Source organism: Talpa occidentalis, unplaced genomic scaffold (assembly GCF_014898055.3).
Source record: "Talpa occidentalis isolate TD23 unplaced genomic scaffold, MPIMG_talOcc4v2.1 talOcc4.9, whole genome shotgun sequence".
NCBI classification, from domain to species: domain Eukaryota; kingdom Metazoa; phylum Chordata; class Mammalia; order Eulipotyphla; family Talpidae; genus Talpa; species Talpa occidentalis.
In genome coordinates, this window is record NW_023605305.1 from 93740403 (window position 1) to 93884581 (window position 144179).

The 144179-nt window shown below is 37.3% G+C and overlaps 2 protein-coding genes and 1 non-coding gene across 7 annotated transcripts; 1 reads left to right on the forward strand and 2 right to left on the reverse strand.

Annotated features, from left to right (window-relative positions):
* Positions 1–46550: 46550 nt before the first annotated feature.
* HFM1 (helicase for meiosis 1) lies at positions 46551–117820 on the reverse strand. Of its 5 annotated transcripts, none has more exons than XM_054691718.1 (39): positions 117798–117820; positions 113841–113935; positions 110763–110875; positions 109270–109579; positions 105312–105568; positions 104993–105040; positions 101317–101387; positions 100732–100864; positions 99904–100055; positions 99271–99348; positions 98896–99054; positions 97609–97809; positions 97436–97524; positions 96207–96250; positions 95996–96097; positions 95451–95596; positions 94170–94264; positions 90863–90996; positions 89779–89826; positions 88183–88263; positions 85503–85594; positions 84011–84117; positions 83872–83919; positions 82474–82571; positions 82261–82392; positions 79407–79492; positions 78968–79051; positions 78685–78842; positions 77552–77655; positions 76974–77120; positions 63085–63165; positions 62450–62565; positions 60105–60184; positions 59000–59106; positions 55733–55975; positions 54695–54785; positions 50221–50332; positions 49976–50130; positions 46551–48977 (listed from the first exon to the last, which is right to left on the reverse strand). In XM_054691718.1, exons 2-39 carry the CDS (start codon positions 113909–113911, stop codon positions 48908–48910), a joined length of 4443 nt encoding a protein of 1480 aa, XP_054547693.1. In that variant the 5' UTR covers positions 113912–113935; positions 117798–117820; the 3' UTR covers positions 46551–48907. The 5 variants fall into 5 exon arrangements, with proteins under 5 accessions (XP_054547693.1, XP_054547695.1, XP_037354305.1 ...); XM_054691720.1 differs by lacking the exon at positions 117798–117820 and adding an exon at positions 117728–117791 and having other exon boundaries at positions 46551–48974; XM_037498408.2 differs by lacking the exon at positions 117798–117820 and adding an exon at positions 117728–117791.
* LOC119237368 (small nucleolar RNA SNORD77) lies at positions 51719–51786 on the reverse strand. Its single transcript, XR_005123304.1, has one exon. It is a non-coding gene; the product is annotated as a small nucleolar RNA SNORD77 (small nucleolar RNA).
* A 12182-nt stretch (positions 117821–130002) lies between the features above and the next one.
* LOC119235223 (thioredoxin-like) lies at positions 130003–130332 on the forward strand. Its single transcript, XM_037498407.1, is given in 1 exon segment — positions 130003–130332. A coding segment is annotated over 1 exon segment (330 nt).
* Positions 130333–144179: the final 13847 nt, after the last annotated feature.

A 144179-nucleotide genomic window follows, 5' to 3' on the forward strand; every position in this document is an offset into this window, starting at 1 on the left:
ACTCACTTTATATCTATTTTCTCCTAATACTTTTTGTAGAAAACTACCAAAGATGCTGTCCTCTTGCCCATCCTACCGATAAGGACAAGGAGTTGAGAAGAGGGGAGGTCTTGGCCCAGTTCATCTGCCGTTAAGGCTGGGGTCTCACACGCAGATGCCTCAGTGAGCAGGGGAATCCGAGGGAGGGTCCTGGCTGGGAGCAGATACCCCGTCCCCAGGCAAAGGCCTGTCCCGCATCGCTAGCATCTTCACTATTTCATGCCACAATATAGATTTGTGTGAGATTGTCTCTTATCAAACAACTTATCAAAAACTAAAAAAAAAAAAGAAGAAGAAAAAAGAAAGCAGACCAATTTGTGGGCTCAAACAAGGCGTCTTGAAGGACCGATTCTGGCCAGCTTGCAGCGCTGGTTGGGGCTCACTGTGCAGTCATTCACCCACTGGGTCAAGGACATGCTGCAGCTGGCGGGCAGGCTGTTTCTACCTGAATGCAGCTGATCTTCTGGGGAGAGGGGTTTCTTTATCTGTGCCCAACTAGTCTCTGTGCCCACCGAGTGTCTCTGTGCCCACCCAGTCTGTTAACTCATCCTCAAATGTTGGCTGCCAGTGATTGGAAAAAAAAACCAAAAACCCACACGGTTGCACAATGATATGCAAGTGCTTAAAGCCACTGATACAGTTGAAAACGGTTAAAATGGTAAACTCTGTGTTATGTGTATTTTATCACAATAAGAAAGTCATGCTGTAAAAAAAAACCAACTCAATATTTTTTATCCTTAACAAAGATAGAACCTAAATGCGAAGAGACAACTCAGCACCGTCCAATACTTCAACTCAACGAAGCTTTGACACTCACTGGGCATCCTACACCGTCCTAGGTGCCGGGAGCACAGAGTTGAGGAAATGCCAGTTCCTGTCCTCAAATGCAGCTGCCACCTGGAGATAAGAGCCATGTGGGGGAGCGGCCTGGGTTTCTGTGGTTAATAGCAGCTGCCATTTATGAGGGGAGGAGAGAGCAGGGGACTGTGGTGATGGATCTCAGCGGCCATGGTGGTGGGGGAACTGCAGGGACCACACCAGAGGGGAGAAATCAAATACTGTCCAAAAATAACAAAGATGTCAGAAAATTAATTAATTAATTTAAAAAAATAGCTGCCATTATGGAATGCTAACTCTGCCAGGCCCTTAGTAGGTGCTTTAAGTGCATGCTCTACCACATTTCTGCCCCACAGCTCCACTGTGGGGCAGACACCCTTCTCAACCCTGTTGAACCGAATTGGTGGCAGAGGCTCAGACAGGTGCACTATCTTGTCCTGGGTCACACAGTTATGATGAGTGGAGGAGCCAGGTTTAAATTTGGGTACACTTTACCCCAGGCCTGGCAGCACAGGGCTCAAGAGGCCTGGAATGGGTGCCAGCATGGGGTTGAGGAGGCAGGAGTGCTGAGGAGGCTGGGCCAGGGGAGCTCAGGCCCAGGGGAAGGCGGTGCAGCCCCAGGCAGGCAAGTGCCAGGCTTCTCCTTTCCAAGCACTGGGGCAGTGTCACAGAGACCCTTGTCTTAGTCCATCCGAGCTGCTGTACTGATTCCACAGAAGGGTGGTTATGCACAGCAGAGATGCTTCGGTCCCATTCTGAAGGTGGAAAGTCTGAGATCGGGTGTCAGCATGGCCAGGCGAGGGCTCTCTTCCAAGTGCCAGATTTCTTGCTGGGTCCTCACATGGCAGGAAGGATGGGGTGCTCCGAAGGGTCTCCTCTACTAGGGGCTCCCACTGATGAAGGCTCTACTATCAGGGTCCACTTACCTCCCACAGACCCCACCTGCTAACCTTCACCTGGGCGTTAGGAATGTGGGGACCTTAACTGTCATCAAAGCTGGTTCCTCAAGGGTGGGAGTTGTGCAAAATGGACACACAGGTTCACACAGGGCAGGAGAAACCTCAAGGTCCAGAACTGTCACTCAGGGAAGGGCGACCTTCATAACGTGGGGGCACATCTGTGAGAGGCCCAGCATTCCCCAGGTACCCAGGTATTATTACCCAGGTACCCGCCTGGGGCTGTGGGCCTCAGCAATCCCAGCAGCAGACACCCCACAGGAACAAGAAGATAATGTTAGGTACCAGCCAGCAGGCAACCACTGAGTGGGCTAGAATTGCAGATACTTGAAATTGATAGTTGGTTTCTAAGAGCAACTAGAGGTTTCCCCAAACACATGGGGTAGAAACCGGAGATGTCATTGAATAGGGGTGATGCAGACCTTTTATGCAGATGAACTGAACATAGGTGCAGGGCATGTGACACTCAGACAGGTCACCTGGGAACACTTCATTTGTTCATTCATTCATTCGTTCATTCAACATGTACTGAGTCCCCACTCGTGCCTGCTCTGTCCTACATGTTGGGGACACAGCTGTCGACAGGACAAGACAGACAAGGTCCTCTCCTCATGGAGTTTATATTCTAGGTAGCATTTTTTTCTTTCTTTTTGTTAAAGATTTATTTATTTATGCATACAAGAGCTGGGGTACAGGCCAGAGATGCGGGGGGCGGGGGTCAGTGAGAGGATTCACCAGAGACAGAGTGAGGCAGACTGACTGAAATACACTGCTGAGGGGAGCAGCGGGCGAGTCAGGAGAGGTCTGCTGCACCTTGTGGGTTTCTCCCTGGCCGGCAGGGGATCAAACTCATGCTTCAGAGGCTGCAGATTGCTTCATAGTGTGGTGCTTAACCCCTTGCGCCACTAGCATTTCTTATCAGACTAAATCCTACTCAAGTAAACAAAAAGCATAGAGTGATGGTGGTTAAAAGTCTAGATAGAATAATCAGGAAGGCTTCTCTGAGGAGGTGACATCTGAGCAGAGATCTAGACAGAAACTAGGATGGCTCTGAGCTGGAGTGCAGATTGCAGAGGGAATGGTGGGCAAAGACCCTGAGGCCAGTGTGAGCCTGGTTTCTCACCGAGGTGAACATTCTGCCTGAGGAACAGAGGCAGGTCAGTGAAGTTGGTAGGGGAGGCTGGAAAAGGGGAAAGAAAGGAAAGAGATAATGGATGGGCCCAGATAGATGGGACTTTCCAGGCCTCAGGCTGCATACAAATGCACCTGTGTTGGGGATATGGCTGCGCAGCCTCTGTCTCCAGGGGCCTGGGGGCAGGGCGGGGGAGCAGGAAGAAACTCCTGAACCATCTGGGAAAGGGGCAGGGAGAAGGAGCTTGACCAGAGGGTGAGCTGTAAAGCTGGCAGACAGTCCAGAGTGCTGTGCGTCCAAAGGGGACCTGGAAAATTCACTCCACACCGGAGGGTGTGGGCATGTGAGGTGCTCTGGTGCAGAGCAGAATATGGCAGTGGGAGTTCACGAGGGTAGTGATGGGCCAAATCATTGCTGGCCAGAGATGAGCAATGGGTGAGCAAAGGGACTTGGGATTGGGGCAACCTAGGAAAAAATCCCGAGGGAGAGGGCTAACAGGAACTGGGGCTGGGAAAGTTCCAAGGCCTCTGTGAGTCCCAGGGCTTCCCAGGGACAAGAATCCCGACAACACCTAGGGGAATTCCTTGGCAAACTGAAGGGGTCTCTCCTAGAGGGGACAGTGGGGAGGGGCACTGGCTCCAAGCTCAGCCCTAGGTGGAACCTGGACACTGCAGCAGATCGCGCGCCACCTAGTGGCGGGATGAGGCTACTGCTCGTCTCCCTGTCTGTCACCTTCCCCTTAAAGGGAGTCGGGAGAGGAATTTCTATCAGCACTTTTGATGTTACTCTCTCAGTTGCGAGATGAACACAATAGATACTGAATCCCGCCGGGTCCATTGTGTGGAAATTTCAAAGTAGTTCCAGGAACAGGGCAAACAACCCAGATTCCTTAACCTTAGAAAAAGACAAAGATGACTTCCAAGAAAAAAAATTTTTTTAAAGATTTATTTATTATTTATGCATACAAGAACTGGGGTACGGGCCAGAGGTGTGTGTGTGGGGGGTGGTGAGAGGAGTCACCAGAGACAGAGCAGGGAACAGAACAGGCAGATTGACTGAAATACACTGCTGAGGGTTTTAGGGGGAAAGGATGTCCTGAGCTAATTCCATGCAGGCTTTGTGGACTCCACCCCCACTCCAGACCAAAGCCATCAGGACATCGGGAAAGACAGATCCCATCACCACCAAAGGGAAGGTTATTGGGACTTGAGGGTGGAGTTAAGCAGCCAGGTTTGGTATAAAAACCAGACACGTGGGCCTTGGGGTCTCGGTCTCTCTCTCTCTCTCTCTCTCTCTCTCTCTCTCTCTCTCTCTCTCTCTCTCTCCCTCCTTCCTCCTGGCTTCACTGCTGGTGGCTCACCGCCAGCTCTCAGAGCGCCATTTGGGATTCCAGATAGGCGTATCGGGTAGGACGCATTTAAGACTTTGTCTCCCACTTTTCTCCCTGAGTTGTACATTTCTTCATTTGCCCTTCCCTTGTAAATAAACCTTGTATTAACCTTTTGTGTGTGCCCGCAGTAGAGAATTAATAAGTCCCTTCAAGCGCACAGGTGAGGACCCACAGCCAGGCAACCCATTCTGTATCAGGCTGCCCTGTAACAAGGGGAACAGCGAGGAGTCAGGAGAGGTCTGCTGCGCTTTGTGGGTAACTCCCTGCCCGGGGATTGAACTTGTGCCGCAGAGGCTGTGGATAGCTTCATAGGTTGTGTCTTAACCCCTGTGCCACCAGGGAGGCCCACAAGAAAATTTTTAGAGCTGCTAGAAAGTTCCCATCCCTCCCAGGACCTGAGGGAGGGGGCCTATGGCTGCCTCTGCATCAAGCCTAGACTGGAAACTCTAAGGAGAAAACCCGTAGAGCTTGTTCGTGTTCCTGAAAAGAGACACGCTGGACAGGCCTCTGACTTCTGCCTAGACGATCCAGTTAGTTAGAAATGGGAACTGGGGCCTCCCTGGTAGCGCAAGAGGTTAAGATGCAACCTGTGAAGCTATCTGCAGCCACTGCAGCACAAGTTTGATTCCTGGCCAGGGAGCAACCCACAAGGAGCAGCAGACCTCTCCTGACTCACCCACCTCTCTCCTCAGCAGTGTATTTCAGTCAGTCTGCCTGTTCTGCTCCCCACTCTGTCTCTGGTGAATCCTCTCACTCCCTTACACCTCTGGCCTACACTCCAGCTCTTGCATGCATAAATAAATCTTAAAAAAAAAAGAAATGGGAACTGGGCTGGCCTAGAAGGGAAAGTGAAGGAGAAGTGGCTGCTGCGTCAGGCAGTTAGTGAGGGGCAGAGCATGAGTGTGTGCTTTCTGTGTACAGAAAAAGGAAGAGATGAGTCTTTGTCGTGATGTGGTTGTAGATTTTCAAGGTAATGGCAGATTGGAGAGAACAGTAAGTATAATAAATAAACATCACAAAGTAGGAAGTATAATAAACATCACAAGGTAGGAAATATTATTGATATATTTCCCAAAGTGACCATCTCCATTTTTTTTTTTCTGATTATAAAAATGACACATGCTAATCTAAACTCAAACAGCTCAGGAACACACATTAGCAGAGAATGAGACTTTGTCTGTTTCCCCTACTGGTCTTCAAGCATTTACACCCTTCACCCACTTTCCAGGGCAGTTCTGACTTCTGACCAGCAGGTGGCAGCACACCACTGCTTTAGGGGCACCCAGAGAAGAGGATTTGAGAACAAGTCCCATCTAACAGAGAACTTTTGCAAAATGGCTTTTATTTTTTAAACTTTTTAAGTTTTCTAAAATGATGTCAGGAAAACAGCCTACTGACTTTTAAAAACATGTCTAGAACTTCTCAATTCTGGCCCCTGTGCCCTAGGTTATTGCCCCTGAACTCTGGGATTTTGAGAACAAGAAAAAAGTTTGCAAGAAAAAGGGGCGCTTTTTGGCTAATGTAATGGAAAAGACTAGAGTATTATTCTGGGAAGAGACAGACACATGTGTATCAGGTCTGGTTTGATCTAGTTTCATCCTGTTATCAGCACCTTGAGTCTGTTTTCCTGCGCATTTCACCTTGTAAAACTCTCCCTCAGTGGGGCAGTGTCGGTGTCCTGAATCACATGCACATCCTTAAAGCAAAAACTGACCAGGGGGATAAAGCTGTGTGCATTCACTTGCACCTAGGCCTTGTGCTTAACTTGACTTATGTCAAGTTTTCCTTTGAAGAATATGGGGTGTGCTGAAGTGAACACCCGGATGATCAAGAAGAGTTAGTGTGGGAGGGCAGTGGGTGTGACTCTGAATTCCAAGGTCTTTGGAAGTCCTACTGTTCATCTGGAAAACAGGGAAAAGCATAGGACCAAGCCTCAAGGTAGCTAACCAGACAACCTTCTCTAGATCTGCAGGCTCCAATTTATGTTCCACCAGAAAGTTCCTGAACGGTTCCTCCAAATTTCACACTTGATGGTGCAGTCACTCGGCTGAAAGCCCTAATGATGTTTCTCATCCTCCAACCTCAAGTCCTTAAGAGGGCCCCATATGCTTTGCTTCCAGTCTCATCTGCCTCTACTGTCTCTGGCACGTCAGCCTCCAGCACACTGATCAGCTGGTCGTTCTCTTCACTCTGATGAGGAGGGTCCTGTCCATCGCTCCTCTCCAAGTTTACTCCTATACCTCCTTCCAGTCAATGTTAGCTCAAGTCTGACCAACTCCTCAAAAGCACTTTCTGCAGAAGCCTCCAGACTGACTCTTTTTGACTTTGCCCTCAGCTCACAGGCACCTATGAAAAACGCTAACATGGTGCTAAGCACACCCTGTTGGCCAGCCATTTGCCATGCACTTCCTTCTACTAAACTGTGAAAGGCGTGTGGCAGGTGCTCAACAAGTGTTTGTGGAATGACTGGACTAACTGACCAATTCTCCCTTCAACAGCACCATTTTCTGTTCTGTATTTGACCCTGGGAAGCAGAGAGTGGTTTTTCCTCTCAAGACACAACTTCCTCAGTCAACTATCTTTCTCCTCAGGCACTCCACCCTCCCACTGGCCTGAGGTCCTTTCTTATTTTTTTTTTTAAAGATTCATTTATTAATGCATACAAGGGCTGGGGTGCAGTCCAGAAGTGGGGGTGGTGGTGGTGAGAGGATTCACCAGAGACAGATTGGGGAGCAGAACAGGCAGACTGACTGAAATACACTGCTGAGGGGAGCAGTGGGTGAGACGGGAGAGGTCTGCTGCACCATGTGGGTTGCTCCCTGGCTGGCTGGCGATTGCTTCATAGTGCTGTGCTTAACTCCTTGCGCCACCAGGGAGACCTTCCTTTCTTATCTTAAAGTGGATGATTCTTCACTAGCCAGCAATGGAGAAGCAGAAGGCCGGCCCCGCTGACCTAAGATGGCAGACAACATGAGCTTGCCCCTGTGGGAAGCCAAACTGCATCGCTAGGGGACAGCCCTCAGTTTGGGAGCTACTGGGTTCACGTGAATCATATAAGTCACCCATGGTCTGCTCCCACCCTAACCCCAAGACATTTAAATTTTTGCAGATTTTCTAATTTTTTTCCCTCCCACACTGGCTGGCCTGCCGAGGTAGAAAGGTCCTGGCATTCTTAAAAGAGCAGGACATCAGGGCCTCCCTGGTGGTGCAGGGGTTAAAGACAGTGCTAGCAAGCTGTCCGCAGCCGCTGCAGCATGAGTTCAATCCCCGGCCAGCCAGGGAGCAACCCACATGGCGCAGCAGACCTCTCCTGACTCAGCTGCTGCTCCCCTCAGCAAAGTCTTTCAGTACATCTGCCTGTTCTGCTCCCCACTCTGTCTCTGGTGAATCCTCTCACCCCCTGCATCTCTGGCTTACACCCCAGTTCTTGTATGCATAAATAAATAAATCTTTGGGGAAATAAAGCAGGACATCAGTGAGTTGTGCCATCTAAAGCAACATTACCATGACATTTTTTGGCCATTGTTTTAAGTGTAATACATCATGCAATTCATGATGCAAACAGAGGTTTGCAAAGGTTAAAGATAGTGCCTAAGGCCATGTACTTACTCAGTGACAGACACTAGTTAAAATGCAGGCAGCGTGGTCCCCAGTACCCTGGATTGATTGCCAACCTATAGGGCATGTGGGGGAAAGAGCAGGGGAGAGAGGCCAATTTGGAAAGGGGCATCCAGGCCAATGGGACTCCCCCTTCATGCCCACCAAGGCTATTGGCTCCAAAGACTAAAGCTGGGTCAGTTCTACCCACCCAGGAGTCTCATCTTCCATGAATACTGATGACTGTAAGCAAAATGGCTGCTATTAATCTATCATGTATCAGTTCTCAGAACACACCACAGTCTTATTTCATTAGAGAAAGACAATGGCTCATGAGGGAGGCATGTCAACTCCAGCTCAGCTTTTGCTAATCAACAAAGGCCCAAACAGGCGGGTAGAGAATGTCACCCACTGCAGAGTTAGATTTCTGCAGCTGGAGCCAACACCGCAAAATTCTTCTCCTGCAGCTGATGGCCTCTTGCTATCAGGAGGCACTCCAGTGAAAACAGCTCTAGGGTAATTCATTCTTATGCCTCCATCCTCCACGCCCCCAGACAACATCCAGATGTGCTGCTTCCCAGGGTCACAGCCCCTGCTTGGAAGGCCAGGCAGATCTGTACACTGGACCCTGCAACTGGGCCTGGGGCAGCTTTCATCTCTGTCCACCCCACCTGTGCCCAGTCCCTCTCCTCCAAACACCTTCCCTCCTTTTTTATTTTATTTTATTTTATTCATTTATTTGTGCGTACAAGAGCTGGGGTATAGGCCGAAGGCCCTGGGGAGTGGGTGAGAAGATTCACTAGTGACAGCGGGGAGCAAAACAGGCAGATTAACTGAAGTACACTGCTGAGGGGAGCAGCGGGCAAGTCAGGAGAGGTCTGCTGCGCCATGTGGGTGGCTCCCTGGCCAGTGCTGCAGTGGCTGCCCATAGCTTGATAGTGCTGAGACTTAACGCCTTGCACCACCAGGGAGGCCCCACACCCTCTTTCCTTTTGCCCAGATATTTGAAGGTTGATTGCTTCTGCTTCTGAGGTCAAAACTAACCCAGCTGGTGGCCAGGGCTTCTCCCCAGCATCCCACAGGGTGGGCTCGCTGCTTCATGACCCTCCTTCCCCGCTTCCCTTCAGAGCCCTTCTTGGTTCGTGGGCTTTAGGAACATTGGAGCCTGAAGTGCAGGCCAAGGTCAGGTCTGGACTTCATTACCCTTTCTCGGGTCCATCTGAGGACCCCCTAGGGATAAAGCTGGGGAGGAGAGAAGTGTGAAGGTCATGTTTGCAGTTTTCCTTTCACAGAGCAGATGTTGATTAAGCCTTACTACTCATCCAGGCAGCTCAGGAAAGTCCCTTCCAGAAAAAGAAACCCCCCCTTCCACCTCTTCATCAGAGTCTGTGGGGGCCCCAGCAAACCATTTGTCTGGGTGAGTCTAGTCACTTCCACTTATTCCTGTGGTAACCCCGGCTGTTACAGAGAGGTCAGTGGGGTTGGGTCTTGGGAACAACATGTGAGTAGAATGGCCTGCTCACAGTGTCTCAGGGCACACTTCATTAGCTAAGGTTTGTTGAGTTCTTATGAGCACAAGATAGGGTTTTTAGTGTGTGGATAAAGCATGCAATGTTCAAGACATCTTAGAAGGTGTCATTCCCACTTTATAAAAAAGGTAACTGGGCCTCCCTGGTGGTGCAAGGGGTTAAGCACAGCACTATGAAGCTGTCCGCAGCCACTGCAGCATGAGTTCAATCTCCCAGCTGGCCAGGGAGCAACCCACATGGCATGGCAGACCTTTCCTGTCTTGCCAGCTGCTCCCCTCAGCAGTGTATTTCAGTCAATCTGCCTGTTCTGCTCCCCACCCTGCCTCTGGTGAATCCTCTCACCCCCCACACCTCTGGTCTGTACCCCAGTTCTTGCATGCATACATAAATAAATCTTAAAAAAGTAAAAAAAAAAAAATAAGGAAACTGAGTGCCAGAGTGGTTCACTATCTTGCCTAGGGCCATGAAGCCATCCCAGGTGAATAAGAAAAGCCAGGAGCTAAGCTTAATCCCTGCTCCATCCCCAGATTCCCCAATGGGTACATTCATCCATTCTTCTGTTCAAGTTCCTACTAAGTTCAGGGCCTACAGGAAAATAGGGCCTCTGTAAGTTCAGTGCTCACAGGGAAGACAATGAAACTCATGAGGGGGAGGTAGGAAGTATTTGGGAGCAAAATGGGGTATTCACCAGGACAGAAGGGCCATGTAGATTGGAGGAGTTGCATGCGCCTAAGCACAGAGGACATCCTTCTGGGGAGCTGTTCTTTTACCCACAGCCCCCTGGGCCCTCTGGGAGGGGAGTGGGTGAAGGGAAGACTAGGTGAATTACCAGGGATGTTTCATGCCAGTGTGAGTCTCGCTTTCTGGGCCCTCTTAAAATGCAGGCTGTAGTTTTCTGATATTTTCCATATGTCAGAAAATTTACGAGTCTAATCTCACAGAACAGCCAGAAAGCTCAGAGGCAATTGGTGATGTATGTGGACAGCCTGGCTCCTCTGAGAAGAGATTCAATTGTGTCTCTTAAAGTGATTTAATCCTGAATCTTAGGCTGGAACAAATAGAAAATGCAAATCTGTCTTCCTTGTTTAAGGATTTTGCATTCTTTGATAGTTTCACAACAATCATGCAGAGAAAAAACATTTTAACAAATATATCTTGTTGGAAAGTGAAGATGCTTTGACAAATTAAAAAGCCAACCAAGTCAGACACTTCTTTGTCAACTCTTGCTTCCTGCTGGCAAGCATTTACAATAATATTCCAAGGAGGTTTAACATTCATGATTACATTGTTTGATTATTGCACTTTCTAGATAATGGTTTTTCAAAATTGTATCTTGCAGCTAAAAATTAAATAGTGACTTCTGGGTATGCACGACATTCTTTAATAAAATGAGACCCAATATAATATTCTCAGAGGCTGAGCCGTAATATAGAAGAGATTTACTGTAGTCCAAATGAGTGAGATCACTGATCCTATAGGATTCTTATTATTTTCTCAAGCTAAACTCCAGAGAATGCTGGGAATGGAACTATCAGCTCCATTCACATCTGCTGGGATCTGAGATGGACTTCCCTTTCCCACATGGATATTTGAAAATTTCTTGGGGTCTTTGGCTGTGTACTAGGAAAATGCCTAAGAGAAAGCTGTGGACAAAGCTGTTCTGAATTGCCCATCTTTGGCCAGAGCCACAGGAAAGCCTTGTGTTAGGATAGGGGTGACTGGGAACAGCTTTTTGTTTGTCAAGTAGTTCTAGGGCCTCCCTGGTAGCGCAGGGGTGAAAGATGCAGTACTATCAAGCTATTGCCAGCCACTACAACATGAGTTTGATCCCTGGAAGCCAGGGAACTACCCACATGGCGCAGCAGACCTCTCCTGTCTCAATTGCTGCTCCCCTCAGCAGTGTATTTCAGTCAGTCTGCCTGTTCTGCTCCCCACTCTGTTTCTGGTGAATCCTCTCACCGACCCCCACACCTCTGAACTACACCCCAGTTCTTGTATGCATAAATAAATAAATATAAAAAAAGAAGTGGATCTAAAATACAAGAATAAGTTATTTCAGGAAAAGTTGCAATAATGAAATCTATTGCCTAGAAAAATGCAAATTTCCCCCTTTGTTACTTTGGGAAATCACATCTCCATTCAAAACAAATTTCTCCTGGGAGGTTACAGAAGAGGAAGTGAGTGGGTGTTTTCACACATCGGCATTCTGGTACCTGCTCACCTGGGTAGCTGAAGTATTCTGTGACCAGGGTGTCTGTATTTGTGTACTTGGGGCTTTGATGTGGTATTTCCTACCCTGTTACTCCCCCAAGAACCAGGAAACATGATTGCCCTTTGATAGCCAAACATCAAAGAAAAGTAAAGTTGCTTGAAAAGAAAAAAAATGGCTCGTGGGTCTCTTAAGCCTCACTAGCAATGCTGGGTAGGTGGAACGGGTGTCAAGGGAGAATATGTCCATTTGAAAAGCCGCTCGTCAGCCCTGGAGGCCTAAAAGAAAGAAAGAATCAAGGGCTTGTAGTTATGACAAAAGCAAAAAACTTTGAATGTCAGGGCGAAGGAATTGGGGTTGGACCCCAAAGTGACAAAGGAGGAACATTTATTTATTTTCAGTGCCTTTTCTTTTCTCCCCTTTCACCTATTTCAGTAGCTCTTTTCCTCTTCTCCCTCCAGATAGTCCATTCTAGACTGTCTTGTTTCAGAGGCAATGCACTGCCGCGAAAAGGAATGGTACCCTTTGGAGGTTCTCGTTCTGGTCCATACTTAATTATTGATTCTTAATTGTAAGTATTTATTATCTATACTCAAATATATTTTTTCCCTAAAATAGCATCCCTTGATAAGAGAAAGTAGCCATATATTTAAGTTCTCAAAAAGACTCTCATGAGGTTGGTCTCTCAATTACTTTCTTATGCAGAGCAAAGTGATGTCTGGGGAAGATTCTCCTAGGTTAAAGGCATCTCAGTCAGCAAATTAAGTCCCTGGGTTCCTTTGGCAAAGGCATTCATAAATTAAGTAAGGACGACTGCAGAGAAGTGAGTCCAATTGAATCTAATCTTGCAACCCTCAAAAGTTCTAGCTCCATTCACCAGATGGAAGCATCAACCTCTATTAGTTTGATTTCATTAAATAATCACATCATCAAATTCCTCTTATCCTGATTCTGCAATCCTCCCTCAACTCTCCAAGCAATCTTTGGATCACGGCTTAGAATCTTTCTTCAGGACAAGAATGAACAGGTCAGGGCCTCCCTAGTGGTGCAAGGGTGGTGGTTAAGCACAGCACTGTGAAGCTATCCGCAGCCACTGCAACACGAGTTTGATCTCAGCCAGGGAGCAACCCACATGGCGCAGCAGACCTCTCCTGTCTCGCCTGCTGCTCCCCTCAGCAGTGTATTTCAGTCAGTCTGCCTGTTCTGTTCCCCGCTCTGTCTCTGGTGAGTCCTCTAACCCCCCACGCCTCTGGCCTGTACCCCATTTTTTTGTATGCATAATAAATAAATATTTTTTAAAAAAAAATGAATAAATTAGGTAAACTTTTGAGCATTTTGCTTCTTATGACAGTTACTTTTCATTGCTAATTAATACCTTGGCTTATTAATACCTTGCTTTTACCCTCCAGTTTCACTATTTGTCTAATGTAACTCTACCTCTTCTCCAATCCCTTAAAAAAAAAAAACCTGCTTTAGGTTGGTTGTTCAAGTTCTGAGTCCGCAAGGTTGAAGTCCAGAGACCAGGCAGTGGACAATCCACAGAGGTAGCGAAGCCACAGCAAAGGCCTCCCGGCAGGTGGACTACTAAATTTTGTTCTTCAAGAAAATGCTATTGTTAGTTGACGACTAGTTTCCATTTCAAATGACAAGCTCTCAATTCTCAGCTCTAGTTGCTTCTCTTTTGTACACTAAGAATGAATTTTGCAAGTAGCACCCACAATTTCCGTTACTGGCAATTTGGGAGGCAAGAAACGTATCAGTGCTAATGGGCAGTTCCCCAGACAAGAAATCAGTACACTCAACATGAAGTGTCCATAAGAGCTAGGCTGATGTCAGCTGTGTCTGCAAGATCTTGAGAACAAAGACTGGGACCAATAATGGTGACAAACAAAACTTTGTCTTTTTTGGTGTAAAGCCCACTCCCCAAATTCCTGTTCTCGGAGAGGCCCACACATGCGTGCACACACCTGTGCAGTTTTCTGAAATCAACCTTTGGCTGCTACTTGGGTCTGCTGCAATTTTTTACTTTGACAACTCTATAGGAGACAGGTTATTTTTTTCTACCCCAGGGAGTTTGGTGTTAAAAAACTGGGTTTTAAACAGGGGCCTCCCCAGTGGCGCAGTGGGTTGAGTGCAGTACTGTGAAGCTGTCTGTAGCCTCTGCAGTGCAGGTTTGATTCCCAGCCAGCCAGGGAGATTCCCACATGGCACAGCAGACCTCTCCTACCTCACCCGCTGCTCCCTTCAGTAGTGTATTTCAGTCCTTCTGCCTGCTCTGCTCCCTGCTCTGTCTCTGGTGAATTCTCTTACCCTCCTGCGCCTCTGGCCTATACCCCAGTGCTTGTATAAATAAATAAATCTTAAAAAATAAATAAATAAAAATTTAAAACTGGGTTTTAAACAGAAATTGAAACTATCAGAAGTTTCAGCCTACATGAGAACTTGGCCAACAAGAAAGTTTCATTGGCAGCTTTGTAGGATTGGAAGGCAGATGTCTGATTGTAATAGAACAAACCAAGAAATGAATCATTCTGAGTGGACTGCTTCTCACTCTCTGAAACATGCTCACATGGCACCCTGTCCTTGCTTCTCTAACTTTTTGCCATGGTTACAGTAATTATTGGGTTAATATATATTCATACAACATTTTAAGTTCCAACAAGGGAAGGAGTGTGTCTGCCCTTTTTCATTCTGAAACGTCAGCTCCTAATACAGTGTGTTGTACATTGAAGAAATTTATTAAAAATTAGATGAATGGGGGTCTCCTTGGTGGCACAAGGGGTTAAGACGAAGCACTATGAAGCTGTCCGCAGCCACTGCAGCACGAGTTCAATCCCCAGCCAGAGAGCTACCCACATGGCACAGCAGACCTCTCCTGACTTGCCCGCTACTCCCCTCAGCAGTGTATTTCAGTCAGTCTGCCTGTTCTGCTCCCCACTCTGTCTCTGGTGAATTTTCTCACTCCCTGCATCACTGGCCTGCACCCCAGCTCTTACATGCATAAATAAATAAATCTTTAAAAAAATTAGATGACTGGATATCTATGTTATATATGGGATAGCTACATGGTATATATGCCATCCAAAGGACTATAGCAGAGTGCCCGGCAGAACAGAAATTTGGTATCAGTTGTGAAGGGAAGGAAAAAGGGAGCGAGAGAGAGGTCATCTCCATCCCACAAGCCCAGGGCAGTTGGACTTGAAGTTTCCTGATTAATATCTTCAAAGGGAAAATCCCCTTCTGTTAGCAAAAGTTATGAAAAATAAACAGAATGCCATCTAATTTAATTTGAGTTGCAGAGAAAGTGACTAATGAGGCATTTCTGTATTTGGGTAAGAGGAGGCTACTCTAACTGCTACCTACAAATGGCTTTAGTTACTTTGGTGACTGTTATAGTCTTGTGAGAATAATCTCCTCTTAATAAGGACAATTACTTAGATTTATTACTCCTCTGTGGTCTTGTTAAAGATCTAAGAAGGCTCCTATTTAAATGAAAAGAACAATAGGAGCTTTTTAACAGGGAGCCTGGTTTAATTAAAACCCAAGCATAGGATTGGGGCCTCTATGGCTAGGTGGAAAACTGAGTTAAAAAAGAAAAAAAAAAAACAGGTGTAAATAGACAAATAGACAATGGCATTCACTTCACTTGCTTTTAGGGGAAAAAAGTCCAATTTGAATGAAAAGTCTAAGTGGAGTATGTGTATTCAATTTACATACAACATTCCTTTTTTTGAGGATGGCCTCAAAAAATCAAGTCCTCCTACTTCATTTAATGAAATAGCCGTTCGACTTCAGATAATGAGCTCGATTACCCGGAGGTGCCCAATCCAAGTGACAGAGCCATGAGGACCAGCGGGAATCACTGCGATAATGCACAGCGGCATTTACAAAGTACTTAATAATGCTCCCAGTGAGGAACAGGGATCCAGACTGCTCCCAGGGAAATGCCTTGTCCCAGAAAGCCCCATCCCCAAATGGAAGTTCAGGGTTTTTCCTGCTTGAGCAATGATAGCAAGAGCATTTGGAAACTCCAAAAGCTTTAGCCCTGGGGAAATGTCATTACAAAGAACTAATATTTTATTAACCCCCAAAACAAAAATGCAGAATAAAACAAATCCAGCATGGTAACCATCAGCTGGGTGGCCTGATAAGCTGATGGGTGCTGACTACAGCAGTCTGTCCAACGTGGCTGATGCTTCCATATTGCAGTGGCACGTATAAATACAGCTGTCTGCTGTTTATAGTGTTATTCTGCTCCAAATAAATAACCAACAGCAGTCATTTAAATGCATTTTGGGTGACGATGGCACATGGGAACTCGTCTCCTAACGTAAGCCAGAAGTATTTCCACATTAAATTATATTATTGAAAACAATGAAAGAGTAAGCATGGGTGGGGGTGGGAGGCTGGAGGGGTTCTTTCTAGGCTTATGGGGTATATTCTGATTTTATGTCACCCTAGTGGTCAACAAATGTCATACGAAGAACAGATGAGCACTAAATGAATCTCTTCTTGTGATGATTATAACAAGACAGTAAAATGGAAAACAGTAAATATAACTCATCCTTATTAAGACTCCCTGGTATTTGTTTCCAACTAGAGCTCCTAACAAGAGAGTAAACAATACTTGGTCTCTTGTGATTGCTAATTAAAATGCAATAAATTATGGAATCAATTTAAATTCTGGATCAGCTCTACAGTGGGTTCAACAAACCTCCTAAATTTTATTTTCCCCCTGGGGTCCCTTTTACAGAGCCCTGAGGTAGGGATGTGTGTGTGTGTGTGCCTGGCCTCTCTTTTGTTTGATTTTTAATTGCACTGGTGATTCCTTTCAGGGAAAGATGCCCAATCGTAGGACAAATTGCAGGATCCTGGCATATATTTTACCTCTTTGCTTTTGGACGAGGATAAGACTTGGGGCTGCTGCCCAAAGTTGTTAAGTGGCAGGAATCTTGACAAGGTACCTAGAACAGACAGGTAGCCTGGCTTCCACCCTGTCTTGCCCTGGCCCAAGAACAATAGGCTCTGGATAGTATCCTCTCTGGACCTAGTGCATAAAGGCAAACTGGTTGTCAGCAAGGCTCAGCAGGAAAGGAAGCGAATGCCTTATGAGGAACATGTAGCTATAGATACAGGTTTACGTGTGCAGTTATAGATGTAGATACAGTATCCTAAGTAGATATAGCATGTATTTACATAGAGTATCCAAAGCCAGGAGTATTTCCACATTAAATTATATTACTGAAGACAATAAAGGAGTAAGGAGATATATATATATATGCATAGAATACAGTCATATAGGCCCTCCCCGGTGGCGCAGCGGTTGAGCGCTGGGTTGAGAAGCTGCCTGTAGCCTCTGCAGTGCTGGTTCGATCCCCGGCTGCTCCCCGGCCACCGGAGGAGGGTCCCACATGGTGCGCAGACCTCTCTTGCCGCCCGCTGCTCCCCTCAGCAGTGTACTTCGGTCCTTCTGCCTGCTCTGCTCCTGCTCTGGCTCTGGTGAATTCTCTCACCCTCCCGTGCTTCTGACTGTACCCAGTGCTTGTATAAATAAATAAATAAATCTTAAAAAAAAAAGAATACAGTCATATATATAATTTATAGTTAATTATATATCATATATTATATTTATACACCTATACTTTCATCTATATCTATATATTCCTCTCTAGCTATCTATAGCTATATATATATTTATAATATAACATTTAACTATATCTATATATTATATAGTTAGTAATTATTTATAATAATACATATTATATATTAATGTTGTATATTATATGTAATTATATCTATATCTATGTCTATAGCTTTGTTTTGAAGTTGCTTTGTATCTAGTAGATGCTACAAGAAAGGAAAATATTCTACAAAAGATATGCTCTAGGAAAAGCAAACTTACTTTGCCCAGATGTGGCAGTGACCTCTTTCACACTGTCACAGAGGAAACAGGAACAACTTTTTATAACTTATAATGCTAATCCCAGACTCTAGGCGGGGCTCCCTGACCAGAGACCCCTTCTAGAACCTCAGGCTACCCTTAAGACTGTCACCTTTTTCTTTACTATTTAAATGAACACCTCAAGTTTGGCAGGTCAAATGCTAAGGGGAGCCTAGTGACCTCTCCAAGCAGCACAGTAAATCCCTGGGCCTAGCACTCTCGGAGTGACCCCTCTCACTGCCTTCTGGGGCCTGCTGTTTCTCCATCTCACCTGTGTCAGAAACATTTTGGGCTTTTCTCCTCTCTCATCCTGGAGAGCCCAAAACCCCTATCAACCCCAGTAATACAATGTAGTACATGCAGCAGGCTCATCCTAAAATCAGAGGTAATGAAATAATACAAGACTTCAAACACTTTAAGAATGACTTGTCTCTTATTCCTAGACCCTCTTTACTCCTTATGTCCCAGGATTTCTCCCAGCTCCACTTTTCACCTTGGGCCACACAGACACAGGTAGGATAGCCTGGCCCACAGCTGTAGCTCTCCTCTTTAGTTTTTGTTTTATTAATTTATTTTATTATTTTTTAAAGATTTATTTATTTATGCATACAAGAGCTGGGGTACAGGCCAGAGATGTGGGCAGGGAGGGGGGGGGGAGAGGATTCACCAGAGACAGAGTGGGGAACAGAACAGGCAGATTGACCGAAGTACACTGCTGAGGGGAGCAGCGGGCGAGGCAGGAAAGGTCTGCTGTGCCATGTGGGGTGCTCCCTGGCTGCCCAGGGATCGAACTTGTGCTGTAGAGGCTGCAGATTGCTTCATAGTGCAGTGCTTAACCCCTTACGCCACCAGGGAGGCCTCTTCTATGTATTTTATAGTTTCAGGTTTACATCCAAGTCTGTGATCCATTTTGAGCTGATCTTGGTGTATGGTGTGAGACTTGTCTAGTTTCATTCTTTTGCATGCAGCTGTCCAGTTTTCCCAACTCCTTTTATTGAAGCACTCTCCTCTTTGTGTCTGGCAGAGAGTTTCCTGGGACACTTTCACGCCAAAGTCTGGGCATTGAGGCTAGGCCTCAGAAAGCTGTTTCCCATTTCAAAGAACTATGTGTGATTTGAATTTTCGAAACATGGTTTGGGGTTATCTCAATTAAACCCTTTGAAAATTTCCCAGCTTGCAAACAGTTACCGAATTGTTTCCTTCTCAACCAAGTGAGTGGTGGGAGATTAGGAGCAACAATTTAAGTGGGTCTCACCTTATCCAAGAGCTAATAATTCAGACCACAAGCCCCAAGCAAATCCTAAATTGTCTGCCTTAGGGGAGCCTGACAGGGGAGGAAACAAGAGTGGGACAGGCCCTGGAGGAGGGGCTCCAGCTCTTTGCACCTACTAGGCAATGGGGTGGGAAGGAATTAAAGCTACTGAAAAGCTGCTTTACACCTCACCTTGGTCATACGTGTTTTAGAAATCAAGTTATAAATAACCACTTACCTCTAAGAGCAGGCTTGACTTTCGTAGAACTAGCTGACCTCCCAGCCTACTTCTATATAATCATTGGCCGATGGAGTAAGGCGTGAGCAGCATGCCGATTGCTAACCCACAACACCCATTCCGCTTTGCGTTCCCTAAAGCAGTGGTTCTCAGCAACACCAGCATCACCTTCACCTGGGAACTTGTTCAACATGTAAAATTTTGAATCCGACTTGAGACCTACTGACTCATACTCAGAGCGGGGTCAGGAATGTGTGTTTAGCAAGCCCTCAGGGGAAGCAGAGGCACAATTCAGACCCATGGATCTGGGGACCCCCAGGTCTCCCTAAAGTTAACACTGGGCATTCCAAATAGCCTCTGTGCAAAGTCAGGCCTCCAAACCAGGTGAAATGGACTGAATCATTTCCATGTAATGGAAAAATAATTATAGAAGAAACAATCTTATTTATTTTATTTATTTATTTAAATTTCTAAGAAACAATCTTATTTATATAGATAGATAAAAACATGACGCTGTGAGGACACTGGGTGATACTGCTTTAAACCACCAGGCTCAGGCCTCCCTGGTGGCGCAAGGGCTTAAGATGCAACCTGCGAAGCTGTCCATAGCCATCTGCAGCATGAGTTCCATCCCGGGCCAGCAACCAGGGAGCTACCCACATGGTGCAGCAGACCTCTCCTGACTCGCCCGCTGCTCCCCTCAGCAGTGTGCTTCAGTCGATCTGCCTGTTCTTTTCCCTACTCTGTCTCTGGTGAATCCTCTTACCCCCCACACCTCTGGCCTGTACCCCAGCTCTTGTATGCATAAATAAATAAATCTTTTTAAAAAAAATTTAAAAAATTAAAAAATGAACCACAAGGCTCAGCAGGGGTCTGTTCTAGGGGGTGAGGTGCTGGCGAGGTCAGCTCTCCAATACCCAGCAACAAACACACAAACAAGTAAAGAAGGCCCCTAAATAGTCAGAGGGGGTGTCCCAAAACCCTTAGACACATCTTAGAACTGACTTACTTTCCAGTTACTCTAAAGAAGGCTGAACAACTGCACCTTAGCCCCAGAAGTCTCTGCAGTAAATTCTGTGCTAATATCAATTCAACTCATCATAAACTTAAGGTGTGTATTTCTTCTCCATTTTACAAATAAAGAAGCTGAGGAAATTAAATATTCAGGTTCACATAGGTAGTAAATGGTGGAGCTGGACCTTACCCCAGAATGTGAGAGGAAATTCCAGGTAAGCACACAGTGGGAGGAAAAAGCAAACGCTGATGCTAAGGGGAAGCCTGCAGGCCACAGCCCAACAGCCACGTGTAGCTCAGTGGCCTTGGCAGTCCTTACTGAGGGGTAACTTGTAACAATAAATTCATTTCACAAAGAAAAAATTAGTCTATGTTCACTGAAGTACAAAAAGGGAAGGAGTTATACAATTATTTTAGAAATGCTAAAATGTAACATGCAGATACCAAATGGTTTAAAATTAAAATATAATTATTTGGAATATTTACTTATATGATAAGCAACCCATTTACTGATGATGTCAACCACCATAAGATAAGTGTGGTATGTCTCATCCAATAAATGTAGAACTACCACAATCTACTTTTGCTCAAGTGCATGGTGAATTTTTTGAAGAATGGGTTCATGTTAAATTCTGGACAGTGAATAATGCAGCCACTTCTTGTGCTTTACTTCATGAACTCAAGAGGTGCAGTTTGGACACTCAGCATCCTCCCAGGAATGCAGTTTCAACTAAAAAGCCTAGGGCCTCCCTGGTGGCGCACAGGGTTAAGACGCAACCTACGAAGCTGTCCGCAGCCACTGCAGCATGAGTTTGATCCCCTACCCGGCCAGGAAGAAACCCACATGGCACAGCAGACCTCTCCTGTCTCGCCTGCTGCTCCCCTCAGCAGTGTATTTCGGTGAATCTGACTCTTCTGTTTCCCACTCTGTCTCTGGTGAATCCTCTCACCCCCCACACCTCTGACCTGTACCCCAGTTCTTATATGCATAAATAAATCTTAAAAAAAAAACAACTAAAAAGTCTAACCCAAGCCAAGCAAATGTAAGCATTTTGTTGTCATTCTTATTGTTTAAATAAGCATCTCCAAATAAACTTACCAATGTTCCAGGAAAAAGAAGATTCTACTTCTTTTCCCCTGGTAACAAGGGAATAGGTCATGAAAATAATATGCCTTACTGATACACAAAATGCTGCCGTTATAGTCCACCCGCAAAGTGACAATTAATTAGTATTTGGGCCTCCTCCCTGTTTCTAACACGTCCATTAGCTCTGCCCTTGCAAGGTGGGGCTGGGGTACTCCACGTGAAACACTGGAGAAGTCCATAGCATTCTTATTCTGAGGATGGAAGAAACATTAATTATTTCTTTGAACCCTATTGGGTGAAGTGGGGTTTTTTTCTTCCCTTCCCCAAACACAACCGGAGAATTATTTCCTAATAAAACTTCCACTAGGCCAGCCAGTGTTGATGGAACATAATTTTTAATATGTAGTGGCCTGGAACCTGACAGATATTGGCAGAGTGAGTGCCCCTGTTTTAAAAAGCTGAATGTGGCTGACAGTAATATCACTGCTTCTTATGTCTATTATAGTCAGTGCAAGGTTAGACAAATACATTCCCATCAGCACAAAACAGCAACCTTCCAAAATGTATGTCAGCGGTGTATTTACAGCCAAATCCAGAAGGAGCTTGTACTTCTTATGCTGCTCCCATTAATGAGACAAATGTCAGCATCCATAAGCTATTTTTTTGTTCCTGCTTATCAAATCTTTCAAAAAATTGATAACTAGTCTTTATAGATTGTGAAAGTCAGATATAACTCTGAATGTATTACTTTACTGGACCCCTTGGGGTAAACTTATCACCTGGAAACCATTTTACATGGACGATTTGACTTTCATGTGGAGTGTCATAATGCACCCTAGATGGAAATCTAAAATAAAATATCTGGACTACAACCTTCCTCTTGGTGGAATTTATGATTCCCTCAGTACAATAATTTTGAAAATTGTATCCCTTAAGCTACAAGACTTGATATATTATTAACTGCTTGAATTGAAGAAGCTTTCCAATAGGCTTACTTGCTATCTAGAGGCACGGATTAATGTCTATGGAACTACAAGCTTATCTCAAACTGTTTTTCAGCAATCTAAACTGCCAGCTTCATCTTCTTGCTAGGACGGAACAGAGTGTCCATTTCATATCTGGCAGCTCCGGGATGCGCTGCTTTTAGTAAAGCTCCTCCAGGTGACGATGGTAGTGGATCCACTAGAGAATTGGCTGTGTTCAGTCAATCATACCCCAGAGAGACCACCATCCACTTGGGGCTCTTATCTCTATTTCTTGTGGCATTTTCTGGTTTTAGTTTTACTCTGGCTGCACTGAACTGTGGGGCGCAAGGGGAGTATGGAGGCTATTGTTTCCATGAAGTGAGAAAAGAGCTGCTTTTTTTTTTTCTTAACTTGCAGGGGTTTGAGCTGCCAGAGGAAGCTACTCAACTGTTTTCTGCTGCTTTCACAAGGGCGCTTTCTCTCATCACAGACACTGCACCTTGAAATCAACAATCACCTGGTATATAAGAACCACCAGACTGTGCAAAGGCACAGAGGGCCAGAATCTTTCAGCAGAGTCCATTCTCATAAGAAAGATTCGTTTTCACTTAAGCCAAAGTTGAGTTTGGAATACATTTAATTATATGTTTCCCAGTCATATCTGCATATAATAAACATGTTGTTAACAGGACAGAGAGAAAGAGAGAAACAGAGAGAGAGAGCGAGAGAGCGAGAGAGAGAGAGAGAGAGAGACATAATGAGGGAGACAGCGAGCACACTAGCTATAAACATTGTTTGCAGGAGCTCATGCAGGGTTCAAGAAGTGCAGGGCTTAGAAGCACATTGCAATAAAAACCATCCTGTCGATGGTCCCAGGTACTTGGGAAATATGGAAGTCTTTAGCATTAGCCACTACACAAGAAAATTTGAAATTCCCTGAAATTTTACAGTATTCTTATGAAAGAAATAGAGGTTTTCCCAGATTTGACAACATCCTAAAACTTTATATGACATCATAATTGTAGTAAGTTGTGGAGATGAAATACTTTTTGAAACTATCAATAATAGATAACTAATTTATAAGCAACAGCCACAGAGGTAGCGTAGGGGGAGTATTACAGAAGGTGTGTAGCCAGATGATCAATTAACAGATGTTACATTATTTTGGTGACTTTTGTAAGGTTTGTGATTTGTTGTGATTTCTTTTTTTTAATTTACAATTTGTTGTGATTTTTTTCTCAACCTAAATAAATATTAATTTTTGCACTCATTTTGTATCAGTAACTTTATGTTCTTTTTCTTAAAAAGAGCCCTCCAAATTCTATATACTTCAGACTTCCTAATACTTATGTCCACCCCTGGGTGACTGAGTCACTGTTCTCTGTTTCTGATACACCAAACTTTGGATAATAAAATCATCTTCATGTATAATATGATCAATTACCAGGACTAAACATTTTTAGAAGATGTAGTTTTAGAATCTTCATTAAGTCTAAAGGATAACAGGTGTCTCCACAGATCATTTGAGGAGAATGCATTGAATACACCAACAAATTGACATTGAGATTCTTTTTTCAAAATAGCATGACTGAAATATCTAATTCCATATGAAACACAATATTTTTTAAAATTTATTTATTTATGCAGCTGGGGCACAGATCAGCGATGCAGGGGGTGAGAGGATTCACCAGACACAGAGTGGGGAGCAGAACAGGCAAACTGACTGAAATACACTGCTGAGGGGAGCAGTGGATGAGACAGGAGAGGTCTGCTGCGCCGTGTGGGTTTCTCCTTGGCCAGCCGGGGATCGAACTCGTGCTGCAGAGGCTGCAGATTGCTCCATAGTGCGGTGCTTAACCCCTTGCGCCACCAGGGAGGCCCTGTATGAAACACAAATTTATGGTGAGTTTATAAATGTTCCCTTTTCCCTGCTAGCTATTTAATTATTTACCTATTATCTTTAATTATCTCTTTTAAAAAGTGTACCATACCATGGACTTTATTCATCTAGTAAATGTTAATGTACAGGGTGTAAAAATATGTTGAGAATTAGTTACCTGACTTATTTGATAAATAATTAATGCATTGATCAAAAATTGAATTTACATCAATAGAATCTGTTAGTTAAAGGAACATAGGATATTATTTTTCTACCAGAAAATCTAAAGTTATCATTTACTTGATCATCATTTACAGGAAAATGTCCTCCCTGAGGCAGCTGTGGACCGACTGGCAGGGTGAAAGTAGTATTACATGTCTCTATGGCCTTTCCAGAACAGTTTCTATACAAGCTCTATTTTGCAGTTGGTGAAGGAGCCAGTGAGCATCCTGACCGAAGCAAGGGCAAGTTGGGTGCAGAATACAGAAGTGTCCATCTCCTTCCTCCAGGCAGCTTGGGGGACACATACCTGGAAGCCACACAGCTGATTCCAGAATCTGTCTCTGGCCAACTGTGAACATCAAGCTATGGGGCAAGGAAACAATTGTGGGCACTTGGTACATTTGGGGGAATTTCTAGACTACAGCTAATTACTCTTTTAATCTTTTAGTCAGGCTACCTCTGACTCATGTATGGTGTTGTATACCAACATTATCTCAAAAAAAAAAAATACAATTTTAAAAAAAAGGAATATGGAAACTGGGGCTTCCTTTGGGCCCTTCAGAAAAGGCCGACCTTGCAGCAGACAGATTGAAATCAAGAAAGTCCTGCTCTCTCTTCCCCAGGAGACCCCTGGGCACAAAACCCTCTTTGTCTGCTGCGCAGAAAACCAAGTTTGTAGTTGGTAACTGACTGTCATGGAGCCTATGCATTTGTAGAGCATTTAGCTTATTGACCTAAATGTTCTCATGTTTAGGGGGAAAAAAGTAGTTTAATTAATTCACAATAAAAATCCTCCATTTCATAGAAGATAAAACTCATATAACCCAAACAAAATTGAATGTGTGATATGATACAGTCATCAGCATGCAGCAGCCTTAAAAATTACAATATCTGACCTTAATATGTGTGAATCTATCAGGATTCCATTGTCGACATGTATATTTTTCAATATTCCTCTCTGAGCTGAAATCATGTCATTTATATGCAAATGACCACATCTTCAGCAGCTGCTGCTTTTCCGTTGAAGCCCAGGGACTTATTTGCACTTAATAAAGCCTCATAAATAGGTTTTGCCTCTAAATGGGGGGGTTAGGGGGGAGAGGAAACCCTTCCTAGCCTTTTACAGTTGCAAGCTTCTTTTTGTTTTGAAAGTGAGCGGCCACCTCTAACAGGACAGTTCTCAGTTACCAAAGAAGCGGGGGCCTCACCCAGCCTGCTCTCCTCCTTCCTGCCTTAGGAAACGAACACTCCTGCCCGCCACAGCCTCAGCCGCAGGTGGTGCAGCCTCTGGCCTTGTGATTCAGTCCAGACTCCACTGCAGGAGGACAGCGACTTGGGCGGAATCTCTTGCCTGATGATAATACCAGCTGTCCAGCTCCAGGAAGCCCCCCTAGGTCCCCTCAGGCAGTGCTGCCTGAGGAAGGAAGTGGAGGGGACTTCTGGACAAGTGGAGAAGAATTTTTCCCTTTGAGTTGTGGGTTTCCCTCTTAAAACACTCCATAGAGGAGAAGGGACGGTGTTTGGGATCTGCTATACTCTCTATATAATCAAAGACCATTAACAGAATTTAAAAAATTCACCTTAATTCATGTGCAAGTACACAGAATTTCTCCCTACCCCTCTCATCCCCATCTTCCTAGTTGGTCATTTTTTTTTTCAACAAAATTGAATAAAAAGAAAAGATTATATGCCTTGGGTAGGTATATGGCATGAATTCTATCCACTTTCTATTACTGCCTCTAGAAAACCACCAAATTACTTTGGGGTCAACACAAGCTTTCTATTTACCTCTTAGGATCATTTAAGTTATAGTAAAAAAAAAAACTAAGGAATATTATGGGATAATTGTCTCCTGCTGTTAGATGCTATGGCAAACCTGAGGCACTTATGAAAAATAAATAATGATGGGAAGCAGGGTCGTTTATTTTTAAAGCACTGTGCTGCTGATTTGGTAATAATGACCTATTATCCTTGTCAGAGTAATAGACTGTTTCTGGAGCTTCATTTCTGGTGTGTGAGCAACTGGCATAGTGGAGACAATTATCTTGTCTGATAAATGTGCATAATCATTGAAGACACCGGTTGACAATACTATCATTAAATTGTCACCAGCTTGGCAAAGAAACAAATATCCCTACCACATCAACCTATCAGAGATATTTATAATTGCAAAAATATCCAAGCACAATCTTAATGCAGATAGCTGAGATCCCACACACACACACATTTCAAAATTCAGCCACTAGGATCAAGTGTGGCCAGAAAGAGCGGAGGGGAGTGGTCTCTGGTCCTGTGAGAAAAGGGTCTCATCTCTAAGCCTCATTTTCTTTAATTCTGAAAGGGAGATTAATATCTGTTCTCTCACTCAGATTATTATCAGTATCAAAATTTCAAAAGGTACAAAATACAAAGTGTCTAATAAGAATAGATTTCCTCTTCGTGTATAAAATTGCTCTTGGTAACTTCAGATTTTATGTTGGTTTACTTTTCTAAAAAATCATGGTAAAATCCACATAACATAAAAGTGACCATCTAACCATTTTGGAGTATTCACACTGTTGTGCAACATTACCAGAGTTCATCTCCAGAAAGCTTCTCATCTGGCAAAACTGAAATTCTGTATCCATTATCAATAACTCTCTATTCTCTCCTCCCCCAGTCCTTACCAACCACCATTCTGTCTTTACGAATCTAATTATTCTTTATATCCATATAAATGGAATCACTCTGTTTGTCTTTTTGTGACTGGCTTATTTCACTTAGCATAAATCCTCAACATTAATCCACATGGTAATATGTCAGAATTTCCTTCTTTTTTTTTTTTTTTTTTTGGTGGGACCCTCGCCAGCAGCCGGGGAACGAACCAGCACCAACCAGCGTTGCAGAGGCTGCGGGGAGCCCCGCAGCCCACCGCTGAACTGCTGGCCCACCAGGGGAGGCCCAGAATTTCCTTCTTTTTTAAGGCTGAGTATTATTCCATTGTACGTGTATATCACATTTTGTTTATCCACTCATCCATTGACAGGCAGCTTGGTTGCTTCTACCTTTTGACTTCCACCCACTTCTGTGCACATGGCTCTACAAATGTCTCCGAGATTCTGCTTTAAATTCTTTGTGGTAAATGCCCAGAGGTGGAATTGCTTGATCATATGGTAATTCTATTTATTCTATTTTTTTAAATTCTTTGAGGAAATACCTTGCCATTTTCCAGAGCAGCCATACCATTTTGCATTACCACCAGCAGCACAGTTTTCAAATTTTCCCAGTCTCACCAACACTTATTTTCTGCTTTTTATTTTTTTTTGATAGTAGTTATCCTAATGAGCGTGAAGTGATATACATTGATTTACTTTTTAACAGTGACGTACAAGAATCTTTGCCTAATGTTATGAAGGTTTTCATTGGAATGATTTCATTTTTAACCATAGGTTAGATAGTAATTTATAATCACATTTACAACAGAGTGTTATAGGAGCTTCTCTGACACCTGTATTATATCATATTACATATGTGCATATATATAAATGGAAATTTGCCCTCTGTAAGTTATTTATATGTCTAATTATATATAATGATCATTTATATCATATGATATGCAAATATATATATTATGACTCATATATACCTAATGACACCTAAGAAAGTAATATAATTTATTTATGTATATATAATTTATAAAGTTTCTTCATTTTATATATGTATTTCTTCAATATATCACTCAGTCTTAATATAGAGGATAAGAATCATTGAAAAATTAAAAACTTGCAGATGCTCAAGCTTCCTCCTCAGAGATTCTAATTCAGTTAGTCTTGGTCAGGCCCAGATATCAGTATTTTTAAAGTTCCCCAGGTGATTCTGGTGAAGTCAGTGTGGTGAACCACTAGTTACCTAAATCCATTTCATTGCAATTTTAAGTCTTCGATTAATCTTTGAAAAGCTTTTCCTTTTCAAAGTGTGATTTTTAGGTTGTCATCATCATGATCGCCATCAGCTGAGAGTTCAGAAATTCAGGAGCTCTGACCCATTCTAGACCTACTAAATTACAATATTCTTCCTTCACAACTTCTTAAATATTTCTGATATCATGTCACCTATTTAGTTCATAAAAATAATGATAAAATGAATCATTCCCATGCATCCAGTATGTATTATGTGCCATGCACAGTGTTAAAGTGTCTTATGTGCAATTTTCCCCGCAGCCATAAGAGGTATATACTATGATCCCAATTTTACAAATGAAGAAATAGAAATTTAGAGCTGTTAAGTGACTTACCAGAAGAACAAAATAGACGCCAGGTCTATCTGACTCCACAGTTGTTTTTTCAATCTATATATTCCCCTCCCTTCGGAAATAATTAATTATCAACATGTATTCCAGCCTTTCCAGTCAATTCTGATGAGCAGTCTTTTTACCCAGAAAACAAGCAGTAGTACAACAGGAGCAGGGAAGTTCTGCTTCCTTGCTGCAGTTACATGTCAACCTAGCGTCATTATTTTCAAGCCCAGGACCTTTCCAGTCCAAAACTACTTCCACTAAGGATTTCTTACTTTCTTAAGCATTTTTACCTAATTATGAGCATTAATTTTCCTCTAAGACTTGAGTTACCCTACGACCTTGGGTGTGTACCATCTTGTTGACCTTCCATCCACGCATATTGGAGAGCTTCAATCCAGCCTAATTGGTCTCATTGGATTCCTCCAGCTTTTCTTCCTCAGTGGGATCATTGCAATTATAAGTATCAAAATGTGCACTTATTCATTTTCATCGTTTGTCTTCTAATGGAGTCACTATCATGACATCTGTTAGCAAGCTCTCAATTGGGCCAGTAAGAAGTGCTGCTTCAGAGAAAGCCAAGCTTACACTGCACTCCAGCCCATTCTCTCACTGCATTTGGCAACAGGACTTTGTTTGGTGTTGTGTGTGATATATGTTTGCTCTAACAAATCTTTCCCGCAGCCTCAAGAATTTGCTGGGGTAGCACAATTTAAACATCAAGAAAACAATAACTCTCTCATGATTTTGCTATATAGAAAACTTGCCAAGTTGTCAACCAGAGAGCTTCTGATGTGGAGAAGGGACATAGAGCAGTCTTGAGGAACACAGAGTAGATCTGTCTGGAGTTGAATCTATGAGTCTGCTGTAGGTAACAGGAAGGATGGTGCCATTTCTTAAGCTTTAATTTCCTCAGTTCAAAATAGGGACAGTAAGAGTATGTTCCTTAATGTGACATAAGTGCTCCTTAGCATAGTGACTGTTAAAATTATTATTATTATTTAAAGATTTATTTATTCATGCATACAAGAGCTGGGGTACAGGCCAGAGGTGCGGGGGGTGGGCGATGAGAGTGAGAGGATTCACCAGAGACAGAGTGGGGAGCAGAACAGGCAGACTGACTGAAATACACTGCTGAGGGGAGCAACGGGCGAGACAGGAGAGGTCTGCTGCGCCATGTGGGTATCTCCCTGGCCAGCCTGGGAATCGAACTCGTGCTGCAGAGGCTGTGGATTGCTTCATAGTGCTGTGCTTAACCCCTTGCGCCACCAGGGAGGCCCCTAAAATTATTATAATTCAGCTTTTTGGGCTTGTGTGAGATTTTGTTCAGCTGTCCAGAACTTCTGCCCAGACCACTCTATTAGCCTAAGGACATATCTGAATTCCTGGTGAAATGCTCACCCACTATATAAAAACTTTATGGATATCTTCTTTTCCTCTAAGTGGTTCAATCTTGTTTATAATTTTGGTACAGAACAGGGGTCACATTTATATAAAAAGACATTGTTTATAGTTGTAATTAGACATTAGGAAATGGCATTGGGCTTTAAAGCTCTGAGAGAGTGAAATTAACTCATGAAGGGACTATTTTTTCCCCCATACTTTGGAACCCCTACTAACACGTAATTTCTCAAAATGAATAAGATCAAAGTCAGCTAGTGATGAGAAAAAAAATAAGAGCAAAAGCTTCTAGTGAAGTGCCTCCTGGTTTATGGTCATAGCTCTGTCTTGGATTATAGGCACACTTTGGGAAACTTATTTCATTCCAACTGAAATGACATCAATGTAGCTTTGTGCCATGAGCCTAAAAGTGGTGTGTTAATTTCTACTGCTGCTGTAGCAACAATCATAAACCTAATGACTTGAAATAATACAAATGTATTTTCTAGAAGCCAGAAATCCAAAAATCATTCTTCCTGGGCAAAAGTCAAGATTGCTTTAAAACTCAGGGCCCTCTGGAGGCTCTAAGGGAGACTCCATTGCCTTACCTTTTCCAGTTCAAGAGGTTGCCAGCATTTCTTGACTTGTGGCTCCTTTCTCTATCTTCAACACCAGCTGTGTAGCACTGTCAAATCCATCTTCCTTTCTCCTCTGACCTTCGTTTCCATGCTCACCTCCTTCTCTGAGTCTGACTTCCTACCTCTTTCCTCCATTCATGAGAACACATGTGAGTACATTGGGCCTGGCCACATAATCCAGGATAATCTCATCTTAAGATATTTCATGGCTGCTAAGTCACTCTTGCCATATAATGTAACTATTCACAAACTTGGGGAATAAAAATGTGGACATTTTGGGGGTTTTATTTTGCCTAACCAGGTGTGGATTATACATTCTTTTCTTAGTCATAGGGCTCAGATATTATCAGTCTCAGTTTATGTTGTGCAGCCAGTACTTCAAATGGGACAAGTTGGCATTCAGAGAAACTGAAGTTAATCAAATAAAAACAGGTATCAGCATGCACTTTATATCACATCACCAAGAGAATCAAACAGTATGATAGTAAATTTGACTTCTTGTCATATTGAATTCTTCTTTCAGTACTATGTTATCAGAAAGAGACAGTATTGTTATAATGTAATTTATATAGTGCCTTCCCCTGAGTCATGAACAGAATATTCTTCAGTATCCTCAGAGAATTAGTCTCTCTATCTCTTTTTATCCCAGCTCAGCCACTCCAGCAATATAATATGCAGCAATATAATATCCATGTGCAAGAAATAAATCAGAAACACTAAATTTAAGGATGTTCACTTAAAGAAATTCCTTTTGGGGTTTCTTTTTTTCCCCCTCTCATTTGAAAATGCTCTTCTTTAGGTACTGTAGAGTCATTGACCCATATTAGATTAATTAGGACAATTAGCCTTTATATAGTAATTACCATTCAGATGGCTTTGAATAATTCCCTTTTAATAAAGATGTGCCTTGAAAAGAGATTATCACCTTAAATTCCTCCCACATAGTGGCATTAAAAAACCATGCATTTAACAATTTTTTCTTCAGTGTGGCTTTGGCTATAGCAATGATATCGGGTAAAAGAAGCTTATTAACTTTACCTTGATGAGTTTATTATTCATATCCACACATTGTTAAAAGTCACACGGATATTTTCCATTCAGAGAGGTTGTTGGTAACCCTGAATGTGAGCTAATTCAGAGCAACTTCATCTCTTCTCCTAACCTGTCAGTATTAACTTCCACATGTTTTGACTCACACTGGCCTAGCACAGAAACTTGGGCTCCCCAGTAATGAGGACTATCCAAAGTTTTTTGCTCTCTGCATCTCTCCTTCAACAACTTCCCCATATATTATCTAAACAATGATAATATTTGTGTTTTGTAAGTTCCAGATATTTTATATTCATTATTCCTGTTACCTTGAGTCAACCCACTAACAAGTATTTGTTGAAATATTTGCTCTAGATACAGAAGGTATAGCCAAGTGGTTATCCTATCTCTGTGTTGAGGAAAATGACACAACAGTTCAGGGACTAGCCCTGCAGTGTTCGAGTCTGGGCAAATCCTGGAGTCTGACTGGCTTCCCAGTTTTGTTCTGCCCACCTCACGAGACTGCTCCTGTGAGGATACTGGAGCTACTAATTTTTTTTTTTTTAATGAGGTAATATCGGCTTATAACATAGTATAAGTTTCAGGTATACAATTTTATACTTTGACGTCTCTAAATAGTACATTATGATAACCACCAAAAATCTGGTTTCTATCCACCAACATACAGTTGACTCCCCATTACCCATTTTGCCCCCCACTCATCCCTGTCCCCTATGGTAACCACCTCTGATATCCACTATTCTGATGTCAGAATCCAAGGTCTGAATTTTATTATTTTGTTTGGTTTGTTCAATCACTTTGTTTATCTTCCACACGAGTGAAAGCATGCAGCATTTGTCTTTCCTTAATAAGTCTGTCTGACTTATTTCATTTAGCATAATTCCCTCAAGGTTCATCATGTTGTAGCAAAGGGCAAGATGTCCTATAGATATGGGTGTGTTGGTTCCATATCTTGGCTATTGTAAATAATGCTGCAATGATCAGAGCAGAGCATGTCTTTTTGAATTAGTGTTTTCATATTTGATAAATACCCAGAAGTGGAATACCTAAATCATACGTCATGTTATTTCTATTCTTAAATTTTTAAAAAGATTTATTTATTTATGCATATAAGAACTGGGGTACAGACCAGAGGTGTGGGGGGGGTGAGAGGATTCACCAAAGAGAGTGGGGAACAGAACAGGCAGATCCTTTGAAATACACTGCTGAAGGGAGCAGTGGGCAAGTCAGGAGAGGGCTGCTGTGCCACGTGGGTAAGTCCCTGGCCAGGGATCAAACTCGTGCTGCAGTGGCTATGGATAGCTTCATAGTGCTATGTCTTAACCCCTTGCACCACCAGGGAGCCCCTCTACTCTTATTTTTTTAAGAAATCTCTGTATTCTTCTTCACAGTGCCTGCATCAATTTCCATCCCACTAATATTGTACAAGTGTTTCCTTCTCTCCACTCCTCTCCAACACTTGTTTCTTGTCTTTTTGATAATAGTCATTCCAACTGGTATGAGAAGATACCTCTGTGGTTTTAACTTGCATTTCCCTAATGAGTAAGTGGAATATTTTTTCATGTAGCTAGTTTGATATAGTACCATTTATTAATTTTTGCTTCTACTTCCCTTGCCATTGGAGATGAATACATAATGACAATGTTAAGGCTTATGTGGAAGAGTTTATTTCCTGTGTTTTCTTTGATGTTTCTTCTTGTTTCAGGTCTTATATTCAAGTCTTTAATATATTTTGAATTAATTTTTATGTATGGTGTGTGTTTTGTGCATGGTGTAAGATAGCAGTCAAGTTTCTTTTCTTTTCTTTTTTTTTTGGCATATGGCTCTCCAGTTTTCCTAATGCCATTTATTAAAGAGACTTTCCTTTCTCCATTATGTGTTCTTTTTTTTTTTTTAAAGATTTGTTTATTTATTTATTTATTTATTTATTTATTTATTTATTTATACAAGCACTGGGTATAGTCAGAAGCGCGGGAGGGTGAGAGAATTCACCAGAGCCAGAGCGGGGAGCAGAGCAGGCAGAAGGACCGAAGTACACTGCTGAGGGGAGCAGGGGCCGGCAGGAGAGGTCTGCGCGCCATGTGGGACCCTCCTCCAGTGGCTGGGGAGCAGCTGGGGATCGAACTGGCGCTGCAGAGGCTGAGGGCAGCTTCGTAACCCAGCACTCAACTGCTGCGCCACCGGGGAGGCCCTCCATTATGTGTTCTTAATTCCTTTGCTACAAATAAATTATTATACATGTGAGGTTTATTTCTGGGCTTTTGATTATCTTCCATTGATTTGTGAGTCTGTTTTTCTTCTACTACCATATTGTTTTGATTACTATAGTTTGTCGTATAATTTGAAGAAAATGCTACGTTTGAAAATGACATTTCACTTTTTTTTTTTTAAAGTCAGGATTTTGATGCATATGCAAGTATGAAAAAGATCAGTGTACTACTTAAGTAATACAGATAAATGGAATGAGAGCAGGTCTAAATGCATCCTTCCGTTTTCTTTGTGCTACAGTTCACTCAATCTTTGACATTTAGATCAGGTGAGGCAGTGCTAAATTGTCAGTTGTGTACTGACATTAACATGTCTTGTAGTCTTTGATCTTTCTCTGAACAGGAATTCTATGAGTAAATTTATTGTTGAGATCCAGACATTTGAATAGTCTAAAATATGAGATAATTTTATGTCTGCTGATTTTTTTTTTTATGAATGTTTTTAAGTTTCAGAACCTTAGAAAAATCCAAATTTTTCATACTGGGAATGTAAAAATATATTTCTGGAGGGTTTTTTGACAATTTGTTTCCATAATTTAAAAGTATGATTCCAGTGGATGGCAAATAGATAAAGAAAGATGTATGTATAAGAATGATCACTACAATATTTATTAGTAATATATTGTATATACTACAATATATTATATAACAATATAACTATACACATCCATGCACACTACATGAAAAATGATTATGTATGTCAGTCATTTATGTTGCATTGTTGAAAGAAAATAAAGATTAAAAAATGGATTGTAGGAGCCTCCTGGGCAGCACAAGGGGTTAAGTACAGCACTGTGAAGCTATCAGCAGCCTCTGCACCTCTGCAGCATGAGTTCATTCCGGCCTGGGAACTGACATGGTGCAGCAGACCTCTCCTGACTCGCCTGCCGCTCCCTGCAACAGTGTATTTCAGTCTGCCTGTTCTGTTCCTCACTCTGTCTCTGGTGAATCCTCTACTCACCACACTTCTGGCCTGTACCCCGTTCTTGTATGCATCAATAAATAAGTCATTAAAAAAAAAGGATTGTAACACCACTTCGTGTGTGTGTGTGTGTGTGTGTGTGTGTGTGTATCTAGATGGGTATATTCCAAAATAAGCTGCCATTATAACCAAATAGTGGCATTGAGGGTGATTTTCACTCCTTTGTACTTTTCTGTATTATCTGAAATTTCTATTTTCTTCTTTCGTTCTCTTTTATCTTCATTTTCCACTTAGAGATCACTCCACCAAATATATACACATTGACAACTATTCTGATTCATTTGATGTAGACCTTTTAGTTAGCATGTATTCTTAATACAGACACACACACACACACACACAAACGTATGTAGATACATAGATATAGATATATAACAGGTATTTTAAATTTTCTTTTCTTTTTTTTTTTTAAAGATTTATTTAGTTATTTATTTATACAAGCACTGGGTACAGTCAGAAGCGCGGGAGGGTGAGAGAATTCACCAGAGCCAGAGCAGAGAGCAGAGCAGGCAGACTGACGAAGTACACTGCTGAGGAGAGCAGCAGGCGGCAGGAGAGGTCTGTCGCGCCATGTGGGACCCTCCACAGCGGTTGGGGATCGAACCGGCGTTGCAGAGGCTGTGGGCACCTTCGCAGCCCAGCGCTCAACCGCTGTGTCACCGGGTAGGCCCTAAATTTTCTTATGTGGTATCACACCTTACTTCTTACATTTCTAATATTATGTTTTTTAGATTTATGTTGCTATGCATATACTTAGTTATTGTATATAACTCCTGCATTATTTTTATAGTATAGATATTATAAATAAGCATGTTCTACTTCCATAATCAGAAAAAATACAACATAACTTACTTTATTGTGAAGAAAAAAAGAAAGAAAACAATCTGTTTTCTATCCTAAGATTGTAAAGTAATAAATTAGTTTGCACAATTTTGTCAGTGGAAATATCCAAATAATGAAATATTATTACATTGGAGATTCTATTTTTCTAAATACTTTTACTTTAGAAAAATGTTTGGATACATGGAACTCTTCATTCAAAAAGAAAAGAGTATTTCTTTTCAAGAAGACTCTAAAATGTTTGACTTATTTAGGAGATAAAAATTTCAAAAGACAAAAGTTATTTTGAAAGTGAAATAAACTTATTACAGTGTGTTCTCACTATATATTAAAAATGAAATTAAAATCATTTAAAATAAAAGAAGTATGGCATTGTAATGCAAATAGCAAGTGAAGAAAATCCCCAAAGAATAGGAAACAGTTGATGGACAGCACAGGAAAATGAAAAGACAATCAGAAGAAGTAATAAAGTCTACTGGGAAAACTTGAAATTTATATATTGAAAGTTCATAATTTTTAACATAAAAATCTAATAATAACTGCTAATCCCTTCCCTTTCTTTAAACTTTAATTTAAAGATAATAACAGAACTTCAAGAGTAACTTTATTCAGTCATATTTTTATAAAATTTATGGATATCAAATGCTCTGAGAAAAGCTACTTGTTGAATTTACAATCTTTTCTTCAAAACAATATCTTCCTAGATAAGAGGAATGAAAAAATAAAATAACTATATGTCTTGGGGGAAAATGGCAAGATGAGAGTTATATTTCAAGCAGCTATTATTAGTATACTAGAACAAGAAAAAGTGACAAAGAACTGTGCTTCTCTTATTCTTATTTAGGCTAGCTTTCACTAATAGTAGCAGAAAATCTTATAAAACAATATTGGCATACAAAACCAAGTTGCCTTTATTAGGAGCATGTTCTTTCTCTCTCTCTGTTATATTGGGTTTCAAAATGAATTCACTGACCTAAGAAAGGTTGATAAGTCTTCAGGGATCCAGAGGCAGATCACAACAGCAGATTAAAGTGTAACAGCTTCATTGTAAAAACAAAAAAAAAAACAAAGTGGTTATCTGAGGATTTGAGCCAAATGGAAGAAGAGATGTCTAATGTTGAGGAAAAGCCTAGAACAATGACCAGGTAATCTAGGGAGAAGGTCAGAGCTACTGCTTCTCTGGAACCTAGTAGAATTGTGATTGAGACTACAGGATGTACCTGGGCTACAATCTCTCTTGTATTTGACTTAGATTTTCCAACCGACAAAATTTAAAGATTAGGAATAAAATGGATTTTGCAGAATTGGTTAACTTTAAAGATTTAGTATTTTCATTCATTCGCAGGTAGAAAGGCATCATGGTCATGCAGAGGATTATTGAATCACACCACATTCAAACTTTGCAAACCTCAGCAATTCATTTAGCTTCCTCAGCTATAGAACATACACTTAATAAGAGAATTCACATCATACGAATATTGAAAGGATAAATTAAATACATCATCTAGCCCCTTTGGAAAACAGTATGGTGATTTCTCAACATACTAAAACTGAATCTACCATATGATCCAAGAATTCCCCTCCTAGGTATCTACCCAAATAATACAAAAACATGAATTTCAAGGGAAATGTGCATTCCTATGCATACTACAGCCAAGATATAGAAACTAAGTGCTCCAAAATAGATGAGTAGATCAGGAAGATGTGGTATAAAACAATGGAACACTGCCTGGCTGTTAGAAAAGATAAAGTCTTGGCATTTGAGACAACATGGATGAAGCTGGAGGAGACTATACTCAATGAAATAAATCAAAAGGAGAAAGACAAATACCCGATGTGGAATACAGAGAAACAAAACAAAGAGTCAGATAAGCCAAACTAATAGCAAATCTTAGAAATCTGACTGGAGAACTGAGGCTTCCAGAGGGGTGGAGATTGAGGTGAAAACGAAGTGGGAGTGAGTACAATGGACTATGATGGTGGACATGGGGGCTCTGGTGGTGGGTGTGGTGTAGTAACAACACTTAAAGGGCAAGATTCTGCACCTCTAAAACACAATCATGTTGTAAACCCATATTACCTCAAAAAGTAAAACCCCCCAAACAAAAATAAAACCAATAGCCTTAATGCTTTTTGAAAGAGGCATAATTAAGATATAAAAGTCAGCTTACTTCTGATTAGTGAGGAACAGAGTGAAGGGTGAATCCATTAGAAGCTACTTGTAAGACATTCACACTTGAAGAACATTGCTTTGATGACTTTGAAGGGGCTTGAGTAAGGGAGAAAGGCAATAGATTAAGTTCCTACTTCTAAGACCTATTATAGTGCTCATTTTTTTTAGGGCAGTACTCTTAAATGTTTTGAAAGGCACCAAAGGGCCCTTCTAATTTGAATATGACTTATTTGGCCATTTGTAGGTAACTGTTTTTGTTGTTTTTTTTTAAAGATTTATTTATTTATACAAGAACTGGGGTACAGTCAGAGGGGCAGGAGGGTGAGAGGATTCACCAGAGACAGAGCAGGGAATGGAACAGGCAGATGGAAGACACTGCTGAGGGAGCAGCAGGCGAGACAGGAGAGGTCTGCCGTGCCATGTGGGTTTCTCCCTGGGGAGAAAAATAAAAAAAACACCATCTAAAGGATTTAGGAAAAAGTCCAGCATATAGTACATATTCAGTAGTGTTTGCTAGTGTTGGTAGTAGTTTTTGGCAGTAAGTTTGGAAAAAAGGAGTTATGGTTACCATTTCACCCATCTGTTTGAAACTCAAATCTAAATTTTCAAAACAATCGAGATTAGTGTGTTGTAATGTTTTTGATTAATTATATTGAGTCTGCAGAAGAATTTCTTAAAATATTGTACAAATCAATTGCTACTAATATACAATGGGTACGTCTCAGTTCATATAGCTCAAGTAAGCAAGAAATGTTAACTTTTAATTTCTACCTCAAGCTCTCATTCCACTAGATGTTAGGGGGGAAAACATCCCAGGCAACTCAGGATTTCCCCTCCCTGTCTACTGGGATTGCACATATGTTCCAGGTGGCTATCAGGTGTCATCTTTCCATCCTAATGTCTGCTGAGATATACCTGCTGGTTCTGATTGTCATCCACAAAGTTTACAGCTATAGCCTCTTTGTAGGACTTTAGCTTCTGTGACTTTTAGAATAGTGAATGAGGAATGGGGGCACTAAAATGCCCTACTTTATCCCTCCACTAGCCTCTGGCTCATGGAAAATGTTTCCGCTGCTCCCCTGACATTCTGTAGCACAAAGCGACTCCATGTCACTATCTCATTCCCCTTTTTTACTCTAACATAGCAGTTAGAGTAAACTAACTTTTCTGCTCTACTGCTTGTGTGCCATTAACACAAGGGAAGGAAAACTCTAGGGTCTTGAAATCTTCCCAAGTTCAATAGGAAAACTGACATTCTTCCTGATCTCAGAGCTCCAAAATTATGCAAAGAAGAGCATTTTATTCCCTAAACATTACCACAGCCTCTTCAGAATAAATCCAGGAGAAAGCTGCACACAGGTCCCTTTTCATCAGCATCTAACTTCTTTTGTTTCTCCTCTGACTTTTCTCCTTTCCATAAGAATAGAGGATTTTCAGTTTTTTTTTTTTAAACAAAAGCCCAGTTTTAATTTTTATTTATTTATTTCCCTAAATATTTATTTATTTATTTATACATGCACTGGGTACAGTCAGAAGCGCAGGAGGGTGAGAGAATTCATCAGAGCCAGAGCGGGGAGCAGAGCAGGCAGAAGGACCGAAGTACACTGCTGAGGGGAGCAGCGGGAGGCAGGAGAGGTCTGCGCGCCATGTGGGACCCTCCTCCGGTGGCCGGGGAGCAGCCGGGGATTGAACCGGCGCCGCAGAGGCCGCGGGCAGCTTCGCAACCCAGGGCTCAACCGCTGCGCCACCTGGGAGGCCCGAGGATTTTCAGTCTTGAGGACAGGGAAAACAGGTTTTGACAGATCAAATATTATTCTAATTCTTTTGTCTCAAGACTGGGTCTTGGCTTTGAAATTTAAAAAAATCAAAGATTTCACAATTTGTTCTCGTACAGTCCCTTTTCTTGCTTCTCTTTCTCCTTCCATCATCTGTCAGTCTAATCTCACAAGATCTCTTGTTACTCTCCATCCTCTAACTTCACTCTTTTTATAACCTACTATCTAAAAGAATGTATACCTTTCCTTTTTCTAAAATTTGACTTTGTTTGCATGTTAACTTCAGAAGTCCAGACATTATAAACCTTATGTAGAATCTAGAGAAAACTGGAGATCAGAGACACTGGCAATACAATTTGATGGTGATATTAATTTTTATAAATATTGATAACTCTAAAGGACCATATAGTTTTATTGCATTTTGATCACTATTACATGAACCATCTATAAACTTTTTGAAACATGACCTAGGTTTTATCATCTTTCTAGGTCTAGTCCCTGGCACAATGCATAACATATAGCAGCTGTTCTACTACTATGTTAAATAAAAGTGCAATAAGATTTTTGGCTGTTTTCAAACAGTAATGACAACTATCACAAAAGCAAAGTGAAGAAAGGGGCCAAATTTAAAAGTAAGAATAAGAGAAAAGAGAAATCAAAGATTAAGGAAAGATACACAAAGTATAATAGATATGAAGAAATGAGGATGAAGTCAAGAGTAAAGAAAGGAATCACGAGACTATTAGAGAAAAAAGAAAAATTTGATTAGAAAGGAAACTATCAGGAAAGGAGAAGTAAAAAGAAAATTGAATATTAGAAACAAAAAGTAATAGGGGCCTTCTTGGTGGCAGAGGTTAAGACTCAGCACTGTGAACCTATCTGCAGTCACTGCAGCACAAGTTCCATCCCTGGCTAGGGAGATAACCCACATGGCGCAGCAGACCTCTCCTGACTTGCCCTCTGCTCTCCTCAGCAGTGTATTTCAGTCAATCTGCCTGTTCAGTTTGCTACTCTGTCTCTGGTGAATCCTCTCACCCTTCCCCACAACACCCCTGGCCTGTACCTCAGCTCTTTGTATGCATAAATAAATCTTAAAAAAAAAAAAAAACCCAAAAAGTAGTAAGGCTGATCATAATAAAAGTAAGGATAAGAAAAACATACACATTCTCTCAGTAGAGAATGTGATATAGTTAAAGGCAGTTACCATAGCACCAGGGCACAAAGCAGAAATAGACACAGGAGCAGGAAAGTGTGATCTAGAAGCCATGATCAAGCTCACAGCAGAAGGAAGGGGTACATACAGAGAATAAGAGTACAGCAGAATTGAAAGGTCATGAAACCAATGGAGAAAAGCAACATCAAGAAGATCAAATAAAGACAGAGGGGGAAGGAGGAGAGATTATGGAGCTCAAAGAAAAAAGAAGTAAGAGGAGAAATGAAGAAAAATAAAGAAATCAAGGAAGTAATAGTTCACACAGAAAATTCTGAGGGTGAAAAAATAATGATCTGTAAAAATCATGATCATAATAACTCAAATTAAAACAAGGGGGAAAGACTGATGGAGATCAAAGTTCACTCAAAAATAAATCAAAGTAGTCAGGACAATGTTGAAAAGTAAAGAGCATGAGAAGTCTGGGTCCTCAGTAGAAAAGAAAAGCAAAAATCAAGGGTCAAGAAAATGACCACATACATGACAAAAATACAAAATTTGATCATGAATCAAGCCCTGGAACAAGTGAAGACAAAAGTGGTTGAGTGAATTGTATAAACTTCTTATTTGCATTTTAACTCAAATTTTAGGTATTTGCTGATGAATCTCTTTTGTGTTGTTTTTCTCTTCTCATTGTTTATAGATTGCCCTTTTTAAAAATATAATCTTCATTTAGTTGATCTTTTTTTAAAGATTTATTATTTATGCATATAAGAGCTCGGGTACAGGCCAGAGGTGTGTGTGGGCGGGGGGGGGGGGGGAGTATGAGAGGATTCACCAGAGACAGAGGGGGTACCAGAACAGGCAGATTGATTGAAATAGACTGCTGAAGGGAGCAGCAGGCGAGTCAGGAGAGGTCTGCTGCGCCAGGTGGGTAACTTCCTGGCCGGGGATCAAACTTGTGCTGCAGAGGCTTTGGATAGCTTCATAGGTTGTGTCTTAACCCCTTGCGCCACCAGGGAGGCCCCAGTTGATCTTTTGATAATCTGTAACCTGAATATTTTGTACTGCTAAATTCTTAATAAACTTGACACAAGAAAAAAATGCTGTAGTATAAGTCTTTCAGATTTTGTTCTAATTTGTAAGTGGTAAAAGGTTTAGGTTTCCAAACTGATCACTATGGGGGAAAAATACCTAAAAAACTGATCACTTTATCATTTGTATAGTTTCCAAGGGATTGGAGCCATCTCTGGTCATAAGGGGGCACACTTCAAGCAAAATGCTAATGTCAGCTGAATTTTAATTTAATTTTTAATTAAACATTTATAGCTACAACATATAATATACAAGTGCAGGCTTACGCATATTTCCCTAAATCTTTCAGAATACTAGGGGTTTGTTTTGTTGAAGTATATAGGGATTTTTAAGGCATATGCTTGTTTAGGGAGAGGTTTTTGTATTGAAATGGGAAGAAGCAAGACAAAAATCTCGCTTTTGAATTATCTGCTTTTATTATGTTAATTAAAACAAAACTCTACAGAGCATCTAAGTGCCTCTCAAGCTACATAAAAAAGAATCCAGTTGATGAATGAGAATTATAAAGATAATTTACACAGTCAGTGAAAAAAACCACCTAACCTGAAAGGCAATTAAACAAGAGCTATATCACCATGTTACATTTAAAAGCAGAAAATATATGTGAAGAAAACTAAGCAATCATCATTACTCTTATACTTGTCTTCTGGAACAGATTCTCTTAAATTTCTGATATTGCTTCCTTTCCTTTCTGCTTTAAACAACTGTGTCTCACACCTTCATGTACACAAAATCATCTAGGGATCTTGTTAAAATGCAGATTCTCACTCAGAATGGATGAAGTAAGGCCTGAGACATTTAAACTAGCTACTAGGTGTTTCTCACATATTTGGATCAGACTTTGAGACGCAAGGTCTTTAGCTAATGGCAGAGAGGAGTTGACATTCCAAAAGAAAAGTGAGGTTTTCTCTTTTTGTTCCACAAAACCCACATGAAATTCCTAGTTCATTTACATACCTTAGTTCTAAGCTCAGTTCAGCTTACTCCTGGTTGCCCTGACTTGCTCCTCATCAGTCCCTTCTGTATTCCCACAAAGGTAAGTTCTTAAATACAGGGATGCCTCAGAGATATCGTGGGTTTTATTCCAGACTACAATAAAGCAAATACTCTAATGAAGTCACACAAATGTTTTGTGGTTTTTAGTGTATATAAAAGCTATTGGTATAGTATATCATAGTCTATTGTGTGCAAATGCATCATATCTAAGAAAAAATGTACACACCTTAATTAATTAAAGATTTATTTATCTATTTATACAAGCACTGGGTACAGTCAGAAGCACGGGAGGGTGAGAGAATTCACCAGAGCCAGAGAGGGGAGCAGAACAGACAGACTGACGAAATACTCTGCTGACGGGAGCAGCGGGTGGCAGGAGAGATCTGTGCGCCATGTGGGACCCTCTACGGCAGCCGGGGATCGAACCGGCGCTGCAGAGGCTGCAGGCAGCTTCACAGCCCAGCGCTCAACCGCTGTGCCACTAGGGAGGCCCCATACCTTAATTTAAAAGTACCTAAATGCTAAAAACTGTTAAGCGTCATCTGAGCCTTTTGAGAGTTGTAAACTTTTTGCTCTGAGGTCTTGCCTCAATTTTGCTGGCTATTGACTGACTAGCATGGTGGTTGCTGAGGCTGGGGTGGTTGTGGCAATTTCTTAAAATAAGACAGCAAGGGAGTTTGCCATGCTGACTCTTTCTTTCATAAAGATTTCTCTGTAGTATGCAACACTGATAGCATTTTACTCCCAGTAGAGCACTCAAAATTGGAGTCAATCCCCTCAAAGTCTGATACTGCTTTATCAAATATGTTTATGTAATGTTCTAAATCCTTTGTTGTCATTTCAGCAGTGTTCACAGCATCTTTATGAAGGGTGGTTTCCATTTTAAGAAGCTAATCTCTTTGCTCACCCATAAGAAGCAACTCCTCATGCATTCAAGTTTTATCATGAGATAGCAGCAATTCTGTCACCCCTTCAAGTCTCCACCTTACTATATCTACCACATCTGCAGTTACTTCTTCCACTGAAGATTTGAATCCCTCAAAGTCATTCAAAATTTAGGATGAATTCAACTTCTTTCAAACACCTGTTAATGTTGTTATTTTAACCTCCTTCTATGAATCATGAATATCCTTCATGGCATCTAGAATGATGAATCCTTTGTAGGTTTTCTATTTTGCCCAGATTCTTCAGGGCAAAATATGACAGTTAAAGTCTTGTAGCATATGTATCTTCAAATCATTAAACTTAAGTCAAAATCATTTCTTGACTCATGAGTGGTTGTTTTAGTAGGCATGAAAGCAACATCAATCTCCTTGTATATCTCCACCAGAACTATTGGGTACTAGGTGCATTGTTACTGAAAATTAGTATTTTGAAAGGAATTTTTCCTCCTTAGCAGTAAGTCTCATCATATGGGTTAAAATTGATTTAAAGGGCCTCCCTGGTGGCGCAGCGGTTGAGCACTGGGTTGCGAAGCTGCCTGCAGCCTCTGCAGTGCCAGTTCGATCCCCGGCTGCTCCCCAGCCACCGGAGGAGGGTCCCACATGGTGCGCAGACCTCTCCTGCTGCCCGCTGCTCCCCTCAGCAGTGTACTTCGGTCCTTCTGCCTGCTCTGCTCCCTGCTCTGGCTCTGGTGAATTTCTCACCCTCCCGCGCTTCTGACTGTATCCAGTGCTTGTATAAATAAATAAAAATAAATCTAAAATAAATAAATAAAATTGTAATTAAAACATACTGTAGATAGGTGTACTGTCCCAGGCTTTGTTATTCTACTTATAAAGCAAAAGCAAATGAGGTTTAGCATACTTTTTAAGGGTCCTGAGATATTTCATAATGGTCAAGGAGTAATGGTTTCAACTTAGTCATGAGAAGCATTATTCCTAACAAGAGAGTCAGCCTGTCCTTTGAAGCTTTGAAGTCAAGCACTGACTTCTCTCTAGCTATGAAAGTCCTAGAGGGCATGCTCTTTCAATATAAGGCTATTCCATCTACACTGAAAATTTGTTTAGTTCCACCATATCTTACTTAGCTGGGTCTTCCAGATAACTTACTGTAGCTAGCACTTGCTATTTCACTTTGCACTTTGATGTTACAGAGATAGCTTCTTAAACTTTATGAACCAACCTCTGTAAGCGTCAACCTTTTTCTTCTGCAGCTCCCTCACTTCTTGCAGCCTTCACTGAATTGAAGAGTTAGGTTTTGTGCTGGATTAGGCTTTAGTTTCAGGGAATGTTGTGGCTGACTTGATCTTCATCCAGACCACTAAAACTATTATCAGCAATAAGATTATTTCACGTTCTTATCATTTGTGTATTCACTGAAGTAGTACTTCAAATTTCCTTCAAGAACTTTTCCTTTACATTCACAACTTTTTGGCACAAGAGGCATAGCTTTCAGCCTGTCTTGGCTTTCAACATGCCTTCCTCACTAAACTTATTTCTATCCTTTGATTTAAAAAGAAATGTGTGACTTTTCCTTTCACTTGAACACTTAGAAGCCATTGTAGGTTACTAATTGACCTAATTTCAACATTGTTGCTTTTCAAAGAATATGGAGGCCTGACTAAAGGTGAAGGAGATGGGAGAGCAGCCCATTCGAAGAGGAGTCTGAACACATATTTATCAATTAAATTTACTTTCTCATATGGGCATGATTTGTGGTGTGCCAAACCAATAACAATAACAATTTCAAAGGTTACTGATCATAGATAATCAAAACAGACATAACCATAATGAAAAAGTTTGAAATATTGCAAGCATTACCAAAATGTGACAGAGACATGATGTGAACACATGCTATTGGAAAAATGACACCAATAGATTTCTCAATTCAGGGTTGCCACAAAACCTTCAAATTATAAAAAATGCAGTATCTGCAAAGCACACTAAAGAGAACTGCAGTAAAATAAGGCATGCCTTTACAAATACCTGTTATTATCAAGAATGTCATATGTAAATGCTATCCATGTAACTCCTAAGCTAAGTGTCCTCAAAGAGTTATCCTCTACTGCACCTAATGAGGGTATTTCCTAGAAATGGGGTTATGGTTAAGACCCTTTGTATGACTCTACTAAGTTGACTTTTGCAGAAGATTTATTTTATAATTACATTTTATAAGGTAACATTAAAATAGATTTGTATGCTGTAACCATAAACCAACTAAGAGTGTTAGTAAAAAGGGCATGGGGTTAGAGGAGATTTCTTTGAAAGCATGAGGAAGTATAATTTGGAGGGAGGTCTACACAATAAAATATTTTTAATGGATGATCCATCTATACAAAGTCAAAAAAGTTCATTTATCAAATTCTATTCCACTTAATGCAACTCAGATAATACAAATAAAATGATTATATTATTTCATTCCTCCCAACAGGTTATTTAAGTGCTGCTAAGGACCCTTTAGAAAGTACAAACAGCTACCATTTACTGAGCACTTACTTATGCATGTCCCTAAACTAAGAGTTTTCTATGTAGTTAGTTATTAAATTCTCACTCCACACCTATGAGCCAGGATCATTATGCCAATGTTACAAGTAACAAAAATGCAGCTGATGAAGGACCTTTTCAATTGAAAAACTTCTGAAAAACTCAACCATATGGCTCAGTCTATATAAATAAATAAACCCAATATATTTAAAACTTAATTTACAAAATAGGAAACTTTAGGGTTATTAGTTACTTCATGGAAAAAACACTCAGTGACTGGATACCACTAATAGTATCTGTAACAGGTTTAATGTACACATAATTATCCAGGTAAATACTTACACAAAGTAAGTCATCTTTATAACACTGTCAAGATGCCACTCATTTTTATTGCTAAGGAAGTGAACCTTTCTCTACCCAAGTATTTCCAAAACTGGATTGATCATAACAAATGATCTATATTGCTTCTTAAAACTGTAGAGGCTCCAGTTTCCTCCAGTGGAGATTCTGAACAAGTTGATCTTAGATGAATTCTCGGAATCTGCATATTTAACATATTATCCAGATGATTCTTATGATCTGGCTAGTTTGGGGAATGTTACTCTACTGTGTAAACCTCAGGTTTCTTATCTTAGCATGTAAAGTTCTATACTGTCTTGTCTTAATGTACATTTCAAACACATCCCACAATTATCTGTGTTTAAAATTATCTATTCATTATTCTCCAAATAGATACTTCCCTCCGTTGGAGTTTAAGTTATCCCCTCTACCTAAAATGTCCTTCTTTCATATATTTGTTCATCAAAATCCTATTCATATATCAAGTCAAGACTGAAATCAAATTTTAACTTCCCATAAAGGCTTCCCTGAACTCATGACCAAGATTATATTCTTTCCTATGTATCCCCATAACTCTTTACTTTTTTTTAGATTTATTTTTATTTATTTATGCATATAAGAATGGGGGTATAGGTCAGAGGTGAGGCGACAAGAGGATTCACCAGAGACAGAGTGGGGAGCAGAACAGGCAGACTGACTGAAAAACACTGCTGAGGGCAGCAGTAGGAGAAACAGGAGAGGTCTGCTGCACAATGTGGGGTAGCTCCCTGGCAGGGGATCGAACCCATGCCTCAGTGGCTGGTGTGGCTAGCGACAAGCACTGAGATGTTAACCCATGCATCACCAGGGAGGACCCTTCACATAACTCTTTAAACCTCTACTTAATTATGCTCAAAATGTGGCTAGAGGCCACAGCAGCAGCAGCAGCAGCAGCAAAACTTGGGAACTTGTTAAGAAATGCAAATTCTCAGGCTCCACTCCAAACCTGAGTCAACACACTGGGTATGGTGCCCACTAATTTGTTTTCAAACAAGCTCTCTCAATGATTCCGATGCCCTCTGAAGCTTGAGAACCACTTCTTTAAAGTATTCTACATTACTGCTTTATTATTTGTCTTAATTTCTGTACCAGAATGTAAAGAAAGTTCCATGAGATAAAAAACAATGTTTTCATCATTTACATCCTTTGCAGCACCAAGTACAGTGCTTTTCACTTAGCATATCACAATAAGTCTTGTTGAATTAAATTGCTTTTTCTTTACTGTCAAAGTCTATGTATGCAAGATAAGCAGATCGTAGTGCACCAATTTTTCATTTTAATAGAGCTTAATAACCTTTAAAGGTTGTAGCATGATTGATTCAGATGCAGAAACATACCAATTGTAAAGATGACTAATATAAAGGAAGAGGTTGTGCTTATTTTTCAACACAAACAAAAAGTCTCTTAGCTTTGTTTTAAGCTTTTTCTTCTAAGTATAATAAATAACATACCTCATAAATGTTTACTAATAATAACAATAACAATCTCCAAAAGTTTCTCTTCTTTACTTATCATTTTTAAGGTTTTTATTTAAAAAAAACTTATTTCCCAAAATTTCTTAACTGAGCTTCACACTGTATATATAAATAAATTAAACATACATTGCTTAGAGTACCTATAAACTACTTATCAATAAACATATTTGAGATATAGTTCATTGGAAAATAATGTAAAGTAGCTTCTGTTATAGTACACATAACAAAATTTTAGAATTCACCACACTGAAAAACAAGCTAAAGGAAAACAATGATATATATTAACATTTCATTTATTATCGTTTAACTTATATAACAGGTTCAGACAGCACTGGATTCTTAAAAATCTTTAGTAAAAGAAAAATATTTGTGCATAATTCATACAATACATGGATTCACTGACCTAGCATTATTTTGCTTTCACAGAATACCTTTCTTCTTAAGAAAATATATGAATGAAATTTTAAATTGGTTCCTCTCAAAATCTAATTAATAACCAAATAATTATTTTCAAGTGTAAGTTATCATCTTACTGAAACAAAGCACTGTTAAATGTGCTTTTCACAAAATTACAACATAATGGGAAAAGTTGACAAAACTGATCAAATTCATGAGAAATCTAAACAATTATAAATTATTTTTTAAAAATAAAATCATGTTTTGTAACCAAGTCTCTTTATGCTTTGTCTTATTGATATAGGAGGCATTTCTGGGGGATTTGTTTTAGAAAATACCATCAAATATTCCTAGAAAAGACTTTATTTCATCAGCTTCATTGTCAGGATGATACCTACTGGAAAGAAAAATCAAATATCAAAATAACTATTGTATAACAATTTATTTTAAAATGCACAAGAAATGATGTAATAATATATACAAAATGGGTGAACTTAAAGATTGCTGAGAGGTCAATATCAAATTAGGATAAGTATATATATATATATATATATATATATATATATATATGTAAGCTCAATGAAAGTATTGGGGGGAAAAACATCTGTTGGAAATTTCTTTAAATGTATTAGAAAGTAATGTAATTTATTTATTTATTTTTAAAGATTTATTTATGTATGCATACAAGAACTGGGGTGTAGGTCAGAGGTGAGGCAATAAGAGGATTCACCAGAGACAGAGTGGGGAGCAGAATAGGCAGACTGACTGAAATACACTGCTGAGGGGAGCAGGGTGAGGCAGGCGAGGTCTGCTGTGCCATGTGGGTAGCTCCCTGACCCTGAATCTAACTTAGGCTACAATAGCTGCAGATAGCTTCATAGTGCTAAGACTTAACCCATTGCACCACCACGGAGTCCCTAGAAAGTAATGTAATTTAAAGGATGTGTGAACAGACCTATGAACTTTGACTTCAAGAGGAGGAAGGAAATTGGTACAGTTACTCATAAAAATTACCAGCAATAGGGGCACTGATTAGACCTAACCTTACTTTTTCATTGTACTTGAAGAATTGAACAACTTGAAATTTTGAAAATTTAACTGATCTCATTTGGATTTCTCAACTGATCTGATACTTCTTATTATCAACATATTATATGCAAATAAGTGAAAAAAACTATCAACACAGTGTTTTAATTTAATAGCATTAAACATATATTTGATATTGTGAATTATGTGAAGGCACTTAGTATACTAGGGTTCAGAAATGTCAATGTTTTTAGTAAATAAAATATTTAGGTTCTAATCTTTACCATGAAGCAAGATAAAAGGAATGTTGAATGTCTTTGTAAAAAGTTTTTATTGGTAAAATCTTTAAATACTTTAAAAAGAACTTACCTAAAATCAATTTCCTCTTTATAGTCACTGCTTCTAATAAAGAAATCCACATTCTTAACAAATTTTGATGAATTTGTTTTTTTTACAGAACCAGTAAAGCATAACTTCTCAATCTCTGGTGACAGACTTTGTTGTTTTCTTTCTTGGAAATGGACCTACATTTTGTGGTTAAAAAATAACAGTCATAGAAAGTTTAGCGATCTGGGCAGAATTTAAAAGAAAAACAAAGAAGTACTTTTTCTTACAATATTTGCATTTCCACTTGGTTGAGGTGATTTCATCATGGAGGATGTATCAAACTTGGACATAGCAGAAGTTGATAAATAAGTATCTGGTTCCTCATGTGAAGAAACAAAACTGAAAAATGAAAATTAATTATTTGTAAATATGAAAAATAAAAGAAACGATTCTAATTTAGATCAATAGTGATTCTTTGAGGACTATGATGAAAGTTTATTACATTTATCTCCAAAATAACTGATACTGTTTCTTAGACTCATGGAGAACTTGGTAGGTATGTCTCCTTTCCTTTACATCAAAGAACAACTTATGTATTCTAAATTAGATAAGAATACTACTTTTAAAGGCCTACAAAAAGTCATTCAACAATTTATTTTAAAATTGAATCTTATGCTTAGTTGTCTGTCACCTTGCAGTCTGTAAATCTTTTCTAAATACCACTTCCTTAACTTTTTTTTAGATTTATTTTATTTATTTATGCATACAAGAGCTGGGGTGGAGGCTAGAGGTGCAGGGGGTGAGAGGATTCACAAGAGACAGATTGGGGAGAACAGGTGGATCTACTGAAATACACTGTTGAAGGGAGCAGCAGGAGAGACAGGAGAGGTCTTCTGCGCCAAGTGGGTCAGCTCCCTGGCCAAGGATTGAACTTGGTGGGCTGGCGGGCCACAGTGGCTGGCAATTGTTTCATAGTGCGCCACCAGGGAGGTCCTTCCTTAACTTTTTTTTTTTTTAAGATTTATTTATTTATACAAGCATTGGATAGTCAGAAGCACAGGAAGGTGAGAGAATTCACCAGAGCCAGAGCGGGGAGCAGAGCAGGCAGACTGGCGAACTACATTGCTGAGGGGAGCAGCGGGCAGCAGGAGAGGTCTGTGTGCTATGTGGGACCCTTGCCCGTGGGGGGGGGGTCAGGGGGGCTGGGGATTGACCCAGCGCTGCAGAGGCTGCGGGCAGCTTCGCAACCCAGCGCTCAACCACTGCACTACCGGGGAGGCCCTTTCCTTAACTTTTTATCTACTTTTCCCATTCTGGTCTCACTGCAGAAGGACATCCGCTAGTTAACTTCTTATACCAGAACTCACCTTTAATCTTCTGTATTAAATTCATTTATTAAAAAACATTTAAATATTATTCACTACTATATGCCAGACACTGTACAGGAGTTGGGTATAAAAAGTGACAAACAAATGCTCAGGAAGTTATCATCTGGTAGAGGAGAAGATAATGAATAAATAAGTACATACTTAACTACAGATCATGAAGTGATATGGAGGAAATTAATGGTAATATTATAGGAAAAACACTGTCAAGGCATAAATGCACTTTAAAAAAGATGGTCATGAGAGCATCTCTGACAATATAAGCTGATGCTTAGAGGTTATAATGTGACAACCATACAAGGAACAATCAGTGCATGGGACAGAAGCAGAGGAGAATCACATATATTGATAGGATTGAATCATTTTGTCTTTTATTTTTTTTTTTTTTTTTTTTTTTTTTTTTTACATCAGACAAATGGTACATCTCTTCATAATTCAATCTGCTGAACTATGCAACCATCATAGTATCATTTTGTCTTTTATTAATGGCAAGGAATTAACATAGTAAAAAGGGTATAATCAAAAAAGTAAGTCACCTTTCCAATCTAGACCCTCACACCCACAGATCTTCTCAGTGGAAACTTCCAGCACTGTTTCTCAGAGGCTCTTTGAAAGAATTCATTTTTTATACCACCCTACTGTCTGTTGGTCACTTCTAAAAGTGACCACTTCCATTGGTCACTTCACTCCCATAATTATCTGTAGTTTTCTAAATGTGTGGTACACTAAATTGTTCATTGTCTTATCTTCCTGCTTGTGATTTACCTATTTTCTCTACAACCCTCTATTCCACTTTGATTGCTTATTCAGTGTGACTCACAGTTAGAACCAATATATGGAAATTACAATGGCAAATCTTAGGCAAATATTTTTAAAAGAGATTGAATGGTTTAAGAGATTCTAACAAAAAAAGCATTTGGAATGAATGAGCTCTTGGTCACAGAATTGTCTTGGCAGAAGTCGTGTAACTATTTGCCAATGATGGTAGGAGGTAATTTAAGAATCCAATTGTGGGAAGACTAAATGAAACTTAAATGAAGTTTGCTTCAGCCCTGGAATTCTCTGAAACCTGATTCTGTGATAATGATATTTAATAGTTTATAAAATGACTAAATAATAGTAAAAATACCAAAACACCACAAATTTAGTATTTTTTAAAGAGGAGAAATAAATAATCCTTAAGTAGAAAATTAGACCCTGAATAAAAAGTTGTTAGCATTCTCTTTGGAAAAGTTTTGGTTGTGACTATAATTTTTCTCTCTTGACTTTGATTCAAGATCAATATCTAAATGTATTCTGCATTTTTGCAAAGATACTCCAAGTTGAGCATTTTTAAAACTCGTATTGTTTTCTCTTCAAATGTTGTATATTTCCTTTACTTTTAAATAACACCTCCATCTACCCATTTACCACTTTTTCTTTCCTTTCTTAATTACCATATATTGTCAATTGTTAAATCTAATGTAAATCTTCCATGTTATTTATGAAGTGTTTGAAATATCCAAATCTGCTTCTTTGTTTCTAACATGTTTGTCCTACTTCAGACTGCATCATAGCCTACCTTTCCTATTCATCATATGACTAGACCTATATATATATATATATATATATATATATATATATATATATATATATATAAAAACAGCCACTTTGGAAAAGACTATGGAAATTCCTCCAAAATTTAAAAATAGAACTATCATATAATCCAGTAATCCCACTTCTAAGTATTTACCCAAAGACCATGACAATGCTAATCTGAAAAGGTATGCATGCCCTATTTTCATTGCAGCACTATTTACAATTCAAGATACAGAAACAACCTAAGTGCCCAACAATAGATATATGGATTAAGATGTGGTATATACACACAATGAAATACTACTAAGCCATTTTTGATAACATGGATGGGCGTTGAGGTAATTAAGCTAAGTACAATAAGGCAACAACAAAAAGATTATGTGATTTCATTCATTTGTGGGATATAAAGAAAAGCAAAAGCAACTAATTCAACACAACAAAAACAAAACAAATTCCTAGACTTTGACAACAAAATGGTAGTTACCTGAAGGGAAGAAGGGAATTGGGAAGAGAGTGATGGTGGTTGATAACTACAATTTTGTTGGAGGTATGGTATGAAAAATACCACACTAAGACAAGTAACTACATATATCTGAAACCTATTGTAAACTAATGTTATGTCAACAAAAAGAAAAAAAAATCTCCTAAATACTTAAGGATAAAAATTCATTGTCAAAATTTCAAAGTCAGGTGTAGGGTAAGGAAAAATGTGAGGCTTTTCTGCCCTCCCGCCATCAGGACAGATGATGGATCCTTGCGGTCCTGAATGCATGCCTGATGGCGGGCACCTGGAATAGGGTATGGGCATAGGTAGATGGGATTCACCTGGGCTAAGACTGGGCTTTTAAGGTCGGCATCACGGGGACGCCAGCAGAAGCCAAGAAGCCGAAAAAGAAGTAGCAGAAGCCAAGAGAGAAGCAGAGAACGCCGGAGAGCCCAGATAGAGTGAAGACTTGCTGGGGGCTGGGAGGCCTGCCAGCCTCCCGGCCCCCCAGCACCCCTACCTGCCGTGTACCGGGTAAATCCAATAAAAAGACCTGCAAAAAGCCACTAAGGACTCTGACTCCTCCTTTACCCAGTCTGCTGGATCAGGACACCTGCACTGTGTCCATTCCTGCCCCTACATCAGGTGATGTCATAAAATTTTAGATTTTTAACTTTATTTGGAAAATCAGAATATCTGACACTATATTTATATTTCCTATACAACAACTAGTTGCAACTGAGTAGTCACTGCTCCCTTTCTATGAGACACACTGTAGTTGATCTTGGCACACCAAATCCTGAAGGCAATTTGAGTTTGTAGCCCCTGATCAACACAGGTGTCTATTATGGAATTCAAGGCCTTTCACAATCAGACCTCAGCAATTTCAGCCTTAATAGTGTGGCCACATTGAACGCACTTAAGCATGGTATGCCTTTTCTAGCTTTATTCCTTTGAACATGCAACTTTCTACCTGGAATGCCTCATTCTCCTCTTTTCTACTTGTCAAACTCCTATTTAGTGTTCAAGTTCTGAGAAAAATGGAAGATTCCTAGGCTTTAGCTCCAGTGACCATAATTCAGTGAGTCTAGTGTTAAGCCCAGAAATGTGCATTTTTAATATGCACCCCTACATGATTTTGATGCTGGTGGTCTGACAACAGCACTTTGAGAAACACAGCTTTAAGATTAAGAGGGTTTAGACTGGTTAATACCCAACAGCTTCTCTGACAGCTAATGACTTGATCCACATCTCCAATACATGTCAGGCAGGTATAAAGGTGTAAGTTTCCCAAATCAAAGTTCTAAAACTTGCCTGTTTGACATTTCTCTCTGGAATTTGCTTTTTGACTGTTGGAAGGCTAGCTTACTTTCCCTCATACTGGAACTCAACATGTCTCCAAATCCTGTAGAAAGAGATCACATTTTGAAATAAAATGCCAGGAAACAGCTAAATGGAGCTTTTCACAAGTTCTACAAGGGCTCTTTTAAACAGATATGATCTGGTTAAGGAAGGAATAGATAATTCTTTACAATAATCAAATTCAATTTGCATAGAGAACAAAAGGAGCAAAACTAAGAGAGTAAAACTACAAAACATGTTGGTTAGTTTACAAGTTACTGTATTAAAAGGTCTCCATACCACGATTATTTATCTTTAGTTTATGTAAATGATCAATCCTAACTTCATTCAATATTTTCAATAGCCTGCATGTAATTAAGTTCATTTAAAGTTCTCTATCCCTGGAAAATGGCATTTATTGAGATTGATTTTCTCAGTCCAAAGCTATGGCTTCATAAGATTCTAAGCTACCTGAAAAAATCAGTACAAATTGCCTCTTAACTTGTAGTACAAAATGACTTTTAACCTAAGATAGGAACTATTTATTTATTTATAACTGAAGAGTCAGTATTTCTATACTAGAAATAAGTTATCTTTTATTTTCTTAGCCAACAGATAATTTTTTTTTAAAGATGGAATATTTTTGTCCTTCACAATTATTAGCAGACCATTGTGATCTTAGAATGGAGAGCTATTGATAGTCTGCTTTATAAGGGGTAATTCAATAAACAATCTGAATTTGAATAGAGTCTTTAAGAAGATAGGGGAGCAATAGAACAGAAAAAGCTAATTTGTTATATAGCATCATCATGGAATAACCCCGACCTTTGCCCTTAGGGGAAGGAAATATCATTTATGAAGGTCACATTTTCAGCTTTATTGAAACTCATAATGTTAACAAACCAAGACTAATTAAGCAAAAACACAAAGAAGGCAAAGAAAACTAGTCCCTGAAGCTGAACTGAAAGAAAAGAATTTATGAAATTGTTTCATGTTAAAATGCAATTTTACCTGATGATTTTATCTGAGTATCAGCTGAAAAGTTAGTAACTTCTATTAAGTTTTCATCATCAAAATCTTCCCAAACTTCATTTCCCAGTTCAAAGTTCACATTCAAAACTTCTGAAAATGGAGACTTGCTTTTATCCACATCTGTCAAATTCTGGTTTCCAGACACATTAAGATTTTTGTTGAAGAGCACTGCTTGGGGGGCTTTCTCATTTGACATTGTAGAATAGTTCCATCTAGATAAACCTGTCATGTGTATATATATAAAAGTGTACAGGTAATTTTTAAACCATAAGCATTACTATCTATTGATACATCAACTATGCCTTTCAACTACTAAACAGGGGTCCTGAATAGTTTCCAAAGTACTGAACCTATATAAAGGTGGTCCCCAGGGAAAGGAGTGTTTCCAGGTTCCCTGCCCCACCCAAGGAAGGGTGGAGCTGAGCAGGGAGAAAAAGCTGGAGGAGACTGGAGAAGGAAGGAAGAAGGATAGAGAGCAGGAAGGAGAATGGAGGAGGTGCATGGAGCAGAGAGATACGTGAAGAAGCTACACTTACTTTTTGGTCCTGGACTGGGTGAAACAGATGTGGGTGAGAGACCCTTGAGGAGATTAACAATTGCAGCTTTTATCTTGATTTTGATTTTGCTCTTTTCCTCCCAGACTTGTCTGGCTGTCTAACCCTTTTCTATGGGTCTCCACTAGAATGTGCTTAGGATGCTTGATTTATATATTTATATATTTGTTGCACACTCATTGAAGTTTCTTTCCATTAAAGGTCTTGTGCACTACAGTATGTTTTGTCTTGATGAGGAAGATGGCAGAATCTATTTAGAACAGGCAGGTTTGGGGCTTCTGGGGTGTCCTTCTCCCTGCCCTGTAACAAATCTAGCATTTCTGAATGCTGTGTTTTATTTGTATAATGTATTCTATTTACTGTGTTACTTACATATACTGATAGTTGAACTAACTTTAATTTTCAGTGGATTCTTTTAGAGCTAATTCCTCCTCTTAATTCTTATATGAGAATAACAATACTCCAAGATTAGATATAATAATTTCTAAAATGGTCTTCCTCCCTCCAGTTTGTTGGAAGTATTTGTTATAAAATACATTTGTCCAAAATAGATTTTAATTTTTCTCTAGCTAAAAGAGCCTTGGGTATTATCCATTCTTTTTGCTGGGCTTAGAGACATGACCTGGATGAAAATTCCACCTCTGCTCATTTACTAGTTGTGTGATCTTACCAAATAATTTCAACTCTCTGAGCCTAGTTTTCTCCTCTGAAAAATGAGAATTATAATAGTAGCTATCTCATAAGATGACTAATGCCCTTACTTATGCACTTTTCCTATAGTTATGATAATAAATACTTAATAGCTGCTTCTCTAGAAACTGAATGTACAAATATACATATGTACATGAAATTGTTATATGTATCATATGTATTTATTATATGTAAAAGATACACAGAACACAATTTACAAATAATACCATACAATGTGCTTAAGTGTAAATTCTAATTATCTAACTGATTTTCATTGGTTTTTGTCAGGCTCTCATATCTGTAGTCAATCTATGATTGCAGCTGACAAATGAATGCAGTCCTCACCTGAATGTTGTTTGGTATTTTTGTAGACTTTAACAGGTAAAGCGTGAAAGTAAAATAACAAAGACATATGTTGAGACGTCACTCATTCATCCACTAACATAAGCAACTTCATGAATTTGGTAATAGTTTTCAAATACTAGAAGAACATTCCCTCAATTTCTCATGTAACTCACAGTGTAATGAAAACAGACACAACACACAGTTAAATTTAATCTGCACTATTAACCTCTTCTCCATCACTTTAAACAGTAAATCAAGCCCTGATTTGCAGTGTTTCCTGATTTCCATGACATAAATACTCCCATTGTGAATGACTTCAAGCTACCAAAGTGACATTACTGAAAGCAAAGTTGAGACTAAATGCATAGCAGCACCCTACTATATGGTATTTCCACCATATAGCTACAAATATAAAACAGATAATAGTAAAATCTACTAGAACAATTAGGAAGTGACTAGTTTTGAATATTTGTGATTTTGTTTTTAATATAATTTACTTAAATATTCACATAAATTAAACTTCTGATAATGCCTGAAAGATAACCTCTAATTAAAAAATCTTTCACAAGCCAGTACAAGCTTGCACCAACATACCTTTAAGTTTCTTTAATTTAAATATAGTCTTCAACTCTATGACTAGGATTATTTCTCACACATTTTAACAGAATGTCTATAAATAGCATGATCCAGGGAAATGATGCCACTAATAGCAGGGTCCATAATGATGAACCAGGTATAATAAGAGGGCTGAAGAATTTATCTGCATTATCTCATTAATTTAATGACAGACAGACATAAAAAGCTAAGATAGATTTATACCAGCTCTATTACACAAATTAGGTTATATTCTCATATTATGGAAATTATATAAGAATAATTGGTTTGAGAAGTGGGAAGCTATTAAAGCTCTCCAAATTTAATCTCTTAATTTTAAAGATAAAACTAAGGCCCAAAGAGGTTAAATAATTTCCCAAGGTTACACAGGTTATTTACAAAATTGGATCAGTTTTATAAATTAGTTTAAATAATTCTAAATACATGGAATAATTCCTCATTTCAATACCTTGTATTAAAATCTGTATATCCAAAGCTTGCTTATGTTCTCCGCTTTTCCTCATATTATCTTTAAATTAAAATAGTCGGGCCTCCCTGGTGGCAGAAGGGTTGGGACACAGCCTATGAAGCTGTCCACAGCCACTGCAGCATGAGTTCAATTTCCGGCCAGCCAGGGAGCAACCCACATGGTGCAGCAGACCTCTCCTGGCTCGCTCACTGCTCCCCACAGCAGTGTAGTTTGGTTAATCTGCCTGTTCTGTTCCCCACTCTGTCTCTGGTGAATCCTCTCACCGCCCACGCCTCTGGCCTATACCCCAGAACTTGTATGCATAAATAAATAAATCTGTAAAAAAATAAATTAAAATAGTGAACACTATGCTATGTAGGGAAGAGATTTTTCAAACAACTATGACAGACATAGCAAGACCTTCTGAAATAACAGACTTAAGAATTTAAATTGATTCAAAAAACCCAAGAGAAAAATGTTGCCAAGTTAATAATTGTAATAACTTCATATGGTGGTTTTTCAATAACATTACTTGTCAATCCGAAGTAATGATAAATCACATATTTTTTCAAGTCAATATCAACGGTAATTTACCTTTGTCTTGATATTCAGATGGTTCTTGTTGTTGAACTTTTGCATGGACTTCATGCTGATCCCTCTGCTCCATTATAGGCAATTCAGGCATGTTTAAATATTCTGACCTTTATAAGGATAAATCCAGCCATCAAAATATTAAAGAAAATATTAAAAGTAATCTAACTTTGAAAACTACTTATTCATATAAATGAAAAAAAATATGGCTTATCCACCCAACACTTCTATGATAAACTGTACCAGATTGAATAATAAAAGGTAAAAAATAGATGTTTAATGGAAGTGGCAGTTACTTAGTTATTTTTATATGTCCCCACTATGTAGGTATCTTTCTGTGTTTAGTCTTAAAAATCTATTACTAAAGCTATTTTCAGTTAGATAACAAAAGCTAGGATGTCTTAAAGTAGTGTTGGCATCTGTTCTGATTGATTAGGGTCTATTCTGTACTGGTTTTTAAGCATATTAATTGTTATCTCTGCATATAGAATGCCCCTTTTTGGAGGGGAAATTACATAATATTGTCTTCTACACATCAAGATTTAGGAAATAATGCTCAGTTATCATCTAGGGCCTTCTACTTATTAACTAGAAATATAAGCTTTCGTTATTTCATCTATAAAATGGGATTAATAATATCATTTTATGAGCCAGGTTGCTATTACGGTCAAAGATATAATGCACAAAAGTACAGTTTTTAAATTACAAAATATTTTATAAATATGAGGGGTTAAAATAGAGTAGGGTGCTAAATGGAAAAGATTAGATTTTGTATTACAATATGATTTCTCTTTTTAAAGAATACTCTCATCACCTGTTAAGTTTCGAAGGCAGAGAGTCTGAGGACATGACATGTAAGATGGCTAGTTTACCAGGAAAGAGATAATTTAATGAATGTTAAGATATTCTATAACTATGTAATTTCAAACAAATTTAGGATAGGAAACATAATGAAAGTCTTATGATGCCATTACTTCACTATGGAACTAGAAAATCACTAAGTGATTTGAAGGTAGCAAGTGACCACCTTTTACTGAATAAGTGATTACTCGGAGGAAGAGAGTTTAAGATGACTCTTTTATATTAGATAGTAACAGTATAGTTGTACCTTGATATACTGGGAAGAGAAGGTTTTGGAGTAAAACCAAATTCTTTAAGGTTCACACTTTGAGATTTATTTATCTGCATCTATTAATGAAAGAAAACACAAGTTCAACTATCCATTTCACATGAAAATATTTTAATAAATGAGTCAAACAGTAAAATTCCTACTGTTACACAAAAGTTCAAAAGCCAGTGAATTAGGAGAAACTCAGCTTCTCAACTCAAATGTCCTTCCAAAGAGTTGATATTCTTCATGGTTCTTTGCTATGCCTTCTTCCCTTCTGACTCTTTATATTCTCAATGATTTCATTTACTCCCATGGCTTGAATTACCATCTATATGGAAATAACCCTCAAATCATATTTCTAGCTCAATTCTCTCCTGGTTTTCCCCCAGTTACAGCTAACTTTCTGTAAAAATCTTTAACTAGATATTTTGTCACCTCTAAATTCAGTAATTCCAGGATTGAACTTACTGCGCCTCTATTCCTCCAAACTTGCATTTCCTTTACAGTTCTAGTAAGGCCCCACTTATTCTCCAGTTGCTCAAGTCAGAAAGCTCCTCACCAATTAAATGCCAATTAAGATAGCTGATTCCATCTCTGAGAAAATACTTTAAACCCATTCACTTCTCTCCCTTGCTGCCATTGCACTAGTCAAGGCAATTATTTTGCTTACCTAATGAGTCCTTGTGTTCCTTTTCTATCATCCTCTAATCTGTTCTCCATACTGTATCCACAGTATACTTTATAAAATATAATCCTGATCATACTATTGATTAAAGCTCTTTCATGGCTTCCCAACACTTTCAGGATAAAGTCCAAATCCTTAAAATAGCATAAAAATGCTTCAGCCTCTTTTCTCTCTACTCTCCCATATGTAAATGACTGACAATATACTGTATTACTTCAGTTTTTAAAAAATTATCTCTGTCTTTTTCTCACCTCTATACCTCTGTATGTTTTCTGCTTCTGAAATACTTTTCTACCCCTCTCCACTATCTCTTCGGTATTCACCTCTCCATACTTGACTTTCTGCTTTTATATCCTTCAGGCCTCAATAATGTTTTTTTTAGGCATTCTTTCCTGGCCCATAAAGTGTGGAATGACTACACTTTCTAAGTAAACCCAAGTTATTTTACACTATGTCACTGAATCAGTCATCACACTATGTTGAAAAAGCCTATTTACTTATAAAGCAGGTATGATTCCCTAAAACTATAAATTCTATGAGGATTAGGATTAAAACTATCTTACTCAGGGCCTCCCCCGTGGCGCAGCGGTTGAGCGCTGGGTTGCGGGGCTGCCCGCAGCCTCTGTAGCGCTGGTTCTATCCCCAGCTGCTCCCAGGCCACCGGAGGAGGGTCCCACATGGCGCGCAGACCTCTCCTGCCACCCGCTGCTCCCCTCAGCAGTGTACTTCGGTCCTTCTGCCTGCTCTGCTCCCTGCTCTCGCTCTGGTGAATTCTCTCACCCTCCCGCTCTTCTGACTGTGCCCAGTGCTTGTATAAATAAATAAATCTTAAAAAAAAAAAAAAAAACCGTCTTACTCATCACTGTATCTTACCAATTATCATACTACTTGGAACATTCTTGGTATTCAATGAATATGGAAGAAAAGAAAGAAGAACATGGAACACATATGAAAGAAAAGGAAGGAAGAGGGAAGAAAAAATTTGTATTACTAAAAAACTATCTCAAATAAGGTAGTATACCTCCTGTTTCTCAATATTCTCATTTTAACCTCATAATTTAGAATTTATTCCTAAAGAAACACATTCTGCCATTTTCTTGACTCTGTTCTATGACCCAATTAATTATTTTGCCCTGGCTAGGATGATTTACAAGTCTGCAGGTGATTAGCCTATCCACCAGCAGGAATATACTGACAATATATTCAATATCCTGTCAGTATATTCCTTCTTTACTTGGAAAGGAAACTCTTTGAGCTAAATACTCATCTGGGTGCACAAATCAAAATCAACTTCAGACTTTCTAGCCCAGTCCAGCAGTGTCAGGAAAGGGGAAGAGTGTCTAGTTTCAACTGCTGAACTAAGTCAAGTTACATCTCTCTCTCCATTTTCTTCTTCTCGGGCTTAAAAAAAAAAAAACGGTTAATAAAGGTAGGAGCTATATAACTATATCCCAAAAATGGATTTATAGATGGATTATTAAGAATTACAAAACCTTTTCCTTTGGAAACAATATTATGAGTCATGGTCATATTCCCCGGCAAGCCCACAAATAACTCTAAACTATACCATGGTTACATATCTAACTGATCGACAGACAAGAGGAATATCTATATATATTTAATTACAGAACAAGGGACAAATGTTACTAAAACCAACCTTGAGACGTTTAACTGGAGGAAGAGATGAAAAAGCATTTCTGTTTCTTAAATCAGATAAGTATGAAGAAATTGTTGACTCTTTCATTTCTGACTTCTGTGCAACTCCAATTTTACCTATGAAAAGAAATCATAGACTCTTTAGGTTAAACTTTAGATATCGTTAATCTAAAGCCAAATATCTTCAAAACTGGGCCTCCATGGTGGCTCAAGGGGTTAAGGCACAACCTATGAAACTATTCACAGCCACTGCAGCACGAGTTCAATCCTCAGCCAGGGAGCTACCCATATGGCACAGCAGACCTCTCCTGACTCACCTGCTGCTCTCCTCAGCAGTGAATCTCAGTCAATCTGATTGTTCTATTCCCCACTCTGTCTCTGGTGAATCCTCTCACACCTCTGCACCTCTGGCCTGTACCCCAGCTCTTGCATGCATAAATAAATAAATCTTTTTAAAAAACACAAATTTCTTCAAAATTTAAAATCTAATATTTACTTTTTTCATGTTGTCCACAAAACAAACAAAATTATTAGTTATAAGCTTTATAAGTATCATCATACATAGACAATTAGGATGTCATTACGATTCATCAAAGAATAGTACTTTTTAAAACCTGAAATACTTTTAAAACTCACAGCAGTCATGTCCACAAGTATGTTTATTTTTGCAGTGATGGTTGCATTCTCTGTTCCCAGGTTTTTTGCAAGCTGTCATTCCTAAAGTAATATAAGAACAACAAACCTATTTTTTTATGATGCCCATTATTATGAATTTAATATAATTAATATCCAACTCTCTCCTTTCAGACAATACAAAAAGAATATGGCATTCTGCTAGCATCACTGACAGCTGTTACTAAATAGAATACCATACACACTTAATACATGCTAGAAATAAATGCTTTAGGGATATGAGATATTTGTTGTCTGAATTTGTAGAAAAGAGACTGCTTCTAGTTTGACTTCCCTAAGGTATAATATACCCAAACATATAATTAATTTTCTATTTATTTTAAGTAGGATTTTTCTTGATGTTAGCTTTCACTAGTTACATGGGAAAGAGAAAGACATTTGAACTGGTCCTTGAAGGACAAACAGAATTTGAACATGAGAAGGAGACCAGAGGGAAGATTTTCTGGCAAACCACAAATTATATAAATGATATAAATGATATAAATTATATCATATAAATTATATAAATATATTATATATCATATAAATTATATAAATCATATAAATTATATAAATGAAAAATAAACTTATTTTTGCTGAAGCATAGATTTCAAGTGAGCTAGAAATTTTGGAAATAGTGAAGAGCTTTGAAAATCGTCCTAACATTTCGTGGTCCTTTACTCTATATTTTCAGTGCCACTGATGAATCAAAATTTCCAAGGCATGGCTCATCTAGATATGAGGCAACTGGCTAGACACCTTGAGGCCTATGCAGATCAATGTATTGGATACTAAGTAATATAACATTCCTAGCAGCTGGAAGCTGACAGATGAATTATGGTGTTCCCAATGGACATAAACAACTTTGGCAGAAAACTACAGAATATTCAAAGAAGGCTACTATGTGACTACAGTAGAATATAGAGATAAGACTATTTATGTGATTATTTCTGAATCTAGAGACAAGGGCACTCAATAACCACAAAAATAACTAAACATCCCCCTCTTCTGGCTAACACAAATGACTACTATTTCATAACTCCTCCCATCTCCAAGGTAAGATACACCAAAATATCTAATATCCCACTTGCTGAGAGTATGCAATCTAGAATTGACTTTTGTTTTTCTTAAAATCCCTAAGAAGCATCCAGCACAAGTTGAAATCCTTTAAGTTCCCCCTCCCCCCAAGATGACCCACTTCTGCCAATGTTATACTCTCTTCTGCTGCAGCAATTCTCCTCAAATACAGGTGTGTTCCCATTGATCTTTGTATGAAAAATTTGGATGTTATACTTCGCAAGATGTGCCATGCCTCTTGGCTAAGAACTTTTGCCCCAGTTCATGCTGTCATCAATTTTAGTTACCTGGTTTCCTTGAATCCAGCCCTACCATGCCACAATTTATTCTAAACACTGTAGCTTAATTCATTAATTCTTCAAAGTTTAATGTTGATCACATCATTTGTGCACTTAGAAATGTTATTTCCTACTGCCAACAAAATTAATTCCATATTTAAGATCCTCCACAATGTAATTCTAACCTCCCTTCCTAGCATCCATATTAACCTTCTATGCATTAAAACATGTTTGTTAATATTCAAAGCTTTTCTATAATTGTACCTTTGATATTATTTCTTGTCTTAGATAGAAGTCTCACTTTTTTGCTTATCAGAAGCTATCAACTTTCAAGGTTGACTCAAATAGCACCTCTTTATGGAGTTCTATCTTGATCACCCCATCTAGAAGTGATTTCTTTCTTCTTAGAGCACTTAGGAGTTTCCTTTGTCCCTCTAGCTTTCTGAATGCTGCCTTATATTTAATGTATTTACATAAAAACACAGTGGTGAAATACAGGGCACCCTAAACTAATATAAGAAAACACAAGTTCAGGACTCCCTGGTGGCTTAGGGGTTAAGTCTCTGCACTATCATCTCTATGGCCTGAGTAGATCCCTGCCAGGGAGCTAACCCACATATAGTGCAGCAGACCTCTCCTGTCTCGCCCGCTGCTCCTCTCAGCAGTATATTTCAGTACACCCACCTGTTCTGCTTCCCACTCTGTCTCTGGTGAATTCTATCACCCCTGTACCTCTGGCCTATACCCCAATTATCTATGCAAAAATGAAAATAAATAAAAAGAAAAGGAAAACACAAGTTCAAATATGGGCTCTTAATCTGTGAAAAAAAGGTTAAAAATAGTATCTGTTCTGTTTACCTCATCAAGATGAAAAGATAAAATGAAATTAAGTAGGTGAAAACATTTTAAAATTAAGTGATAACTAATACATTAGCATATGTGTCATCTGTATTACATTAATTAGCTATTAACCATGTAATAGTCATATAATTAGTACAGTTTTGAGTGCTATGAAGGAGAGGGGAACAGTACTATATAAAAGCATTGGTAGGGAACTACCTTGGTCAGGAATGTCTTGGAAGGCTTCCCTAAAGAAGTGATGATTGGTCTGAGGACTGAAGAATAAGTGGAAGTTAACAAGGCAAAGAAGTAGGAGTAACAGTGCTTGAGGGAGTGACAATAGCATATGCAAAACCTCTATACAGGACAAGGGAAAGCATGACACATTGGAGAAATGGTAAGGCCAGTGTAGGTGATACACAGCAAGTAAGAGAGTGCACATGATGAGAAAGTAGAGGGAGAAAGATCTATGTTTGCAGGGAAAAGCTCCATCATTAGAACCTGGCAATTGCATGCTTTCACACAGGCCACATAGGCAAAGCCCAACTATTTACAGAATGCCCTGATTTTTCTTGGGACATGTTAAGGCTGTTAAAGGCCATTTCTTACCTGTCTCAGCTTCAAGGGGCTCCCTATCTTCATGAGGTTGCTATAAGGCAATTTCTGATCTGCCTCTCTGGCTACAGTAAGACATAGGACATTTCCCCTCATCCCTTACAGGTGCGGCTGCTGGCTACAAAACCAACTAGCTGCCACTTAGACTTCTCAAAAACAAAACAACCTATATTCATATCATCTAGCCCCTGCAGTTGAGTGTCATCCTGTAGGATTAGGGATGCAAGCAGCTGATACCATGCTGACCTTGTTCTGTTGCATGGATAATAATAAACTGTCTAAATGCATTTGGGTCTCTTGTATCTTTATCAGCCAATTTTATGGAGATGAGAAGCTGCAGTTCCACTGCTGCTTCAGGACAGACTGACTGAGTGACAGTATGGGAACTTGTAAGAGATGTTCATGATTTGACTTTTTTAAATCTAAGAGCAATGAGGAACCACTCAACTGTTTTAACCAAAACAAGGTTCATAATCAAAATTGCATTTTGAGGGCCTGCCTAGTGGCACAAGGGGTTAAGATGCAACTTATGAAGCATTCCGCAGCCACTGCAGCATGAGTTCAATCCCTGGCCAGGGAGCTACCCACATGGGACAGCAGACCTCTCCTGACTTGCTCACTGCTCCCCTCAGTAGTGTATTTCAGTCAATCTGCCTGTTCTGTTCCCCACTCTGTCTCTGGTGGATCCTTCCACCCCCTACACCTCTGGCCTGTACCCCAGTTCTTGTAAGCATAAATAAATCTTTAAAAAAAATTGCATTTTGAAAAAATCAATCTATAAAGTGTAACCCTTTCTACCACTACATTCTCAATGTGGAGAATGGATTTGAGGGAGGACAGGTGCAAGAAAAACTATCAAAAGGCTGCTTCAGGAGTCTGGGCAAGAAAGCGATGGTAACTCAGTGCAGACTGGTGGTAGTAGTAAAGTCACAGAGAATGGATTCATTTGACAAATACAGAAAGAAGGTAAAAATATTTTAAAATCAGAATCAACCACTGTGCTTTTCTTTCCTGAGAAGCATATGATTTTCCCAGAAGTTTTACTACTTTCCTTTTAGTCTAGCAATATCTACCTTAAATTTCTTTAAATACTTTTAACATTTCAAAAATGAAGACAATATATTGAAATGCCTTATCTACTTATTTCTCTCACAGATACCTCCTTCAGTGAGCCTCCCATTCTCCTAATAATACAAGGAAACCTGTTCTATACTTGTCATCTTTGAACATACTTTCATTTGCCTCCTGGACTAAACCCACTATTCCTGGATTCTTTACTTTTCTTTTTTGGTTAAATGCTTTGTTTTTATTTGTTTATCCTTAAACAAGTGCCTGCCAAACTTTTTGTATCCTTGACCCTTTTAAGATACCTTTATTATACTTTGCCATTTAATTAACAGTTTGGTTGGATATAGAATACAGGGTTCAAAATCACTTCCTCTCTGGATTTTAAGTCTATTGCCTATTAGGACCCAGTTTTTTTAGTTAAAATAAAAAAACAATGCAACTTCAATTTTTGTTCCTTGGAAGCATTTATGATTTTCTCCTTATCCATGATGTTCTGTAATGTTGCAATTATGCCTCCTTTGTAGATGTTCTTTCATTCATACTACCTAGCACTAAGTAAGATTTTTTGATGTACTGATTTAGGACTCATTTTAGGCCTAGAAAACTTTTTTAAATTATATTTGCTGGTTAGTTTTCTGTTTCTATAACAGCATTAGTCAGCTATCAGACTCCTAGATTACCCCCTTTGTCTCTTATATTTATATTCCTTTCTTCTTGTTCTCTTGTTTCACATAGCATGTAATGACTTTATCTTCTTATCCTCCAGCAAATTAGCTTTTCCACAGTGCTCGCTTAGTTCTGTAATTATTCTGTATTTCATGGTATCCTATCCTGTTTAATGATTACAATTTAATATTTACTTTATCTACGGTTGCGAATTATTTCATATTAAATTTTATTCCATTCCTGAATTATCCTGTTGTTCTTCCATTCATTTTCTGTTTCGTTATTTGGGGCTTTCTTTTATGTTTAAGATTTTCCTCAAATATCTGTTCACTCTTGGCTGTTAGTCTTTAATAAGACAGTCCATTTATGGCTCCATTTCACAGGAGAGAAAATTAATCCATACAGAGGTTAAATAACAGGTTCAAGACCATAAAGTTAAGTATAAATTTGAGATTTTAACTCAGGCAGTCGAATTTTGGAGGCTGCTTTTCAACTACCTTGTATCTCTAGTTACTACTGAGTTACTACCTCAGTTCTCCCCCAAATAATTCATGTAATTAATTTAGGTTAGGAATGGTCTGATTTGGGGTGGGAAGATTAGGAGGAAATGCCTTGCAGATAGTTGTTTGACAAAAAATAAGGAAACTGCTTTGTTCTTTAATACAAGTACTTCTAATAGATGTATATCTAGATATAACCACAAGATGGTGCACAACGACTACACACATTTGTTACCAATGGTGAAAACTAATTAGGATTAGATTCTAATTGCAGAAATTCTGGCGACTCCCCAGAAATATCAAGGCAAAGTTGGCAAGTTTTGTCAGTTATGAGAAGTGTATACAAGTTTATTTATTATAGTATCATATGGACATTACTTAAGTAATAAAATATTTTTACTGTATCTCTGTTAGAAATGATACTTAGAAAATGAGTATTTTATTTTTATTTACCTCCCACTCCCTATATTTTAAGATTTGTCTGAATGTGTCTTATAAAAAAACAAGTTTTCAGAGATTTATCATTGAAAAAATGGAGTAGCTGGAGAAAACTGACCAAAGCAAAATTTTTAGGTAAGCTTTAAAGTTAACAGATTTTATATTCCATCACCATTAAAATCTGAAATGCATATTTTCATAGTTCTGTTATATTATACTAATCTGCATGCTTTTAAAGTTCCTGGTTCAAAGCATTTAATGGAAAATAAATGTTTTAATCATGCCAACTAGAAATTTAAAGAAAATATTTAAAATTATTTAACAGAGTCAATAATGGCTGTTGGGCCAGGAGTCACTTTTTCAAAAGCCAGGGAAAAAAAAAAGAACAGGCATCTTGACACACTTAACCTCAAACTGAATTACAAGCTCAAATAACTTGGTGCTACGCTACTAGAGATAACACTGCTAAAAGACTATTACTTTACTTTTGCAGTTCTTGATTTATACTAATCAGAGATCTATATACTTTATGATTTTACTTTTTAAAGGTACTTTATGATTTTACTTTTTAAATGACAATGTCTCCTTTAAATGTTTTTGTCAAATATTATATTATCTTTTTGCTATTTATCAAGAGTAGAATCACACTGATGTTGCACTTTAACGCACGTATACACCCAAGAGTATGGAGAAAAGCATAATGATTTTTAACTAGTATTTGAATATATACACATTTCCAAAGTGTTCAGGCACTGGTTTTATGATTATGTATGCCTAGTGAGATACATTATAAGAACAAAAATATTCACAAGCAATCTTAAAACTATTTTTAAAAATCATAAGAAGAGCTGCAGTTTGGTGGTGTTATTCTGTGACTAATTGTTCTATGTATCATTGAAATAAGGAAAATTAGTGACATTCTATTATTTTAGGGACCACTGAGAACTAAATCTCTCAACATGGTAAAAAGCAGATACAGATAACTGAGTTTAAAGATAAATCCTGTAGCCATGAATTTGATTTGGACATTTAAGTATTAATTAATTATGCATTTTTATTTTTTTTTTTTTTTAAATATTGAATTTTATTTTTATATTCCCCCATACAATTGCAAACGCCCCATTCTGACCCCAATCCTTTCCTCCCGCCCCCCAGCCCCCAAAAAGTGTCTCTGGTTCATAGTTTTTTGTTGATTTTGATTTTCACTGTCTTATATTCATTTTCCTGGTCCCTTATTTAAGTTTTCTAGATTCCTGCTATGAGTGAGACCATCCGGTATTTTTCTTTTTCTTTTTGGCTTATTTCGCTGAGCATGATCCCTTCCAGTGCCATCCATGTTGCTGCAAATTGCATGTGTTTATCTTTTTTGAATGCTGAGTAATATTCCATGGTATATATGTACCACATCTTCTTGATCCAGTCATCTATTTTTGGGCATTTGGGCTGTTTCCAAAGCTTAGCTATTGTAAACAGTGCTGCTATAAACATAGGAGTGCAGGTGCTCTTTGGAATTGATGTTTCTGTGTCCTTTGGGTAAATACCTAGGAGTGGAATTGCTGGATCATATGGAAGCTCTATGTTTAGTAGGTCCAGAAATCTCCACACAGCTCTCCATAGTGGTTGGACCAGTTTGCACTCCCACCAACAGTGCACAAGAGTTCCTTTTTCTCCACATCCTCGCCAACATTTGTTGTTGCTAGTTTTTTTAATATGTGCCATTCTCACTGGTGTGAGATGGTATCTCATGGTAGTTTTGATTTGCATTTCCCTGATTACAAGTGATGTTGAACATTTTTTCATATGTCTGTTGGCCATTTGCATTTCCTCTTCAGAGAAGTTTCTTTTTAGCTCTTCTGCCCATTTTTTGACTGGATTATTTTCTTTGTTGTTGCTGAGTCTCATCAGCTCTTTGCAGATTTTTGTGATCAGTCCTTTATCATTAGTGTTGGGTGCAAAAATGTTCTCCCAGTTGGTGGGGTTTCTCTTTGTTTTTGTTATTGTCTCTTTTGCTGTGCAGAAGCTCTTTAATTTGATGTAGTCCCAGCTGTTTATCTTTCTCTTCACTATCACTGCTTTGGGTGATGTGTCTGTAAAGATGTCTTTGATGTGCAAATCCCGTAGTGTTTCGCCTATATTTCCTTCTATGTATTTTATGGTTTCAGGTCTTATGTCTAGTTCTTTAATCCATTTTGAGTTGATTTTTGTGTATGGTGTGAGGTAGTGGTCAAGCTTCATTCTTTTGCATGTAGCGACCCAGTTTTCCCAGCACCATTTATTGAACAAACTTTCTTTGCTCCAATGCATAGTCTTTGCTCCTTTGTCAAAGATTAGTTGACCATAAATCTGTGGGTTTATTTCTGGATTTTCTATTCGATTCCATTGGTCTGTATGTCTGTTCTTGTTCCAATACCATGCAGTTTTGATGATTATGGCTTTGTAGTATAGTTTGAAGTCTGGGAGTGTGATGCCTCCATTTCCTTCTTTTTTTTTCAGTAGAGCTTTGGCTATTCGGGGTTTTTGGTGATTCCATATGAATTTCATCAATAATTGTTCTATTTCTTTGAAGAATGCCATTGAGATTTTGATTGGAATAGCATTGAATCTGTATATTGCTTTTGGTAGGATGGCCATTTTAATAATGTTTATTCTTCCAATCCATGAGCAGGGGATGTCTTTCCATTTCTTTGTGTCTTCTTCTATTTCTTTTAACAGTGTTTTATAGTTTTCTTTGTATAGGTCCTTTACCTCTTTTGTTAGATTTATTCCCAAATATTTGATTTTTTTTGTTTCGATAATAAAAGGGTGGTTTTTTTGATTTCTTCTTCTTCAGATTTATTGTTTGTGTATAGGAAGGCTACTGACTTTTGAGTGTTGATTTTGTATCCTGCCACTTTACTGAATTGATTGATGAGTTGAATTAGTTTTTCTGTGGAGATTTTGGGGTTCTCTATGTATATTATCATATCATCTGCAAATAGTGATAGTTTGACTTCTTCTTTTCCTATTTGGATTCCTTGGATGTCTTTCTCTTGTCTTATTGCTCTGGCTAGGACTTCCAGTATTATATTGAAAAGCAGTGGTGAGAGTGGACATCCTTGTCTTGTTCCAGATCTTAATGGAATTGCTTTCAGCTTTTCACCATTGAGAATGATACTGGCTGTTGGCTTGTCATAGATGGCCTTTATGATGTTGAGGTATGTTCCTTGTATCCCAAGAATTTCAAGGGCTTTTATCATGAATGGGTGTTGCACTTTGTCGAAAGCTTTCTCAGCATCTATTGATATTATCATATGGTTTTTATATTTCTTTTTGTTGATGTGTTGGATAACGTTGATTGATTTTCGGATGTTAAACCATCCTTGTGCCCCTGGAATGAATCCAACTTGGTCGTGGTGAATTATCTTATGGATACATTGTTGGATTCTGATAGCTAAAATTTTATTGAGGATTTTTGCATCAGTGTTCATTAGGGAGATTGGCCTATAGTTTTCCTTTTTTGTGTTGTCCTTATTCGGTTTTGGTATTAGTGTAATATTGGCTTCATAGAACGTGTTTGGTATTGTCCCTTCCTTCTCAATTTTTTGGAAGAGTTTGTGAAGGATAGGCACTAATTCGTCTCTGAATGTTTGGTAGAATTCATTTGTAAATCCATCAGGTCCTGGGCTTTTGTTTTTGGGGAGGTTTTTAATTACCATTTCAATTTCGCTGCTTGTAATTGGTCTGTTTAGGTGTTCTATTTCTTCTTTATCTAGCTTTGGGTGATTGTAGAGTTGTAGGAATTTGTCCATCTCCTCTAGATTGTTGAACTTGTTTCCATATAACTGTTCATAGTAGTTACTGATTATTCTTTTGATTTCTGCTGTGTCCGTTGTGATTTCTCCTCTTTCATTTATGATTCTGTGTATTTGTGCTTTCTCCCTTTTTTCCTTTGTGAGCCTGGCTAGGGGTTTGTCTATTTTATTTATTTTTTCAAAGAACCAGCTCTTGGTTTCATTGATCTTTTGGATTGTTTTTTTAGTTTCAATTTCATTTATTTCTGCTTTGGTTTTTATTATTTCTTTTCTTCTACTGGTTCTGGGGTTTTTTTGTTGTTCTTTTTCTAGATCTTTGAGCTTCGAGATTAGGTTGTTTCTTTGAGTTCTTTCTTGTTTTTTGATGTGAGCTTCTATTGCTATATATTTTCCTCTTATTACTGCTTTTGCTGCATCCCATACATTTAGGATATTGGTGTCCTCCTTGTCATTCAATTCAAAGAATTTTTTAATTTCTTCTTTGATCTCCTCGTTAGTCCAGTGGTCTTCCAGTAATGTGGCTTTTAATCTCCATGAGGTAGGATAGTTCCTTGCCTTCTTTTTATGATTTATTTCTAGTTTGATGCCTTCGTGGTCAGAAAAGATGGTTGGTATGATTTCAATCTTGGTGTATCTGTTGATGTTTGTCTTGTGCCCCAGTATGTGATCGATCCTGGAGAATGATCCGTGTGCGCTTGAGAAAAATGTGTACTCCGTTTTTTTTGGGTTTAGTGTTCTATAGATGTCTGTTAAGCCCAAATGCTCTAGGTCCTTATTTAGAGCTTTAGTTTCTTTACTTATTTTTTGTCTTGTTGATCTATCCATTGTTGATAGTGGTGTGTTGAAGTCTCCCACTACATATGTGTTTTCTCTGATGTCTGTTTTCAGAGAGGACAACAGTTGTCTGATATATTTTGGTGCTCTTTCGTTTGGTGAGTATATGTTAATGAGTGTTATTTCTTCTTGAAGTATTGTCCCCTTAATCATAATGTAGTGACCATTGGGGTCTCTTTTTATTTTTTTGAGTTTGAAGTCTGTTTTATCTGATATAAGTATAGCTGTTCCTGCTTTCTTTTTTGGCCCATTTGCTTGTAGGATTGTTTTCCATCCTTTGACTTTGAGCCTATTTTTATCTTTTGTAGCTAAATGTGTTTCCTGGAGACAGCAAAAGGTTGGGTTTTGTTTCTTAATCCAGGCTGCAACTCTGTGTCTTTTTATTGAAGAGTTTAGTCCATTTACATTTAGAGTTAATATTGATATGTTAGCATCTGTATTTGCCATTATGTTTGTCTTTCCTTTGATTTTATTTATTTATTCTTTTAATAACTTTTTTTTTTTTTTTGGTCTTCTTTCGTTGTTATTCGTCCCTCTGAGGTTCTGGCTTTAGGATTCCTTGTAGTATTTTTTGGAGTGGGGGTTTAGTCGCAATGAAATTCCGGAGTTTCTCTTTGTCTGGGAAGGTCCATATTCTTTCTTCATGGAGGAAAGAGAGCTTTGCGGGATAGAGTATTCTTGGTTGGCATCTGTTTTCTTGGAGTCTGTTGACTATGTCCCTCCACTCTCTCCTTGCCCGTAGTGTTTCTTCAGAGAAGTCTGATGTCAGCCTGATTGGTTTTCCTTTGAATGTTATCTGTTTCTTCCCTCTTGTCAGCTTCATTATTTTTTCCTTGTCCTGGATTCTTGGGAGCTTTACTATTATGTGTCTTGCTGTGTTTTTCCTTTCGTCGTGGAAGTTTGGTGTTCTTCTTGCTTCTTGTATATCAATTTTCAGCTCCTTCTTCTCATTTGGGAAGTTCTCTTCAATTATATCCATAAATATTTTCTCTGTTCCTACATCTCTCTCCTCTCCTTCTGGAATTCCTATAACTCTTATATTTCCTTTCCTCATGGAGTCAGATAGTTCCCGAAGTCTTTCTTCATTCTTTTTCCTTCGTACTTCTCTTTCCTTTTCTGTTTTGGGTCTTTTTATTTCTGTGTCTTCAAGATTACTTATTCGTTCTTCCATTTCATCTATTCTGCTTTCATTGCTTTTCCCAGAGTTCTTTAGTTCCTCCATTAATTCTTTGATCTCCTGCATTTCTCTTACTTCCCTCTTTAGGGACTCAATTTCCTTCTTCTGATCTATCACTTTTTTAATCATGGCAATTTTAAATTCTCTTTCTGGAAGGCTCAGAAGTTCTTCCAAGTTGCTGTCGTTGCAATCTGGGGAGTGGTTTTCTTTTTGTGGTGTGCTTCTTTCCTGAGGAGTTTTTAGGTTGCGTGTGGTTCTTCTACTCCCTACTGTCTGTTTTCTAATTTGTCGTATGCGTTGGGACACTGTGTTGCTCGGACTGACTGACATCTTGGGTGAACTTCTCCGCTCCCCTCTGGCTCTTCCAGGAGCCATCTCTGTCTTCTGGGGGAGCTTTCTGCTGGTTTTAGGCAGTTTTTACTGAAGAAATATCCCTGTTCTCAAATGGCGAAGCGGGATGCAGTCCCTGCGCCTCCGGTTTCAGGCACACTCTTCTGCGCACCCGGTCTGCCCCGGACGTGGGTGCCTGCTCCCTCTGTGGGCTCAGACTGCTGGTCGGAAGGGGCCTGGCGTGGAATAACTTCCCGGCTGGCCACTGGGTCCTCCAGAAACCTGCCCTTTTCAAGCAGTCTTAAGAAATGTCCTGTTTTATAGGGTGTTAGTGACTTTTTTTTTTCCTGGTCGCTAGGTGGCGCCAGAGATCTCTCCTATTGTCCTTGGGGGGCTGTTTTTCGCCTCCCCCCACCCCGTGGGACAGAGAACAGAGCGGGAATGGTAGGGTACACCTCAACAGCTTTGGGGTGCTGTGTCTGCCTTGTGCCCCACCGTCGTGGAGAAACCACGCCCCGAATTTTCGTGCCCCGGGTCTCAGTTCAAAGCCCTCAGTTCCAGGACGCGGGCTGTAGCCCAGTTCAGTGGCGCGGGAATGGCGCCTTTTGCACCGCTCCCGTACCTGGGCGCCTGGTTCCTGCTCACTCAGGGAGGGACCTTCACCTCAGTGAGGACCTCCGTGCATCTCCCCGCAAGCCTAGGTCGTCTCCCCGCAAGCCTAGGTCGCAGGCGCGGGGACCTGGGCAGCCGCGATCCAGGTCTGCACTTGCTTTTCAAGCGCCGAGCGAGCCGCTTTCCCGCGCCAGCTTACCGGCAGCCCGGGCTGTGTGCGCGTCTCCCGGGGTCTTTGTTCTTCTCTAATGGCGCCCGGAGCCGTTCGCTCGCTGGCGCGGCGAATCCTGCAGGGTTCGCCTCAGCTCCCGTTCACGGGGTGTGGTGGCTGCAATAGTTCCTTTCCACTCACAGTCCCGCTTGCTGCGTCGTTTGTTCTTGTGGGCCGTTTTGGTTTGTTGTTTCCTCCTCTCTGCCTCTCTCCTCTCTGTTGTTTCCTCCCCCGGTGGGCGGGGGAGGGGAGCAGGGTTCTGCGCTTCCCTCCCTTCTAGTCCTCTTTTATGGCCAGTTTCTTCTTCGGGCAGTTCGCTGGCGTCACCCGTTTATCTTCCGTGTCCCAGTTCTCACTGGGACCTGCCGCTTTTCCTCCCTATTCACTTTTTTTAATGGGAGATCTTACTCGCAGCGTCTCCTCGCTGCCATGTTGCCGCATTTTATTTTTTAAAACAAGAAATCATGTATCTTCTAATTCTATAAGAAAAATTCTAATATATATATATATATATATATATACACACACACACACACAATTACTTAATATTAATGTGCTCCTCCAGCAAACAGATTGTAATCTTAGAAAACTATTTATGTTTAAAAGAAACCAAGGAATCTTGAAGGAAGGACTTATTACACCTGGGCTAAAAACATACAAGGTAAGCCTAGACTATCATATTATCTCACACTGCAAGGAACTGTCAAAACTACTAAGACATATCAAAAGGATTCCAGAACCAATTTGATATATCTAGATGGTATGAAGATGAAGTATCAATAAAATTTATGAGATATCAATAAAAAATTTATGAGTATCAATAAAATTTATGAGATAATTTGGATATTGACTAAATGTTGGATGATTTAGTTATTAGTTATTGGTTTTATGTAATATAGTTATGCTTTTTCTTAAGTGCTTACCATTTACATATATTTAGTGAAACATTTACAGAGGAAATAATATGACATCTGATTTTCAGAAAAGCATAGGTGAAACTCTATTAACCATGAATGGATAATTGCTTAAGGCAAGTGATGGGTACATAAGGGTTCATCATACTTGTTTCTACTTTTTTGTATGCTTCCAAATTCCTATAATAAAACAATTTTTTAAGTTTGTTGTCACCTGATTTGTCACATCAAATCTGCATGTATATTACTTACTCTCCCACTGACAATGACCATAAAAATAGAATGAGTATGATAAAACAAAAATGAACATCGACAAGCTAATCAAATAATTTGGTTTCCAAGTAATACCCCAAATATTTACTATGAGAGAATTAATGCAATTATTATAAAAACTAAATATCTAATTCCAGATTATATACAATCTGAGTGAAGCGGTACGATAACAGTGATCCTAGACAGATCTTTAGTTTAATGCAAAATAGGAATAAATATAGCTATTTACCTTTATTGGAGCCTGCTGTATTAAACCTATCTGAATCTTTAGAGCAGGAAATCACTGCTGCTGCTTTTTTTTGCACAATTATTTGATTTCCAAACCTTTTGGGTCCTAAGTAATAAACTGTAAATTTTTGCTGAATATCAAGTCCAACTGGAAAAAGGGAAAAAAAGTATGCAATTGCTTACTTAAATCATTCAAACCTATACTTGAGACCATTTATTTGTTTTTATATCTCTTATAATTTTATAGCTACCAAGTCTAGGAAATTAAGATATAAAAAAAGTTTAAAAGTAAGAATTATTTATTCTATTATCACAAAAATAAAAATATTCCTACAATAATTGAAATTTAACTATGTTGGAAAATATCTATAAATGAACAAATAAAATTTTAATTTGTTGTCCCAGCCCATACTATCTTTTATATTTCTAAATACATGAAACTGCCTTTAAAATTATTCACATTAAACAGAATAATTTTTTTACATTTTATACTGTTTTTCTGGTTCAGCACAAAGGAAATATCTTTAAAATGCTATCATACTCTTTACACTCATGTCTTTATTACTTCAATTAACTTACCATATTCAGAACTAATTAGATTTATGCTAAGATCTTCAGATTTAAGAGCTCTCTTCACATCAATCTTTTTAGCCCAGTTTCCAGCTTTTAGCAAAACAGAATCCCTGAAAAACAGTAATGCATTATTGAAATAGTGATCCAAATGCTAAATGAAATACTATACTTACTCTTCAGGGGCCTATTGATTCTAGGCCCACTCTGGTAGTAAACTGAAGTGAGTTACTTTTCCCAAATTTTGAGGTGGGAGAAATGGCATGTTAATGGAGTTACTTTAGCTATAACTTTCCTAATTACATGACCTAACAACTGATTCCAAATTGCACTGACCTCTCGTGTATCGCCTGCTGTTCCCCTCAGCAGTGTATTTCAGTCATTCGGCCTGCTCTGTTCCCCACTCTGTCTCTGGTGAGTCCTCTCACACCCTCCCACCTCCTGCATCTCTTGCCTGTACCCCAGCTCTTTTATGCATAAATAAATAAATCTTTAAAAAAAAATTCACTAACCATGAGTTACATGTATTTGTAACAACTTCAATATTATCTTTTAAATTGATATGAAACAAATTGTATCTAACAACATCATCAACAGAACAGCAACCAATTTTGTGCTGAACTTATTTTAATCTCATATAGTCAAAGCTGTCATTAGACAGTCTTGGTATAAGGGAATTACTAGGTATAAGGGAAGGTACCTCTTTTATATACTGGATATGTTTGCCAAGACCCCACAATGGTGTTATGGAAGTTTACTAAATTTTAATTTGTAAATAAAAACTGTATTTTGGAGTAGGAGGAAGGTTGCACTCGAAAAGTAGTAAGTCACAAATGACTGGGCAAAATCAACACAATAAGAAAGTTCAGCAACAGTGGACCACAGCTACACCTAAAAGTTATCTGTTCACTTATTTCAGATCATAGTGATAGACTGTACACTTTGTTGTATTGAGTACTAAACATAACAACCCAACCCAAAAGATCCAATGCTAATAAGACAGAGAAACTACCCCATTATAGAGGGAGGAAAAAGTAACAATGTATTCCACAGTCATTTTATCTCTCTTTTTCCCAGTGGAATTTTTCTCTTTATAGTATATACTTACACATGAATTCAAATATCAGATATTTTATACTTACATAATTTTGTGCTTAAAAACCAGTTGGTTATCTGTATCACCTATGATTAAGGTAACATAGTGAGAATCTGGAGCTGTTCTTTTAGTTTGCAGTTGTTCAAAGTTTCTTAATATAATAGTCACTACTATTTCTGCCATGGTATCACTGTATCTTGCAATCTTTAAAAAAAGATAGGTATAAAAAGTTTTAAAAAACAACTATTCATGTTCAGTTTCAAGTCAGACATGGATAATTTCGTTACTGAAAAGGCATTCAAAATGTCTAAAAATCAGAAAATACATACCTGTTCCACTTCAAGTTCATATTTTGGTAGATACATCACAGTTTCCTTTATCTGAGTTCCAAAAGGTGGATGTCTATTTAAAATCTAAAAATTTTTATATCATTATATTCTTACCACAGTAAGATTATTTATACATTTTTAAATTAAGGTAACATTGGTTTGCAACACTGTACATGATTTGTAAACATAGGATCACACTGTCAGGTGTATGCTACTACACCATTATCTGCCACCCACCTCAAGCCACCCACAGTTTTAGCAAAATAATTTTTAGAGTCAATAATTTAATAATGTCTGCTACCCAAAAGCTTACTAAGTTAAAATACTTAGACTTGGAGAAGAAAAATTATTTTTTTAGTAGAAATAAAGATACAAAGTGTTAGGGTTTAGAATTCAGATAGAATTCAGGTAACATTAAGAATATATGAATATTAAATACCAGTTCAAGTTCCCTTGCATCTGTTTCTTCTATTTTTTTAAAGGAAGTCAAACCTGCATTTACCATTGCATTTGACAATGTTATACCTGTGGAGAAGTAATCAAATAGCAGTTTTTAAAAAATATATCTTAATCTATTCTTAAATATTGAAGAACTGGGAAAAAATTAAAGACAATTTTTAAAGGTTTTTATTAGTAGTATTTTTAGAAGTTTTAAGTTGTAGTGGGTCTTTGTGGTGGCTTAGGGGTTAAAAGGATCAAGGCTGCAGCCTGAGTTAGATTCCCCCAATCCCACCCCAGGGAGCTAACCCCTTGGGCAGCAGATCTGTCCTGTCTAGCCCTGCTGCTCGCTTTAGTGTATTTCAGTAAATTTGCCTGTTCTGCTTCCCACTCTGTTTCTGGTGAATCCTCTCCACCCCCCACTCAAATTCTGGCCTACCCCCCGGTTTTTCTACACAAAATTAAATAGAAGTTTTCGTTGTATTATTTGGATTGATATTATTCAATTGCTTCATTTATTTTTTAAAACCAAAATAAAATATTCATTTGCTTTATAAAAAATGGAGGAACATCATTGGTTCACATGATGACTCAATGCTAACTTTACCATATCTCATCCATAGGGCCAGTACAAAGAGACACCTACTGTTTCACTCATCTTTGAAAAAAAAGGTAATGTGATTCGGGAATGCATATATTGCTTCATGAAGTTATGCCTCTCTAAATATTACTATTTTACAGGTAGAGTTATCTTTATGGTTATACATCAGAATATTTTGTTTTTCTGCCCAAAATTTCCAGTGCCTTTTCATTACATTTAGAAAAAGTGGCAACTTCCTTACTGTGTTTATACTACTTTACCTCAACAACTTGAGCACAGGCTCTCTTTCATCTAAAGTCTTTACCATTCTCCTCTTGCTGAGTACTATCTAGTCACATTGCCTTTGATTTTGTTCCTTAATTATATCAAGTTCACTTTAATCTTTGAACTTTTCCTATTTCTTTATGCTTTAAGAAACTAGAGTTTAAAATTCTTAAACTTTAATGAATGCATGAATTTATACAAATCCCAAAATAGAAGATACTGGTAGAAGTACAAAGCTTTGAAATACTACCACCTTATCTAGGCACATATATTACTTGTAAGGGTGTGACACTCCTATGTCCTTACTCATATCTTTATTCTTTTAGCATTCTTGGGAATTTCTCTTACTCATTCTTAAGACAAAACGTTTAGTATTCATAATTCCTTAATGTTCATTTCCATTTTCCCTCAAATTTTTTCCTGATTTAATAGTCTATAAACACCGTTGAAAATTCATTTGTGGGGCCTCCCTGGTGGCGCAAGGGATTAAGACACAACCTATGAAGCTATCTGCAGCCACTGCAGCTTGAGTTCAATCCCCGGCCAGGGAGCTACCCACATGGCGCAGGAGACCTCTCCTGACTCACCCGCTGCTTCCCTCAGCAGTGTATTTCAATTAGTCTGCCTGTTCTGTTCTACACTCTGTCTCTGGTGAACTCTCTCACCCTCCACACCTCTGGCCTGTACCCAAGTTCTTGTATGCATAAATAAATAAATCTTTAAAAAATAAAAAAAAATCATTTGTATTCACCATGTTTTTTCTGATGTTTGATAAGAACTTAGATTTACTTTTTTGTTTAGATTCTCTTACTTTTCTATTATATGGATTTTGCTGGGCAATATTTTCTTCTTTCTGGTCAGTTGTACTTAATAAATGTGTTCTACAATTTGAAAGGAATAGAACAAAACTGATGTCAGACTAACAAAATTCCAGAAAGTCAGAAAAACTATTTTTAAGTATAATGGAACTTTTTTGGGAAAATATTTAATGTAATTTAAAATCTGTAAGTTGCTATTTTCTAAGTTTTGTATGGAAACTCCTTCCAAATATAACACTCTTGTCTTTCAGGATGGCATTGGTTTGCAAGGACTTCTGCAGGAAGTTGAGCCTTTCAACCAGGAATCTCTCCTCTACTTTGATCTTACTTTCACCTTCACCATGCTCGCAAGATTAATTAGCTCTCTGCCACCACAGTGACTTAAAGTTCAAGGAAATAAAATGTATGATGCCCTCAACAAACAGGATATCTTTGTTCTAAGGAGTAATGAGACAAGCCCTAAATTCCCATTACATAATTTTTTAAAGCCTCTAACACACATACAAAATTGTAAAACTAGCAAGGCTGTCAGTTATGGGATAACAATCCTCTTTTTGGAATTCTAACTATCTAAGAAGGAGCAGGGTTACAAAGCCAAAAGTGCCAAACTGGAAAACTCCAGAGTTTCAGTCATAACCAGTTTTTGTAATAGCACCCTCTAGAGTTTTCCAGTTCACATCCTGAGCTAGATACCAACAGACAGGTAAAATCAGATACAATCATTTATCTGCATAATCTTTATGATTATAATATTCTACTGTTAGTGAAAAGAGAGAGACAGACAGAGAGAAGATATAAACAGGTGACATAATTTTCTGTAATGAATCAGGAATGGGCAGTATTATGACCTCTATAACTTCTCATCAAGATCAAAACATCATCATTCAGTTCCCTAATTACTAAAATAAAACTTCACTCATGGTCTGAGAACAAATTAAAAAAATAGAGCATTAATTTTTTTAAGTTTCCCAACTGATTTCAAATAGAATCATTTAAGCAGGAAAAAAATAAAAATCAGATTTCCAGAGGACAGTAATTTTTTAGGCCTAAAAACATGTTTTTTGTTTGTTTTGCTAAAAGGTCTATACCTATCAAAGAATAATTTTCCTAATAGTTAAATACAAAACAAACTGAAGACCCTGACAAACTGCCTGTCTGTATTTAGTACTTACCAATTTTTTCCAGCTGTTTGGATACATGCAAAGAGTTTTCCCAAAGTCTGCATCTAAAACATTTAGCTAAAATCAAACTATTCAGTAATACAGCAAACTTCTTTTCTTGAGGAGCCACAAAATCTGATAACCCTGAAAAAAAAGTTTCCAATATTAAGTAGTATACTACTTTTCTGGAAAAAGACTGGAAATCCATTAACCACTGTAACATACATCTTGTAATTCGTGAGCCGCTTCTGAAAATCTTAGAGGTATCTTGTGTCAAAGCAAAGTCTTGTATAGGGATGCATCCTAGCTGAGCCTGAATAAGACTGGAGGAAAGAAGAAATTTCATTATTTCTTTAAAAAATTTATTATCTCTTCCTGGCTGTCCTCAAATAGATGCACAACGGTGGGAAATGGGAAATGGGAAATAAAATCTACTATAAATAAAAAATTATAAAGTCATCAATTTTAAAATCTGACATGCTCAATCAAAATGATGTATGACCCAATTTAAGGCAAGGCTAATGGAAAGTCTAAAATTTCTAATAGAGTGTTCCCAAGATGTTTGTGGAAAAGAATCTTCATGTAATTTGAATAACAACTGATGCAAAAAAAGCACACTGGAAAAAACATTGAGAGAATTAAGAGATTTAGTTTCTAGTTCTAGTTCAGTTCCCCAGTTAAGAATAGCAACATAACCTTGGGTAAGTAACCACGTATCTGGGCATCACTTACTTCACTTGTGACACGAAAGATTTCTAAGGATATCTGAATTTCTTAATTATGTAGCTATGAAACACTAACTTCTGTTGATCAGGCTATATATATCAGCCAGATGAGTTATAAACAGCAGTTTGTATTGTTATATATTGTTATGAACAACAAGTTATTTGTGAGATAAAATTCAATGAAATGTTAGGAAGTCTCCCAGAGAAAGAATGCTCTCTTCTAGTCAAGGAGGAAAAAGAAATTTTTTGGCTAGTTTTGTTTAGCCATGTTAAAAAAGTCACTTTCACCTAAAATCACATCATCTATAAGAGGTTTAACACCAAGATGTAAGTTCTGACAACATTAAGTACTTGGTTTAGCATAAAAGAGTATCATAGCATTTATAAAATGGTCACTACAAGTTGCAGTGTGACCTGAATTTACTCTTCCAATTATTACTCCTCTGTACAAACATCCCATTCTTGGCAGAAGAGTCATCCCATTGTCATGTATTCATTCCTTCACTTACATTTTAGCTTTTACTCTTTGTCCTTCCCAAAATGCCACTATCATTCAATAGATAGTAGATGTGTTCACACTGCCCATTATTTATATATGCATGTTTCTCACTCAAGTTAAATGTAAAGCTCCTAATGGAAAGCATGTTTTTTTAAGCTATCTAGTTTGTTTCAAGAGAACATTCTCAATAAATGTTAGTTGATAAAGAAAAATTGAAATCATCAATTTAATTAAAGTGTGAGATATCCTGGAAATTAATTTCACATTTGCATTCTGACTCCATATTTTTATGTAAATATGTTCTTTTGTGTTAAGGAAACAAAATTTTAAATGTTATAAAAACCTTCAAAAATTAATCACGAACAAATAGTATTTAAGATATTTAAGAATTATCTTTACCAGTTTACTTTCATTTCTCTTGTTTTAATTCTTCCTTCCATTGGAAATCTGTAAATAAAAGCATAAGGCAAAGTTTTATTATTATTTAAACTAAATGAAATATTTTAAAAATTATTCAAAATATATTTAATTTCTGTACCTGATAGTTATCCGATTTGGATCTTTATTCAAAGTATTCAGTGTTTTCTTTTCATTTGTCCTTAACTGTACATCTAGAAATTCCTTACAGCTGGCTATCATTGTGACCTATAAAATTTTAGCATTTGTCCATTTAATTAAGTACATCCTTTACTCCTTTCCTCTCATCTTTCTCTGATTTATTTTTCACACTGCCTTGGGATATCATAGTTTCGTCATTTATCATAATAGAGTTAAAAATTTGCTTTATACATTTTTGGTTCTTTAAGGAGAATTCATTAAATAATTCACTAACAGATGTTAACAAACACTTGTTAGATGACTGCCATTGTGCTAGAAAACTGGTACTACACCAGTAAGATAAAGTTAATAAAGATTGACAAAATTTCAGATATTCAGCCAAGTGCCCAACACATTGAAAGTACCCAACAAAGGTAGCTCCTGGTACTATAGTATTACTATCAAATTATTATTCACCCTTCTATCTCAATTTAGGCTAATTTTATAACAGAAAGAATGCTTTAAATATTAAGAAATTTATATTCTAGAAACTTTCTGTGAGATGACTTTGATCTGTGCTTTGGTTTCTCACATCTGTAAAATGAAACTAATACCTGTCTTAATTCTCTTACATAATTACTGAACTCAAAATCAGATGAGTTAATGTCAACATCAAAGATTTTCTACTATTGATTTCTACTTGGTTAAGTAATAATATTATTGCTAATACAAACCTTTTACTTTTCATCAATTTGTGTGAAATTTTGTTTAATTAATCTTAAAATAATCAACTTAGATTGTTTAATGTCATGGTTTAAATTTGAGAAGAAATATTTTCTTTTACAAATACCTTATTTCAAATTTATATCTCCAGTAAAGGGAGAAAGAACAAATACAGTTACTAGGTACCAACAATATGATTATGGTTCTATTTACTTCTGTTGCTGCAGTTGCCTCCCATTATAGATATCTTTGCATGACTTGTTTTTACTCTTATTTTTTTCCTCTACAATCAGTTCTTTTTTCTTGGAGTGGGGGGGTGAGGCTTATCACCAAATACTATTTCTGCTGTTACTTTTACTCACATGCAAATAATTTAGGGAGGGATTGTAAGTACATGGCATACACGTCCCTTATTATCCCATAATCATGGTAATCTTTCCTAATGTACACGCCACATGGTCTTGGCATCATTCTCAATAATTACACTTGGTAGCCATTGCCAAAGTAATAGGCATTATCACTTAGGATTATATTACTTTTGGTATATATATTACATTCTTTAGCTCTCTTACAAAGATACATCTAAAAATTTATTCTAAGGAGGAATATCCTATGTCTCAGGAGCAAGGGCAGATAATGGGGAGATATAAGCACTATTTGAAATGCTTTCTCTTTTATTCACTTAAATCCATGAGATATACAAATTAGTTGTTTCTCCAATTTTATTTTAAACTATATCATCACATATTTGTTTTCTAGAGAAAATTTACCAGATCCGATAAAGTTTCTTTTCCATTGATTGTACAAAATTTCTTCACTGTCTCAAATGTAATATAATACCAAGCCATCAATCTTCCTGCCTCTGTGGTAAAAGATTGAAAAATAAACATGGACCCTCATCAGTTGAAATGACTTGCTTTTTCATCAGTTTAACAAACATTTCTTTAACATCTATTTATATATCTCCACATAAATATGTGTATAAATATAATTACATATTTCTATTTTACACATATACATACATTCTACTGGTTCTGTTTCTCTGAAAAACTCTGATATCTATTAAGAGCTATTTCATGTAGTGCCAGGGAAAATGGTGTATTATCAGTGCAAATTTTTCATTGTATAAATATGAATCTCACATTTACCATTTGCATATGAGGTAATTCATAGTACTAAATATAAGCTATGAAAAATCAGGTTGTATTAGAAGAGAAGAAGAGCTGAAAATTAAGAGCTACGTAGTTATCTTAAGAAGTTAATAAAAGAACAGCATAGTAAAACTAAGGAAAGCAGAAGTGAGGTCGAATAGAATGAGTGAAACAGAAGTAACTAATATCATAGAAAGGATCACCAAAGTAAAAAGTTGACTCATTAACAAGATTAAAAAATTAATAAAATTCTGTAAGGCCTGATTATAAAAGATGAGAGTAGGCACCAATTATAAATGACAGTTCAAAATATTTTCAATTTTCCTTGAAATTTACTATTTGACCTATGGATCACTTTGTAGTGTACAAACTAAAAAAAGTGAGTTTTAGTCAATGTAAATTTTTTTAAAAGAAAGAAATGCTGTAAGAACTTTTAAGTTGCTAAGAAAGCCCTTTCCCAGCTAGAGATTAAGGTAATAAGCTCTATTTTCTTTCATTTTAAAATAGCTTTATTTAAAAATATTTAGATACTAAATCTATTTACTATTTATTTTTGTATATAACAATGTTTCCCAAATCATGTTCTACAACATTAGTGTTCTTTGTAACATTAACGAATGTTCCATTAATGAATGTAAAAAACAAAAAGAGGGCCTCCTCTGGTGTCACAGCGGTTGAGCCCTGGGCTACGAAGCTGCCCGCAGCCTCTGCAGCGCCAGTTTGATCCCCGGCCCCTGGTGAGGGTCCCACATGGCACGCAGACCTCTCCTGCCATGCCCACTGCTCCCCTCAGCAGTGTATTTTGTATCCTACTGAATGCTGCAATAGCCTATAAGGCAAGTAGGAGGTACAGATGACTAAACTAAGGCTCAGTGAACATAAGGTCACAGCTACCAAGTGCTACAACCGTGACTGAAATCCAGGTTTTTGGTACCCAAACTCTATTTGCCTCAAAGTATTCCAGGTCAAATGAACTGTTACTCGTTTCTGGATGTCAAGTTTTATGTCATGTGTAAATAAAATCTCAACAGAAAACTGAAGATCAAATTTTGTAGCAAAGATAAGAGAACAGAATAAAAAAATAAACTTTGAGTTAATTTACATATTGGCTACAGCTGAAGCTATGAAGGTAAATTATGTTTTCAAAGAAATAATCATAAACTGGGAATAAAGATCCAAGGTCTGTAACTTTAAGTTGCCCATAGAAAAAGAAAAAAGGTCAGAAAAGAGAGACTGATTAAAGCAGCCTAGAGAACCAACGGAGTAGAGCATTGAGGAATGGAAAATTAAATTATCCACTGAAAATGGACAAAGAAGAGAAAATACCATATAAATCATATATTAGTGTGTTTAAAGGCAAAAGAATGGTATCAATTAATTCAAGAACGGAAGGAATAACAGTGGGAGTAAGACTCTTCAGAGTGGAAGTATCTAAGAATAAAGGTAATTACATTAATGATTCTCATTCCCTCTCTAGTGAGACACCCTAGAATACACAGAAGAAAATTCTTACAAACAAAATTAGGTTTATCAGAATAAGGACCAGGGGAATAGGAAAAAAATGTTGTATCTATGGTTAAGAGTGCAGTAACTTATTTTTTAAAATGTAATCTCATTTAAAAAAATTGAAAACATGATATAAAATCAAACATTTCTTTATTGTGTTTATAAGTATAAAATAGAACAACACATTAAAAACTGAAAAATATAAATGTCAAATGATAATAGTCAGATTCTGATTTTTCAAAACTTTTCTATACTTCCTCACTATTATAAAGTTTCCTTAAAAGGATCAATCAATATTTTCCTCCAAAAAACTTCTAATCATGAGTGTTAAAAACTACAGAATATTTTTTCTCTCTTACATATATTCAGAATATAATAGGGGGAAGAAGAGGGAGGGAGAAGATAGAGGGGAAGGAGGTGAGGGGGGGAGAGAGAGAATGAATATGAATTAATGAAATATCAAGGAACCATCCAGATAACCAATGCTTGAATAATTAAAAACTGGCAAAAGACTAGCTACAAGAGTTATGACAGTTTTGAAACAACCCAAGGATTGCTCAGTGAAGACAAATTCTGTGCCTATCAAAAAGTTCTACCTCATTCTATATACATCAGTTCTGTATAAACAGGACTGTATCATGCTCTAAATTTATCATTCTAATAATGATGGTACCTTGTTAAGAACCGAGCTCACAATTTAATTTTTCCACTTCTAAATTTTTGCAGAACATATTTTCTTATTTAGTCTTAAGTAAGCAATTCTTCCTTTACTAATAATGATAAAAAAAATTACCGGTTGGTTTGAAATTAACATCTTCATCCATCTTTATTAAATCAAGAGATGATAAATCATTCAGATTCTTCAAACATAATTCTGTTCAATTATAGAAAACATATTTTAGTAAAATAAGGAAAATAACACAAAATGGAGCTAATTAAATATGCTCCAGTTGTATTATTATATAATTGTTCTGAGAACTATTGTCCCTACTTAAGTGGCAAAGTAAGATGGCAAAAAAGGATTTTCTAATAGTAAAAATAATACAAATAATTAACATTCAATAAGTGGTAAAATACATGTATTATTTGGAGCTTTAAAATGATGTGTGTGTATGCAACTATTTAAATAGGTTTTCCTTACTTTCTGAAAGTAGAGTGTTCCTGTTGGGTATGATTTGGTAGGTTATTTGTTGGCTCTGGGAACACTCAAAATTTATTACATACACAGATATGGTTAACAAACCTTTTTCTTTTACTGTAACTGTCTCAATACAATGAAGAAATAGCTCTAATTAAAACAAATGCTTAACAACATTTAATACTTTTAAAGACTGGTAATGAAATATTGAGTGATTAACTGAAAAATAAAGCTGCGGTATTATAGGGATACATCATTAGCACAGATTAGGATAAGAAGCTGTGGACTTAGTCTTCCTAAAAGGGCCAGATAGCCTTTCTCAACATGCCCATGGTAGATTTCTTCTAGTAATTGTCACCTTGATATGGGGAACAAGAGATCAACTGAGGCCCTGTGAGCCTAGGAAGGCTATTACTTAAAAGAATGAGCTAAGGGCAATGAGGGCCCTGAAGGTTAGAAGAGGCTTCTTTTTTTGCCTAAATCCTTAGCTCTTCCTGATCAAAGAAGAGATCTTCTTATCCTAAGTTCTATCCTTTTTCCTAATCAGAGAAGTAGTTACTGCCCCCCTCCCCTTTATGAGCTAGAAGAATGTAGTTGAGGCGTCTTATTCAGTAATAAATTTATCAGTGACCATGTCCTCCCTCTATCTAAGAATCCTATTTTTCTCTCAGAGCAAGGAAGTGTTAACCCAACTTGGTATCTATCATTTGCTAAGCCTCCCAGTTCTCTCCTTGACATCCCAGGTCCCAAAATGCTGGATAAATATCTCTGGTTCACTCCATTATTCTTTAATATTTACAGTCATGTAAATTCTCCATATGTTATTGAACTAATTTTCCTTTGCTATCCCAAATGATGCTGTTTTGATTACTTGTCAACCAAAGAGAACCCAGAGGGTTAAGAGATGATTTCCTTTGCATACTGACAAAGTCCATAATCAGGGAAAAATTATATTTTAATTAAAATTAAGAGAGAAAAGAAAAATAAACATTTTTAAAGACCAGTGTCATTTTAAAAATAAAAACAAACCAAAATAACACATTATACAAAGGAAGATATTCTGATAGAATAAATGTATTAAGGAAAAAGTACATGTACTAAGCTTTATTTGCACGTGAAAAAGAGTTCATATTTTTTCCTTTAAATCACAAAGATATTTAAGAAAATTTACAAGTCTTCTTACTTTCACATTAATATTTTTCATTAAAATTTATGGAATACATTTTTTTTTTATAAAGGAATACATCTAACCTTGTAATTTGGCTTCAATTCCATCTTTGTTCAATCCAGATACAAAACCTGTATGTTATGAAAATTTATAAGAAAAATTAAATTGAATGGACTGAATTCATCTTTATAGGCTCAGTTCATACTTCGAGGTATAACAGTTTATATCTGGTAACTAGAAAAAGTTTAAATTTGAATTGTGAAAAATTTTACTAAATCTAAGGTGGGAAAAACAATAGATTGGTGAGCTAGAGGGAGGCTTAAACATAGGGGAGGTGCAATTGTATGGGGAATATAACCAAAATGAAAATGCATCCATTGTGCAAAGATGAAAAAAGATGTAAGAATTATAGAAAATAAAATATTTAAATTAAAAAAAAACTGTCATAAGTAAAGGAACAGGAAGTTTGTGTTCTAGGCTACTAATACTATCTCTGTTTGAAGTATATGACAAGTATAATGCATGATAATTATAATAAAAGTATATCTTAATAGCAAAAATAATCTATAGAAAATAAAGTTACAATATCAAATGACTGTCTTTTGCTTATTTTATTGCGTAACAACAGTGACCAGGAAAAGATGTATTATTTTCCTTTTGGAGATTTAAACTCTTTGAATCTATATGCATTAGAATGATACTGAATGAGTTAGGTTTCAATTTGATAGTCAATAATTCCAAGTGTTTTTATTTTAAAACCTATATCACATAAAAGACCCCTCTAGAAGCAACATGGCCAGATACATGTTAGCTTCAGAAACAGTATAAAAATTCCAGCAGCAATAATAGAATATATACTTTGATTTGAATGCCAGATTAGATAAAATTCAATACTTTTTAAAAACTTTAACTTATTTTAAATAATTTTGGCAGTTTTGTTATTTTTTAAGTTAAAATTTTTCTAAAATATCTACTTTTAATAGTGTTGATTTCAAACCTTATTGAGAAACTAGTAGTAAAATAAAAATTGCTCACATTTATCTATTCTTGCCTCTAAATGTATTTGTGAACTATTATTACTTTTTGCTTGTAACCTATTAGTTTCTACAATCTGTTCTTTGATTTATGAGTATATAGATCCAACAGGCTTGAAAAAATTACTTTTACCATAATGAGATGGATTTTTCAAGGCTCTGATATAAAGCAAGGTTGACCGTATCCATTCCAAAGCAACATTCACATCTGTGATGGTGTGCAACACTATCTCTGCATTTAAATGCTCGATAAGATGTCTGTGCAAACTAATAAAAAAAATCTTTGCATTAGTTATATGTATTTCAATGCTGTAAGTTTTTTTAGCTTCAATAATATATTAAATAATTAAATAATGAAATAATATATTCATTGCTACTTTAATAATTCAAGAAATATAACTTAATTTTCAAATACATAAGACAAAACCCTAGACAATCAGTTCAGCTTTTAAAAGATTACAGATTTCTCTCTACTTCATAGCTCCAGAAGACAGACTATTATTTTAAAAGTGGGTAGGAAGTGAGAGAGTTCAGCAAAATAGCAGCAGAGTAAAGATTCCAAATTCACCTCTTCCACAAGTGCACAACGAAATTACAGCAAAACAAAGTCAATAACACCTGAGAGATAAATGGATGACATACATCCAGAACAATGGTGCAGCAAAAGAAGGTAGGAATAACTAAACTGTTTGTAGGGCAGTGCAAACCACCAGAAGGTTGCGGTACAGAGATCCTCTGCTGTTGTTAAATCATGGACACATTACAGGGATTATACAACATGATCAAGTAGGATTTATCCCAGGGAAGAATGGATGGTTTAATATATATATAAGTCAATTAATGCAACATGTATCAACAAGAGTAAAGATAAAAGTCATGTAATAGCAACAGATGCAGAGAAAGCACTAGATAAAACTCAGCACCCACTTATGACAAAATCTCTAAACAACATGGGACTAGATATGTGTTAGCTTCAGAAACAGATGGAACCTACTAAATATAACAAAGGCTATAAAGTACAAATGTACAGCCAACATAATAATAGTGAAAAATTGAAGGCTTTCCCTTTAAGGTGCCAGGGACAAAATAAAAATGTCCACTGCCACCACTTCTGTTTAATTTAGTATTAAAAGTTTTATGGTGCAATCAGACAATAACAGTAAATAAAAGGAATCCAGCTTGAAAAAATAAGTGAAACTATGCTTACTCACAGATGATATAAAACTGTATGGAGAAAACCAGAAAGATTCCACCAATAAAACTATTAAAAATGGTAAGTGAATACAGCAAAGAGGCAAAATCAACCCACAAAAATCTATTGCATTTTTATAAACAATGAATAAGAAATTAAGAAAATAATTTCATATATAATTGCCTCATAAAAGAATAAAATATTTAAGAATTAGCTTAACCAAGAAGGTGAAGGACTCATACAATATAAACTACAAAACTTTATTAACGGACTTAGATCATCAAGTAAGGAGGTTGAAAGATATTCCATTATCATAGATGGGGAGAATCAATATATTGAAAATGATGGTTCCACCAAAAGTGATATGTATATATATATTAAATGTAACCCCTATCAAAATACTAACTGTATTCCTCATAGAAATTAAACAAAAAATATTAAAGCTTATATGGAACCATAAAAGACCTCAAATACCAAAATCAATACTGAGAAAAAAGCAGAGGAACAGAAACATCATATTAACTGCTTTTATACTATAAAGTTATAGTAATTAAAACAATATGGTATTGGCATAAAATAGACACACAAGGGAACAGAATGGAAAGTCCAGAAATAAATCTATATCAATAATTTATGATAAAGGAGCCATGACCACACCATGGGGAAAGGAGAGTCTCTAACAAATGCTGCCGGGAAAACAGAGCAGCCTCATGTTAAAGAGTGAAGTTGGATGACTATAAATCCATGCACAAAAATAAATTCTAAATGATTAAAGACAGATACAAGACCTACAACAACAAATATATGGGAAAAAATATTGGCAATATATTTCATGACATAAACGACAAAGATGTTTTTGGAGATTTGACCATTATGTCGAGGGAAATAAAAGCAAAAGTAAACAATTTTTCTGGATTACCTCAAATTAAAAAATTTTAACAGAGGAAAAGAAAATATAAATAGATTAAAAAGACATCCTACTAAATGAGAGAACATATTTACACATTATACAAAGGGTTAATATACAAGATATCTAAAAAAGGTAGCCAATTTAACATTAAAAAAAAATAAGCCTGTTAATAAATAAATAGCAGATCTGAGGAAACAATTCACCAGAGAGGATAACCAGAAGACCAGTAGACACATGGGAAAAAATTCATCATTGCTTTTAATAAGGAAGATAAAAATGATACCTCATTATTATTTTGACCCACATCTCCCTTATTAAAAATGACGATGAACATTTTTCCTTGGAAATTCAAAACCACAATGACATATCACACACCCATGAGAGTGGCACAGATTTAAAAGATACCCAACCAACAAAAAGTAGAGAGGATATGAACAAAGAATTCTATTACACTGTTGGTGTGAATGTAAACTGGTGTAGCCATTTTGTAAAATGATATGAATTTACCTTAAAATCTTAAAAATGGAAATACCGTATGACCCAGTAATCCCATTCTTGGGTACCTACCCAAAGAACACGAAACCAACAACTAAAAAAAATCATATGCTCTAAATGTTTCCTGCAGCATTATTTACTATAGTTAGGACACAGAAATAATCTTAAGTGCTCAATGAGAGAGGAGTGGATCAAGAAGATCTGGAATATCCACACAATGGAAAATATCTAGCCATAGATGAAATGTTGTCACTTACAACAAAATGGAATGAGTTCAGGTGATTATGTGTAGTAAAGCAGGTCAGAATGAAAAAGACAGATACTGGCTATTTACATAACAAATGATTCAACAAAACAAAATACCTATAAAAACGAGCAGATACAAATAAATGAGGTGGGGGAAACAAATAAAAATAAATATTTATCTGTATATGCATATATGCATACAAATATATATACATAAATGAAACAAAAAAAGGGTAGGCAGTGAATTATATCCTATTTTTCTAAGAGTAATATAATCAAATACTTCACTAAAAGATCCCAGATTGCCTAACTGTTACCAAACAAATTTTTAAATGTAAAGAGATGTGAAAATCATATACCTCTTTACTAATATGACTTTTTAGAATACGAATACATGCTAAGAAACACTGCAGAATAAAATGACTATGCTATCTTTTTTTAACTCTTAAATTTCTTAAAAGGACACAAACTTTCTAGTTAAATTATTGAAAATTTCAAGAAAATGGTCTCAGACAGTCCCTAGCCATGTACCTTTTAATATATCAAAAGGAAATATATAGGCTATATTAACATTATCATTTTATAATATGTAATTACCTGCTTTCTACAGTGTCACTGCAAGCTAACATCTGAATGTACTTCTCTCTTGTACTTAATCGAGTCATAATAACTGCAGTAGCTGTAGTGTCAAACTGGAAATACACACATGGATACAGAGATATTTAGTACAGAAGAACACCTGTTGATACCAGTCCTCTTCACTAACTCAAGACTTATATTTTATATTAAACAGTTCCCTTGTCTTAAGTAACAGGTCAAAAATGCAGTTTAATGCTTCTGAAATGAAATGCTAACTGAAAATTTAATTTAAAAATCTTTCGAGAGTACACACATCAATATTTGGTTTCAGTGTAACATAATTTTGGCAGTGGCAAAGTCAAAACTTAATCGGATAAAAAAATGTAAGATTTAGTGTAGTTTACATATAATCTAATTTACCAAATAAAAATATAGATTTGTATAACAGTATTCTGACATTTTTTGAAATGATGTCCTCCTAAAGTTTCCCTTAGTACTAATGAATGACTTGCTTTCAAGTGTTTGTCAGAGTAGGGCATGCTTTGTTAACATGTTAAGTGATGTTTAATTGTCACAATACCTGTAGACCCCTATTGGCATTTTGTGCCAGAACTCAGGAATACTACAAGTTCTGCATTGCATGACAATCCAATACAATGAAACACTGTCCCATACAAAATGCTAACAGCATCCCAATTCAGAATAAAAAACAAAACAAAAATAAAAAGCTTAAAACGAGAAAAACCTTTAATATAATACACCTTCAAAAACCCTACCATTCATTAACCTAGAGGGGTAGGGGAGTCTATCTTTTTTGTAAGACTTGTTTTATTCCTCCATTAAAATAGATTTTTCTCAGTTACATTCATTTTTAAACCTAATCTAAATATCAAATAATAATTAATAAAATACTAATGTTAATAAAGGGATCAAAATATACACACAAAGGGTTTCCTGGTTTTTACCATGTCTTTAAAATTATAGAAAGCTGGGCCTCTCTGGTGGTGCAAGGGGTTAAATCTCAGCACTATGAAGCTATCGGCAGCCACTGCAGAGTTCGATTCCTGTTCAGGGAGCTGATCCACATGGCACAGCAGACCTCTCTTGTCTTGCCTGCTGTTCCCCTCAGCAGTGTATTTCAGAAGATCCACCTTTTCTGCTCCCCAATCTGTCTCTGGTGAATCCTTTCAGCTTCTGTACCTCTGACCTATACCCCAGCTCTTGTATGCATAAATAAAATAAATCTTAAAAAAATAAAATTATAGAAAGTAAAATTACAAAAAGTAAAATATCACTTACTTGAGGTCGACCAGCTCTACCAATCATCTGCAGAATATCTGTTTCACTGTACTCTTCAAACATTCCTCCAGCATAATGCATTGTAGATTTTATAACTACTAGATGAGCAGGCAAATTTACTCCCATAGCCAAAGTACTGGTAGTAACTGCACCAGATTAAGAAATATTACTTTCAAGTCATACAACTTTACTTTCAAGTCACCATCAACATTTTCTTATAAAAGCTATCTTTTAATAAATGAAATAATAACTCCCATATAGGCAATTTTTTTAAAAGGAAGAAAAAAGAATGTCAGAATATAAAACAAAACATCCTAAAATCAAAATTCTATTAAATTCTTACTTTTCTAATTACACTACATTCAGTAACATGATAAAGAACTAAAACTGCCAGAATTACTGTACCACATATATGTACTGGTAATTACATAATTTTTTAGATTTTTGCAAGAAAAGCAAAAATAAGTCAGGAAATGAGCTTTTTCTTTTTCTAAAAAGGTTGTTTTCCAAAATATCTTTAATACACAAGAATATGTTTTACTTACAAAGAACTGGTAGATCTCCAACAGTAAAAGCTTCTTCAACTAGTTTTCTATCTGATAACTCCATACCAGCATGATGAAAAGCAACACCATGTATTAAGATATCTATAACAGAAATACATCCTCTGTTATGTATTATTAAAATTTCATCAATAACTATGTCTATACCAAAATTTCATTCAATATGTGATTCAAAAATTAACTGTAAACCTACCTCTCAGTTTTGTATCTCTTATGGAATTTGCACACTTTTGTAATCTGTTCAAAAGTACCACAAAATTATTGAGTTACTTCCATTAATATCAAAATCTCTTAATAGCTCATTACCTTGGGGCTATTAAAATAAATTATTTTTCATAATATCACTATTTGAAAACCATCTTTAGGCCATATAGAATATCTATAATTTTCATTATGAGTCTGGACAATTAAATATCATTTTATATAGATTATTATAGGCCATATTAAGGACACAGGATGTTATCATATTGACAATAAGAAACTATTAAAGAATTTTAGGCTAATACCTGACATATTTAGATCCCCAATTTTAAATAATCACTCTGCTATGTAGGTAACAAAGTGGGATAAGAGTGTGTGTAGGGATCAGATAAAAAGCAAGAGATTAATGGTGACTGGAATTAGAGTCCTAGCAGTGGTGATGAGGACAAAATGATATATTTGAGATACACTTAGAAGTGAAAATAAACAGGATTTGTAATTGATTGCCTATAGGGAGGACTGTTGACGGAAATGTTAATAATAGGTTTCTGCCAAGAGCAACTAAGAGATGTTGGAGATGTCAATTAGGCAGATGTACTACAGATCTGGTGCACAGAAGTGTGGTTTGGAGCAATAAATTTGGGTATTCACAAACATATATAAATATGTGTACATATATTCTTTGAACCCATATGATATATGTAAACACCCAGGGGCACAGAAATAAACCTTGGATAAAGCCCCTAGGATCTTAACATTTAAGAGTTGGGTAGAAGAGTGAAAAGGGGACTGAGAAAGAGCAAGCAGTGAAGTTGGAAGAAACTTGGTAGAGAATGATCATGGAAGCACAGCATCCAGAGCTTTAAAGAAGGTAGGAGTGGTCAAATATTTTAGAGGCGCTGAGAAATCAATTATCAAGCTCAGGCTTCCTGAAAGATTAACAACAAATTTGGGATTCAAGGTGGGTAAAAAATAAAGACAATAATAATAACATTCCTTCAAGAAATTAGGTTATGAAATAAAGAAGATAGATCACAATTGCACTAAGATTCATTATCTTACTCACTCCTCCAATTACTGTTAATGCTTATTTTACAAATGACAAAAGTGACACTTGAAGGTGAAAGAACTTGAAAGGATTAAGGAATAAATCCAATTTCTCATCACATCTAAATGATCCCTAAAAGTCTTTCGACCTTCAAGAAAAAATTTAAAAAATACCTTTGCTTTTGTTCCACAGTCATAATAAATTTAGCATCTTTCACAAGAACTAAAGAAGCCTGTTGCACACCTTTTCTTGTTGCACAAAACTGAAAATGAGTGAATAATTTGTATATTAATCACATTAAAAATGGAACATTACACTAAAAAAAAAAGCAACCAACAATCCATACCACAAGTGTGGGTTTCTGATCAGAATATGTTTGTATAATACTGGCGATTTTGTAGTTCAGGGTTAAATCAAACTTAAATTCAGTGTGGTTACTACTGCAGGGAAATCCAAGGACCACTTTCCGAAGTTTCACAGGTCTATGGCTCTCATCCATTTTTAAACATACAGCAGGTCTTTCACCATCTGAAAGCCACTCTGCAATCTTTAAATAAAAGAAACATTAAAAATTTTTCTAGTAAAGCTTTATGGCTAATAATAGACCAAGTATAAAGCACTTTAATCAAGGTATAAAAATTTTTAATTAAGTAGTATTTTTTTTAACATTACATAGCCCACAAACATGATTTTATTAATACATTGATACTATTTACAGCAGCATTTCAAGATCATACCCATTTTTCACCACAGTAAGTTTCTAATTTTTTATTGTAATTTTGTTTTATTTTCCTTTCATCATCCAAAGTAAAATTGAAATTGATTTTGGCAGAAAAATTGAATTTCTTACCCTCACTGCAACATCTTTGCTACTTTTCAACAGGTTTTTTTCAGCTCAAGAAAATGATTTAATTGTGCCACATTAAAAATAAAAATAAAATTTCCCTCTGGAATAGAAATACAGCATTTATTTGTGAAAAGAATTTCTAATAGTAGTTGGGGAAAAGTCACATTATAGTAGGATGAGAAGTAAATAGGAATGAGAAAGTATAATGAAATTTTACTATTTTTAAGAAGTTTGTGGGAAAAAAAGGACATTTATTTATTACATAAAGTATGATACTACCTACAATTATTTCTTTATATGTTCTATACCACATGTATCTCATGATCCTCCTCAAAAGCAGGAATGTGAGTTTTTATTTTGCATCTACCATTAGTGCTTGACACAGTGCCAGGCACACAGAGTTGGAGGAGGCAGGTGATAATCATCTAAGCAATTATTTTTATTATCCACCCTACTTTGCTATAGAACTAGAATCAGTGGGTTACAACAATCATAATATATTATATATTACTTAGGTTATTATGAAGTGGCTAAAACCTACAGAACTAATACTTTTAGATACCAGCAAACAATAGACATGAACCAAAATATTATATTAAACCAGATTAACCTAATTTTATGGCCTTCACACTGCCATATCTGTGATATCTAAACCATAACTCTCGATACATATTTTCATATTAAATTGGTTAAGTGATTAAAAAAACATCACTTTTCTCTAAGATTAAAATAACTATACATTTCACTAGTTACAAAAAAATCTGATAAGCTAAAATTCTAACTCACATCCTCTGCATTTGGAATTGTTGCAGATACAGCTACAAATCTCATTGGAATAATAATGCTGGTATTTTCTAAAGTATGAGATAAAGACTGTACAGTTTTCATTCTGCTGACTACAACTTCTAGAGTTGGGCCACGATTTTCATCTTTTATAATATGTACCTAAGGAAAAAAAAATCAAGAAAGAATCATTAGCTATAAAAATAAAAAAGCTATTTCACCAATTAAAATGTGTAATAATATTAACACTTCCTTGAGAACATGAACATGTTACCTTTGAAGGAATAAAAGAAAATAATGTTGAAAATGCTTGTTTCTTTCTATCCATTCTAATCATCTTTTTATGTTTATCTCTGAAATGAAAAATGTACTTAGTACCTCATCAATGAGAAACAGTCGAACCAACTGGACCAAGGAATTGTCTCTCCATTTCCTAGTCATGCTATCCCATTTTTCCTACAGAAAAAAGTGCAAGTGGTTTAACATTATAATGAATTATAAAATATTATTAAGATGTCAATAAAATTTTAACAAGACAAATTATAGATTAGCAATAGTTTAGAAGTATTTGAAGAGTATCCTGAAAAATATTTAAAGATGAAAAAGATTTAAAAGATTTTGACAGTTTTACAGTGTTTAAAAAATGGATCCTCAATCTGTTTTAAGTTATGCCAAAAGTATTTAAAATTATAGTCTAATCAGTTCTTTTAAAGTTCTTCCAGGTCCCCCTCTTTAATATATAATTCTTGGGTAAAAGAGCACAAGCAATAAGTATGTGCAAATTATCCACAATAACAAATTACCTATTTAAATCTTTTGTCTGTTTTCCTGTTGTTTGTCTTTATTTGTAAGTATTTTTTATATACCCTAAATACTAGTACTCTTATTTCTGTTTGTTCACTTACCTTGCAAATATACACTTCTACTTTGTATTTTAACTTTTTTCTTGGTGAAGAGAAACAGATATTTTCTAGTAAACCAAGGAAATAATAAAGTATAAATAACACCTACTGGAGTTGTCATAATAATATGGGCATGCTGAATCTCAAATAGATCATCCATTACTGTATCTCCAGTGAGTTCTTTGCAATTCAATCCTATTGGTCCAAATTTTCCTTTCCAGTCATCAAAACGCTGACTACACAGGGCTTTTATTGGTGCCACTATAACAATATGAGGTATTTATTGTCAATGTCAGTACAATTTAAAATTTTTTCCACAAATACCAGTTAATAAAGTTAGGATAATTATACATCTCCAAATGCTATCTAATGCTAATAAAAATTAAAATTAACAGCATAAACATTTTACTTAGAGATGTGGAGATGATAATCACCAAATAGACTTAAAGTTAGGGAGGAAAAGTGATTACTCAGGAATTGCAACTAATAATGAAGAGAAGCAAGGCAAGAAAATTAATGTTTTTCATTGTAAGTTTTTTGTAATCACTTACAAAGTGATTTTTTAAAAGACACATGCATAAATAATTTCATTAAAATTTTTTAAAAAAAATACACACCTAAGAAAGGAGAGGTTCCTATAATGTTTGATTTTTAATAATAATAATGTTTAATAAATGTTTGATTTTATTTGTTCATCTTGCCTGTCCTTTTAAAAATAAAAATGTAAAGACAAAATTCTAATTCAATTATTACTTTATAACTCTGGTAAAGTGTGTTCTGAATTTAATGTAACAGATGAGACCAAAAGTGATATATCTTTATTTTAAAAAAATGTGGAAAACCAGGTAATAATTCCAATGGCTTAAACTTTATTTTTTTACATTCACCTCAATGATTTTTACTTATTATAATTATCACACAATATATAAATACTTACTGTAAACAATTTTAATATTTGACCATGGCAATGGTGCTTCCATTAACAATCTTGTTATAGCTAATTCAAACAGTACCGTTTTCCCAGAACCAGTTGGAGCACAAATCACAAAATTCTTATCTGTGTAAAGAAGCTAAAAAATAACATTTAATTAACTATGGAATATATAGTTTCTCACACACATTCTCAATTTGTTAGAAAGAATGTCTTAGGGAGAATCTGTGGAATACCACAAGTTCAGACACTTTTACCTCTAAAATTATAACCTTATTCTAGATTCACTACACTAAAAAAATAACACTATTAATAATTTGCCAATTCTGTTTGTCAGTGATATGCTAGACCTAGAAGAAAATAATTTAATTTCTTCCAGAAAAATGTTTATAAATCTAACAAATACAAATCAACCACCCATGAAAAAAATCACATTCGTTAATTTAACAAACATTTTTTTAGTCCCTACAGCTATGTACCAGTATGATACTGGGGACATAAAGATGAATCTGATCCTGTCCCTGTCCTTAGAGAGCAAACAATCTATAATAGTAAGAAGAAGCAGATAAATAATTATAATAAAATACTTACATCATCAAAGGCTTTGGACTGTATATAGTTGAAATATGGGAATTCTTTGAAAATACTTCTAAATTTTGTTGCTTAGAATAACATTAAGGAGTCAAATATTTCATAATTTAAAAATAGGTTTAAAATTAACTTAAAATTTAAGTTAAATTAATATTTACTTTGACAACACTTAATGATCAGACTTTTATACTTGGTATTTTAGCATCAAACATCATAAGATATTCTTCCTGGTAAAGTTTCCCTTCAGAATTGAAGACAAGATAAAGAATTTTCTACACAAACAAAAACTGAAGGAGTTACTTATAACTAGACAGGCCTTATAAGAAATACTAACTGGAGCTCTTCAAGCTGAAATGAAAGGATGCTAATTAGTAACAGGCAAACAGACAAATACATAAATTCAGGATACCCTAATACTATAGTGGTGTTGGTTAATTAGTTATATCTCTAGTTAGTATAAAAGTTAAAAGGCCAAAGTCTTAAAAATAGGTATATAACAATTAGTTGATGGATAGACATATAAAAATAAAAATTGTGACATCAAAAAATAAAACATGGAGCAGGGAGTGTAAAATTGTAGAGCTTGCTTTTTCATCCAAAGTTATCAGTAAAAGACAGTTATGTTTGCAAACAAGCTCCACATAAGTACAAAGCAAAACCCTACAATAGATAAACAAAAGAGGAATCAAACCATATCACTATAGAAAATCATCACATCACAAAAGAAAAAGAACAATAGAAGAAGAAAGGAGCAAAGGAAATATAAAGTCAGAAAACAATAAAATGTCAATAGTTCATATCAATCAATAATTTTTCATATGCAAATGAGCTAAATTCTCCAATCAAGAGCTATAAAGTGACTGAATGGAGTAAAAAAACACATCTCAACTATTTGCTCTTTATAAGAGAAAAATTTCATCTAAGGACACAAATAGGCTCACGGTGAAGGGATGGAGAAAGGTATTCCAGGCAAATGGAAATCAAAAGAAAGCAGTGATGCTCATATTTATAATCAGAATGCTTAGACTCTTCTTTTCCCTTATTTCATCTCCTTTTACTTATTTCTAATCTGGATCCCCAAGCACAGTATTCCCAATTTCATCTCCTTTATTCTGTTCCACTTTCTTATTTTGCACAGTACTCATCACCTTCTAAAATACTATAGGGCTCTTGATACACTGTTATAATTGTTCGATTATTCACTTCCCATGTCCCATTCCAAAAATGTTAACTTCTCCAGAGCAAAGGTTGTTTTCTTGACTGACATACCAAATACCCAAAACAGTGCCCAGAACACAGTAAGTATTCAACTAATACAGCCCTGCATTTATTAAACAGGCAGATAATTTATAAATCTTCATTTTCTTTTTAGTTGTGAAGACTGTCATAATATTTGTGCAAAACAAAAATGTAATTTTGAGTCCAGCACTCCATCAATTTCTGAAGGATTCTCATTTTTCCTTCAAAATATGTCTTTTCCAATAAAATATTTATTTGTAACAAGTCCACAAATGGTCCATCATGCTGGTTTTTCTCTCATTAGGTAGTTCCGTATCAATTTACATTTATAAGAAGGAATCTCTGATTTAGTAATTGAGGAAACTCAACTACTAACATTTATCACTAAAAACACTTGATACTAAGTTTTTCCTTTCATTCAACAAGATCTCAGCAGTGTCAGTGCAATATATGTCCTAACCGGGAGGGAAGTGTCTGCAGAGCTGAAAATGACAAGAACACTATGGTAGGATAAATCTTACCAAACCTCTATTATCCTGAGGATTCAAACACTAGAACATTGGAAAAGAATCAGAAAATAAGTGTGTCCAAGTAATCTCCAAACTCTCAAATAATCACTTGAATAGCATTCAGTCCTCTACTTTAATTATATACTTGTAAATAATGAAAGGCAGCAGTTAAAATTGAGTTTGACAGCAACTGAACTTTTTGGACAATGTATCAATGCACTCAACAAAGAAACCTAAACAATTACTTCAGCTGTGATAACAGCATGAAAATCTTTACAACTCTTAAAAGATTGTGCTATATTATAGCAAGTTTCAGTAGGCGATAAGAATAATTTCCCATCATATTGATAATGAAACCAACTTAAATACTCCCCTATTTCCTATATTCCCAGCTTATTTTGAGAAGGAAGTGCAGCAGGATTGAGACACAATGCTCAACAGAAGCACAAAAGGCTGGCTATGTCTGAAGTAGTTACATTATTGTGATTAACTCTCTTACTATCTTCTCCATCACTCTGCATGGGAGGCAATTTTTCATGAGTAGTCAGACAACTATTTTCTAACCACGCTTCAGAATCATCAGAATAGCCTGCAAAGTATCTAGGCTGAGAATCTTTGTCCCCTAAATTTCTCTAGCTCAACTGCCCAATATCTGGAATTCTAGAGTCTTTCCCAGCTTTTCAGTCACCAATTTCATATTCCTAAAGCACAGTTTTCATGATGTAACTTGACTTGCTCAAAAATATTAGGTAATTTTTCCTCATTGCTTATGATACATATTAGAAGTAAAAACAAAAATTCTAGAATTTGGTATTAATGGCATTAAATAATCAAATTCCAGAACAGCTACCTAATATTATTTCCTGCTACTCCTTTAATCATGTCTTTTCTATTAACCAAACTGGAAAACTTATTTTGCACATTTTTTACCCTCCCTCCTGCTCATGGTTACTCTTGCCAGAACAACTTCTTACTTCATCTGCCTATCAATGCATTTGGAAGTAAGATTAATAAGGCATGGTCCTTGCCTTCAAGGAGTTTATAGGTCATAGGAAAATAGTCACAAAAACAGCTGATGGATTATAATAAAATTGAGTAAGTACACTGCTATAAATACAAAGGGCACCAAAGTAGAAAAAAAGATGTTACCTCTAGAACACATATACGTCCTCAAAATACTTACACAAGAAATGCAAAGACATATAAAGTGGATAATATTTATAAACTGCAAATTAGAGTTTTTCAAAAAATACTAGATTTGTAAAAATCTCCCCAATCCAGACAATGTCTAATTCTCAGGCAGCGGCTTGAGTGCTGCATTGTGAAGCTGTCCACAGCCTCTGCAGCACGGATTCCCGGCTGGCCAGGGAGAAACCCACATGGAGCAGCAGACCTCTCCTGCCTCGCCTGCTGCTCCCCTCAGCAGTGTATTTCAGTCAATCTGCCTGTTCTGCTCCCCGCTCTGTCTCTGGTGAATTCTCTCACCCTTCCACACCTCTGACCTGTAACCCAGTTCTTGTATAAATAAATAAAATCTTTAAAAAAAAAAGAGAATGTCTAATTCTCATTCATCCACCCCACCCATATTTATCCTAATACAGCTGTCCTTACCCAAAATGTAAAAAATTATCTATATGAATTTATGAGTAAATATACTCAGAGTTCAGTGAACAATGCAAATGTCACTTGTGTAATTATCTTGACAGAAAGTAATAACAAGCAGTTCATAAACTGGCATCAGTTTGCAGATCACACTTTGAGTAGTCCTAACCACCACAAACTACATGTTTACATGACTCAGAAGATTCAATTTTCCCTCTGTCAATCAAAATAAACAGGAATGCAATGATTTTTTTAAAAATGCTATAAAAATTGAAAGAATTATGATTTCAAATATAAAACAGTTAAGAAAATAATTTAAAGGATACGGATTTCTGTGATAGCCTTCAAGGAACCTGAACAATTTTCTGTTACCCCTGAAAAAAAATTGTACATACTTAAATGGGTATTTTTGAACCTTTTCCATAACAAAATGCTTCAATTAAACTTGTATAACCTTTTATTAAGAGCACAGTTAAGAAATATGAGAGCATAATTTTAAAAGATGCAACATGCAACATAATATAGAAATGTATTAGCTGCACAGAGATAACCTCAAATTTACTTTAGTTTTTTAATTTTCCCTATGCTAAGAAGTACAGATTCATTTGTACTTGTATAAAACCAACTGAGAAAGCAAGAAATTACCTTGAGGTGGGGATACAGCTGGAAAAGATGGTGCTTTGAATATGCTTCCTCCGAGTTCAGAAGTAGAAAAAGCATCACTTGCTGTAAACATGTTAATGCTTGGATACTGAGGTTTCTGCTTGCTATTGCTATATTTCCATGAGCTCCCTTTGTTCATTTCTGTTTGGACAGTTTTCACTGAGCCAATATGAGAGTCCAAGTTTGCACTGTCATTAGAAAAAGCACTCCCATATGTACTGTCAGATGTTTTAAATAATCTGAAAAACAAAAGAAACCATGGTTTGCACTTGTAACAACTGCTTACAACGTGAAAAACTAGCAAATAACTCACTTCTTTAAAAATACCCATAGATTATGGTTTATTCAAACACAAAAGTTGATCATTCTCCTAAAACATGACTCAAATTTACCACTGAATTTTATCTTTACACTTTCCTAAAATTCAGATATATTTATCTCTGGTAGCCAGCCTATAAGATGGCCCCAGAGCTCTCCTTCTAGTATTCACATCCTTTTGTAGTCTCCTACAAATCAGGACTAGTATATGCAACTAGTGAATGCTGCAGAAGTACGAATGTGACTTTCATGGCTCCATCATAAGACACTGTGGTTCCTACATGGTCTCTTGGATCACTCACTCTAAAGGGAGTTAGGCATCATATCATGAGAAAACTCAAGGAATTCTAGAAAGAGGCCCATGTAATGAGGTGTCCTGTCAACAAATATTTCCCACAACACTATCCAAAAATCATATTACTATAAGAAATAATTCTTTGCAAAGTTCTGGAAAACCCAGAAAGACCATCTTTATGATTGCAATGTAACTATATATGACTGTTAAAAAGACAATCAAAATAATTTTTTCATAAGAGCCCTCGGGGTGAAGTGAAGCGAACATTAAGGTTTCTAATGTAACACTCACAAAAGGCAAGTAATGAGGATGGTAAAAACTTGTGCACAAATATTCATAACATTATTTATAAAAATAGAATCAACTCAGATGTTCATCAACTGGACATGGACAAACAAAATGTAGTATATCCACTCAATGAAATACTATTTGGCTATAAAAAAAGAATAAAGTACTAATATATGACATAACACAGATAAACATTGAAAACATTGTGCTAAGTGAAAGAAACCAGACACCAAAGGCTAAATATTGTATGAGTCTACTTATATGAAATGTCCAGAAAGGAAAATCCATAGAAACAGAAGGTAAATTAGAGGTTGCCAGGCACTATGGGAGAGGGAGGAAAAGGCAGTGACTGTTAATGTATATAGAGTTTCTTTGGGAGTAATGAAAATGTTTTAAAATTATATAGTAGTGATGGCTGCACAATTCTGTAAATATTCTAAAAACCAGTGAATTGTACACTTCAAAAAAGTGAATTTTATATGAATTTTATAGTGTATGAATTATACTACTACAAACTGCTATAAAAAATTCAGACATGAGAGGCAGCTCTCCTGACTGCCTGTGACTATACAGGTACCTCTCTCTTTTTCTCCTCGTCCTAATAAACATGTCCTTTTAAAATGTTAAAAAAAAAAATTCAGGGCCTCCCGGTGGCACAGCGGTTGAGCACTGGGTTGTGAAGCTGCCCTCAGCCTCTGCAGCACCGGTTCGATCCCCGGCTGCTCCCCGGCCACCAGAGGAGGGTCCCAAACGGCGCGCAGACCTCTCCTGCTGCCTGCTGCTCCCCTCAGCAGTGTACTTCGGTCCTTCTGCCTGCTCTGCTCCCTGCTCTGGCAGGGAGCAGAATTCACCAGAGTGAATTCTCTCTCACCCTCCCGCGCTTCTGACTGTACCCAGTGCTTGTATAAATAAATATTTTAAAAAATTCAGATATCAACCTTAACTGGCCCTTTTACAGTGTCCAACAATACTACCATTAGTCTAATTAGATAGCTTTCTCATTCCCTATAATTTCTTTCCACTCTTTACATACTTGCTCAATATTCCCACATTCCTCCTCGAACTCCATTGATGACCTCGTCTCAATTCATAAAGAAAATAAATAAAAACTAGCACTAGTTCTCTTCTGAATCCTATACCCACATATCCAATTATCTACTTGAACAAGTCATAAGTACATAAAATTAACATGTTCCTATCTGTGTTCATCACCTTCCCCAAAGCCTGTTCTTCTTTTATAGCTTTCTGTACCCTGAAAGGCATTCTACTATTCATCATTTTGCCTCACGCCAGAAAACTCAGTTAGAGCTCATATCCAATAATCACCTAAGTACTATGGGATCTAGCTCATAAATAATTATGACCTGTTTCCATTTTTGTTACCAAGGTTGTAGATCAGGTTACCAATCTGTCATCTAGACTAATAAACTTTTTTTTTTTTAGACTAATAAACTTTTGAAGTGGGTTTTCACAGTGTATTGTAACTCCCTGCTAATTCATCATATTGGGGGTCAAAATGGAGTTTTAAAAAGAAAATTTAATTTTACTTCTCTGATTAAAACCCAAGACCTTAAGACAATGGTTCTCAAACATTAATGTGCATAAAAATCATTTAGGAAATTTGTTAAAAATGAATTCTTGGATCTCAACCCCACTTTTATGTAAACTGCAATTCAATAGGTCCACAGTAGGATCCAGAAATCCAAATTTTTAATAACCTCTCCAGGTGAGTGTGATGCAGTAGGTCCATAATTTAAGTATAAAATATTTACCAAGTCTACAAAATTCTAAATGACTAGACCCGTCACCGTCTCAGCATTCTTTCTTACTAAACTAAAGAAACTTTTCTAAGAATAGGTCAAGCTATGCATTTTTAGGTGTCTCATACATACTATTTCTCCTGTCTGGAACACTCTCATTCTTACTTGCATTTAGTTTAACCACTTTTCAGAATCTCAGAAAGTTTTCAGAAAACTTCAGAGAAGTTTTTCCTGACTCTCCATAACATATTAGGTCCCCATGTTACATGTCTTAATAGTAGTTCTCAAGGATGGTTGAGACTCTCTCAGGGAGTTCCTAAAATCAAAACTATTTTTATAATACAATTAGAGAATTGTTTACCTTAGCTCTTATTCTCTCACCAGACCACATAGAGTTTTCTAGATGCTCAAAGTCATGTAATATCATAATGAACTGAATGCAAAAGCAAATATGAGAATCCCACCATTTTCTCTTCAGCTACACATTAAAGACATTTATGAAAATGTAAAACAATACCACTCTTCTCACTAAATTTTTTTTTTTAGCAAAGTTATGTGTTTTTTTTTTAAAGATTGATTTATTTATGCATACAAGAGCTGGGGTACAGGCCACAGGTGGGGAGAGAACAAGCAAATCCACTGAACTATGCTGCTGAGGGGAGCAGCAGGCGAGACAGGAGAGGTCTACTGTGCCATTTGGGTTACCCCCCTGGCCAGGGATCAAACTCATGCTGTAGTGGCTGCAGATAGTTTCATAGTACTGAGACCTAACACACTGGCCACCAGGGAGGCCCCAGAAAAGTTATGTTTCCACAAAAATACATTGTTTACGTTAACAACTGAAAGTAATATTTAAATAAATTAGTAAATATTAATTTTTCAGTTTTAATTTCTAATATGGTTAATTATTAATAGATATAATCCCCATAAATAAAAAATCTTTTTGGGACTCCTCAAAACATTTTAAGTGTAAAAGTGTTTAGGAACAAAATATTTAAGAATTTCTGCTCTAACCATATACTTACCAAAATAATTGTTATATAAAATTATATTTAATCAATTATTTCTAGAGATTTACTTTTTTTTTTTTCTCTCTTTACATTGTAGGCGCTTAATAACAACTTGTGGTTAGAATCTCAGAATTAACAGTGTCTGGTACGTAGTAGACCTCTATTTGTTGTTGAAGCCTTTCTTATTACAATTCTACCATACTTCATGTTTTTGACATACACATATTCAACTTTATTCACAGTGTTATTTATTTCATTTAATTAATTACCTTTTTCTAAAGGTTGATGTGCTTGCTCCTTCATCCTCTATAAAATTAACTAATTTTACATCATCAGAAATATTTTTCTCAGGTGCTATCCCAGTGCCAATGTTATTTCTGTTCTGGGAAGAACCATATGTCAGCTTCAGAGGAACATGTGGTAAATCATTATTAGCTTCTCCTCCTAAATTTAGATCATCTTCCTTATATTTTCTAGAAGGAGAGGCAAACTGGAACTTTTGTATTGGTGAAACAGAATTTGTGTCTTCATGAGTTATCTTCAAATTTGATGTTAACATTTTTGGTCTCCTTTTCTGAGCTACAAAAATGGAATATATTAATTAGTACATATTCACCATAAAAACAAGTTTTCAAAATGATTGTGGAAAATTTTTAAATTTTAAAATTTTCAAAAGAGTTTACTAGTTAAGTATTGAAGTCAAAAGAAAAGTATTAGTACAATAAGAAGAAAATCTGTACTGCCATATATGGTTGTTATTCTTAGGCTATATTATATCAGTGAAGGGCATACAAAAATTAAGAATTACTGAAATTAAGCCTATAAATAAATAAAAAACCCCACATTATAAAAGATTTAATTCATGACCCACAGAAATAACCATAATTGCAATAATTATTTTATCTACAAGAAATATAATTATATAATTATGAAAATTTAATTTATATACAGAAATATGATTAATCATATAAAATGTTATTGATATGATTCAGTACTAAAATATATGGTACAGTGCTTTTAATTTTGTAGTCTTGCTTCTAAAATCAAAGTAAAGGAATGTTTACATGAGGGTGGCAGAATTTTAAAGGTTTCCTTACAAAGACTTTACCAGCAATTGTGAGAGGTTTGGAATAAGTTTGGAAGCCTTATTTGGGCTTAGTTTGTTTTACTATTTAGACATAATAAGATACATGTATCTATCTCATATGTGCTATATGTTATTTGATACACATGAAAGTATAATATTTATTATGTGTAAAATGTTATGAAACTTAATAAAATGTACATATATGAATCTGCCATCTATATAAAACTCAAAATTTTACCAACAATATCACATTAGATCATATATATTAATTGAATATACTTTTTTTAGCTTTATAAAAATAGTATCAATTTATAATCTGAATCCTGTTTTTTTTGCTCAATCTATTTCAGGATCTGGTTTCCAAAGCCAAGGCATTCTACCAAGACAAAGGAAAAAACTAAATAAAAGTGATAGTTTTAAAGATAAGAGGGGAAAAAATTTACAGAATAGAACAGGTGGCTTTGTGTTGTGTGCATATAAGTATGCATATGTATGCACATGTATGTATGTGTTTGTATGGAAAGAAAAATGTTTGTAAATTTAGTGAGCACTATTTCGAATAGTCCTGACTTTCATATAATCCATTAAAATAATTAATATTTGATTGTGTTTAGTTTTTTTACATGAATATGAACTACAAGGGTTTAGCTTCACAACAAATATGTGATAATTTACCTAAAAGTTTACAACTTTCTATTTCTTCTTCTAATGCCTGAGTGTCTGGAATTTCTGAAATCAATGGAGCAGGCTGGAGAAACAAATCCAGTGATTTTTCATTTTCTGGATAGCTATATAAATATGCAAAAATGTGGATATGTTAATAAAGATACAACATCAAAAACTATGTATTTATAAATTAAACATTATTCAATTAGACTCTTAAACAATGTATAAATTAACATTCTGTCACCACTTTTATTTATCCCTATACAACAGTGTTCTCAATCTTTTTTTTCCTTGTATGTCATAGGATTAATGACGCTGTCATGTGATATATGCTACCCAAATAAAGGCTATAACTCCATCTCCTCTCTCTAATTCAAATGCTCGTGACATGAATCTTAAATTTTCTCTTGTATAAAATAAAAAAGGAATAAATTATTCTCAAAATTTAGCATCTTAGCTATCACAAAAAACTAGTTATGACATATCTTGCAACTAGTGATGGGCTCTCAGTGTGTAAATGACACCAATCCTGGTACTCTAGAGCACACTCAGAGCATCATTATATATTAATATCCTAACTCAGATATTATTCCATAACCATCTACAAAGTGCAGAAAATCAACAAACCAGTTTAAACTGACAATCATTTTGTAAACCTAAACTAATTATGAAATTTTTGCCATCCTCTTAGCATTATTAACTACCTCTCATTTTTTAGCTCTGATCCTGCTTTAATGTTTTCTTTCCTATCAATGCTGACTTGTTCTTCATTAGAACAAAATGATAGGTGCTACAGGACAAGAAATAAAGTTGACAAGAGCACCACTGATGCCAAGTCCCAAGGATTTTATGAATTAGTTCTGAAGCTCATGGAAGTGAGAACTGGTCTTTTACTTCTGCCTCTCATAACATCTAATATATAGCCACTATGGCTACATTTTCCAAATAAAAATCTACAACAGAGTATCTAATGATATCTGACAGACTGACAATGGGTCAAAGTACTTAAAATTTAGTATTTGTCTGAAGATTCCCAGTTATCAACCCCTGGGTCAATGATTCCTTAAGATGACTCACAGGACTGAGCATATAGTTCTATTCATGACTATGGGGTGAAGACCGGGAAGAACCAAGCACAAGCTCCGAAAGGTCCTCTCCCAGTGGACATACTTAATTCCCCTGGCAGTGAGTTGTGACTACACAAAACACTGCCAATGAAGAAATATTCGAGACTTGATGCCCAGGATTTTTATTGGTGGCTAAATCACATAGGCATTCCCTGACTGGCACACACCTAAAATGCAGATGCATGAAAGAAAATAAGTGTTGAGCATAAATTACAATATAGTTTATTCAGTGAGGCACTATTATCTGTTAATGGTAGCAACCTTCCTAAAATCTAGGTTCTCAGACTCTAGCCAAAGCCAACATTGCAAGCAGTCCTTTTCAGGGACAGCCATTTAGGATTATTATGTTAACTCTTTTCTGCACAGGGACTATTCCAGAACATCCAAGAAATATGCTAATAAGATATAAAAAGTATACATCTAGCTCTACTCTTTAGGCAACCCAGAAATCAAATCTTCCTTATGGCTTCTCTATTTTGCACCGCCACCCCCAGCCTCCAGCTATCATCATTGTCCATTTTATCCAAGATCCAAATCTTAGAATAATCTTTTTAACCCACTATATCTGGATATATACCAGGTCTTAATTGAATCTGCCTTACAATGTTTCGTGAATTTGTTAATTTCCTTTATATTTCCACTATTACTATGCTAACCAAGACTCTTTATTGGCCTCAATGCCTTCAGAATTTCTCTAAGATATTTTACACGCTCCTATCACATTAATTTGGAGTTGTTTTTCATTATATTACTCTGCTCAAAGATACTTTGGTGGCTTCCAATTAAGGCCAAATTTCTTAGTGACTTTAGACCTCCTTATAGTTTGAACTATCCTACACTCACCTTACAGCATGGGCCAAAGTGAAATATTTGCTGTATAACAAGTAGATAATACAATCTGTCCCTTCTTTTTGTTCAAAACTATTTCCTTTACTCAGCCCTAAAACCCTCCCTACCCCCATATACACCTAAAGAAATGCTACTGTTTTTATTCATTCATTAATCCACTAATAAAACAATGATTCACTAAGTACTATGTGCCAGGCACTGTTTTAGGTACTAGCTTGTGTTCATTCAAAATTCAATTCAAATTGTATCTTATGAAATTCCCCCGGATTCCCTGAGATTTTCTCCCTTCCAATTTGTACTTGAACCTATAATATATATCACTTGAACCTATAATAAATATCACAGTCCCCCTTGTGTGTGTCTGTTGGTATGTCTATAATAGATAACAGAAGGAGGGGAGGAATCTCTTTGAACTAACACAGAATGAATGAAGGAATGAAGCAATAAATATAATTCACTCAATGCCTCATTAAAATAGGATAATACAAATAGAACAAATACATTAAAAAAACTTAGAATTGAGAAAGATTCATATGAAAATGTTTAAAAGCCAGTATTTAATATATTACCTATTCTTTATGCTTATTTCCGTTTGCCATATCTTTTTTTTTTTTTTTACCATATCTTTATTTCTACCCTTACTTCATGCCTACACTAAATTTGCCTATCACTCCTGGCTATTGGCACATTGCCCATTCTTTTCCAAAAGACAACCATTTCTCTTTGACCATACTGCCAACTTTTACCTTTGAGATTTAAATAGAAGCCAAATAGGCAAGAATCTATTCCATTTTTAAAATTGGAAGACTTAATATGTTAAACTTCATAACTCCCTTATATCTGAATCCCATATTTACCAAATATATAACTAAAATGTCATTCTACTATCCTCTTTTTTTTTTTTTGTGGGACCCTCGCCGGCGGCCAGGGAACTAACCGGCGCTGCAGAGGCTGCGGGCAGCCTTGCAGCCCAGGGCTCAACCGCTGCTCCACCATGGGAGGCCCGACTTTCATTTTTTTTCATTTGTCTATTTACCAGAGAGAAAATTAAAGCTCCTTAAAAATAAAAAATACTAAAAAATACAGTTAATATTCTTTAAGGCAGACTTACTTTTCAGCTTCAGTTGGTTGTTCAGAAAACAAATTATCCAAAGAAAACAAGGAGTCATTTGATTTCAGCATTGTTAAAAACTGGAGTTGTCAAATCTGTATAGACAAAGTAGTTCATATTGTATTTGCAAAGATGTAGAAAATATTCCTGAATATATAAATTATAATCACTAACTTTCCAGAATAACCAGAGGCTACCTTTAGAGTTGCAGCTTCTGCAACTTCCTTCAAAGTACTTCAATATTCAAATACATTATTCTTTGTTGTTTACTCCCTCATGCATATATTTTCATTCACATTATAGAACATATCATAAATGTTTACATTCCTTTTTAAAAAGATAATTTTTACATTCAGAGATGTTACCTAATGTAAAGAGTGAAAACATTGAGCAATGACAACCTAGATTATAATGAAAAATCTAGGGCAGAATAAATCTGATAAGGAGAGCGGAACCATTTCTACAGACACAATTCACACTGCAGTTCATCCCCTGTACATCAACACTACATCCTATTTTTTCCCTAAGTTGAGAAACACAATAGGAAATTCTGTATGACAAAACATGAAATAAGATGCACAATAATAAAATATAAATCACATTTCTATTTATTTTGTGATTGCCAATATACTGCAAATCTTATGATAGAAACTGAAACTGGATGAGTGCCATCTCGTGGAGAAATCTGTATTACCAAGTGAGATCTGGTCTCTTGAATTTCGAGTCCTCCCTAAAGTGGGAATAAGTATAAATGGGAAAGTGTGTGTGTGCTAGCTAAGACAGCTAAATTTGTGTAGTACTTTGGGGTTGTCCTTACTTATCCAAAATGTTGTGGAGTCTTTCAATGTTTTAGTTATTGCATTTTCCCCCCATTTCCATCTAATTGCATTGCCCTCTTCATTTTTCTCAAATGAAATAATAAAAAAGAACAAATCACCCGAAGAAACAACAAAAACGAAACAAATCTGCATGGTTTTATAAATGTCTAAAATAATTTGATTCATATGAACAACAGGAACCGATGATGTTGGGGCAGGAGGCAGAAATGAGTCAATCAGCAATTTCAAATCTTGAAAACAATTACCTGATAAAGTATAAATAAAAAATATTAATCATGTTTCTACATTATCCAAAAAGTAGCAATTAAAATGTCCCTGTTCTAGTATTTGGAAAATAAAAGTCTTCAAAATTAAATTTCATCAGGCCACTTTTCCATGGTTTTGCTACCTCACAATTTAAGTAGAAAACTTTGAGGTTAATGGGCCTCCCCGGTGGCGCAGCGGTAGAGCGCTGGGTTGCGAAGCTGCCCGCGGCCTCTGCGGCGCCGGTTCAATCCCCGGCTGCTCCCCGGCCACCGGAGGAGGGTCCCACATGGCGCGCAGACCTCTCCTGCCGCCCGCTGCTCCCCTCAGCAGTGTACCTCGGTCCTTCTGCCTGCTCTGCTCCCGGCTCTGGTGAATTCTCTCACCCTCCCGCGCTTCTGACTGTACCCAGTGCATGTATAAACAAAACAAACAAACAAGCAAACAAAATAAATAAAGAAAAACATGCCTCTATTAAAAAAAAAATCTTAAAAAAAATAAATAAAATGTTCAAAAAAAAAAACAAAAAACTTTGAGGTTAACCTGCACGTACTTGAATTCTTTATTCTAAAAGAAACCACAAACAAAGCCACATAAATATAAATTTTAAATATTTGTTTCAAAAAATTATTTCATAAACTAATCACAAAACTCCTATATAAATAGCAAATACTTTCAAATGAACTGTTTATTTGATTTTTAGTTCTGGCATAAGAGAGAATATAACTTGTTCAGTTCAAAATAAAAATACTGTGTATGTATTTTAGTACTGGTGCACCCACCTGAAAAAAAAAAAAAACACCCCTTATCTGTAATTCTCTGTCCCTTTATTCTGCATTTTTTTTCTTCACAGCACTAATTAGACAACTGGCAGTATATCATATGTTTACTTGTTTATTATCTCCCTCTAGAGCAAGCAGGTACTTTTTTCTCACTAATGGACTCCAAGTCCATAAGAATTCATTGTAGAAATACATTAGCATTTATCAGATTATAAAAATAATTTTCTGTTAACTCAGAAACTTAAAATTTTACCCTTCAAGCCTTTAAATTTTTTAAAAACAATTTTGAACCAATTTATAAATGCATTTTTTTCTAGTTCAGACACATGTAATCAAATCATAAAAGTTCTGTAAGACCCTGAATTTGTCACTTTTGTAATTTTTTTTTAAATACAGACTCTAAAATGGATTTTGCTATGTTTTCAGTGAGTTTGCGAGTACAGATGACAGATTTGAATTAGTTTTAAATTTAGATTTTTCTGAGTAAGTTTTCAGGTTAGATTACTTATTACAAGTCTTAGTTTCAGCATTAGTGAACAATAACACTGCAAAAACTTATTTTTCAACTGTTTTCTTCTGCTTTAACTATTAAAACACTTAAACTATTTCTGTGGCTACAGAATTTACTGTCTGTTGAGATGTCACTATCTATTTATCTGAGTGACAAGTATTTTTGTTACCTTCTATAATCCTTATTTATTGTTAAAAATCTCAGATCCACTAGTGATCCTCTCAAATTTTACTCTCAGAAACATTCCTTATTTCCAAAGTGAAGAAGAAACTGATATAAATGATTTTGTCAGAATCAGTAGTCGTGAAGAAGCCAAAACCAACAGTCCCTGGAATAGCCAACTATCACAAGTGACTGCAGGAAATGTGACAAGGTAAGAAAATCAACATGGAAACGAAGGACCACGAGTCTCCCAGTCCCGGCCAGGAAGCGTGGTCAGCAAGCCACAGTCCGGGCTCCAGAGCACACCTTCCCCGGAGTGCCAGCTGGGCCTGAAGGTTCCAGGAAGAAAACAAATTAGGGTCCGAAGCAAAACTATCCAGGTGGGGTCCTCCCTGGTGGCACAAGGGGGTTAAGCACCGTACTATGAAGCAATCAACAGCCCCTGCAGCACAGCCGGCCAGGGAGCTACCCACATGGCAAAGCAGACCTCTCCTGACTCGCCTGCTGCTCCCCTCAGCAGTGTATTTCAGTCAGTCTGCCTGTTCTGTTCCCCACTCTGTCTCTGATGAATCTTCTCACCCCTCCACACCTCTGGCCTGTACCTCAGCTCTGGTATGCAGAAATAAATAAAAATAAATCTTTAAAAAAAAAAAAAGAAGTCTACAGGGGGGCCTCCCTGGTGGCACAGGCAGTTGAGCGCAGCACTTTGAAGCTGTCCACAGCCTTTGCAGCGCGGGTTTGATCCCAACCGGCAGGCGAGATACCCACACGGCGCGGCAGACCTCTCCTATCTCGCCCGCTGCTCCCCTCAGCAGTGTATTTCCTCAGTCCGCCTGTTCTGCTCCCCACTCTGTCTCTGGTGAGTCCTCTCACCACCCCCACAGCTCTGGCTTTAAAAAAAAAAAAAAAAAAATCCAGGCGGGCCTCCTAGTAAACAACCCACGTCTAACAGCGCCCACTGAGTCGCAGCCGCAAGGCCGAAGCCTTCAGCGCCAGGAATGGCCCAAGACTCGATCCTGGAATCTTACTCCCCACTGTGGAACCAGGTGGCTGCAGCACATGCGCGGGCCCCAGCAGCGCCCCCTCAGGGAGGCCAAACCCCACCGAAAACACACTAGGGGATCCTGGAGCGCCCCAAACAAAACACAGTTCCGTTGGCTCAGTGGGGCGCCGCCGACCCCACACGCCGGCTCCCGGCGGGCCGCAGGCCTCGCCCCACTTCTGACAGGAAAGGCCGCGAGGAGCGCCGCCCCATGCCGCCCCCGGCCCGTCGCTGCCCCCCTGGACCGGGCTCGAAACGTCGACCACGGCTCCGACTTCGATAAGGGGTCCGGGGGGTCGCGTCCCCACCTTCCCTTGGGAGGCCACAGCCCTGGTCCCCACCGGCCCGCAGGGCGTCGTCGCGCCTCCCACTTCTCACCTTCCCGCGACTCACGCCCACCCAGCCGAGCGCCTATGCGCTCGCCCCGCCGCGCCCCCAGCCGGCTAAGCCGAGCTCCAAGCAATGGATCGTCAGGGTCCCCGAGCTCTCCCTTCCCGCCTCTCCTGTTTTGCCTCGAACATTTTGTAATTAGGTTTGAATATTTCGCAAGAGACTCTGGGCTCTTTTCATTAAATAAAACTCTTTATCCTTCCCCCAGCTCCTGGTGACCTCTGTTCTACCTTCCCTTTGTATGAATCTGCCTGTTCTGGGTGTCTCATCTAAGTAGAAGGACACTATTTTGTCTTTATGTGGCTGGTTTACGTCATGTAGTGAATTGTTTTCAAAGTTCATGTATGTTGCAGCATGAAATCAAATAGTATTCTTTTTTACGGGTGAATATTCCATTTAATCAATAGTCGACATTTTGTTTATCCATTCATCCATGAATGAAGATTTGTTTTGTTTCCACCTTTTGAATGTTGTGTGTGTAATACTCATATCTTCTGTTGGAGTTCATGTTTTCAATTCTTTTTTTTTTTTTTTTAATTTTTCTAGAGGCATGTCTTATTTATTTATTTATTTATTATTTGTTTGTTTGGTTTATACATGCACTGGGTACAGTCAGAAGCGTGGGAGGGTGAGAGAATTCACCAGAGCCAGAGCGGGGAGCAGAGCAGGCAGAAGGACCGAAGTACACTGCTGAGGGGAGCAGCGGGCGGCAGGAGAGGTCTGCGCGCCATATGGGACCCTCCTCCGGTGGCCGGGGAGCAGCCGGGGATCGAACCGGCTGCAGAGGCTGCAGGCAGCTTCGCAACCCAGCGCTCAACCGCTGCGCCACCGGGGAGGCCCCTTCAATTCTTTAGATATATACTTAGGAGTGGAATTTCTGGGTCGTGTGCTAACTCTTAAGTTTAGTCTTTAAAAAAAATCACCCGATGCCACATCTGTGGTACCATTTTGAACCCGCACTAATAATGTAGGAGGGTCCAATTTCTCTACATGCTCACCAACAATTGCCTTTTTTTTAATGTTAGAGTCATTCTAGTAATGGTTATGACTAGCATTTTCCTAATGACTTTTCACGTATTTAATGATCATTTGAATCGTCTTTGGAGAAATGTCCGTTCATGTCCTTTGCCAGATTTTTGTGTTATCTTTTCATTATTGGCTTGTAGGAGTTTTAAAAAAATATATTGAATTTTAAAAAGTATATTCTGGACATGAATCTCTTATCAGGCATGTGATTTCTGACATGTTTACATAAAAATATATTTTTCCATTTACTAGGTAGTCTGTTTTCTTGATAGTAGCCTTTGATACACAAAAGTTCTTTTGCAGTCCAATTTATCATTTTTTTTTCTTTTGCTGTCTAGTGCTTTTAGTTTTCTATCTAAATTTGATACCATGTTCTTCTCCAATGTTTTATTCTAAGAGTTTTATAGATTTAGCTTTGAAGGTTAGGTCTTTGATCGATTTTTGGTTTATAATGGATTGATAAAATTTATCCGTAAGGACTAGAGATTATGAAGGGGTCTTTTTTCAAATAAGAGGAGGGTTAGATATAATTTTTAGAAAAATCAGAAGAACTTGAAAAATATATGGGTTCTGGCTCATAAATTCAATATATCCAAAATTTTCTCTACTTCATAACCACCACTCTTTTAAAACTCTGATTAAGAGGAATTTATTGTGGGGAAGAATCAGGGTGTAGACCAGAGATGCAGGGGGGAAAGAATTCAGCAGAGACAGAGTGGATAAAAGAAAAGGGGAATGTACTGAAATATACTGCTGAGAGGAGCAGCAAAGGAGGTGGGAGAGATCGTCTGGACTGAGAGAGGGTCCCACGGCTCTTTTACTCCAGGCATTAGTGTTTGGCTAGGACATCTGCTCGTGTCCTGACTCATAAACAGGTTTATGAAAGTGATGGTGGAGTTCCCATGGAAGTCCCATCCATTTACCTTATTCATTCAAGACTTCCAGGTTGCCTGCTGGGTAAGGAGTAGGGGCTTAGTTTTTAACCTTAGTAATGATACCATGACAGAATTGATATAAAAAAAAAATTACTGTTGGTGTCTATAGAGAAATAGAAGCTAAGAAACATTGAAGTTTCAGGATTATTTGAGTGAAATAATCACTCAGAAAAGTGCTATTGTCAGATTTGGAAAAGAAAAAGTAAAGAGATTTCTTAGAAGAATCTGAAAATTGAAGAATTAATGGCTGAGACAAGAAAGAAAAAAAAGAGAAAGAAAGGTAATCTGATATAATAGGGCTCTTAGAAGGAAAGGAAAACTTAGAGAGTAATGCACAACTGTGTGGAAAACTTCAGTGCTATCTATGTATTTCATAGGTGCTTAGAAAGCAATCAAATCAAAGTTTATTGTTCTTTAGAGAAAGATTTGTTAAGTCTCTATGTGACCAAGAAAATAGGCATGTATTGATTAGAAAGTAGTTCCTCCAATCCCAACTATTAAGGAGTGTGTTTGGTGGTGAGGCACCAGACCCTAGTACCCGTGTTTTGGGATGTGTTTTTCTGCTTTTTTCTTCAGGCAAAAATTGACACCTTCAACAACAACGAAAAAATTTTAATGTCTTATGATCTTCAAAGCCATGGTGTAGATTCTAGTGGGACCGCCAGAGAGGGTGCTCCAATTCCCAGAGTATTAGTGCAAGGAATATAAGACTTCCATAAAAGTTTATAAAAGATTCTGCATTCAATGGTTGTTCTTTGTGTGATTGTATAAGTTGAGTCTAAAACATGGTAACACAAGCCCTGAAGTATGAAGCAAACGTCCCTGCACAAAAACTTTAGGACAAAGAGCAGTATTCCTCACTGAAGAGAATTATTTCCTAATTAACACCAGTTTCCTTCAGGAGAAGAAAGTAGAGTCTGGTAACCAACCATGATTAGTTGTATTTAGATTTGTATAGTTGTATTTAAATACAACTATGATCAGTTGTATTTAGATTTGTGTAATAAAGTGTACATAAACTTTCTTGATGATTGTATTGTTTAATCATTCTTAACAAGTTCTTCTGCCATTATTATAAAGTCTCTGGGTATATTGGTATTATTAACACATTCTTTCAAATGGTTACTATCCGCATATGGTAGACGTTACCTGTCTATTGTAATCAAGATTCTGGCATCCAGAATATTAAATAATCTATCTTATATAATGTCATCTTAGAGAAACATAGGATACATTATGTCTACAAAAAGAATTAGAAGAAACTTTTAAAGTCACTGACAGGACCTCCCCTGGTGGCACAGGCGGTTGAGTGCTGCACTGTGATGCTGTCTGCAGCCTCTGCAGTGCCGGTTCCATCCCAGCCAGCCGGGAGGGTCCCACATGGCGCAGCAGACCTCTTCTGTCATGCCCACTGCTCCCTCAGCAGTGTATTTTGTCAGTCTGCCTGTTCTGTTCCCCACTCTGTCTCTGGTGAATCCTCTCACCCTCCCGCACATCTGGCCTGTACCCCGGTTCTTGTATAAAAATAAATAAATGAATCTTAAAAAAAAAAAATCACTGACAAACATTTGAAAAATATGTAAATGTAAGGAGAGTATGAAAGAGATTTTAAGAACAAGTACTCTTTATTTTGTTTTTCTCTAAAAACAGCCATTGTTGGCATAATCTTTAAGTACTATGATAGATTAATTAATATTATTTATATTTGTTGAATAGAAATAAGATAGTTTCTAGAGCTTATATAACTTTGTAGTTAATAAAAGATTTGCAGTGAAACTAGTAACCAGTTAAAAAACTGGACAGATTGTGATATGGACAGAATAACAAATAAGAAAGGCCATGAAGAGGGGCTTCCCTGGTGGCACAGGGATTAAAGTCTCACCGCTATCAAGCTATCAAGCTATTGCTCAGTCACTTGTGGCATGGGCATGAGTTCAAATCCCCAGCCAAGGAGCTCACCCGCATATGGAGCAGCAGACCTCTCCTATCTCTTCTGCTGCTCTGCTCAGCAGTGTATTTCAGAATATTTTACACCAATTATATATATTATATATATATATATATAATTAAAACAAGATACAGGTGAAGTTTGTTCATATGAGAGTTATGTATACCATTTGGTGTAAAATATTCTCAAATTCTAAATTCAGTTTTTTTTTTAAACTACCAAAGTGCACTACAATTTTAGAGATGTTTATATATATATTATAATAATTTTATTGTTCTGTTTTACTCCTTCTATTCTCCCTGGGTGGATATGCTAAATGTCCACCAAAATCCATTTTTCCTCTCTTCTATATAAAGTTATAACAGGTCTAGCTAGCTAGGAACAACATTTGTGACTCCCTCTTGGAGTAAAATGTAGCCACATAACTGAGTTACTGCAAATAAATGAAATGAATGTGATGCAGGTGAAGTGTATCACTTCTGACTCAGCCCTTGAGATGCACTGTCTTTCCCACTAGCCAGAGCCTGTAGTTTTTACCATGTAAGTGGCAATGATGCCCCAGAATGACAGAGCAACCCAGTGAATGGAAACTGGTCCCTATTTGAGCACAAGAAGAGCTGTCTGCCAACATTCACAGTGGACTCTTACATGGCAGAAGAATTAACTTCAAAAAAAAAATATTTTTGCGTAGAAGAACTGGGGTGTAGGCTAGAGGTGTGGGGGGTGGGAGGAGGGATGAGAGGATTCACCAGAGACAGTGGGGAGCAGAAAAGGCAGATTTACTGAGATACACTGCTGAGGGGAGCAGCAGGTGAGGCAGGAGAGGTCTGCTGCACCATGTGGGTTAGCTCCCTGGCCGGGGATTGAACCCAGCCCTCTTGGTGGGACTTGGAGGTGATAGAGGTGAGCCTCAACTCCTAGGCCACCAGGAAGGCCCAGAAGAATAAAATTTTACCTACTTTAAGATACTGAATTGATATTAGGTATCTGTTTCAGCAGGTTAGCCTTAACATAATCCATCCTGGGTTTGCTCTCAACTCTTCTAGGTGATAGAACAGGCAGGGAAAATAATCCAAGCAGCAGATTCTACAGTTGTTCTTCCCCACATGCACATGAGAAGAAAAAGCATCCGTCATTCCAAGTATAGGACTCCTTCCTGGGACTGCGTCAATAGATTGTTCAGTGGAACAATACAGATAGAAGTTATTATCTACAGTAACTTAACCAAAGTCAACATAAGAAAAAATAGATAAGCTTCATTCCCAGAAACTTTCTTCAGTGAGAGGTCTAAAATTAATGTTCTTAAAATAACTCAATCTTCCCTTCCTGACCTCATTTTTCTGTCTCTGGCAAAAACCTACCCAACTTCATCCCAGATTTTGCCCAAGTGAAGCTAACAGAATGCCAATTTTTGTTTTAAAGATTTATTTATTTATGCATACAAGAACTGGGGTATAAGCCAGAGGTGTGGGGGTGGGGGGATTGAGAGGATTTGCAGAGATGGAATGGGGAGCAGAACAGGCAGGTCTACTGAAAAACACTCCTGAGGGGAGCAGCAGGTGAGACAGGAGAGGTCAGCTGTGCCATGTGAGTTAGCTTCCTGGCAGGGGATTGAACTTGTACTGCAGTGGCTGCCCACAACTTGATAGTGCTGTGTCTTTAACCCCTGTACCACCAGGGAGGCCCTAATGGAACACCGTTTTGAACAACTCCTAAAGAAACCACTCCCATCAGAGTCTAATTACTGTTTCCTACAAGTGCTTTTCACTATTATAATGCTATTACCATTAATACCAGGGGTATTAGGATGTTGTTGTAAGTTCTGTTTTCATATGAGAAGGTAACTCTTCTTGATTAAATTTATGCCATGTTCTTGGCTTTCCTTAATCTTGAGAGCAAAAGAATGCAAAATAATTCCTTAGTCTTGCCTGCTTTGTATCCTTGTTTTGTCTGTCTTTCGTTAAAGTCCCCCTAGCTGCACAATCTCTCATGAATTGACTGGCTTCCCTTAGTCGGCAACCAAGATACATGCCTTCCTCCAAGGCAATAATGTCTCCATTTCAATTTTTCTCCTGATTAATCTCTCCCTTACAATTGTCACTTTCTCTCACATCCTGAAAGGATCTCTCCTTTTCCAATTTCAGTTTTATCTTTGTATGCAAATGGATTCCTGATTGAGATGCCATTTGTAGTTCTTCTGTGCAGTCCCTTTCCCCAGCAGCTCCTTTCTGAGCACTTCCAGGGACTTTAGGACAGTGTCTAGCTGGGCTCCAGATGTGTCTGAGATGATTGCACTTAGCTAAATGCGTTTCCTTAGCACAGAGCTTCCTGCATTTTCAAGCCCTATTGTATTCTCTACGTGATTCATTCTCATTATGTGATTAGAAGGGAGGGGTCACCTTGGAGCTAAGGCAGTTGGAGCTAAGGCAGTTAAAAGAAAGTAAGCCTTCTCCACATACTTCACTTTGTGCTATTTGACTGGCCAGATGGGGAGAGTCCAGGAAAAACTCAAGATCCTACAGGAAAGCAGAGCCAGTAGACAAAAGAAACCTGGGTTCCATTGTCAGAAAATGTCATGGAGCAGGCCACCTGCCAAACATCTAATTGGACAGATGAGAGCAAGGAATATACATTTGTTGTTTTATGCTACGCAATTGGGCAATCTAGAGATTGGGGAGGTAGGGACAGAAGGGAGAAACCTTGTTACTGGATCAAAATTTAGTCTATCGTAACACACCAAGTAATTTTTCCTCAGTTATGCCTGAATATTCTTAATTGTGATTTTAAAATCATACTAATTGTGTTAAAATAAATTATCACACAAAAGATAAACTTTAACACTTTTTATGAGACACTTAACTTTAATAATTTCTACTACTAGTTTTTCTTAATAGTTTCCTGTTCCTGTTATAACCACTAATATCTTCTCAATAAGGAAAGAAAGAGATCAGGATAGTTCACATTTTTTCTCATTTATATACATGTTCTCTTGGTGCCCTTATCAATATATCTCTGTTAGGCATAAAACTAGGTGTTGAATCTCTGGGTCATCAATATGCACATATTCAGTTTTAGCAGTAACTACCATGCCCTTTAAAGTTGTACCAATTTGGGGCCTCCTTAGTGGCACAAGGGGTTGAGCTCAGCACTGTGAAGCTGCCTGCAGTCTCTGCATTGTGAGTTCGATACCCAGCCAGGGAGCTACCCACATGGCACAGCAGACCTCTCCTGACTTGCCCGCTGCTCCCCTCAACAGTGTAGTTTAGTCTATTTGCCTGTTCTGTTCCCCACTCTGTCTCTGGTGAATCCTCACATCTCTGCCCTGTACCCCAGTTCTTGTAATCATAAATCTTAAAAAAAAATAAAGTTGTACCAATTTACACCTCTGCTAATTGCTCCTTATCCTAGTTAATTCTTGGTATTGTTAAAAATTTTAATGTCAACCATTCTGATAGATGTGAACTATTATCATCCTGCTATGTTTTTGATTTGTATTTCTCTCATTACTAAGGAAATTGAGCACCTTTTGAAACATTTATTGGCCACTTAGATAATGTGTGTGTGTTTGTACACATGTGAAATGCCTATCCCAGTTTTTTACTCCCCTTTCATACTGATTTGTAGGCATTCTTCATATATTCCACAAATGAGTCTCCTCTCAGATACATATATTGCATGTATTTTCTCCCATTCTCTGACTTGCCTTTCCAAAAGGCAAGTGTCTCTTATTGGCATCTCTGGATAAACAGAATTTTACTGATGTTATTAATGTTTCCCCTTTTGATTAGTACCTTGTTTAAGAAATCTTGATCTACTTCAGTTCACAAATTATATTTTTCTATGTTAAATCCAGGAATGTTATTCCTTTGGTTGGCACAAGAACTGACTTATTTTATTATATTTTTTTGCTATGAATTTCCTATATGGATATTCAATTGTTTTTATTTATTAAAAAAAGTTTCCTTTTCCCACACTGCATGACATTTATACCTCTGCAATATACCAAGTGTGAGTTTACCTCTAAACTCTGTTCTGTTGCACTGCTTCATTTGTCCATCCTGCAATTATACTGTGCAGTCTCAGTCATCTTTTTTCTTTCATTTTTTGGTATAATTTACTCATATTCAGAAGGTGAGAGGGCAATGCCTGTGGTTCCTGCGTTTTACGTGCTAGTCCAGGAATTGATAAACCACGCCTACAAGCCTTCCCTCATTTTAACAGTAGCAGAGTTATAGCCTCTGACCGTTTGGAAAGTGTAAGCAATGCATTTCGCAGCTATGTTGTGCCTTCAAGCTCATTTTGCAAACACTGCAACTGAACTGGTTGTTTCAACTGTTGGTTTCCTAAAACTCTCATCAACAAGTAGGTGATAGGCAAAGCATGACTGCACCATATCAAGAGCTGTTTAAACTTCTCAAAGGCCTTTCTTAAACAACAATGACTAAAGTCATTTCTGTGTTCCCAGCCTTCTACGGCCCAGGCTGCCTGTCCTGGAGATCCCCCACATCCCAAGGAAACTATGGAGGAAGGGCAGAATAGGTCAAGCCATGAGGAATTAACAGTCAATTTTATGGGCTCAGACCAGAGGTTCATGAGTCTTCACAATCTCTGTAAACTTGTTAATTTTCTTCTCCACATTCTTTTTGGCCTGGTTCCACAGCTTCAAGTGCTTTTTCCCTTTGGTAATGGATTTAGGTTCCAACTTCCTCTTTTCCAGGGTGGCTATTATTGCCTCCTACTTTTAGCCAATATCATGAGCCAAGCATTACAGATAAGCAAGCTTTCCTTTAGGCCTCAGATGCACAACCTTGAGGGCAGCAGGACACACCACCCGCTTTTCCTTGTTACATAGCTCTGGTTCCCATTAAACACTTCATGGTGGTACAGGGTGGCCTAGCCTTGCTTCTTGTTGCGGGGCAACATGCATCCCATGGTAAACCAAGGGAAGTGGTGGGGGCCCAAAATGGGGGAGCCCAGAAGTGACAGGGACCATAGGATTTGTTGATATTCCTCAGCCTACAGAGGAAAACCAGGCACTACAACTTGTTTCTGTAGAAATTGCCAGAAATGTTGATGCCCTCACAGTGCTAGACCACCACCTTCTTGCCCCAAAGCACTTGCTTGACTACAATGACCGCCAAGTAGTCTACAAGATAGCCTTGGTTATCGAGCTCCAAGACCTGCCCCTCCGCCATCTTTGCCAGCAACCTGGGAAGACTTAATTATCATTTTAGATTAACTCTTGGTATTTGGCAATAAAAGTTAGTTTGACAGGTTTTACCAAAAAGACTTTCTGGGAGTTTGATTGGTATTGAATTGAATCAATAAATTGACATGGTGAGAATTGAATTGTTACCAAATTGTTATTATCAGGCAATTTCTTAGTAATTTAAAAAAATTTTTTCTTAGTCTTATAAACTGGAATGTAAGTTTCATGAGAACAGGAACCTTACCCATTCTGGTTGTTGCTGCATCCCAGAAATTAGAAGAATACCTGGCAAATTTTAGGTTGTCAACAAATCTTTTTTGAATATATTAATTAATGTTCTACTGAGATACCTTTTTGTTCTTTTCTTCCCCTTTTCTTGGTCAGCGCAAGTTATCTTACAGATATGAAATCACACACCATTTCCCAGGGAAATACTGTCTGATCTCCCAGTCTGGGCAAAGCTCTCTTGTTTTTTGTCCTCTCTTGTGACACCCTGTCCTTTTTATTAGCACACACTTTGATACTATTATGTAAAATTAATAGGCATTATACAGTACTATATAATTATTTGATGTCAGTTTTCCATTTAGAAAATAAGATTCATAAGGACAAGGACCAAGTTCTATCTTAATTTCTTATTCACTTCTCCATCTCTAGTGCCTGATCTAGTAAAATGTACAAGGCTAACTTCAAAACACTATTAAAGTATTTTCTAAAAGAGGCCTACATTCCCTCTGCTGTCTTTTAAAAATAGAAGTTATGCTTTGCTACCCTAACATCAAAAATCTCTACAGATGTTTTCTGCTGCTTTTATCCTACAGATTATCTGGTGGATTCATTACAAGATTTCCCAGGGGAGAGGGTTGTTCATGGCCCCCACCCCTGACTAGCTGAATCAGAAAACTCTTAAATTGGAACTCTGGAAGCTGCATTGCAAACAAACTTTGTAATAACTGTTACACTGGTGAATTTGGCTCCCATTCCCTTGGATCATATTTCTGACATTGCTGCTTTATCTCTTTGCACTCCATAAATGTGTAACATTGCTCCATGGCCAGCTTCTCTCCTCATCCCTGATCATGTTGTGTGTGGTTTTTGCTCTCAAGGCTGCATTTTTCTCTCTGGTCATCTGCCCTCCAAGGCCAGCTGGAAGGCCACCCTAGCTGCCTAGTCAAAAACCTCATTAATCTCATCTTTATCTTTCTGGTCATGCTGACCACCCTGACTATAGTGGCCACACACTGTCACAGCTCTCCAGTCCAACTTCAGAGACAGTGAAAAAGAAATAGCCCAGGATTTAGAAAATTTGGAACCAGAAAATCAGAATTTGCTGTTTTTGTGATCTTGAAGACACTGCTTAATTTTTCTTTTCTCTAGATATAATAATATCTGCCCTCCCGTCAGTAATGCGAGGATTAAATGGCATGTTACATCAGGCCAGAACTTTGTAAACTGTAAATGGATGTATAATCATTAATTAAAATTGATAACCTCAATCACCTCATTCTTTATGAAATAGATGGGACTATTTACAAGTGTTGGTATTTAATGGGAAAAGAAATGCTCCTTAGTACTATTTTATTCCTTCTAAAAATTGTTTTCGCTGACATCAAAATGCCCCATACACTGTAGTTCTGATGGAAAGTAAAATCTGACACTTTTAAATCTTTGCATTTTTTATTACTTGTCTACATGGGTTACACAAACTTCCCTTAGTTGGCAGAATAGTTTTCAAGTAATACTAGTAAAAAGGTCTCAAATTGTTCTTTTGATTTTTTTTAAAAGATTTATTTATTTATGCATAGAAGAACTGGGGTTCCGGCTAGAGGTGTGGGGGAATGAGAGAATTCACCAGAGACGGAGCGGTGAGCAGAACAGGCAGATCTACTGAAATACACTGCTAAGGGGAGCAGCGGGAGAGACAGGAGAGATCTGCTGCACCATGTGGGTTGCTCTCTGGCTAGCCAGGGATCAAATTCTGCTACAGAGGCTGCGGATAACTTTACAGTGCTGTGCTTAACCCCTTGAGCCACCAGGGAGGCCCTCAAATTGTTCTTTTTAATACATAGAAATATTAACCTATTAGGTGAAATTATGATATCTGCCTCTGTAATGAAATAAATGATTTCTTCCCTGCAGTCTGTCACCAAACCTATTGACCAGCTCTCAGTTCCTTCTCTCCCTCCACCTCTGCTGGTTTTATCTTACTCAAATCTTTCTTATCCTTAATGTTGATCATTTAATCCCCTCCTGGCTTGTTTAACTGCTTTCATAGGCTGCCTTCCAACTTCTCCTCCACATTGTTGTCCGGGATCAGTAAATTATGTCTCATGGGTCAAAGTCAGCTCACTCTCATTCATTTACATGCTGTCGATGGCTTCTGTGGTGCTACAACTTCAGTACTGAGTAGTTTCAACAGAGACCATAATGGCCTGTATAAGTAGGTTGAAGGCTGGACCCCAAAAAGATATGTCACCTCCAAATCCTTGGAACATGTGCATGTTACCTTATTTGGAAAAGGAACTTTGAGATGTCATGAAATTGAGGCTCTTGAGATGAGCTCATCCTGAATTACCCAGCTAAGCCCTAAATTCAATAATAAATGCCCTTAACAGAGACACACAGAGAAGACACACATGGAGAAGGTGACATGAGACTAAAGGCAAAGACAAAACAATGGAGCCATAAGCCAAGGAAAGCAGGGAATGCCGGGAGCCACCAGAAGCTGGAAGAGGCATGGAGCAGAATCCTTTCTTAGAGCCCCTGGAGTGAGCACACCCCCACCAGCATCTTGATTTTGAACTGCAGCTCTCCAGAATTATGAGAGGATAAATTTCTGCCATTTTAACCATATTTTACCATATTGAGGTGTGATAATTTTTTTTTACAATATTCAGGAAATTAATACAGTATCTAATTCTAAAATATTGACTCTCTGAGTCTTCAAGACAAAGTTTGCCAACCCTTGCTTTAGAGTCATCTTTTCTAAGATACAAATCTAAAGCTCATTCTGGCACTTTTGGATCTACTTCCATTGGTTCTTATGGTCACTTGTCAGATTCCAGAAGCCAAATAATGAAGGGAAATGTGGAGAGCAAATGTGCTTTTCATGAAACCTCAAACTGTGCAGGAGAGAAACTTGTAGTAGTAGATTTCTTAGTCATGTGGCATGGGCTTGCAAAATGATAAAGGCTTTTTTTTCATTTCCTCTCTGACAAGCATTCCAAGGTGTTGTTCCTTCAACTAGACGTGGAAAACCATCAGGACGTTGCTTCAAGGTGTGACATCAAATGCATGCCAACCTTCCAGGACAGGTTTTTGTCCCTTTCAAATGGACAAAAGGTAGGTGAATTTTCTGGTGCTAATCATGAAAAACTTGAAGCTACCACTAAGGAAATGATCTAATTATATTTGCTGGAAACATAACCACTCATCAGCTGTTTAAAATTGTAATTTATTTTTTTACTAAAACAAAAGATCAAGTATGATGACTATACCTAGCTGCCATTTATTATAAGCAACAAAATATTAATTCTACCCTTAAAAAAACAGGAATTACACTGATTACACTTCAGTTCCCTATTTCAGAAAACATTCAAACTTAATAGCACACATACAAGGAAATTCTTAAGGGTCCCCCCTTCTCTCCCCAACTGCATGTTGCCTACATTGCATTTTTTCCCTATTCCCTTCTTTTTCAGAATAAACTATTAACTTTAGTATATCTTAAGATTTAAAGAAAAATTTCAGAGAGTATAGAGGGTTCTCATATACTCAGCCTATATGCTTTGCTCTTACCAGTAACATTTACATCAGAATGGTAGATTGGTTATTAGCAACCAGTACATTACTATTAACTGAAATCCATTCTTTAGTCAGACTTTCTTAGTTTTTACCTGTTCTCTGTCTGAGGCTCTTATTTCAGATACCACATTACATTTAGTCATCATATCTTTTTCTTTTTATCTCTTTTCCATTTTTTCTTCTTTCCCATATTTTTTATTTCTATTCTGTGCTCAATACCGGGCATATAAACAAACACAGTTTTTCCTTAGAAAGTTAGTGAAGAAAACTGAAAATAAAAAGTTAACAGATAAATGAATTAATAGGTTAAGGTAAATGCTAAGAAGAATGTGAAGAGTGGACAGATGGAAGTCACATTTAACAGAGTCATAGTGAGCAGTCATCTCATGTGAAGTTTTGAAAAAGATTATTCGTAGTGGGAATAAAAGTGGCAGCAGAAGTGCTTTGTGCTATGGAAGCTATTGAATAGAATAGTCCAGGTTAGAAATGATGATAACTTGGATTGAGCTGGCATAGTAGATATAGAATTAGAGATGTTACCCATATTGCAGAGATATTTTTCAGGCATAAACAAGAGGATCTCTTAATAAATGTAGATATGAAAGAACAGGGACCTGACCACTCAGCCCCAGCCAACCAATCATTTGTTATTCTTCATATTTGCCATGAGACCTAAGGTCTAAAGCACTTTCATTTATTGAATCCTCTGGCAAGTTGCCCTTTTCTCCCCATTTTTTTATTGGTAAATAATTTCTCCTCAATATTTTGTTCTCCCAAATACTCTTCACTGTTCCTGTGAAAACTTCCTTTACTTTGCTTTTGTGTCCCTCCATTCCACCTCTCTGAGTTGGGGTGGTATGTGTGTGTGTGTTCAGGGGGAATGTCTTCCCTTTCTTTTCACACTACTTCCACCCTAGCTTATAGTCTCCCTAGTTTGCACTGTTATCCTTTACTTACACATTTGTTCTTTTGAAGGCATTGTGTCCTGTTTACAGTACAGTTCCGGCACATATGGTACAATCTCCAACATAGAGAGGAGTAAATAATCAGTGGTGTATTGATCAATTATTTACTACAATTTCACAGAAACAGAAATTAATATTATTTAGAATTTTTATAAAAGAAAGCTATTTTCAAATCATTAGTTAATAAATCTAAAGTTTTCTAGGGTGTACTTACCACTTTTGATATTCATGCAAGCACATTCCTTTTTGACAGTGTAAGTGGACCTAACCGAGGTGGGTTGCTCAATGCTCAAACTCTGTGACAATGGTTTCAGGGCAGGCAAAAGCTTTTTTTTTTTTTTTAAGATTTATTTATTTATGCATACAAGGGCTGGGGTACAGGCTGGAGATGCAGGGGGTGAGAGGATCCACCAGAGACAGAGTGGGGAACAGAACAGGCAGACTGACTGAAATACACTGCTGAGGGGAGCAGCGGGCAAGACAGGAGAGGTATGCCTCACCATATGGGTTTCTCCCTGGCCAGCTGGGGATTGAACTCGTGCTGCAGAGGCTGCGGATTGCTTCATAGTGCGGTGCTTAACTCCTTGCACCATCAGGGAGGCCCAGGAAAAAGCTTTATTATGTGACAGTCAGGTATGGAGACAGGTGCTGGCTCAAATCTGTCTCCCTGCCCCTCCCAGAGCTAGAGATATTAAAGGGTGAGTGGGAGGCACAGAAGTGTCTGGATTAGTCAAGCAGAAGGGAGGAGAGAAGTACCCAGTGTGTAAGTGTAGTGGCCCTTCATGCCCCTTCATGGGTCACGTGTTTATTTAGGGTTGGAGGGAGACTTAGTGTATGCTCCCTGGAGATTTGGAGGGTTAGATGTCATGAGGTTACACCCTGTTGCTTCTCCGGGGGTTTCATTTGTGCCCTAGCACAGAACTCAATGACCTGTTAGACCCTGGTTCAAGTGATTTCTACTGATCAGGCTCTGCTGGCCTTGCAAAAACACCCAGCAAGAGTTTGTAAAAGAAAAAACAGGAAAGGAAGTTTGTGGGAAAAGGAGGGGAGAAGGGAGAGATACAAGGAAAGGAGAACAAATAAGCATGCTTTGACCATTCTTTTCAAAACAGGCTTGGACTTCACAAAACAGTTTCTGACCACAGTTGAATTGAAACAAATCTGCTTTATTCTAAAATGTATTTTAGACATCTTGTAGCAGAGCCAACTTATTTGTAAGATTTCAGCCAATATTTTTAATTCCATTACTTTTTTAGTTTCAAGTAAGAACCATGCTTTCCATTTCTACAGTTAAGAATCATTTAAGCTTAAGAACTAAAACCCCAAACTTCAATTAATTGAAAGTCTGCATGGTTGTTACTAAGTGAGTAAGTGTGTTTCAATTTCTTTTCATTTAGAACACTGTCTTCTCTTTCATTTCAACAAAATTTGATTAGAATTATATAGCTTACTTAATCACCTTGATTTATAAATTTAATCAGTGTGATTATGATTGTGTCTTTTATAAAGATACTTGCCTTTTATCTATTCTCATATTAGAAATATGTTCACAAATTGTTCATATTTTTCATAAATAATAGACTTGTATTTTTTAAAATCAAGGTCAGCTCCCAAAAACTATGTCTTTTTCCACTTTTTAATGGGTTCTTTTCAGGAATTCATTAGGAAAAAGGGAGATGTTCTGCTTGCTACCGCTTTCTCGTGTAAAACACACTGAAAGCCTAGAGGTAAATATAGCTAAACTTTTAAGAACTTTTAAAACATTACAATCTTTAAAATGCTAGCTAATTCTTTGTGAAAGAATACTCTAGAATCCTTAACTTCAGATTGGGAGTCAGAAAATAATGGCTTATTTCCAGACCACAGAGACTCAGACTTATGCAAACTTTATTTTATGTTTTTTCCTATTAAGTGTCAGTTATCCTTCCTATGTTTGCTGTCAATAATATCAACTTTGATAATTAAATTTCTAGAGAATAAAATCTAATTCTGTTGAACATACACTTTTGTATTTTGGGTAATGATATGTATATATATGTTTCAGAAGTTATAGTTATTGTTAATATGGCAACTTTCCAAAGTTTCTTATGGAAAAGCACTTTTCCTTCCCAAACATGATCATAGGTTAAGAGAGTTACATAAGACATATTTAAATGCAAATTCATTTAAATAGTCTTTCACTATTAAAACATCTGACCTCCTGACCCTGCTTTAATTTTAAGAAGAAAATTTGACCCTTAAATCTTTGAGAGCAGCTTATCTTTCTAAAGAAATAGACCTTGTTCTCATTAGCTGAACATCTAACCGTCATATGTACTAAACTTCCCCTGCCACCACCATCTCTACAGCTTTAGATAGAAAGTCTTTCATTTAAATTTGATACTGGCCCTGTTCATATCTGTACTAAATCAACTATGTGTAAGTCAACTTAATCAGTGCTGTTGAGCCTTTGTTTAAGATCCTCAGGGGGACTCCCTGGTGGTGCAAGGGGTTAAGCACAGCACTGTGAAGCCATCTGCAGCCTTTGCAGCACAAGTTTGATCCCCTGCTGGCCAGGGAGATATCCATATGGTGCAGGAGACCTTTCCTGGCTCGCCCACTGCTCCCCTCAGCAGTGTATTTCAGTCAGTCCATCTGTTCTGCTCCCCACTCTTTCTCTGGTAAGTCCTCTCACCCCAACACCTCTGGCCTGTACCCCAGTTCTTGTATGCATAAATAAATAAATCTTAAAAAAAAAGATCTTTGGGGCACAATAACACAATATCTCTAGTGAAAACCAAAAGAAGAGGAAAAAGAAAAGAGAGAGGAATGGGAGGAAGAGGGGAAAGAGAAGGAAAAGCCCCTTAGGGGAATCTAGAAAACAATTGGTTTCTTATTAAAACATTTCCCTAATCTCATCAAGATTTGAGCAGATGGCAACAGCAGAATGTCTGGGTATGCTCCAATGGCCCCTTGAATTTCCTTAGTGCTATCACCATGCCCAGATTTCATGCCTCTTAGAAATCTGGCTATGGCTGAAAGATGGACAATAGCCAAATTCTTTTCCCTTTTTCCCTAAACACAGCTGAGAGCTCCAAATTAGATGTACAGTCACCACAAGCATGAGTTGCTTAGAAAGTACTCAGAGTAACATCATTGATAGGAAGTGGAAATATTTTGGTTACTAATTTCTAGAAACACAAAATTAAGGCTATGTGATGAAGCTGCCATTTGTTATCTACAATTCTCCCTTCTTCATTTAATAATGAAAACTCTGAATTTTAGCTAGCCAGAATAAAAGCTACATTTCCTTACCTGCCTTGCAAATAAGGACAGTTACATTTTTTATTTCTGACCATGGAACTTTGAGAGAAGTGAGGGATGCATTTCTTGGTCAATCTTAAAAGGGAAGGGCATGACTTCCACTGATGTTTTCCCCTCTTGCACTAACTGGAATGCAGAACTCATGCTGAATAATTTTAGGCAATATATGCATGACAAGACCTTATGACAACAAGATAGAAACCTGGATTCTTTTCTTGCAGCAAAATTACCCTTCTTGCCCCAAACCCCCCACCAGTAGATTGTTTCACAAGAAGAAATGAAATAAATGCCCACCTTGACTAAGTGATTGTTGTTTGGTCTCAGTCTAGGTGCTGAACCTATAACCTAACACAGAACAGTATATCAATGAGTTAGAAGAATAGTAAAACACCCTAAGGCTAGAAAAGTAAACATGATATGCAAAGGATGCAAAGGAACTCAAATGTAGCTAAAGCAATCACATCACAGTGAAATGCAACAGTTTAAATTTCAATATTTTTTATAGGTGATATGCCATGTGAGGATTCATGCAGAATCCTGAAACTGGTAAAAATTGACAAAATAGCAAATAATATTCAAAATTTTAGCAAAAAAAGCCAGAAGAAATCAAAACAATCTTATCACAGATAGAATGCTGAATTTGTTTTGAACAAGAAGCAAACAATATCTTGAGTTGATAAAAGACTGGAAAATTAATATGACCTATTTAATACTTCAAATAATACCCATATTTTCTTTTATCAATAAGAATGCATAAAAGAACTATGAGGAAAGCATCAAAAAAATGAATTGACCAATCTTATACTGCTAACAGGTGGGTAAAGTGGGAAATGACAGGACCCAACACAACACATAATACATTTGACTACTGATTTCTAAAAATAAGCTAAGTTCAAAAATTCTATTTGAGACAACAGTGAGAGAGCATCCTAAGGATTCTAAACATTGGTAGAAATGTTATTGAAAATTTTTGAAAAGAAATTAGTATATAATGATTTCAAAAACAATATGTATTATTGATATGTTAGAAAGAAGATGGAATATGGTATAGATTTAGAATGGGAGGCAGGGAGACTGAATAAGGCATGAGTTGCAATTGCAACTTCAGATAAACTTCACTCCTGAAAGGGAAGCAGGGCAAAGGACCAGATTTTTCCCATTTTGTCCTTCTTCAGCACACGGTGGAAGGTTTTTAATATCACATAGTGATGAACTTTTAAGATCAATAGCTGCCAAGCTTTATTTTTTTAATGATACTAATCTGCTTTGAAAAAAATCTTGTATAAAAGCCCAAAGTGTGAATCAAGCAGGAAGCAGAGTGGCTTTACCTAAGAGCTAAGAAGTAATTGCAAGCCCAGGACTCCAGCCACCCAGGCCCTTGGATTTCTCAGAATCTCCCTTCCCATGCTCGTGTAAGAAGTAAGGATTCTTTTGAGTTTTATAGGTTCCAAGAAGACTCATTTAAATATCACGTTTATATTGTTAACAACTTGCTGCTTTGGTTAGTGATGCTCTTCATATCTATTTGACAGGATAGCAAATATTTGTTTCCTAATGGAAGGAAATGGTCATCTCTTGCAGCCAATATGTATAGTACCTTCATTTTGGTAGATATCAAGTTAAATTAGGTAGTTTTTCCCATGATAGGTGAATTAACAGCCATGATAGGTAGAATTCCTGATGCAGATAATGAATCTCTCCTCCCTCCCACCCCTATTGGGAAGCATTGTTCAATTGTAACAGTATTTGGCTAGGTTCTGAATAAAAATGTGCTTAAACTTTTTAGCCCTGCTTTTAAAAAGAGGACCAAAATATAGGACATCTTAACTTTCAACATTTTTTGCAAGATATCTCTCTCTTTTCTCACTTTTAAAAAGTGATTGACTATTCTTAGGACCCTATATTCTCAGTCACTCCGCATTTTCAGCCACTCACAATCAGCTATCACTACTGTCTTAAGCTTTGTCTCTGGGATGATCTTAAAGATGAAACTGAGCACTTTGTTCTGAACAGCCTGCTACTTCTGACAAGACTCAGAACTACAAGAACACTTGTTATTAATAATGGAGGCAAGTACACAATACTATCTAAAAATGTGTTTATTAATTCCTGGTGGAACAAGGACCTCTTCAGTGTGAACTACTAAAGAATAGGAAATAAAGAATGAAAAGTGCATTTTCTAAAAAAAAAAAAGTGCATTTTATCTTTGTCATTTTTATAATCCCATAATATGAAATCTGATTGTCATTAGGAAAAAAGGATAAACACAATTTCCATGCCAAATATGATAGAAAAAAAGTTTGTTTGATTTCACAAATCAAGCACATGTTTCAAAGCAATGTATTGGTAGATCACTACCATTATTTAGCAAGACTGAAAATTTATGATACCACTTATCCAGTTTATGCAATTTAAAATTAAAAACCACCAATACTGGCATCATTAATACTGAAAAAGCTCTTCTGTTATTTTTCTTTGCCTGATCACAGTATACTATGATGCTCAGTGGAAATAGAACTTCAAGGGTAGAAGAAATAAATAGGGTCCAAAGTTTTCTGTGATTCTGTAGTTCTTTAATCATAGCGTTTCTAGAACAGGAGAAGAGTAGGAATAAACTAAAACAGCTTCAGGGACCTAGTTACTTTGGAACACTAAACCACAGTCCCTGAGCAAATTCTACTTTAACAATAGACACAGAATCCTTTCTAAAGTATTGCCTCATCTTTAATATTTTAAATCCAATGCCTTAAGTGATGTACTGGTTATTTTCCTCTCTCTAGATGATTCCTGCTTTGATGAGTTGCTTTATTTCTCAGGATTTCAGTGTATGGTCTGTTGGGTATGGCAAAAACATTTCACATTTGCCTGCTGAGATTTCTGTACACTTCTGACAAGCTGTTGGATTTAGGGGTAAAGCAAGATTTTCTCTGAATGTGCTTCTTTGTTCTATCTTGGGGTTTAAAATAATTTTCTTATAAATCCTCAACCTTTTTTTTTCTTATTGGAAGTGAATGAAAAACAAGCAGAAACCTTATTATAGCTTACTTTTAACCTACACAGTACAAAAGAAGATCTTTTAAAATCCATAATCTTTGAGACTGAAAAGTTCATAGATTTTGGCTTCTTACAAATTTAAGTTAAGCAGCCAAGTTGTATTGTAGAAAAGCTGTTACTTGCAATAGTGTTTCCCAAGGTCTATACATAGTAGGTACACAATAAACTTATTTTAATTACTTTCTTTTGAGGTTATTATGAAGGATGGATATTTCTTTGCTGCTTTTTCTTTTGCTATGGTTCAAATATTTTTCTTTTTCTATTGTTTCTTTTGCTGTGACTTTGTAGAGCTCTTTGTTTCAGTGGGTTTCTACTTTTCAGCAAATTTGGAAAACATTTCCTATTATTTCTTCAAATATTCATCTTTTCCCTATCCCCCAGGGATTCCAGTTACATGTGTAGTAGACTGCTTGACTGTCTTTCTATTTTTAAAAATTCTCAACTTGTTTCATTTTAGATTGTTATTAATATCTTTGAGTTCACTGATTTTGTTTCCTTATGTATACTTAATCTTCTGTTAATTCTATCTGTTATATTTTTATCTCACATGTTTTATCTCACATTTCTAGACGTTAAATTTGGATCTTTTATAATATCATCGATGTTTCTATCTCACTTTTTGATGATATGGAATACAATTATAACTTGTTTTAATGTCCTTGCCTATTTTAACTCTGGTTCAGTTTTGGGTGAGTTTTAATTGATTAATTTTCACCACATCATAGGTCATATTTTCCTGATTTTCTGTTTAGCTTTAATTTTAGTGAACTGTATATTTTAATTTATCAAGTCCTAAATATTTTTGTCTTTCTATAAACATTATTGGGCATTTTTCTGGGATGCAGTTAAGTTACTTAGAAATGGTTTAATACTTTTGTTTCTTGCTTGTAGGATTATTAGACAGAAATGGAGCTCAGTCAAGAGCCGAATATTCCCCACTATTGAGGCAAGTATCTATTAGATACTCTCCATAGTAACCCTAAAATGATGAGGCATTCCTGTCTCACTGGTGGAAAATGGGTATTATTCCACCCCCTTTACTTCTAATCTCTTTGAAGAATAGCTCTTTCTCAGTTAAAGATACAAATTTCCTGGCCAAAGGTAAGATTCTTTCATAGTTGTACTTAGTTGTACTCAGCTGGATACTTGAGAGGATACTCTGCTGATGTCTAGAATTCTTTCTCTGTACCTCTTCTGATAGCCTTTCCTATGACCTCTACCTGCCTTGGTCTTCCAGAGCTCTATCTCCTCAACTCAAAGATCCTTCCAGATTCCATCTGGGTTTACCCTTCCTAGGCTGTGACCTGGACACTTTCTCAGAGCATACCCTACCACCAAGGCATGAATGAAGCACTAAAACAAAAACAAAAACCTGATAGAATTGTTAACTTAATTCTATAACTTAGAAAGAATGAGTTACTCATGATAAAGGGAGCTTGGAATCTTATTCTCCAGGTGAACACCTTCCTATCCAGTGCTCTTTTTGATATTTCCATATACAGGGAAAGGGCAATTGGTAGGGGGTGGCGAGAAAGGATTGTTGGGAATAATCATGGCAAAAATGTGTGAGTTCTCCATGGTTCAAATATCAAGAGAGTAGGAGGACTTTAGCCATCTTGCTGGTGCCCCAGCCATATGGGAATCCTACTTATTGAAGTGATCCCAACAACAAAGGCAGCGAGGTACACCATACTTGAGGGTGCCAAGGAAGTGGGTCTTTTGAAGACTCCCACTATTGCCCAGAACCAGCAGTTAGACACTTGCCACACAGAGAGGGCATAAGTGTTCAGTTAACACTAACCAAAAAAAGCAGTGATACAAAGTAATTTTAGTCATGGGCTCCACTAAATAAAAAGAACTAGTTTCCTTTCCCTTTATCGCTCCCCCCTACTATGTCTCCTTCAAGCCAAAATGACTTGGAAAAGGGTGAGTGAAGGAAGTACAGTGAAAAAGCAGCTCTCGTCCCCCTGTCTTTTTCCCTTAAACCACAACCAAGCTGGGGCTGCAGGGAAAGAAAGGAGATTAGAGTTTTAAACTGACCAGGTTGATTGTGTAGTAACTGAAGGTACGAGAAAAGTTGTACATTTGCCTATGTTTCTGTTGAGAGAGTAGTGATTGGAAAATAAAACACTTCATGTTTGTTTCCCCAATGAAAGTTCAAACTGCTAAAGAGATTGCATTTCAAACCCCAGCAGAGTCCCCAGCACATAAGAACTATTTACTAAAGTAATCAATGAATACATCTTGATCATTTTGAATTGTAATTTTTAGATAATATGAGTAAGCAATTCAAATAAATATCTATCTGAACTAAATCTTAGCCATTAGGAAGTAGCCTAGATCTCCAACATTTAGTTTGATCAAAGAAACTTAACCATATGAAACTGATTCTTGAATATAAAAGTAATTATTTAAAAATTTTTTCTTACTGTCAAATTGGATATTTCTTTTGTGTTGTTCTTCAGTATTTGTGACAAATTTCTCCCTTTTTCTACACTGGAATAAATAATATGCTTTTATTAAATATTATCTGGGGCTAATGTGATATCGTGTGACAATTCCTTTTATGAAAAATATAAGTGACCCATTCAAAATAACCCCCAACTTCCTTTAGCATCAAAGGTAATCCATAATGAATTTATACAGCCTTATGGGATAAACAAGTTTACTTACCACTAGATGGCCTGATCCTCTAAAGAAATGAATAAGACAAATTTCATATTGGAGATCCTGGCATTAATTTTCCTGTAAGTAAAAGGAACTAAATTCATTGTCAGGACTGAAATATTTTCATTGTAATAAAAAGACTTTAATTGACTTTTCTTGGTATTCAAAAAAAGATTATTCCTACTTCTAATGTATTTTAATTAATATCTCTCCATCTTATCTCTTTCCCATGTGGTATGTGCTATTTTTTTCTTATTGCCTTTTTTAAAGGCTCAGCATCTCTTGCTATGGATGGTAATGATTAGAAATAATCTGTCTAATTCCCATTATTACGCGTCTTTCCAAACCACATAATTATAGTTTCATCATCAGAAAGATAGTCAATGTCTTTGAAGAGTTTCATTAGAAAAGAAAAAGTAAGCATCATGGCTTAAAAAGAAAAGACCAATTTACTTCCAGAAAAATCCTCTGGAATTCATAAAGCATTAAAGTTCTTTCATAAATACTTTAGATATAATTTTCTTTCCCTTTATAGTCAGCGAACTTGCAATTATTTGGGGCCTGAGCATTCATTTTGTAGCAGATTTGTAGCCCTCAAATCCCTGTCCCCCTCTTAAGTGCATCTTGCCTTTAGGTTATTTCCCAGCTCATTAGTACCTAGGCCACAGGGTGGACAAAGAAAACAAAAGCTCTGTTCTTTTTGAAATATACTCCTGGAATATAAATTGGTGCTGCTATAACTCATGTCCTTTATTTAGAGAGGAAATAGAAAAGAATTAAAGATGAGATATGTCAGACACTGCTTTCTGTACCAAGCCCCACAGGCATTGCAAAGATGAGACAAGTCCTGCTTTAAAAAGCAGAAATGTAAGTGCTCTTTTCCAGGTTCTTGGAATTTCCCTCCTTTTGTATTTGTTAGCATTGTTAGAACTGCCTGACCTTTGTTGCTCTCCATGATCATTCCATTTTGTGAGCCCAGAAAAGTGGCACCTCATGTATACAAGCAACGTACATGTTTCTATAAAATTTCCATTCTATCATATATTCATGTACTTGCATTACTTTATAAAAACAATACTGAAATCTATGGCAACCCTGGCTGTTCTCACAAAATAAAAGTTCAGACTCAATGAAATATTTTCAACCACAAATACATACAATGGATATAATAGCAATTGCCTTGCAGGGTTATTATTTCTATTGTTGTTGTCATTGCTGATGCTGGGTTATGGAGATGGATGATGAATTTAACACAATGTCTGGCACATTACTAGATGCTCAATAAACAAGTGAATCTGCTGCAGTAGCTACTGCATCCTGGTACACTGAACACTTGTCCTTTGCAAAGTTAGTTAAAAACAACAGTGTTGGCAGTATTACCCAAAGAAATGAGAAGAAGTGCAGTTGGGAAGCAGAGTTGGGGCAGCTCGTATCCTGCCCACAGAGTAGGGGAGTCAGTCCATCTATTGAGCCAGGTCTCCCTCTTGCTTTGCATGCCTCAGAGTGTCTCTCTGCAGGAGCCAGTTTCACACCTACTTTACAGTGGGACTTCTCTTGCTGTTTCTGAAGCTGAAAAGTGAATAAGGAATTGCCATGTCTTCATTTCTAGCAAACCCTGTGACTCCTTCTCAAGACAAGACCCTCGTCCACATTGGTGACCTTCAACCTGACAGAGCCATCAGTGTGGACTCACAGAGGTGATTCCTTTTAGGCGCCCAGGGCTCCCCCATGGTGGTGCCCGGCAGATGGCCTTTAGGACAGACGGCTCTATTTTCAGAATGAGGCCCATCCTTGAAGAATGAGGTCAAACCTCGCTGTTCGCTATATAGAAAGGGGACTGAAGACAATTAAAATGAGCTTCAGTAATATCCTTGCAGAAAGCCACAAGGGGGGTGCCAGAAGAATTGCAAGGGAAACAGACAGGTGCTGAGAAGTTATTGTACTTATTGATTCATACGGAGGGTTTAGGGTCAATAGTGTGTAAGAACCCCAGGCCATTTGAGTGCCATGAAATGTGGACATTTCCTTTCCTGTATCCCTGAGTTACTCTCCCGCTATTGGAGCAAAACTCCTCCATCCAGCACATATGAAAAGCATAGACCCCAGAGTCATCTGCCTAATTCATACAACCTGGAGAGGCATGTGTTAAGGACCCATTTTGATCATCACAACTTACCTGTCCGATTTCTTATTTCCTCAGGTCCTTGTGGATGACCAGCTTGCTGTTCTCAAAAAGTTAATTCAGGGAAAATATCGATGAGTTAACATAACATGGTAGCTCTTACAATGGCATGTACATTAAGAAAGAAAAGCCTCTGAACACTGATACTTAACGTCATGTCCCCACCAGCTTCCAAACCTTAAAATCTCTTCCCTCCTATCTCCATATAGAACTCCTCAGTGTAAAGCTCTCCCCCATTAATCCTTCCTTGACAGAGTCTGTCCCCAATTGTATGTTTTTCCACTTAGCAACTACAGTGCTAGAACAGAATTTAGCAGGAGGAAATAGAACCAGTACCAGAAACAGAACCAGGACCAAAAGGAATCAAATATTGGGCTGAACAGTCTCAGAGATGAACTCAGACACTCCCTTTTTCACAGGTGAGAAAACAAAGGCCTATACACGATGTTGAGAGCCATCTGGACTTTTCTGTCCAGCCCTCCCCTCTTTTGCTAGGAAGAGCCCCCTCTTCTTTGGGGAAACTGCTTACCCTACTCTTCATCAAAAAAAGCTTTAATTAGGTTGCCAGTGAGCATGTCTTCCGCTCCCAGTGAGCAGGTGACTTCCACTGCACCAATTAGTATCCTTTTCCCTGATTTAAAAAATCAGAATTAAGGAGAAACAACCTATTCTGTCTGGGTTCATAAGCTGACAGCAACCATGGCTCCCATCTCATAGAAAAAACCAGTCCAAAAGAATTAAATATAAATACTCCCCAGAATAAAAACAGCTGTGCTTAATTATGAGGTTTAGGTGAAGGAAAATGTGAAAGACTAGAGAGCTACTTTTGAGGATGTGGGGATGACTGTTGAGGGAGAAATAAAGGGACCCTTCCTGGCCCTCTTCACCTCAAGAGGAGAAAATATCTACTACCTTTCTGCTCATGGAGGCATCTGGATTTTCCTCTTTATCTGGTTCTGCGTGAATCAGACATCTCTGGGAATTTTTCAAAGTTAATTTGCTCCCAACGGGAGTGCAAAGGAATGCTATGCTTTTATAGGCCTGTTTTCTGGTTTAAGCCAAGAATGATGCTTCTAGTTAGCAGTGGGAGTTGGGCATGTGGCTGAGGGTAGCACGAGGTCCCTTAATTTTATTACAGTTTTATCCTGCAGACTGAGGTTGCTAGATGTCATCTTAAGTGCGTGTTTAGTATTTCTCTGTTTTCAACTTTGACTTTCATGTAATCTGGACAGGCCATGTGCAGCTACTCGATTTTAAGCAGCGACACCAGCATTCCT

What these genes read in the sequence shown, in the direction of transcription:
- HFM1 (XM_054691718.1), bottom strand. Translation starts at nt 113,911, where the DNA reads ATGCTGAAATCAAATGACTCCTTGTTTTCTTTGGATAATTTGTTTTCT. An exon ending in AAGAGATACAAAACTGAGAG is followed by an intron (nt 96,098 to 96,206) that starts GTAGGTTTACAG and finishes TTTCTGTTATAG; the next exon opens with ATATCTTAATACATGGTGTT. An exon ending in CCAAATCGGATAACTATCAG is followed by an intron (nt 83,920 to 84,010) that starts GTACAGAAATTA and finishes TTTTATTTACAG; the next exon opens with ATTTCCAATGGAAGGAAGAA.